Below are 125,344 nucleotides of genomic sequence, written 5' to 3'. Positions count from 1 at the left end.
ATGTACAGTGAAAAGTAACATGAAATTTGTTTTGGTAAGTATAAACTTCCTCAGTGAGGGAAGAAGCAGACATGCGTTCAGGGGGGAAAGAAGAAGAAAACATGATGTGATAAGGAAAGAACACTGGCAATTCACCAGCTCTGGAGCCCAAGCACAGCAAATGGGACTTCCATTCTAAGTAGGTGGGAGAAAGCTAGGTGTCACCCTGGAACACGAGTTGACAAGGAGCCAAATCTCTAATCCTGCTTTTTAAAATTCAAGGAGATCCTCAGATTGTAAATGGACCATAAAATGCATGATCTGGAACATTGCCTCATCTGTATTTTGCTTAGACAGCCCTTTTAATGTCTTGTGTTCAGTTTTACATTTAGGAAGGATAGTCAAAATATTAGAGTATGCCAAGAAATACCAAAAATTAGATCCATGAGTCAAAGCTAAAGAAAGTAAGTCAAAAAATATTTTAAATATGTTTTTTTCTTTGGCGAGGGGTGGGGGATGTGGGACCAAAAAGAATAAGGGGAACCTCTTATTCAAATGATGAATGTGAAGAAAAATACACAATGCATGTCTTAATTGATTCACTCAATAATTATTACTTGAGCACTTATGTTCCAGCCCTTGTTTCAGGTTCTACAATATAGCAGAGAGACAAAAACAATAGTGCTACTAGATACTCATATTTTTTAGAAAAATGTGTTGACAGTGATTATCTCCGTGTACTCTGATCATGAATACTTTTTTATCTCTATTTTTCTAAGTTTTATGCATTGAATTTGTATTTTGCAGTGAAGAATGAAACCTCCTTTAAAAAATGAATTTGAGGTCCGGGTTGTGGCTCAGTGGTAGCACACTTGCCTAGCATGCATGAGGCACTGGGTTCAATTCCCAGCACCACATAAAAATAAACAAATAAAATAAAGGTACTGTGTCCATCTACAACTAAAAAAATATATTAAAAAATAAATTTGAATTGGAGGAGTAGCCTAACTATCAGAAAGATCATTGGGGAAAAATAAAAGGAATGTTGAACATTTGTAAATTTCATTATATCAAATCTGTTCATAGGCATCCGACTGCTATAATCTCTCCCAGGCTGCTACAGCAGTAAGCACATTTACTTGAATCTTTGAGTTAAATTTTTATAGAATTTCTGATGACTCTCTTTCCATGTAAGAATGCAAATTAAGTCTTCCACTTGATAGCAGCATATGATTTGCTTCTTCAGGTACTTTAGGTTGTGTGTTTTTTTTTTTTAATAATTACTTTTGCTTCTGCCAGATTTCCTATGCCTAGTTTCTCCACCTTCTCCCTCATCCCTAGGCAAAGTAACTCCTGATATCAAATTCTCTCTACTGAATACATGTGAATAAATTAGTTAATTAATTAACTGACTTATTCTCTCAACTAATATTTGTGCAACTACTCTGTACAAATTGTCAGGCACAATTTCAGATGCTGGTGCTTAGCAGTAATGAAAATATGCATCCACAATAAGGCATATATTCTAATTGTCAGAGATTTATAGCAAATCCTTAAACAAAAGAAGGTTAACTCAACATAAAATGTGTGCATAGAAAAAAATTGAATGGTGTTATGGTTTGGATATGAGGTATCCACCCAAAGTTCCTGTGTTAATGCAGGAATATTCAAAGATGAATATTTGGACTGTGGAAGTTATAACCTGATGAGTTCATTCTAGATTGGACCCATTGGGTGGAAACTATAGGCCAGTGGGGCCTGGCTGGAGGAAGGTCACTAGGGAGTGTGCCCTGGAAGGGTGCATCTTCCCTGTGGCCCCTTTCCCAATCTCTCTCTCTCTCTCCCCACTCTCTGTCTCCCCCCCACACTCTCTCTCTCCGCTCCCCCTCCCTCCCTCCTTCCTTTTCCCGCTTCTCTCTCCCTCCCCCCTTTCTCTCTCTCTCTCTCCTTCCTGGACACCATGAGGTCAGCAGTGCTCCTCCACTATGATTTTCCGCCATGATGTTCTGCCTCAGTGTGGTCCCAGAATGATGGACTTGGTGATTATGAACTAAACACCTGAAACAATGAGGCAAAATAACTTTTCCAACTCTAAGTTGTTCTTATCAGGTTTTTTGGTCACAGAGATGCAAAGTTGATTAACACAAATAGTATCTGTAGCTTATCTTATTCTCCTTTGAGCTTCCACCTCCTAGTTAGTGAGGGATAGGGAAGAGAGGGAGTTAAAAGCCTCAACCAGTTTAAAGTTGATCCAATCAAATACTTTAATCATTTCCTCCAGGAAAGAGCTTCTCAAATTTTGGTGGGTATCAAAGTTTTTCAGAGAAGTTGATAAACACATAAAAGTCCAGGCCCCATCCCGCTTGGAAAAGCCTGGGTTTCTGTGGGCTTTATTGCCAATGCAGGTGGGTCTGATTAACCTCAAAGTGTGAGAACTATGAAATTTCTAGTCCTTCTTAGATAAAAATGCTTAGGCTCTCATTTAACATTTCTTCCAATTACATTCCTTCCCGAGATGCAGGAAGTATCCAGGCTCTAAGGCAAGATGTCTACTTGGTTGCTTTTTGGCTCATGTTTTTAGTCAATGTCTATGGTTAGAGAAGCCCATCGTATGCTCTCTGGTTGGGACAGGGCCTAAGGCTGTTCTCAATGGCTCAGATTCCCCTTGGATTTTGTTGGCACTAGAGTCATTTAAGATTTGACTATGGTCCTTTTCATCTCTAGCAAAGATTTGCTTTGCACAACCCAATCCTAAGCCTCCTGCTCCCTACTAAGGTAATCTCCTTTGATCATCTCCTACCAGAACCTCAGAGAGTACAAGTTCTGTTTCACAACATAGTAGACAAGGGGAGTTAGGATAACTACAACTCAAGACTTCCTACTGCCCAGTTGTGCAGTGACCCAAGGATACTATGCTGCTGTCTGCTCCAGGAAAGCTTCTGAGGAGCCACAAAATGGGAAAGAGGTTATTTCTTTCCCTCACTGTTTCTTCCCACAGCTCCTTGAAAGGGAAGTTTCTTCTCTTTCTGTTCTGTCAGGACTTCCCTTCCAAACCTAAAACTCTATGGTATTTTCCAGAAAGCCTGATCATCTAAAAGCTAAATGAGGAGATACAGGAATTTAGATAATACTTTCTCGGGATCAAAGCTTGGCCTTTGAATTTCAAAAGCTTAATGTCACCTAAAGCTTTCTCAGGGCAACCGCACTGCAATTAATCCTTGCTGGCAGGTAGATGATCTGGAAAAGAACCAAGATTTACTCTCAGAGAGAAAAAACAAGATCATATTAATGACTTAAGGAGAATTATTTCTCTTTTGCAAAAATAAATAAACCAGAGACTTTCATCACAGTGATAAATGCTGTAGTGCAATTAAACGGGATCTTAAGGCAGAACATGGCCAAGGAGCAGTGAACCACTTTGAATAAATGGTAAGGAAATGCCTTCCCAAGAAGGTGACATTTGAGCTGAGACCTGAATATTGAGAAGGAAACAGGCTTGAGACGGTCTAGGAAAAGTAGTCCAGGCAGAGAAATCAAATGCAAAAGCAGCAGGGCATTAATGAATTTGGCATGTTGCAGGAAGAAAAAGCAGTCTTTTAAGTTTCTAGAATAGTGAGAGCTCAGAAAAGTCGACAGGTCCTGACTGTGAGAGTCTTGAAGGCCACAGTAAAGAGTCTGGTTTTTATCCTAAATAAAATATGAAGACATTTGATTTTTTTTTCCTTTTGGAGCAGAGGAACTTGATCTGATTTATATTTTCAAATGATTACTCTGGTGGCTCCACTTTGGTGCACAGATCAGGGAATAAAGGAAATAGGCAGACCAGTTAGCAAGCAGTTGAGTTACTTAATCCAGGGGAAAACTGATGGGGGCAGGCTGAGCCTGGAGAGACGAGTGGGTCATTGACAAAGTATAAGGATTAGATGGGGGCTGTGTTTGGAGAGAGAGGAAATAGGATTGAAAATGAAAGAAAGAGAGGATAAAATCAAGGGTGATTCTTAGGGATCTCAAGAGTCTAGGTGAGTAATTTTATGTATATGTATATCCACGCACATATACACATGCACAAATATATGTATGGGTGTATATGTGTGTATAATATGTGTGTCTTTGTGTGTGTATAAAATACCCTTTTCTCTTCTAATAACAGTTTGCAGACTGTGGTTTCATCTATTTTCAGTTAGAGTTGCCAGATATCGGTAATTTCAACTGCATGAGGTTAAGAAAAAAAAAAAAGAAAGTAAATTCTGCTTTTAAGCACTTACTTGGCAGGCAGCCTTTGCCAAGTGCTTTACATGTCTTACCTCACTTCAGACTTGTGCAGTTATTGTTTCTACCTGTTAACATATGAGGAGACTTGACCCAGGAGGAAAAACAAACTAACACACTCCAAAATTATTGAACTAATGTTTTACAAGACATACTGTGTGTGCTATATTCACTGTTGATGCTGAGAATGGGTAATGTCATTACCTATGGCCATTTATGGGGGGGCAAGAATTTTAAATTCTCATTGTTGTATTACCTATTTTCTGGATCAACACTACATAAAAAAAAGTCCTTGCCTTTCATTAATTAATGAATCAGAAGTATCAGCCATGGTTAAAAAAATGCCAATAAGCATTGTACCAGATTGTCAGCCAAAGTATTTATATTATCTACAAGTAATGTTATAAATGTTTCAAATGATAGAGTGTGACCAGCATGGGAGTGTCTTAAACCTAGCTTTTTATCTGTCTTTAGGTCAAATTCAATTTCTGCTACTTTGTAAGTTTTCATTTGAACAAACCTAGAGTTGGGGACACCAACTTGTATGTTATTTAGCCTATTATTATTATTTTTAAAAATATTTATTTTTTAAATTTTAGTTGGACACAAGACCTTTGTTTTATTTATTTATTTAGTTAGTTGGTTAGTTAGTTAGTTAGTTAGTTATTTTTATGTGGTGCTGAGGATCAAACCCAGGGCTTCACATGCACTGGGCAAGTGCTTTACCACTGAGCCACAACTCCAGCCCCTAGTCTATTATGTTTTTCATTGAAGTCTGACATTCATTTAACAAACATTTTTGATTACTTACACATACAATGACCCATAGAGCGACTGAAATCAAATACCAATAATTTATTGGTTATAATTGTTTCCCAAGCTTCTGTGATTTTGAATTATGTGTTCATGACTTGGCATTGTTTCAGGACACTTTTTATATTATGGAGGAATATTGGATATCACGTAAAAAGAATCATTGTATAATTCTAAAGGAAGGGAAAATGTTAAAAACTTTAAAAACAAAAGAACATAGCAGTGAATGTTGACCTCTGTGTGGCAGAAATATAGGTTATTTTCAATGTCTACTCCCTTCATTATATTTTTCTAAATTAGCCAAAATTTCTGCAATAAACATTTTGGTAATGAGCAATTTTTCTTTTCTTTCTTTCTTTCCTTTTTTTTTTGTGTGTGGTAAGGTTATGTAGAGGGTAGAACAGGAGATCTACCCTCCTAAATTTTTAAGTGGGTAATGGTGTTGTTAGCTATGAGCACAATGTTGTGTAGCAGATATCTAGAACTTACTCACTTTGCATAACTGAAACTTTATAGCCATTAAACAGCAACCCCTTCCCCTGTCAGCCCAGGGTAAAGTAACCATCATTATGTTCTTTGTTTCTATAAGTCAAATTCATAGAATATGGATCCATGAGTAATATGAGTAGAATCGTGCAGTATATGTCCTTCTGTGACTGACTTATTTCACTTAGCATAATATCTTCCAGGTTGGCACCTGTTGTCACATATGGCAATATTTTCTTCACTTATAAGGCTGAGTAATATTCCACTGACTGTACACACCACATTTTCTTTATCCACTGACAGACATTGAGGTTGTTTCCATATGTTTATTACTGTGAATGATTCACAATAACATGAATGCAGATATCTCAGGTTTTAATTCCTCTCCATGTATACCTAGAAAAGAGATTTCTGGATCCTATGGTAATTCTATTTTTAATTTTTGAGGAATTTTTGTACTGTTTTCCAGAGAAATTGAACCATTTTGTATTCCCATCAACAGTATACCAAGGTTCATATTTCTCCATATCTTCACACTTGTGATTTTATTTTATTTGCAATAGACATCCTAGCAGGTTTGAGGTGTTTTCTCATTGAGGTTTTGATTTCCATTTCCTGGTGATTAGTGATATAGAAACTTTTTCATATACCTGTTGGCCATTTGTATATCTTCTTTGAAGAAATGACTATTCAAGTCCTTAATAATTTATTCAATGGGTTATTAGTGTTATTTTCTATTAAGTTGTAGGATTCGAATAGCAAAAATCAGAAATGAAAAATCAGATGATGCAACATGCCATAGAAATTAAGAAATCATTGTAAATAACTATGCATCAACAACTTGATAACCAAGAAAAATGGATAAATTACTAGAATTATACAACTTACCAAGATTGAATCATGAGGGAATAGAAAATTTGAGCAGATCAATAATGTAAAGGAGATTGAATCAGTAATCAAAACCTCCCAACAAGGAAAGCCCAGAACCAAATGGCTTCACTAGTGATGCTACCAAGCCTTTAAAGAAGAATTAATACTATTCTTTTTCAAGCTCTTCCTAAAAAATTGAAGAAGAGGGAGTACTTCCAAACTAGTTTTGTGAGTCCAACATTACCCTGATGTCAAAACCAAGCATACCACAAGAAAAAGACAACTAGAGGCCAATACTTTGCTGAACATAAATGCAAAAATCTTCAACAAAATACTAACAATCCAAATCAGCAGCACATTAAAAGACCATACACCATGGCCACATAGCACTTAATATCTGAAGAAATCCTGAAGTTTTTAACCTTTTTCCATCCCTTAGCACTATACAATGATGTATAATGCTAAGATGGATGCAAGGATGGATCAACCCACACAAAAGTTAATTATTATGAAACACCATGTCCATAGAACAAGGGATGAAAATCACATGATCATCTCAACAGATGAATAAAATAATTTGATACAATTCAACACCCCTGGAGAGTGATGAAAAAATAGAAGGAATTTATCTAAATATAATAAAGGAATCAAATGACAAGTCTGCAGCTTATATTATACTCAGTGGTAAAAAACCAAAACGTTTTTCTCTAAGATCAGGAACAACATAAAAAGCTCATTCATACCACTTCAATTCAATATAGTATTAGAAGTCCAGCCAGAGCATTTAGGTGAGAATAATAAATAAACAGCATCCAAATTGAAAAGAAAGAAGTGAAATTATATCTGTTTGCAGATGACATGAACTTATATTTAGAAAACCCTGGAGACCTCATAAAAACAGAAAAAGATCTATTAGAATGAACAAATTCAGCAAAGTTGCTGTATATAAAATCAGGATATATGTGTATTAAGAATTGTAATGCAAAAAAAGAGTACATGTATAATGGCATAAGTTGGCATGAACATACTTTATATATTAAAATTGTGCTGTATATGGGTAATAATGAGTGTAATGCATTCCACTGTTGTCATGTATTTAAAAATTAAATTTAAAAAAATCAGGATATAAAAAGCATTTTTATTTTTATACATTAAAGCAAACTATTCAAAAAAGAAATTAAGAAAACAATCATTTTCAATAACACCAAAAAGGGTAAAATATTTGGAATAAATTTAACTAAGGAAATGAAAGATTTAAACACAGAGGGCTGGGGATGTGGCTCAAGCGGTAGCGTGCTCGCCTGGCATGCGTGCGACCCAGGTTCAATCCTCAGCACCACATAACAACAAAGATGTTGTGTCCGCCGAGAACTAAAAAATAAATATTAAAAAAAATTTTCACTCTCTCTCTCCTCTCTCATTCTCTCTTTCAAAAAAAAAGTTAAAAAAAGTTTAAACACAGAAAAGTATAAAACATTGATGAAAAAAATGAAAAAGACAAATGAACGGCAAGATGTCCCATGTCCCTGAATGGCAAGATTTATTGTTAAAATGTCCATATTTTCTGAAGCACTTTACATACTTAGTGCAGTCCCTAACAAATTGACAGTGGTATTTTTTATAGAAATAGAAAACAATTATCCTGAATATTTATGTGAAACTACAAAAGAATTGAATAAAGTAATCTTAACAAAGAAGAAAGACTAGAAGAAACACACTGCCTACTTTCAAATATGTTATAAAACTGCAATAAGTACAACATTATTGCTGCCACATAAAAAAGACAGATTGACCAACAGAACAGAGTAGAAAGCCAAGAAATAAATTTAATTCGTATCTAAAAAAGCAACTGATACTCAGTAAGGATTCTAACAATGTACAATCGGGAAAGATAGACTCTTCAAAAAAATTGTGTTGGAAAAACTGGATATGTACGTGCAAAAAAATATGAAGTTTTTTTTTTACTTATTTTAAACACAAAAAACATTCAAATGGATTAAGGGTTTCAACATAAGGCCTGAAGCCATAAAACTCCTAGAGGAAAACAAGCCTTCATTTCTGGGATCTCTATTCTGTTCCATTGATTAAAATGTCTGGCTTTATTTCAGTACCATACTGTTTACTTATTGTAGCTTAGTAATACATCTATAATCAGGACATGTGTTACCTCCAGCTTTTCTTCTTTTTCAAGATTACTTTGACTGTTTAGGTCTTTGATAGTTTCATGTGAATTTTAGGATTATTGTTTCTGTTTCTGTAATGTTGACCTTGGCAATGATTTCTTGGATTTGACACCAAAACACAGGCAACAACAACAACAACAAAAAATCAACAAGGGAGGCAACAGCAAACTATAAAGCTTCTGCCCAACAAGTAAACAATCAACAGATTGGGAAAAAATATCTCAACGATATAACTAATAAGGGGTTACTATTTAAAATAGTTAAGTGATACCAGCTGTTTTCTGCAGCTACTCTAACAATCTTCTTCAGTTGCAGGTTACATCATGTCTTTCTTATACAGCAGTCTCTAATATCTCCCTCTTATGAAATAGATCGAGTACACAGAAGCCAGTGAGGCTTGCAGAGTCCTCATTGATTAACTACACCTTTTCAACTGAAATTTAATTCTGCTTATTCTCAGCAAGGTTGGACCATCAAAGTCATCTTCCAATTTTCACATAGGGTTGTATTGATATTTTTGCTCCTTCGGGATGCCTTCATGGTGAGCAAGTATGAAAATAAATGAACAAGATTTTTTTGCAGGAGGTGAGAGTGGGTACCAGGATTGAACTCAGGGGACCTTGACTACTGAGCCACACTCCCAGCCCTATTTTGTATTTTATTTAGAGACAGGGTCTGACTGAGTTGCTTAGTACCTCACCCTTGCTGAGGCTGGCTTTGAACTGGTGATCCTCCTGCCTCAGCCTCCCAAGCCTCTGGGATTAGAGATGTGCGCCACCACGCCTGGAAAGAAAAAATATGTTTTCTTATAAGCTAGAGAAATGACAAAATCTTGGAGTAAATATGCAGCCTCTCCAAGGATGTTACTTTAGGCAGGGAGGATGGCTTATGCTTATGAAATAAATACTGGTTCATTTTACTCTATTTACACTTTCCTCTATCCTTTGCAGGAGTTGACTCATCTTTTATTTTTTTAAATATTTTTTTTTAGTTGTTGATAAAACTTTATTTTTACTTATTTATATTTGATGCTGAGAACAAAACCCAATACCTCACACATGCTAGGCAAGCACTCTACCACTGAGACACAACCCAGCCCCTTGTCTTTCATTTTTAACAACCACATTAAAGTTTACCTCCACAGTTACTGTTTAATCAAATTCTGGGCATTCATATTTTCAACTTCTAATATATTAGATGTTTTTGCACATATTGCTAAACATGTCTAAAACATGTTTCCTCAGTTTTCATCCCCCAAATTCTGTTCCTCTTCCTACTTCTGTGGGAGAGCCAAAGAGCTACCAAACTCAGTCTCCGTGGTCTATAAGGCTAAGTAGCCCACATAAAGATATAAATACAGGGGGTGATTCATTGAAGAGGAGTAGGTTAGTGTTAGAAGTCATTCAAAAGAGCGCTTAAGACTATGCATAGTCGCTCACGTCTGTAATCCCAATGGCTCAGGAGGCTGAGACAGGAAGATTGCAAGTTCAAAGCCAGCAGGGAGGCACTAAGTAACTCAGTGCCTTGTCTCTATATAAAATACAAAATAGGGCTTGGGAAGTGACTCAGTAGTTGAATGCACCTGAGTTCAATCCCTGTTACCAAAAAAAAAAAAAAGAGTGCTTAAGATTTCCCTTTCCTCAAGGCTACTGAATTTCCCTCTTTCTGTGGTTCCATAAATATTTGTGTATGGGAGATGGAAGCTAAATGAAAAGATTCTGTATATTATATAACATTACTAGAACTTGAATATGGATTGGATACAGGATAACAGCATAGGAGGAAATCCAGGAATGGCTCAGGTTTCTGACTTGGACCCTTTTGAGCAACATGCACAGTTCCCTAATATAAGGAACATAAAGAGAAGCAGATTTAGGGGAAAGAGAAGATTTAGTCATACATGTGTCATGTTGAAGTTGTTGTGAAAAATAAATGGAGTGTTCATTGTAGGTTGAATTTAAATCTGGAGTTCAAAGACTTATTTTCTACTTATTTCTTTAACTTTATTATTTTTATCCATTAACCCCTTTGAATCACCAGTCCATCAATCTCTCTTGGTTTCACTTTTTCCCCCATAACTTGATTATTCACTTACACTCATTTTTTGTTTTACATTTATCACATTTATCATTTTAATTTTCTTCTGTACCAACACAGCAGAATCCTAGAGTTGTAACAGTGTAGTTGTGTACTCAAATCTTATATGTGGGCAGCCATGTGCACCAGAGAAAAACACACTATATGCAAATTATTGACAGCTCATATTTCAAACTTAGCTGGGTTTTCAACATCTTTAGTTCAATGTGTGTGTGTGTGTGTCTCTCTCTCTTCATTTTTCACAATTGTTCTATGAACTCCACTACACCTCTCAAGGCCTTTGGCACATCACCTCTCACAAATGACTTCACTTCCTATTTTATTTTTTGCATTGCCCGTATAACTATAGCTCCAAATTCCCAACCTCCAGACCAGAGTTCTCTGAATGTACTCAACTGAATTTTCTAGTTACTACAAGCTCAGTCCAAAATTTAATGTCTAAAATAAAACAAGCAAACAAGCAAAACACCTTAATATCTTCATTGTATCTCTTCCACTAACCAATATCTCTTGCATCAATTACTTACCTATTAAGGTTTTTCTCCTTGCCTCCAGCTCAGATTTCCATTTTTTTCTTGTATTTCTGTTAGAACATTTTTTCCCAAAACACAAATTTAACAGGACAAAGACATTTTGTCTAAATACATTTTTCTGAAAAGTACCTTATCCAAAGTAAACATTTTATGTTAAATTTTCTATAAAGCATTTTTTTATTCATCAGAGAAGTACTTAGAGTTCTCAAAAGTACTAGGGGGAAAAAGCACACAATGAAATAAAACTAGAACCAATAATAGAATAGTCCCCAAAAGCTCTTCAATAGGAAATTAGGTAATTTCTTTTCAATGATTGTATTTTAACAGGAAAAACAACAAAAAATATATTATATGCCCAATAATGCAAATTTTAGACTCCAAGTTTTAAACCTAAGTTTACAATGTAAAATTTCATGATAGAAATAGACAAGAACATGAGAAATACATTCTAAAAACCCATATTTAGTCAAATAGTATTTAGAGGAAAACAGTTATTCTTATGTGCATTTATTAAAACACTAGAATATTTTTTAAATAAGTGAACTTCATATTTACTTAACTCAAGATGCTAGAAAATACAAAGAATTGGGAGAAAATATTTTATTGAATAGGACATAACCTAAAGAAATAAAAGAACTCTTACTTCAAACAGAAACTGATTTAAAAAAATAAAAACAATCATGAGAGGAAAATTATGTAAGGCAAATCAAGTAGAAAGAAAACAAAACATAAATAAAAGGTACTAGAAAAAAATTGTAGTCATTACAGAGTTAGAATAATTTAAATGAGAAAACAAGTTACAAGTCCAGACTAAAAAGATAATTTCCAAGAGCATGTAAATCACTAAAATCTCAACTCATATAGAGGAAAAATATCTAAATTAACTGAAGTGGAATGCTAACTGCCCATCTCTACAAGGCAGTTAGTCCAGATAATCCCTATGAAACAAACTCCTCTTATATACTCCCCAAAATATTTCCCAATTCAGTCTCTACAGCTAGTGTAAACTAGATACCCTAGTATAACATAACAAAAACTATACCAATTTTATTTATGCAAATGACACATACATGATTAAATAAGATAACAACAAATTAAATCCAAAGCTAAATGTTTTTGCCATATGTGTGTTTGCCATGACCAGGTAACTTCAACCTTACACTATTTAAATATATACTAATGTCATTTATAAGATAATTAGATTAATGGGAAATCATATTGATAGGTCATTTTAAAATAATAAAACATAAGATCCATCCTGGAAAATTTTATTTACAATGGACGCTAGATAGTTTTTAAATAAATTTGACAAATTGTTTCTAACATTGATCTGGAATAGCATATGCTTAAGAACAGTCAAATATTTTAAAAACAAAACCTGAAATTACTGTAGTCTTGTGAAGAAATGTACAACTTTCAAATCATTCTTACTTGAACTATGAAATTTGATTTGAGACGTAGATGGGACCTGTATTGTTACCTCATGTTTAAGCCATCATTAAGTTCTTCCTGCCTTATCGAAATTGTCACCTGGTTGCTTTCTACTTCTTTTCCCTTTCCATCTATTCTCACTACTAAGAATAAGTCTCAGGACTAAGCAATCCTGTTAAATATAGACCAGAAAATGTCACTTCCTTCCACAAAATCCTAAGAAAAATCCAAAATCATTCATTAAGTATAAAGCAATAGGCTTCTTTCCATTTTTGTTCCCTCCCTGGTTTCACCACATCCCCCCCCCTCTCTCTCTCTCTCTCTCTCTCTCTCTCTCTCTCTCTTTCTCTCTCTCTCCATCCTAACTACATGGCCCTCCTTGATCTTAAACAGGTATGCTTTCACCTCAGGATCTCTGTCAGGAACTTAGTATTTACCTCCAGAAATTTACCTTCTTTGGGTTTTGACTTAAGCTCACCATCAGAGAGTGTTTTTTCTGGATGACCCTGGTACTCCACCACTCTTCTTCATGTTACTATATCCCATAATGTTTATCTCTAATATGATAGACATTTTATTTATTTTGTTTATTTTCTGTTTCCTGTTGGTAGAATATAATTTTAGTGAGGACAAATTGTGGTATCTCCAGTGTCTAGAATAATGTTTGGTATATCATAGGCGCTCAGCAAATATCTCTTGGATGAATAAATGAATGCATGGATTACAGATGTGGTAACCAAATTCAAAAGAGTTAACAGCTTCACTTGGTGTTCATAAAACTTCATTAAACCCTCGATCTTCTGATTCTGGAGTGCCATATGCTTTTCCAGCAGACAGCCTCATGCCTATGATACCCATATATTAAATTAAATTTTGGTTGTTATAACTTCATTTTCTTAAAATTTAAAAATGAACAGATTTTGTCTTCTCATGCAATAACCTTAGAATTTAGAGTATAGATCTGATTTGTAGATTTCACAAATAATCTCTCTTTAGGCTTTGATTGCTTTTTTTTTAAATCAAAGATCTAACCTAAAACAAACTTTAAAAATGTTTAAATTAGCATGTTAAAGTGCATATTCAATTCAGTTGTACAATATGCAAAATCCCATTTTATGAATGTAATGGAATAATAATAAATGGGGTATCCAGAAATACCCCAATTATAGAAAGTTGAGGGATTATTAGTTTAAATTTTTATAAGAGACCATTAACAGTTTTCCATAGGACTAATGTTTACTTGTAGCTACAAGGTCCACTCTGTCTTCATACATTGTTGCCTGAGAATTTTAGTGTTTACTAGGGAATTAGGAAGAGAGAAAACAAATGTATTAGATCATTTTTCTACCTGAACTATATATGCTAAAAGGAAACATAAAGAGGTAGGTTACAACATCATATATATTGTTAAATGTCCAAGATATCTCCAGGGGACTTTTCTTTTAACCTGAGACCTTATTCTGTTTTGCAGGTCATACTTACAAATTTGTTAAAAGATTGGTCATTTTTCTAAGCCTGTCTTAAATGTCTCAATCATTCTCCAGTGAAGCTAGGTGAGGGTTGATTCAAGTGAGCCTTATAACATCTGTTATGAACTTGAGCTCTTTGGTGGGGATAATATGTAGACATGTTATAAATGTGGAAAATGATATTTTCTCTATTTCAAATGAGGATTTGGTTAATGTGACTAATGGAGAGCCTCTTGGTGAAGCTTAGGAAATACATTTTTTTTACAAGTGAAGCAGAATAATCTTGAATTTGAAAAAGCATGACTGCTCAGGGCTATAATTGCTATTTCTAGGTCGATTTCATTTTTCAGTCACATTTCAGGTGTGTTTATGTCTGATGGCTTTTCATGGGTTTTTCTCTTTGCTGTGAACTAATTATCCCTTTATTAAGCTCTTTAGGAGAATTGTGAAGTTGCATTTATATGTTTATAGAATACACTAATCTCTTCCTCTGTTTCTTTACTGGTTTTAAAGAGAGAAAGCAAGTGTATATCTATACATCAGATACTTCTGTATTAGATGGGTTTGTTACAAATAGTGTGAATTTAAGAAACATTCAAAGCATAGAAAAAGACAGCAATTGGTAAATTTGCTGTGTCCTCTGTGAAAATAAATGGAACACTAAATAATGTGACAAAATGTATCTTGAATCTTCTTTATTGAAAAACATTTTAGCTGAACATAAGATGAAGTGAAATTCCATTCTAGATCCATTTAGCATTTAATCCTCTAGAAAAATGAAACTATGTTTTGATGTTTCCTATTTGAGTGCAGCAATATCTCTCCTGAGGCAAATGTGATAGCTCAGAATTTTTTTGAGGCTGAAATATCCGACTGAGGATAGGGTTGTACAGAATGCTCTTTCTTTGTAGAAAAATAGATAATGAAGAAAGACAGGTTCAATGAACATCTAAAAGCAAGTTTAAAAAATTCCACTGAAGTGTCTCACAAATGAATAATTATGTCATGACAAAGAGAAACACAATGTTCTTGGTTTCCTGATCTCCTTTCTGGAATTGTACCCACAGAGAGGATTAAGCAGTGTACCCACACAGTAATGGGGCCACACTCTGCTTCGTCCCAGGGCCTTGGGGTCCATGCCACAGTCAGGATGTAATAAACCGGCCAGCTTGCCTCTGTTCAGGCTAAGAGCTGGACTCCCTCTAGTGGTCATGGTAGCAAACAGGGGTCTGGCTGCTTGGCTGAAAACTAAACCAAAGCAAATAGACTGGGACCGTTCTTAATATGTGGGTGCTGTCAGAGAATCTGAGGGTGATTAAATAAAACAACCAATGCAGAGCTTCAGGGACCTTCCATATCAGGAGCTCTCTTATTCCTCCCTTTGGCCAGGACTGTTGGGGCTGAGCCCTTGGCAGGCTGGAGCGCTTTTGCTCAATTAAGTCAGGCTCAGAGATTGTTGTGTGTGGTGCGTTTTCTTGTTATTGAAATCAAGGGAGGATAGTGAAAAGAGTACTGGGGAGAGTGTCTGGAGGACTGTCTCTGCTATGTGACTTTGAGTAGGTCCTTGGGACTTCACCTTGATGGGACAGTTTCCTCCTCACTGAGTTGAGAGGATGGGACACAAAGCTTTCTTGCTGACAATCACTTAATACCTGCCAGGCGCTAGGCTGGGTGCTTTGTGGGGCTCCAAGATTTTAAAGTTCAAAGGAAGGGATAAAATTTTAGTGTAAACACCTAAAGTATATTAGAGAAAGTGCTAAATTTCATAATCAGAAGCCACAATAGATTTACATACAGAAAACTGAGGATTAGATAGTTACTTCTGGATGGTAGAAATGAAGCAATGTCACAAATATGTCTTATCCATTCATAGCAAATCTGTATCTCTTCCTTCCATGTGCGTATGTATACATATAAATGTGTAGATAAATATCCAATGAAATAGAACCCATAATCAATAAGATAGACAACCATTTGGGGAAAGTATATGCAACATGACTGACAAACATAAGTTTCATGTTATTAATGTTTAAAGAATTTTTTAAAATGAGCAACAAATATACCAACTCCTTAGTGGCAAAAAAATAAAAAAGAAACTAGAGATAACCAAAAATATGTAACAAATACATTTACTAGCAATCACACCAATTAAATCAACTCTTAATTAATTAAATCAATATTAATTACTATTAATTATTCAATTCATTAAATCTAACTGTAAATAGCCATATATTTCAAAATTATGACTAAAGCAGCAAAGTTTAAAAAGTTTGATTATAGTTACTAGTATTCAATGAGCCATGTAGAAAATGAGCTCTTAGACACCAATGAAGGGTATATATATATATATATATATATATATATATATATATATATATATATATATTGGTAATCCATCTGAAGCAAAGCTTGGAAATATGAATTAGACTCTGATTTCTCAGAAAGCTTAAAAGGAACTACCAGATGAGCAACTATGGAGTATTGTCTATTTATATAGATAGTCATTTAAATATTTATAATATGTTACAGATAAAATACCCTACAAAAGAACATGTCCTATATACCATAGTTTTATTAAAATAGTAAACTATGTGTACATGTGAGTTAATATTGAAGAATATACACAAGAATACAAATTGAAACATTACTGGTGTTTATGTGCTGAAATTAAAGGTAATTTTCACTTTAATTTTGTACCTTTTCCTGTGGTCTACATTTCCAATGCTTATGATAAATTATTTTACTGGCAGATAAAGCAATTAAGCAATTTTTGTTGAGGATGGGAAAGCCTGAGCAAGTAGAGCACATTCCCATGACAATCTCTTAACTACATTCCCCATGATGTTTCCTAATCTTAAAATTTAATTTCCTGCTTCAGTTTATAGTACTGTAGAGGTAAATAAAGGGACTAACAAAAGAGAGGCTTCTTTTCACAGACCATAAAAGTTCTGTCTCACTGGTGACAAATTGTCTTTTCATACCCCTTAAGCACTATATTTAAAAAAAAAAAAGAATAAAGGTTGTTGATTGCTGCTGTCCACATCAGGTCTTGGGAATTTCTGAGGAAATAGGATACCTTACCTGGCTTTCTTGTTGTGCTATAGAATCACTCTGCTTTGCTGGTCAGTCAAATATGTGATCTACTAGGCTATGAGCCCCTTGAGCACAAGAAGAAGACAGGCTTGTTTATGCAGTAAAGAAAAATAATAAATGGGAAGAGCATTTTAACTTTCTATGTAAATTTAGAAATTTCACCTTTTTTTGCTCTTATTTTCTATAGCTATGGAATGAGAATGATAATAGTACCTTATAACAGTATGGCATCACACATTTTAATCATCACCATAATGTATGAGCATTAAGTCTATAAATTATAGTGGCTATGCTATTAGCTTTGGGTTTGGAAGGCTTGGAGTTTGAATACAATTTTTATTAACTGTTAAATCTTGAAAAAGTTGGTTAGCATCTCCAAGTCTCAGATTCTGATGCTCTAATGATGAAACTAAATGTTGGTATTGTCTATTGCTCAATAAATGAAAGCTATTATTAACATCATTACTCATATCTGAGGTTATCTTAAGGTTTTAGAATTTTGTGATTGTTTTTTGTTTTTATTATGTACAAAACCTCTATCAAATAAGAATACCATTATCATTCTTATTTACAACCAGTAAACAAGGAAGATTTTTTCAATTTGGATTATTGGGAATTGAGAGTGAATTGATAGATACAATATGTAGAAACCAATGCAAATCAAAAATTGCATAGTATTTTATGATGCACAAAGTATTTTCACAACCAAAAGATTCACAAAGCTTGGAATAAACTATGGATTGTTATTATGTTTCCATTCATTACTGTGAATTGCATGTGTACCTTGCCATATTATTTGGGAGTTCCTGTGAACACTAAGAGCCATGTGTAACTCATTTACCTGGTTGATTTAAGAGGAGTTTGATAGTTTCCAAAAGTTTCCACTCTCTCTTTCTTCCCCAGAAAAACAGAATGCAGGTGCATCCAAGTGATTGAAGGGAATTGAGTGTAGATTTGTCGGGTATGGGAAATGTATTTGGTGAAAAGCTTTCTGTAGCTCTGTGTGTGTGTGTGTGTGTGTGTGTGTGTGTGTGTGTGTGTGTGTGTGACTCACAAAGGCACAGGCACCTCTGTGTGTCCCACACTACTTGGGAATGAGATAATGGGATGACTCAAGGGAGAAAGAAATGGAACAAAGATAATCACACCAACTCATTCTGCACTTTAGGAGAATCTTATAGTGAGTGCTTAGAACGCTTAATTTTCTTTAGAAGGCTCTCATGTACTCAAACAAAATTTATGAACATTTCTCAACTTCAACACTATGTATCTACAAGTAATTATGTTATCTTCTTCCTGATCACATATCATTGCTCACAATTTCAATTTCAAAACCCTTACTTTATTAAATTTTCACTCAAAACTGTGTTGGAAGCAACAATGAATGATTCAGTTCTCATTTTCATTTTTCCATTCATCTCTGTAGATGGAATACCAAGAAAAGAAATCTAAGAGCTTTCTACACACTTTGATTACCAAGATATATTTCATGATCTGTGAGTCCCATTCTAAGTGTCAGACACATTAACAATTACAGTCAGTTGACAAAAATGTTTGCACCTTGTAAAGCTAAAGAACTCTTTTTAAAGGGTTTAAAGAGTCATGAGTCCTTCAGGGAAAGGGGTGGGGAAAAACAGCAAAAATATTCTCCTGGCTATGGAGACTGAATACTTCCCCCTGAAAACTGTGGATTTCCTGGGCAGACACCCAGCTTCAAATGGAGAAGCAGCTGGAGAGTCAAAAACTGACTGCTTTTGACTAGTTTATACCCACAATTTTCTATTTTAGCCTAGGAAATAGCTACCTTCCTGACCTAGTTATTTTAAAATGTTTATTAATTATTTTGATAGCCACTTATCTATTTCTAATAAGGGGAGGCTGAAGAGAAATTTGGAGGAACATTTTATCTTTCTATATGATATAAATGTGTGCTATAATTTAAATCATGCTACCATATAATATTATGACTTTCTTTTACAACATTTTACATGATTTTTTTTAAAGAGAGAGAGTGAGAGAGGAGAGAGAGAGAGAGAGAGAGAGAGAGAGAGAGTTTTATATTTATTTTTTAGTTGGCGGACACAACATCTTTGTTGGTATGTGGTGCTGAGGATCGAACCCGGGCCGCACGCATGCCAGGCGAGCGCGCTACGCTTGAGCCACATCCCCAGCCCCATTTTACATGATTTTAACTAATGTCTTTGATGTGTTAAGTCATTTGCCTGTAGAAGAATTATTGAAGTGAGTTCTGTCTGTCTCCCTATTTGTCCATCTACACATATTCTAGATGTTCATAAAGAGCAAAAGATCAGTTTCTTGCAAAAGTGTACCCATGTGGGTGAATTAGTAATAACTACAGGCAGATTTAGTGTCATAATAATAAGTTGTTTAGAATCAAAGGAAAGATGTGTTGGGAGTTTTCTTCATCATGTAATGCTGGAATGAGCAGCACAGCTGTGTTTGAATGGTCATGAACATCTGTATTATAAACCACAGTTGAGTAAAAACTGGTCCCAGTGCCAGAAGAAATGACCTGAGGCAGCTTATACATCAGAGAGTGATTAACATAATCTCAAAAAGTATGGGTTATAAATCTGTAATAGTTTTTCAATTTTTAGTCTGCCAGAAAGATGCTGAGACTTTTATCATCTTTTAGGGGTCACATACTGGCCAAGGATCTCCCTTTCGTAGAGTGTAACTGATTCAGATAAAGAAAACATGTTTTGCAAAGAGTCAAAGGGAAACTTCTTCCTGCTTACACCTTAGGTCAGTGCTGTCCAAAACTCTCCGTAGCAATGGAAATCTTTTATATCTGTGCAATCCAGTAAAGGTATTTATGTGTCACATGTGCTATTGAGCACTTGAAATGTGTGGTTAGTTGCACTGAGGAACTGAATTTTTATTTTATTTCTTATAACTAATTTGTAGTTAAATAGTCACATGTGGCTAGTGGCTATCGTATTAGTACAGAGCTTAGATTCAAACCCTTCCAATGTTTTTGTCCACTGAGGGAATTTTTCTGAGTTATTAACATTATCAGATGCTAAATATTTAAATGCTAGGTCAAAAGTAAAGTTCAAACTCTCTGTCATTCAAACTACTAAAGAACTACTTATTTAGCATTCCTCTACTTTCAGCCACTGCTATTCATGTCCCCTCATGAATAAATTACTATTCAGGATCTCTTGTCTCGGGTGGTGGTCATGGTAACAATCTTCAAATTCTCAGTGGTTTAAACAGATATTTTTCTTTTCTTTTTTTTTCTTTAGTAAGAAATTTTCAGTCAAAATAAATATTGGACATTAGTTGTAAAAGTACAAGACTTTGGGTTGGGCCCAGTGGCACACATCTATGATCCCAGAGACTTGGGAGGCTGAGGCAAGAGGATTGCATGTTCAAAGTCAGCCTCAGCAATATAGGGAGGCCCTAAACAACTTAGTGAGGCCCTGTCTCAAAATAAAAAATCAAAAGGGTTGGGAATGTTGCTCAATGGTTAAGCAATAAGAGTTTAATCTCTGGTCCAAAAAAAAGTATAGGATTTGGGCCTGTCATTTTTTCATAAATGCAATAAACAAAAAAATCTTTTCAATAAATAAATCTTCAGTGGTGCTGTGATTTGGACAAGTGCCCCTCAAAGGCCTATGTGTTAAAGCCTTTGTCCCCAAAGTGGCACTATGGGGTGATATGACCTAGTGAAAGGTACTTAGTCATTAGGGGCAGGCCCCTGAAGGGACCCCCAGTCTCTTCCTCTTTCCATTGATTCTGTTTCTTGGCTCATGTGGTTAGGAGTTTGCTTCATCAGACACTTCCAATGTGATGAACTTTTTCAGAGACCTAAAGCAATGAGTCTACTCGGTCTTGGACTGGAACCCCCAGAACTGTGAGCCAAAATAACCCTTTTCTCTTTTAAGTTAATCATTTCAGCTATTTTATTATGGTAACAGGAAACTGACTGATACAAATGGGTGGTAGTTTCCTTTATCCATTTACCGTGTTTTTTCTCTATATTCTAACTCATTTGTAGACCATTGTCCTTATGTGTCTGATAACCACACTAGAGGTTCATGAGATTTCTCTCAAACTCAAATTTTATTTCAGAAAGCTGCATGAGAAAGATTAACAAAGTTTAAGACTCTTTAGGATTTTTAATTTAAATGAAATTTGCTTTTTTTTAAAATTAATATATGTACTCATATTTGGGTGACTTCTTTCTTCTTGAGGCATGAGATCATTTCTTATGTGCCCAACAGAGTGTTCAAAATTAGGATGCAGTGGAGGACTCTGCCATATACAAGTCAGAAATATTGCATCTGATGATGAATCAGTTCTATATCTCAGTTCTGTAGTTGGAGTGGGATAGAATTTAAAAACATCCACTATGACACCTGGAAACTGGAAACCACTGTGACATTTGAAGCAACTAACTTCAAAATGTTCTAATATTCCTCTAAATCTGAAATCTCTCTTTGCGATATATTGCTATCTCTTAGAAATGCTAGGTGAGCTTCCAACCAAAGGCAATAGAAAGCGCAGCCCCAAAGAGCCTAGCTACTTCTTGATGCACTCCACCACCTGCAGCCAGGCATGCCATCTACCTCTGCATTATAAAACCATCCAAAAATCACCCGCAGATCTGAGTGTTCTTATTCTTGCTATTGACAGCAGCATGTAGCCTCCAGCTTCCATCCAATGTTTGTCTATGTGATTGTTTCAGTTGCCAAAATGTTGATATTGTGTCATTAAATTCTTCCATTTCTAACAAATGATTTCATGAAACTACATACACTGGACCCATTTTTTTTTAAAATCCATATTTATTCATGTGTCTATATGTAAGTGTTTAAAGTGATGGGAAATCTCCAGAAAGCAGGACCAAAGTTTTATAAACACCAAACTATTTCTCCTAAGTAAGTCCATTTTGGGGAAAGCTCTGTCCCATGGTTCTTGGACATAAACGCCTCTCCTCTAGACCACTGCATTTCCATCTGGCCTGAGCCCCCATGAGGTAGGGGGTGATTTTGACTGTAACCTCATGGCAGTTTGCCAGTGTGCTAAGTCTGGCAATGTAGTTGGCTGATATTCTGATCAAGGGGCTAGATCATGATCACACTTGTATCACACTTCAGTGATGCTGTTGGCAGAGTGCTCTCTCTTGCTCTCTCTCTCTCTGTCTCTCTCTCTCTCTCTCTCTCTCTCTCTATCTCTCTGCTCCCTATCTATCTATTTCTATCTCTCTGCCCCCTCTTTCTCTCCCTCCCCATCCCCCGATTGTGTGTGGAGTGGAGGGATCTGGGAGGAAGAAAACCTGAGGGATAAAAATACCTGCTACTCACTGACTTAAATTTTCTGGAGACTGGAGTACTTATTATCTTCAGGGCATTTTTTTAGTGCCTCAGAAAAAATGTGGACTAAACCCAAGTTGTCCCAATTAAAATTGACAACATTGACCAGAGAGGGAAAAGTAAAGGTTCACATTCTGACCTAGTGCATTATCAACAGCCTCTGATCATCTCTTGAACTGAGGTTGTTTCTTTACAGACAGTAGCTCAAAACCCCAGACAATATAGGATTTGAACTTGAGGAAAACTAATGATGGATTTTCTTCCCACATTTTCTGATGGGCTTGGATAAAATAGGAAAAGTAGAAGGGGAAGAGAATTCTTAGGGAATAAAAACAAAATAAAACAGAAACAGCAACTACCCAAAATGATTACTCATAGTGTTTGCTCTTTGGGGGTTCATAATAAGTGTCCACTTTAAAATAAAAAGCAATATATGTTATCAAAATCAGTTTTACCCCATACATCCCTGTTCCATAAAGAGTGCTCAACTTCCACCCTATTCACTAAGAGATTAAGTAGAAGATGCTTCCTTTGTCTTCTTTCACAGCTCTTCCTTATGGAAGAAGAAGCAATGATCCTGTTAGTGATGAGTGGAAATGGCTCATTCCTCCACTGATGCACATTTCTCAAGGGGGCATGATGAGATTTAAAATTATGGTACCTGTATTCTTGGTCTGTGGGGGTCTGCAATCTTAATGAGCTATAGGGAAGATCAGTATTTCCCCTATGGCAGGATTACAGGGAGTGTTATGAATCCATTTTCCATTGCTAAAACAAAATAACCAAAGCTGGATAATGTATAAACATAAGAGCTTTATTCAGTTCACAGTTTTGGAGGTTTGAAGTCCAAATTACATGGTGCTGGCTCTGGCAAGATACCTCCTGGTTGCATCACATCATGGCAGATGGCATTTTGGTAAGAATGCATGCAAGAGAGATCATGTGGGGAGAAATAAGTCAGATAGCAAGGAGGGGCCAGTCTTGCTTTTAATAATAATCTCCTCATAAGAAATATTAGGTAAATATTAGGTAAAAATTTATGTTACTGAATAAATGATCATGGCAGATGGCATTTTGGTAAGAATGCATGCAAGAGAGATCAGGTGGGGAGAAATAAGTCAGAGAGAAAGGAGGGGGCCAGTCTTGCTTTTAATAATAATCTCCTCATAAGAAATATTAGGTAAATATTAGGTAAAAATTTATGTTACTGAATAAATGATCAACAGTTAATATATAGCTAGGTGAATATAAAAATTAACCTGGAATACTGTAGTCCTGAGATCTGAGGAATCCAATCTTCCAGTTTAAGTTCTACAACCCCAATTCTGTAAATTGTATGTTATTTACATAGGTTACAATAAAATATTCTTAAAATACTAATCAACATTGGCTGTCCCTTAATTGGAATTCCAGAGAACAGTTATTGAAAAAAAGAACTCCTTTATAAAATGACGGTGTGTGTATGTGTTTAGGGTGGCTTCCCACACTGCAGAATGGTTAGGGAAAGGTTGAGAGTGGAAGGGCTGAAGGGAAGAAGGAAAAGAGGGAAAGAGAGAGAGAGAGATGCATGAATTTTAGGACATGGCATTTTGTAAATTTCTGTTCTCATCCATGCCAATTTTTTCTTTCTTTCTTTCTTTCTTTCTTTTTTTTTTGTACAGGGGATTGAATTCAGGGTCACTCAACCACACTGAGCCACATCTCCAGCCCTATTTGTATTTTATTTAGAGGTAGGGTCTCACTGAATTGTTTAACACCTCGCTTTTGCTGAGGCTGGCTTTGAACTTGCAATCCTCATGCTGCGGCCTCCTGAGTTGCTGGGATTATAGGTGTGTTCCACAACACGCAACAATCTTTCTTTATTCTTTGGGAATAAAACTTTTTCCATAGTTAGCATAATATGTCCTTAATACAATAGAGGTTGAATGATGGCTATAAAGTCACCTGGGAAAAAGTTACCAGTGAAATCTCTTTCCATTGCTAAGGGACTTTCCGAGATCTTTCATTAGGTAGTAGTATCTTCATATCAATTGCTACTTAAAATAAATTGTAATTAGTTGGTACTTAGAAATTTTTATTACTTAAAGTATTTTTTGGCCATTTGGTGGTATTTAATCTTTATTAAATATGCATTGATTCACATTAAGAAAAGCAACAGACTTTAATTTGTATATGAGGCTGAGAAGTGATACTAAAAATTGCCAGCCTTTTTCATCAATGCATCTCTAAGAAAAACTGTTAAGAATTTAATCAAATATACCAAGGAACAAGAAATTTTCTTTGTCAAAAGACAGTATGACCAGGACATATGGCAGCGACACTCTGGTTCATTTCTGTCTTTAAAATTTGGCATTCAAATGTATAGGAATTTCTTTGGGGGGTGGTGAGAGGTACTGAGGATTGAACCCAGGGGCACTTAACCACTGAGCCACATTCTCAGCCCATTTCATATATATATTAGACAGCATCTTGCTAAGTTGCTGAGGTTGACTTTGAAGTTGAGATCCTCCTGCCTCAGCCTCCTGATCCACTGGGATTACAGTTGTGCACCATCACACCCAGTGATAAGAACAATTTTTAGAAAGTAATTTCATCCCACATCTTGGTTTGAATCTTTAACGTTATGGTACCAGAACAGCAACAACAACAAGAAGAAGGAAGTGAACTAGAGGAAACAGGGTTACTTAGACACCACAACTTCATTCATTTTTTAGATCTGTTATATCTCATTCAGAGTTAACACACACCCACACCAGCTTTTGTATATTTCTAAAGTGGCAAAGAGCTTCTCTTCATATCCATTTAATAGTTTTCCAATAAAATACCACTTAGACTACAGAGAATGCCACACTGGTTTACCAACACTGAAGGGTGGGGATGTTCCTGCATCTGGCTGATGCACAGAGATACTTGCAGTGTTTTCACATCCATCACTATAGTCCCCTCAAGGAAGACGTGTACGGAATAGCTTATAATAAAAACCCAAACGTTCAGTGCCAAAAGGACTTCCAGCTCAAGTGTTCAGTCTCTTCATTTTACCAGGGAGGACACAAGACACACAGTTAACTTGAACCTTCCACAAAATAGATAGATGCTCAATAAATATTTATTAGATGACTGAACCACCATAGATAACTACAGGCAGAGACACAGCAAAATTCCATGGCTTCTGATCCTGCACAGCTTCCAAAACGGATGAGTTATTTCTATTCACCAGGTAATACTCAACTAAGACAAGGACTAACCACAGATAAAACACTAACAACCATCTACAGCCTGAAATGGCTTCTTGTATCTTGAGCAAATATAGCAAGGGAAAGATTTATAAAACAATTTTCTAGGGCAAAAATGAGATAAGGTATGTATGATAAATGGAAATGAAACAAAAACCAAATAGTATGTACATTTAACTCCTTTTCCTGGTGGATAAACTTGGTGAGCTTTGCTAAAGTGTAGATTCCATGACTGAGGCAAAAGCCCAAATCTGTGTGAAAAAGGTGCCCTTGATCCAGATGTGGTTAATGAATGATATTCAACCAAGGTGAGAGTGTTGATGGTCAATGTCTATGGGAAATTCCACAGGAAGGCAAGGCAATATCAAGCAAGTAAAATTCCAATGGCCTCAGGAAGAATTGTTGCTGTTGTTGTGTTTTACAGGGAGTTTCTTTTTCTCTTTTTGAGACAGGGTCTCACTAAGTTGCCCAGACTGGCCTCAAGCCTGCCATCCTCCTGCCTCAGCCACCCTCCTGAGTGTCTGGGATTACTGGTGTACACCACAGCATCTAGCAGGAATGACTATAAAATTCATTTTAGAAAAGACATATAAGAAAGAAGGGCAAAAGATGAGTTGCATCTGGGATTTTTTAAAAACTGAGCTGCTGACTCCCTTTTCTGGAAGGCAGAAAACTGAAAATCGCAATATTTCCAATATAATGGAGGGTCCAATGGCAACTCTGTACAGGCTCTTGAATTGTTCTACCATTTTGGTAAATGTCTCATACTAAAATGGTGCTTGCCAGAACATGAAACTGAAAAAGAATGAATCCTGTGTAGACTGAGTTACAGAGTCATATTAAGTACACTACCTATAGAGGACACAGACCCAGGCACATGTACACACACACACACACACACACACACACACACACACACTCAGCATACCCTCACTTCAATGCACACAGTGACTTGTGTAAAGAAAACAAGGGTAAACAAGTGAAGAACTTCTAATATAAACATTAACATTGACTGGGATATTTAGCACATGTTGGGTTTTTTTCAGAAATCTAAGGCAACAAGCCTACTTAAAAATATGAAATTACTCTGTTTCCCCTAAGTTGTTAGAATGAGTAGAGATAAATGATAAGCTACTGCTGTTTCTCCATTCTATTTTTATTTTTTTATTATTTTTTTATTTTATTTTTTTTAAAGAGAGAGTGAGAGAGGAGAGAGAGAGAGAGAGAGAGAGAGAGAGAGAGAGAGAGAGAGAGAATTTTTAATATTTATTTTTTAGTTCTCGGCGTACACAACATCTTTGTTGGTATGTGGTGCTCAGGATCGAACCCGGGCCGCACGCACGCCAGGCGAGCGCGCTACCGCTTGAGCCACATCCCCAGCCCTCCATTCTATTTTTAAATCCCCTTACAAAAATAAATCAGCGTGTTCTTTAACAGTTCTAAAAACAGTTTGATACTCTTCCTCATGTGATTTTTTTTTTCAAAAGAAAGAAACATGTGTCCATATTTACTACAAATTTATTTTCAGTTACATTCAGGAACAAATGCAGTCCAGTTCTGCATGGTAGAAATCTTCAATCTATTTGCTCATTCTCTTTTGACTATAAAACAATCTTTTGGAACAAAATGCATTGGCAGTGCAAAAAAAAATTCCATAAAAATAAACTAATGATTGAATGAAGCATTCAAATGAGTTCTTTGCCAGGTTATCTGCAAGCACAAGACTCTACTGTCATGTTAGGATATACCTTAAGCACTACATTCTTATTTTCATTGAAGAATAAAATGCTGAGCGAGGACATCTTTTCTGGCACACAGCAAGGCTCAGGAATCCCAGGAACAACCCCCACAGCTCTCACTATGCTCTGCATGGTAGCGTGATTTGATGGTTTCAAAGACTAGAGAAAAGAAATGAGAGAACACACATTAGGTGGAATGGTTATTCTACTCCTCATCACACAAAATGCCTATATAATGAATTTGTTTCAACAATTTTGTAAAATCCTGACATAGTGTACATCAGCCCAACCTTGGCTCCCCATCGCCCCAAAGTGATAGTCATTTGCTGAGAACCTGCTATGTTCCAGGCATTTTATACAGACCACCTCTAATCCTTATAGCAAAAACACTGTTTCTTACATTTGGCAGACTCAAAAAGCTTAAATGACCTGTCTGAAGTCAAATAGCTTATAAGTGGTAAGAATTTGAGCCCATTCTTTCAGCAGGAATCACTTAACTGCAAAGAACTTAATCCCCAACCATGGAATTGATATATTAGTGATATTTTCAACAATAGGTTTGCAATAAAAAAGTTTTTATTATTGTTCTTGACCCTACATTAATCATGAAGAACCCTAAAAAAAATACCCTATTTAACAGAGGTGCCTTAATGCCACTACTATAGTGATGTTTATGCATTGTTGTCAAAATAAAACTAAGTGGGACAGAAGAGCATTGATTGCTTTACTAGTTGCCAGGAAAATGAATTGGATGGTGACTGTTTCATTAATGTAATTATTCAACTTTCAGAAGTGCAAATTGAGGTTAAAAAAGACCACTCCATTGGCCACTGGGGGTCACTGTTGCTCCATGGGCTTAGACTTGGTGGAGTGGTGTTTTTAGTAGTAGATCTTGTCCTGTGGGAATAAACTAGAGGGTCTAAGGTTATCCCACGGATGTCAGACATTTGACCAAGGAAGCCTGGGTTAAATCTCTTCCCCGGGAAAATTCAAATGGGATCATTACCTTCCATGTGAAACATGTGGTTTTATTTAGAAAGCCCCATACAGCTCTGCTCTAACTCAAAGCATTGAAGGGAGGAGTCAGTTTTGCTAACCCAGAGTGTTAGGTCCTGCAGAATGGCCAGAAGACCTCCATAAGAGATGCTTTTCAACAGCACTTTTCCCCCATGGTCTCCTTTGGGTGGGTGAAACTGGTTTTGTTTCAATCATATTTAAAAACAGAAATTTGGGGGCTAGAAATGAGGCTCAGTGGTAGAATGCTTGTGCTTGCATAGCATGTGTGAGGCCCTGGGTTTGATCCCCACCAACACACACACACACACACACACACACACACACAGAAGGGGGAGGGGAGAGAAATCTGGTAATTTGCCAGCCTTCAAGTAAGGAATAGGATTTAAGTCAAAACTCTCACTCTAATTTCAACATTTTGAGCAGTATTTCTTATGGCTTAGAGGCACCCCTGCCACAAAGAATTGGGATTTTAAATTCAAACTCCTAACTCCAACATGGGAAACTGGCACAAGTTACATAAAAGTCAAAGGACAAGAAAATAATACAGAAAATCAGCATATTGTGGGGGGTGGGAAAGGATTCCTTTTGGCAGAGAAAGGGAAAATTTTATTTGTCTCATTGCACTTTTCAATTTCACTGTAAAAAAAAAGAGTCTATACATTTGACTTCAACTTATTGTGAATAAATATAAAAAACTTTAAAATTAGTCTTAATTTTACTCTTACTTTCGAGGGACTTTATGTATAAGTTAAAAAGAGAAGTCGAGTTTCAATTCACTAGCTTGGACTGATTGCAAAACAGGGTTTCGCCCCTTAAGTGAAAAAAGAAAAAAAAAAAAGTCCATGCTGTTCTACTTTGCATTTTGGGTGCCCTACATCATCAATAAAATATGTGAACCTCACCCAAATTGCAACAAGCATTGAACCATGGATGTCAATAGGCTTTGTTTGTTATCTTAGCAGTATCAGTAATTTCTAAAAAGAACTTTTGCAGACATACAATTTTCTCTATTGATTTAAAGTTATTCTGAAGAACTCAATCATCCAAACAGCTTGTCGTGAACCCCCAAAAGATTTTTTTAAAGAGAAAGAGAGAGAGAGAGAGAGAGAGAGAGAGAGGAGAGAATTTTATTTTTAATATTTATTTTTTAGTTCTCGGCGGACACAACATCTTTGTTGGTATGTGGTGCTGAGGATCGAACCCGGGCCACACGCACTCCAGGCGAGCACGCTACCAGTTGAGCCACATCCCCAGCCCCCCCCCAAAAGATTTTTAAAGCCAGATTTTCTAACATAATTCTATTATTGTTAATGTCTAATGATTCAATATTTACATTTCATACAAAGTTGTTCTGTTTAATTAGATCAGCCCTTGGGCAATAAATATGCTGCACATTGCTGTCCTCTATGCCTAGAACACTGTATACTCTTGACACTGAAGAAATATTTGGTAAATAGATGAAATACTTACAGGAAACAGCATACCCTTCATTTTACCTATTTTTGTGGGGAAAAAAAATTCACCACCAAAAATGAAAGGTTCTGCCGGAGATATGGAAAATATTCATGGGTGTTTCCTAGGAAAATTTCTATCCTTTTTTCCCCCCTTAACCTCCAACTCATAAATTATGGAGTCAGAAACTATGAGGGTATGAGTAGTCTCTAGTGAGCTCTCTGGAATTCAGCACAAGCCCTTGAATGGTGAGTTGGTGTTTTCTTATCAGGAACCTCTCGGATTACTAGGGAGTTTCCCCCTTTTTCTCACTATGGAATCCTCTGATCAAGCTCCCCTTACCAGGAATAATTATGTCATGCACAAATGATCCATGCTGTAATTTTCTGGGGTGAAACATATTGCCTGTTCACAGTTTTGGGTTTGTTTCTGAGTTCAAACTGTGTTACTCATGACTCTTATTTACTGAGATTGAGAAATGTTTCAGCCATAAATGCCAGCCTATTCTCTTACCATCACCAGCCTCTCTTTTAAATGAGGTTGAAACATGTCTTCAACATCAGTTCAGATAATTTTTTTGCTTAGGAAACGCAGTATATCACAATTCAATATTTTTAGTGTTTATATTCATGACCAGACATTAGAATTGGAAAATTCAGGCAATTCATTGAGGATGTATGGTTTTGAACTAATTAATGTGAATTTTTTTCATATGGAATATTTGGTGAAACCTATTTGGATTATTTGCTGCCTAGTTCTGTCTTTGCTATTCTTAGCTTTTGCATAATTCCTTGCAAAAGTAACTTCATTCCTCTAATCTTTGTTCGTTTCTTGGAGCTCTGTCAGCAACAATGGCTCAACCATTTTCATTTGAAATTTCTGTTTTCCATCTCTGCTAAGGTGGTGAGGGAGGCAAAGAACTTGGCTTTGGCTATGTGGGTATTTTTCATCTCATGGCAGAATTCCAAGAGTCTCCTCTCTCTCTCTCTCTCTCTCTCTGGGAGAACAGATTGCCTATAAGGGCTAGAAATCGGAAAAATCCAAACTGCTCTGTCTGTGAATGAAATCTACAGTGGTCAGGCCTGCACCTGCCAAACTGTGTGTGATGTCCTCAAGTTGAATTTGATTACAAATACATTAGCAGGGGAGAGTATGTCATCAGCTAGGAGCCTTCATTCCTGACCCAGACCTTGAGGCTTTGCACCCCACTCTTCCAGTCCAGCCCACATGGGTGTGAGGGCCCAGAAACTATCTAATTGGAATCAGTGAAAGGGCAAAGCCTGGAATTTGGGAAAGGCAGAGCACAGCTGTTCTGAATTGTGGAGCAGGTTGTCGACTTTAGCAGAAGAAGAGACCTGCCATATAGAGTAGGCTTTTGCTCAGGAGGCCCAAAACAGGAGAGCAGCTGAGCAGTCTGGCCTGGGAGAACTTTTCTCTGGGACAAAATGAATATCTAATGTCTGAAGATTCTTTGGTGCCTCCATTACTGCACGTGTCATGCTGACCTAGTTGCAGACCCTCATTTTGTTCAGCTGGTCAGGCTGCATTTCTATTTAAGTAGTTGTCTCTGGTTGCCATATTCGACACTATGCTGACAAGGGACATACTTGCCCCTTGCCCTTCCTTCGGCTTTATGTTTCCCATCCCTTGGTTACTGTACCATTGGAAGACTTAAAGGAAACCACTAGAAAGCTTTAAAAGTTAAGCATATCCACACAAGGTGACGAGAGATAGAGAACTCTTTGTAATGGCCAAACCTTCACTCTCCACTTGGTAAAAAGAAATATCAAGCTCAGAGAGAAAGCTCCATGCTTATCCCTGTTATGTCTCCCTGGAGCTCTGATGCCATTCCAAGTTTTGACAAATATTATCATGAGTCCAGTTGCTGCAATGGATGCTCTCCTCATTCTATTACTCTCCAAAGGCACCTCACTGGAAGAGCTCACAGGCTGTTAAACCCGCAGGGAGAATCCTATTTTCAATCTTGTGATACTTGTAAAGGAACTAGAAATACAGAACTTTTTCTTGCTTTACAACTTTTATTTTCTTGCTCCCTTTCCCTACATAGTCTTTCTTCAGCACCCCCACACTTAATTTTCTGTTCTCCTCAGACTCTGCAGTGGCCATTAATGATAACAACAATAACAGCAAATACTTATTGAGCACCTACTGCATGCAAGTTGCTCTACTATCTCATTTCCCCCATCTCATTTTTGTTGTTATGAGGTCCTATTATTACAATTTTGCCCATTTTCAAGATGGTAAACTAACATGTAGAGAGTTTGAGTAATTTATCTAAAGAACCATAGTTGGTAAATGGTAGAATCAAGATTCAAGCCAAAAGCATTTGATTATCAATGTCACTACTCCAAGTACAATTTGTGAATCAGCAGCATTAGTATCATGCTGAAGCTTGTTAGATGTGCATAATCATGGACTCCAGCCCCAAACCCACTGGATCAGAGCCTACATATTTAAAAAAAACCCAGGCAGTTTGCAGACAAAGAAAGGTTTAAGAAGCCCTGTATGATTAAGCATGCATATTTAATTATTCTGCTATGTTAACATACTTCTTTCCTTAAATTTATCCTTTTTGTAACTAATCCCTTATTAGCTTTTAAATTATTATTCTTTAGATCACTGAGGACCATGGTGAAGCTCTTCTGGAGCAATACCAGGTTTAGGATGAGTAAAAGCAGGTGGCACCAACAGAAGAGAGAGACACAAGTGAGGAGCAGTGGTGGAAGGCTGGAGGCTAAGACCCTTCTCCAGAGTTAGGGAATGAAAAGCAAACCAAAAAGAATATCTCAACATTCGTATGGCTTTCTGGAACCTTCCTGGAGTCAGGAGGGAGGGAAAAAAACCTTCTTTTCCAGGTTACCCAAGTGACCTGTTTATGAGGGTGAGAGAGAGAGTTTAGAAAACCCTCAGCCTATCTAAAATCAGTCTTCCTGAACTTAACAGTAGAGGAATCCATTCTTGCCTCTGGATGCCACAAGGCAAGCCATATGGTAAAAGATTCTTCTCTGTTTGCGACATGTGTCATCTTTGTTGTGTTTCTAAGTGTCATCTCTGGTGAATGAGTTTTTGTTTCATCAGCAAAATGTACTCCATGAATCTTTAGACAAAATAAGGCTCTTTTTATCACTGTAAATGTAGAAAATCCTTACTTTGTATTGAGTTTACAAAACTTGATATCATTCAAAATCCTTGGGAAACATAAGGTCTTGGAAAATGTGAAAAGCTTATCTTTCTGAGATATCCTAACAAGAAAAACACGATGTCCATTAGCACCTTTGTTTTTATGTGCATAGTACCCAGTGATCACAGGACTAGAAACATAAAAATGATATCATAAAGATTTATAAACAGAAATCAGTCACTCTTTGAGGTGAAGGATCTTCTGTCCCCATTATCAAACAATAACAAAAATTAATTCAAGTATTTTTAAAAATTCACTTTTTTCTCTGAATTCTATTCCTTGGGTCACCTCTCATTGTTTAATATATTCAGATTGTCTGAAGCTAAGAATAAAAGCATGGCAACAAGCTGAACCGAAAGCTGGAGGGCCCCTCTCTATTTTACTATTTATACCATACATTGAAAGAGAACTGTCACTTGGACTTGCTGTGCAAAAAGAGGTGAGTGTTGGAGAGACTTCTGAAAATATATTTGTCATAATACTCAGTAGTGATATGATAAAACACAGTTCTAATTGAGTTTGGTAGAGTCAGGTAATTTTTGAGGTTAAAATGGGTCTTGGAAGACGTTTACAGAGTCGTCATATTCTATTTTGCCTTCTTTTTTGACATTTAGCAGAGAAGCAAATGATATAAACATCTGGAAGATCTAATGAGGCCAGTTTACCTAGCCAAACCCTGATCTTAACCTCTGTGGGGACAACTCTTCTCATGAGTAACTACTTATCAAAAAAAATGTTCTGCATCAGGGCATCAATCCCATTAGCTTGTCCTTTTGCTCCCACCTTCTCTATGCATTCCATTCCCTGAACATCCCTCAAAGACCAGTCTTCTACCACCTGGGGTTTGCTTATCATAGACAGGTATAGATAACTAGTTGAATATGCACCACGTTTAGAAGCAACACAAAAGGCATATTGTATGCATACATTTTTTCATATTCTTCATATTCATTTTGACCTCATATTACTTTAACACCATTAAAGAAAAAACAAGCATAACCATATTACCTATTGCACTTTAGAATGTAGTAAATCAGGGTCCAGATGGATTCTGTAAATGAAAACATGCACTGACACAACATGCACATTCAACTTAGTGTGGCTTTCTACTCTGTGGAAATAGAAAGAACAGGGTTAAAACAATGGCTACCTTTGGCATGGGGAACTGGCAGGCTCCGGAGCAATAATAAGCATCAAAAGACTTGGGGAGATAATCCATTCACTCCAGCCAATATCCACAAAGTCCACTTTAAGGTATCTCTTGGCACAATTCCGAGGTTCAACCCACTGCTTTCTTCTTGCCTTCTTCAAGGTCTGCTCATCAAACTGGAGCGTCTGACTCTTTTGGTGAGGTCCTTTTCTCTGTTTCTTCTTGTTCTTATTATTCTCAGGAGGCTGAGTCTGAAGGGTCTTGTAAGGCTTCCTTTCTTCCCATACCCCTTCCTCCTGGTACTGTTACTCTGCCCCAGGAAGCTCATTGTTCTGCAGAAGCAACAAGATACCCGTAGAGCGTTTCTTCCTTCGTTCCATAGAAAGGGCAGCTCTGATGTGGCTATCCAGTTTGGGAACAGCTCCATTGGGGAAATTCCAATGTCCCTGTAAGCTTGACACCACACTTTCTGGCTCAGAAATGGCAACATCGTTGGCATACACCAAGATATAAGGCTCCGGAAAAGGAACCATCCTTTTTGGCGGTTGCTGTGCTTTGGGGGTCATGTTAAATCCTATGAGGAAGTCCTCGTTTTCCTTGGCCTTCTTCAAGAGCTGAGTGATATCTTTAGAGAGCCAAGACATGGTATCTCGATGAGGTTTGGCTATATCTACTGACAGATGACCCAGGAGTTGGCTTTGGTTTAGATTAGCTTGGAGGCTCCACGCAGAGAGTTCTATCTGAATGTGTTTTCTCTGAGCATGATGTGAGCATCTTGGGGACACTGGACAATTCCAACTGATGTTTACTAGCTCTCCAATATAGAAATACAGTGTGGCAGACAAAATGTTTTCAGACATGGTTAGGGAAGTCAGATTAAAAATATGCAGTCCTTTGCTTTTAAGGTCTCCTAGGAAGCAAAAAAGACAAAGAGTAAATAGAAGTAAATAAGACCTCAACCATGTGAAAAATTTTGACTCAAAATAAATCAGTACCCTAAATATATGAGATAAAAGCCATAAAATTCTCCGATGAAAATAGAGGAGTAATTCTTCATGAACTTGGATTTGACAGTGAATTCTTAGATATGACATTCAAATGTGAACAATAAAAAAAAACACATAGATATATCAATAAAATAAATTTATAAATCAGATAAAGTGAAATTCATTGAAATTAGTAACTTTTGCATCAAGGGACATAGTCAAGAAAGTGAGAAGACAATCTTCAGAATGTTAACCATATATCTGATAAATCTAATATCCAGAACCTAGTACATAAGTGACAGCTATAACTCAACAACAGTTATAACTATGTATAAACTAATAAAACATGAGCAAAAGTCTTTTTGCTCTCCAAAGAAGATATACAAATGGCCAACAGGCACATAAAAAGATACTCAAAAACATTAGTCATTAGGGTACTAGAAATCAAAACCACAATGTACTAGTTGAGACATACTAGTATGGCTATAATAAACCAACCCCAAAACACCAGAGAGTCAGAGAGGATGTGGAAAAAGTGCAACTCTTTCACTTTGTCAGTAGGGAGGTAAAATGGTTCAGTTGTGGAAACCAATTCAATAGGTCCCCAAACATTAAACATAGAATTACCATATGATCCAGCAATTCTACTCCTAGACATATGCCTCCAAAACTGAAGATAGACACTCAAATGAGTATTTGTTTATAGCAGCACTATCACAATGACCAAAAGGTGGTAACAGCTCAATAGATGGTCAGTGGATAGATAAGCAAAGTGTGGCATTTCTAAAAGATAGAATGTTACTGTTATGAAAGAGAATGAATACCAATACATTCACAATGTAAATAGACCATGAAACATTATGCTAAATGAAATAAACTAGAGATGCAAAAGTTCACAAATTGTATTGTTTTATTTATGTCATATATTCAGAATAGTTAAGTTCATAGAGACCATAGTGGTTGGTGTTTGCCAGGGACCAGAGGAAGGACCAAATGAGGAGAAACTCCTTATGGAGTTTAGAATTATAGAAATGTTTTGGAACTAGATGGGGCTGGTTGTCGCACAACACTGCAAAGGTATCAATTGCCACTTAATTGTTCTCTTAAAAAGTTAATTTCCTATATTTGTGAATTTTACTTCAATTAAAAAATACAAACCAAAAAATTTATGTAAACTCTTGCTTTTGAGGGTTTCTAATAGGGGTGGGGAGTCACCAGGAGTAATTTTAAAAGCCAGAAAAAAGTTTAAAGCAAAAAATAGCCACTTTTATGATTTGTTATTTCCTTTACTGAAGCACCATAAATGTGTGAAAATTATAACACCATAGTAAACTTAGTGCAGGGGTGGGGTGGGGCAGAGCTGAGCATTCTAGAGATGATATAGATCTGCACATATAACTTTGACAAAATACTGTAATAGCCTCCTATCTGAGGCACCCAGACCCTACTAGATACAAGCACAGGTTTAGAATTAGACTCACCTTGACTTAAGTGCTGGCACTTAATTAACTGGGGGAGCTATTGTTCTCATTCATAAAATGGAGATAATTTCTACCTCCCATGTCATCAAAATTAAATGAGATAAGTTTAAAGCATTTCAAAAAGATCTAGTTAAGCGTTTCTTCTTCTTTTTTATTTATATAAGACAGCAGAATGCATTCCAATTCTTATTACACATATAGAGCACAATTTTTCATATCTCTGGTTGTATACATAGTATATTCACACCAATTCGTGTCTTTATACCTGTACTTTGGATAATAATGATTATCACATTCCACCATCATTAATTACCCCATGCCCCCTTCCTTCCCCTCCAACTCCTCTGCTCTATCTATTTGTCTATTCCTCCCATGCTCCCTCTCCCTATCCCACTATGAATCAGTCTCCTTATATCAAAGAAAACATTCATCATTTGTTTTTTTGGAATTGGCTAACTTCACTTAGCATTATCTTCTCTAACTTCATCCATTTATGTGCAAATGCCATGATTTTCTTTTCTTTTATTGTTGAGTAATATTTCATTGTGTATATATGCCACAGTTTCTTTATCCACTCATCTATTAAAGGGTATCTAGATTGGCTCCACAGTTTAGCTATTGTGAATTATGCTGCTATAAACATGGATGTGGTTGTGTCCCTGTAGTATGCTGTTTTTAAGTACTTTGGGTATAGACCAAGGAGAGGGACAGTTAGGCATTTCGTAAATGTAAATTGTCAGTGTAATTAATGCCACTATTCACAGTATTTCGGGGATTGTATCTCCCACCTGCCTCACAAAATGTAGGGTGCAGGATATGTGTTGGGTAGGCAGGGCAAAATAACTTAATATTCAGAAATATATTAGAAAATGAGCCACCCATTCAAAAATGTTTTTAATTTTATTTCTTGTGTAGTTTGTCTGAAATCTGATACTACATGAATCTTGAAGTTAAATTTCTATATAGCTCCACAACAACAACAACAAAAAGATTGAAATTGTTTACTTGTACTTCTAGTTCTTCATATCCAGAATAAGAGATAGTAGAGAGAAGGAGACAGATTTGTCAAGGCAGAACACGGCTCTTTCTCGTGAGATCATCTAACAAGTTGTTGGTAAAGCTGAGGTTAAAGAATGTCCAGTGCTGGGACTGGCCACCAAAACCCAGGCTTTCCTTCATGCACTTGTTCCATATACATACTTGTTTCAGAAACACACGCAATCATGAAATTATGTTCTTGATCAAAAACATGTTTCTGTAAAAACAAAACATTTTTATAAAGATGTGGAAACTTAAAATGTGTTCACTGAGTCCCCAAGCACAGAGGAAGTGCAATGGGAAACACATTTTACTCATTTTTAACATTGTGTGAAGCAAAAGAAGGAAACTGCCATTTGTGCACATTTGTATTATCCATGACACCAGGATAATATTTTGCAGACCTTTATAACAAAGCCATGGCATTGGAGTTGTTCAGAGACTCTGACCTTAATTCATCCCAGTCACCATAGCATATACTCTTACCCAAACTTTGTGTAGCAGAGGGAAGTTTAAAATGTAAGAAGAGAAGTCACTCTGTTCTAAGTATGTGGCAATAGAACAGCTGCCAAACTTACTGGCAGTGAATGAATGAACTCCGAGGGACAGGGGTGGCAGAGTCTCACTGGGTAAACTAATCCTGCTCCTTTCCCCCACATTTTGCTTCAAAACATTTCCTTATTTCAGACTAGTTTCCCATTACCTTGTTACCTACTCTTGGTCAGCCTCCACCCCTGTGTCTAATCTTCAATATCTTCTCATGAAAATTCTCAGAATCTGTCACACCCCCTGGTCCCACCACTCCCATTTCAGTTCAGGCCATGATTTTAAAGTTTAAGCCCTGTGACCCAGTACCTATTCCACTACACTACAAATACAAACAAATGTATTTTGTTCTCAGACAAAATACAAATGTGCACACATCCCAGTCTGCTCCTCTATAAAATGAGCCCAGTAGTGTCAACTGTAGAGTAGTTGTGAGGATTAATCGAATGGATGCAGGTAAAGTCCACATTTAAGGAAAACTTCCTTAAATGCTAGAACTTCACTGTCCAGTATGATAGTGACCACCTACTCCAGTTCAAAGTGAGGTGTGCTGTATACATGTAAAATGAACACTGAGTTTCAAAGATTTGCTAAAAAAATAAATGTACAGTATTTCAGAAATATATTTTATATTGAGTATGTGTTAAAATGATGATATTTGATTAAATGATAATATTGGGTTAAATGTACTTTATTATTAAAATTAATTGCTTTTGTTACTTTTTGCATTTTTAAATGTAGCTACTAAACTTTTAAAATTATATATGTGGCTTACATTTGTGGCTCCTATTAAATCTCTATTGGATGGTGGTGGTCTAGAATAACCACTGGTTTTATAGTCATGGCCCAAAAGGAAATTTTTTAAAGCTTGTATTTCCAAAGGCAGTAAAGAATGAGGATTTTGCTCAACACGAATAAGCAAATAAAACAGTAAATTGGGCAAAAGATTCCTTTCTTGAAATGCAACATTCTTTCTTTATGAAGGACATATTAGATAAAGATAATCTTGGTGATTACTTTAAAAATTTCCCTCCAGCTGCAGTTAATCATTTCAATCTGCAACCGAAAGTCTAAGACCAACAAACTGCTCTATTCTAGAGCTAAAAGGGCCTTATAACACAGAGATTATGTACATAGTTTCCACTGTATTATTTGTGTATTACACACATAAACATACTACAGCCAGCCATGAACAGACACCAAAGCAAAATAAATGTTTTACTTTAACAAACATGAGCTGAACACCTACCAGGTGCTAGAGCTGGGGCTAGATCATAGGATTTCACAAATAGATGTTCCTATTCATGCACACTGGTGAGAAAGAGGATCGTGAGCAATGTGCAGGTAGCTCTGCCACTTTAACACTAGCTGTCCAAGGTGTTAAGGATCTTGGAACAGAAGAGGAAGCACTTAACTTTGTCAAGATAGGTTATAAATGTTTTGACAGTTTTGGTAGCAACAAAGTAGAAGTTATACTCATGGAAATGACAAAGTCCAAATAACATAGATATCAGGGTTTGGAAAGATCACACAGATGTCTAGGGACATAATCAAGAATTGAAATTTTGGGTTAGAAGGGCACACAGTGAACAACAGGTAAGATTTCATAAACTAAGGAGGAGTCAGCCTGCATCTGTGATGTGCAACTTCAAGAAGGGATTGCCTCAGCAAAGTTGAAGCTGAGGGATTTTAAGGAGACAGGGAGAATGTTCTAGAAGAATCCACCTAAAACAAGGAAGCCACATACTCCACTTTGAAGTCAAGGTGAGGGAGGAGCATGGTAGGGGAAGGTGTGCACCCACGGGAAGACCTCTGGGAAGGGTTACTCTGCGAGATTCCAGATTCAGCTGGGAGAAGGTCGGGAGCACCCAGGATGCTGTTTGTGAGGAAGATACTGTCTGACTTCTCAGCTGTCACTCACACTTACACTATGGAATAAATTATGAACTAGTATTCGTATTTGGAGAAAATGAAATGCCTGAATAATTTCAAGGAAGAAAAAATTTGAATTTTCAAAGTATGCATTATCAATACACAATATGAATATTCAAGAGTACTTTGAAAACAGCAATTTTCTGTCACATACAATTATTTTATATAAATTCATATTATACGCTTTTCATTTAATATACCTATGTAATATGCCTACATATCACAGGCCCCAAACATTTTTATTCACATGTTTATTTGATGTGGGAAATTATCTAATACATTCAATCAGTAACTCATCCATTATAAAATTTTACATTGTTGAGGAAGTTCACAGTCCCCTATGCCTTCATATAACTTAAAGCAAGTCTACTCTGAGGTGCTTCGGACTTGATCATGCTGAGTTCAATAACTCCCTTTTCCACTATTCCTCATTATGTTTAGAATTCGTTGTGCAGGGATTCAAAGCTCAAGAGCCTGCGGCTATGTTTAAATGAGAGCAATATTTACCCAGAGAAAGAGCCTGTCTCCACCCACCCTGCCAGGTCCAAGCAGACTCCACTGTCACCAGACTGTTGTGTTTCTGATAATCAATACACTGATGTTTAATAGTGCTCCTTCGGCTGTACCTACAAGGTGAAGCAGAACCCCCACATGCTCTCATATGTGACAGTGTCCTTCAAATACTAATGAAGAACAACAGCAGGGTCCGAGGCAATTTCAGACTCCTGGGAATGACCAGTTCCGGGCCCCCCAGGGACGCAGTACACCCCTGACTCCCACCAGTTCCCCCGGACACGGAAGATGTTTGACAGGGGTCCAGATCAGGTGAGAAGGCTGCGCCTCCTGTAGCTCTGACCTCAAGCACCGAGCATCCTGACCGGGTGGAGGGCTTGGCCTCTGGTGGGCAGGGCAGGGCGAGGCCTCGGGTTTGGGTCCTGGCATTCTCGCTGTGCGCCCCTCTGTCCTCAGCCTGGTCCCCCATCTTGTCCCCGAGTCCTGGCGACCCCACGGTACAGCACTAGCCGTGAGCTGACCTGTCTTTCCCTTTGTTGGGTGAGCAGCGACGCCTCCTCTCGGGTGGCAGCTGCTCTGGTGTGGTGCTGGGGGCTGTCTGCTTCCCATGAACCTCCAGTTACTCCACACACAGCACCCTGCTCCTCTTTCCTCAGCGGAAAGGAGATCCGGTGGGTGAGTCCGTGCTTTCCCTCCAGGCTGAGAGCCATGGGAGTGTGGCTGACCCAGGCCTCCTGTCCTGTCCAGGCTGTTTGCCACTTTCTCATCAAGGACAGGAGGACCAAAGAAGGGTGTGGAGGACGTGCTGAGGGCATCTGGCTGCCCCAGGCGCCCACAGTGCTGAGCCCCAGGCGCCCACAGTGCTGAGCGCCTCTCTGCAGCTGGCCCTCTCATTGTTGTCCAGGGGGCACCAGAGTCCCTGCCTTGCAGGTTGGCCCTGGACCCTGACTTACCTTGTGGTGACCGGCAGTTCTCCGTGTCAGTGCTCAGCCTTCTGGCTGGGCCCTGATGCCAGCTGGGGGCAGAGAGGTGCAGCAGCGTGGTGGCCCCCACCTGACCCATCCTGGGGCTCACCAGAGCCAAAGCCACTGCTCTCCGGGAAGCGGGCACCTCTCATGGCCCCACCCAGGCTCCTCTGTGCCAGGAGGGGTGTGAGTGGCCTAAACCCACCCCAGCACCGGGGCGCCAGGGGACTGCTGCAGCCTTCCCCACAGGGCTGCCCTGCACCTGGTGGACACAGCCAGAGCACAGGGCTCATAGCAGCCCCTGGCATCAGGGCACAGAGGTCAGCAGCCCAGCCCACCCACACCCAGCTGGGCTCAGCCAGGGGAGCAGCCCTGGCCAGGCACTGAGGAACTGATAAACCATGCGAGGCCCACCTGCCCCTCAAAGCTAGCCATGGGAATTGGCCCAGGAGAGGGACCGTGGCTCTTCTGGCCAAACCGGGGGCAGCAGGGCAGATGCCGGTCCTGCTTCTCACCCACACCCCCAGTTCCTGTCCAGACGATCAGAGACACCTGGTCACCAGGATGCCCAAGTGAGAGGGAGGCAGAGGGGCCGTCCCCAGCAATCATGCCCAGCTGTCCATGACCTCTGTCCCTAGCCAGGACCTCCCACAGGCATGTGGGGAGGGAGGGACAGTGAGACTGCTCCTTCCTTTCCCGGCTAACCTCCCCTTTCCTGATGCCCTGAAGAATGCGGATGATGCCGATGATGCCACTGGATACAAGAGCTTCGTCTGCGCTGCCATGCAGACGGGCTTCTGAGACTGGAGCGCCCGCTACTTCGCACAGCCTGTCATGAAGGTGCATCCCCAGCGAGGGCGGTTCCAGAGCCTGACCTCCACTCTTTCCCAGTGATCCTGGCAGCCAAATCCCTGTCCTGCCCCTGGCCCCTGGCCCAGGGAGTCCCCTCTGCTGCCCCAGCCTCGCTGCTGGCCTCTGTGACTCCTTTGTGCCACATTGGTGGCCTTTGGAGGTGGTGCCCATTGCTGTCACGGTGGGTGCTTGAGCAGCAAGACAGAACAGCCCCAGGAGCAGGCTGTGCTCCCTCCTGTCCTCCCAGGGAGGAGCAGGCTGCCTTGCCACAGTCCCAGGCCACAGGTGTCACTCCATCCTCATTGGTAAGGCCACACAACTTCCAAGGGCCGTCCGTGCTTGGTGACACTCCACTCTGGGGATGCTGAGACCGCGCTAGCTGGACCAGTACCAGCACGTTCGGGCTTGTTCCTCAGGACCAGCTTTGGAGTCTGATTCAACTCCAGCCATAGCATGGATGTGTCCTGTGTTCACGGTGGCTCTGTGGCTGTTGCTTCAAGCCCCCTTCCCACGCAGGAGGAACAGGGTCTACCAACAGCATGACCTCCAGTGTGATGGTCCCCGTGAGCATAGAGCACATTCCTGGACTTCTCTCCTTCCTTCCTGTGGCCGCCTTGTTCTCTGGGCCCAGCTCCACACTGCTCCCCTCTCACCCCAGCGGACCTGACACAGGCCTAAAACACAGTCTCATGGGACTGGGTTGTGGCTTAGCAGTAGAGAGCTTGCCGAGCACACATGAGGCACTAGTTTCGATCCTCAGCACCACGTATAAAAGAAAACAAATAAATCAAAATAAAAAATATTTTTTAAAAATACAGCCTCACCATTAGCACCTGTGGTAGCAGCAAAGCCCCAGTCCCTGGAGCCCCTTGCTGAGGGAAGCAGGGTACACTATTCCATTTCTAAACGGAGAGTGTAAAATGGCCCGCCCAGTCGTTCCAAAAAGAAGCTCCACAGTCAGCATCGGAAGCCCCCGGCAGCCGTCCCCCTCAACCTGCGGCTGGTTTGCTTAGGTGCTACCTTACGAAAATAATCAGAGACGCAGAAGGTCCCTGTACCACTCAGGAATGGAACTGGGATCCACTTAATGTTCAGTAAGGTTGAATGGCTGAAAAGTACTTAATGTTTGGTGAGCTTTATAAGTAATGGCATAAGGAAATGCTCATGATAAAATTTGGGGGGAAAAAAAGCAGGCTAAAACCTAGCCCTTATTGTGCGTGCGGCACCCGAGTGCGAGCTCCCAGAGGGCCGGTCGGCATGGCCTGGAGGCACTGAGCTGGTTTCTGCCTCGCACATTCCTGCCTTCTGCAGTTTGTACTGAGCATGAAGCTGCCCTGTGTCCAGGGTGGTCCTAGAGAAACCCACCCTGACTGCAAGTGCAGCCTGTGCTGCAGTGACACACGGGCTGGGGCAGTCTGGCTCAGCGCCTTGGCCGTCAGCATGCGTATATGCAGCGGGGAAAGCAAGAGGCAGGACAGGAAGGAGAAAGCAGGCACTGGAACTTACAGAGTGAATATCCACGCAAGTCTTTTTTTTTTTTTTAATATTTATTTATTTATTTTAGTTTTCAGTGGACACAACATCTTTGTTGGTATGTGGTGTTGAGGATCGAACCCGGGCCGCATGCATGCCAGTCGAGCGCGCTACCACTTGAGCCACATCCCCAGCCCTCCACGCAAGTCTTAAGCAAGCAGGGTAGCCAGTTAGACCTGGCGTGGACAGAGAACCGTCCTTAGAGCCATGGTGGCACTGTTCAGAAGCCAGCACGCTCACCTGTAGCAGAGGTTGGCTTCCTGAAACAGGCCTGGGGGGGTGGCGACTTCTGGAAGGTAGCTGAGGACCTGGAGGCCTGCCCTTATTACTGCATGGTGGTGGTGGCTGTGGTGGCCGTGGTGGCCGTGGTGGTGATTTCTGGAAGGCAGTGAGCAGCTCTTCAGGCAGTGCTTGGATGCTGCCTCTTCTCCATCATCAACGTAAGATGAAGGAAGAATGGTCTAGGTGCCCAGAGCATGTTTCTCTTGAACTTGGGATAAACTGACGTTTTCTGAAGGGTTGGCTTTTCTCCTGGGCACCGAGGAGCGGGAGCCGCCCCAGCATGCAGCAGCAGGGCGGGCAGGTTCCCAGCAGTGAGGGCTGTAAAGCGACTGGTCCTGCCAGGAGTGCTTCCCGCAGCAGTGTTGAGCGCTGCTCCCGTGCACCTGAGGCCAGTGTCCACCCTGGGACTATCACTAGCTGCAGGAGTGTCTGAGTCCCCTCCCACGGGAGGTCGGAGGCTTGGACACTGCAGATGAGAGTAGCTGAGGGGCCCCTGCAGGATTCCTGCCCCACTCAGAGGCAGCAGGCAGTAGTTGTGGAATAAGTAAGCCGCTGTTTTCCGCTGACCCTGCCAGGTATGCGAGCACACGCTGTCAGTGGGTGCAGCTTGAAATGACCGCTGTCCAGTCCTGGTTGAGAGCACAGTCACCCTCATTGTCAGTGTGTCCATCACACCTTGGCAACCAAAGTCTTAGGGCTAGGGACCAATGTGGCTTTCCTTCACAGGGATTAGAAACCTTTCTGACTGCACAAGAGTGAGCGGGGCAGTTTTTATCTTGTGATTTTTTACAGGAACATTTTCTACTTTCTCTGAATAGCTGACTGTTAACTAGACAACTGGCTGCTCCTCCTCCTGCCTGTGATTTCCACAGCCCCATCCGAGTCCTCTTCCCAGCCCCTGTCTGTGTGGGGCCTCTCCTGGTTCTCTCAGTTCTGTCCCTGCCCTTCTCTCCTGCAGAGAACATCAAAATGAGCCCCTTCTCTCTGGACCTTGCTATTGAGACAAATTATAAGCAAGTAGAACCTCACTCCTCCCATAGCCAGTGTGTTTCTGGGTCGTCGGCTGCAGAATCTATGTTCACAGGGAGACCTGCCTTCCAGAGCTCTCTGTCCTAGCCCATCTTTAATGTGGAGTCACAGCTGCCTGTCCTCGGGCCACAGGGCCTACAGGGTGTTGGAGGGATGTGCCAGGGAACCTTCTGGACTCACATCTTAGTGTTTTGTAAGAATTCTTACATTAAAAGTTCAAGATAAAGGGAAGATGAGTGAGAAAACTCAAGATGGTTGAGAAAACTCAACCTTGACCTCTGTAAAAGTTTTATATGGAGACTCAGTGTCCGATCTCCCCAGAGAAAACTAAACTAGACTACAGGGCTGGGGCAGGTGTCAGGGAAAGAGCAACACAACTACCGTCTCTGAAACCCTAAAGAAAGACCAGAGGCCCTCCTCTGTGTGGGGCCGGGGGTGTCCTCGCTACATTGTCCCAGTGGTTGGTTACACCCTCCCACGTACGTGAGAAGCTGTGCCACAGGACAGCAGTGGTCTCTGTGAAGACACAGGCAGAACCAGACCATCCTCCACACCCTGTCAGTCAGGGAGGGCCCCGTTCTGTTCCCAGGGTGGAGCGTGAGGCTGCCAGGGCGAGACTGTCCCACCACCTTGGCCCCGAGAGCAGTGCGATGGTCCAGCCTCGGCCTGTGAACGTTGACCTGAGCCTTTGGTCAGTGGTTACTATTCATTAACTGGAGCAACCAAGGAGGTATACAGAGCAGCAGCCCCAAGGCTGGGGCAGGTGGCCATGCAGAGGCACAAGCCAGAGGCAGAGCTCCCCAAGTCGCAGAGGTCAGTTCTGGGCTGGCCACAAAGCTGGGCGCCTAGCCACTGGCTGGCAGGCACCAAATCTACAGCTGTGCTCCAGGGCAGCGCAGGGCGAGGCTTGGCTCTCCACTACCAGGCCTGGGATGCGGGTGGCTGGTCTGACTTCCACGCTCTCTGCTCTGTCCTGCCTTGTCTCCCTGTTTTAAGGAAAGAATTAGCTCTTTGGTCAGGCTGTGTATCAGGACACACATCCAAGGCCTGTGTCCAGGATTCGTCAAGCAGGGATCGGACCTCTGCCTTCTGGGGAGTGCAGTGTCTCCCAGTCCAGTACTCAGGGTGAGCAGGGCACAAGCACACTTTGAACTGGCGCATGGTGCCCCCATGGCTCCTGCTCAGCGAGCTACACACACCTGGGCACAGCAGCCTCCCCTCCAGAATCCCTTCCTCTGCTCCACCAAGACCTCCACGCTGCAGGCTTGGCTGCCCAGGACCTAGGGCTTGCTTCCCTCTGTAGGGCAGATGGACAGACATCAGCACTGTCCTAGAGGACTTCCACATCTCTACTCAGCTGGGTCTCTCAAGTTGCAAACTGGCTGTCCAGGTGTACCTAGACGTGGGGCTCTGGCCTTGCACAAGGTGCCATCAAGCCCACCTGCCCCCACCCCATGCTATGTGGTTGGTACCTTGTCACATGACTTCCACGTGGGGACAGGTATGCCCTCCCTCCAGGGACATCCAGGTCCCAGCAATGTTGTCGCTCTCCTACCTGTGTTCTCCTTTTCCACGGAGGCTATTTGAAGAAAAGAGGACAGTGGCCAGAGGGTGGGGCCCAGGCTGCACGAGGCTATGGTGCCTTGGTTGGAAGCAGGCGGTAGGAGCAGCTGGAAGGCCCAGGGCACAGGAGGATGAGGTGGTGGCACCACAGGACAGCCAGGACCCAGGCTGAGCTGCGTCCTGGGAGAAGTCTCTGGTCCAAAGAGGGTGACTCATGTGCTCTGGGTTCCTTGCTTCTCTCAGCATTCACCAGGTGCCAGTCCCCACAGACCCTCATCCTGGACCTTAGCCTGCCTGGTGCCCAGGCAGCCGACCACACCGGCCAGATTGCATGGACACTTCCTCTTCAGTTTCCCTCCCTTTTGTTATAAGGCGACCACAGCTGGAGAAAGTATGTGGTGCAGAGCACGTTGCCCCACAGCTCCCCTCCGGGGCTGCTTACTGCACGAGAGGACACACTTAGATGTGGCTTGAGATGTGGTTTCCACCAGGGAATAGCTAATATGACTGTCGGTGGAGTGCCTCACAGACGTCTGAATGGCAGCTGCCTCTCTGGACCGGGTTGGAAGACCCTCAGAGGGAAGAGCAAGTGCGGGAGGTCGGACTCCCGTGCAGCGCTGTGCTGCTCCGTTTGGAGGAGGCAGGTTTTGCAGCCCAGGGGCACGTGCACATGTGGCCGCAGTGCAACTCCTGGGGCAGGCGCGCAGCTGGGCAGTCGGGTGCCACACACACGAGGCCCTGGGCCCCCCCCAGCCCCACCCCCCAAAAAACAAACTGCTGGGGACTGTCAGATCTGGGTGGCGGGTTATAAGGGTTTATTTCCACCGTGTTCCTTCGTGTATGCTCAAAACCTTTATAATTACACAGTTAAAGCCGAGTGGGGCTGGGGACGTCGGTCAGCAGTGGGGCACTCACCTGGCATGTGGAAGGCCCTGGATTCCATGCCCGGCACCACACACACAAAATATTTTTGTATTAAGTAGAAACTATGATGCGAGTGTATAACTCCCTGTCCAGTTCCAGACAGAAAAGGACACCCTCATTTCTTTCCTTCCTATTTTTAACCCGGGCCTCTCTGCGTTGCCCAGGCCAGTCTTGAACTTGGTGCTCCCACCTCAGCCTCCCAAGTGGCTGGGCCCCAGTACTCTTCCCTCTCGCAGATGCCTCAGTGTGGAGGGTTCCAGGGCAGGCTGCCACCACCGCAGCAGCCTGAGCTCGTTGCCCTGGGAGCCCCAGCCTGGGTTCAGGAGGAGGTGGGGACCTGCCCAATGGTGGGAGGGGTGGCAGTGCTCCTTGGAGCCGCTGACTGAGTGGCTGCCTGGAGTAGCCCCAGGGACTGACCCCGTGTCCCGCTTGCCTCCCCAGGAGCTGGGATGGTGGTGGACTGGGAGCAAGAAACTGGCCTCCTCATGAGCTCAGGGGATGTGCGGATTGTCCGGATCTGGGACACCGACCGTGAAACGAAGGTGCAGGTAACCATGGTGGGCCCCACAAGCACCTCTGGTCCCTGTGCAGCCCCTTCCCCCAGGCTCTCCGCTCCCCCTGCACAGAACAGACCCCTTGCTCAAATAACCCAGACCCAGATCTCCAGAGCAAGCTCGGTCTGTGCCCGTCTCAGCCTTCCAGGGAAGCAGATGGGCAAGATGGCGCCTGCTGCTGGCGAGAACAGACTCCCAGCCTCGGAGCTGATCACCACCTTGGCTGCACAGTAATCATGCACCTGACCCTGCGCTGCAGCATAATTAAGTCTAAGCTAATCCTGATCATTTTTAAGTATTGTCTTATCTGGCAGATTAGGGAGTATCAGAAATCAGTGGGGTGAAATATTTTAAATTAGAAGATTAACTATTCCTGTGCTTTTCAAAGCTTTTTTTTTTTTTTTGAGAGTGAACCCGGGGCTTCGCAAGTGCTGAGCATGCGCTCTGCCACCAAGCCACAGCCCCACCGCTTAAAGCATCTTTTCTTTTTAGTTTTAATAAAGAAAGGGATCTGCACTGGTTTTGCCTAAGACACCTGTGAGAGGGCCATACAGGCCGCCTGCTAAAATCCAGCTGTGCCCACCGCTTTAGGAGCAGAGGCAAGACCACAGCTACCTCAGGGATGCACCTGAGGGCTCTAGCCCAGGACACCATTCTCTAGAGTCCCTGGAGAGGCACAGGGCAGAGACCTCCCCACCCTCTCCTGTCCTCCCTACCGATGGAGAGACATTGGCCCCTTGGTGGCAAGAAGGCTGCTTGCTCCACATTGCTACAGAACTGAGCCAGGAAGGAGGAGTGACAGGAGCTGGACATGAGGCTGGACCTCACCACTGTTAGGCACTGTGGTGACGCCCGGGAGAGCTGCAGCCTGAGGTCACCTCCTCTCACAATTACTGTGCTCGGAGATCCCATGATGGCACCAAACAACTTTCGTTGTGCTCCTGCTGGGGAGCTTGACAGATGCCCACTCCTCAAGGGCAAAGCATGGAGACCCTAATGCTCAGATCCGTCTCCCTGTGGAGTGTAAGGGCCTCCAGAGCCAGAGTGTCCCTGGCCACCCACCTCCTCCCCCACTCTCAGCTGCCTTCGCCCAGAGCTGTGGTCCTGGTGCCTTCCTGGGTATTTTGTTGCCTCAAGGTGCAGGGAGAAGTGGGGGGGGGCTCTTGCAAAGGCCTGCCCCTCACACAGAGTCCACATGTGCAGATTTCCCGCAGCGTCCCCACTGGGGTTGGAAAGCACGCGTCCCTCCCTGCCCCCACAGGCCCATCTGCTGCCTGCAGCTCCCCCTGCTGGCATTCACCAGTCCTCCTGCTGTGTGCAGCCACCAGGGGAAGCAGGGTCCACGCTTCCGCTGTTCCCTCGACTGATCAGGAGTCCTCAGGGGTAGCTAATAGGAGTTCTCCTTGCCAAAGTGTACTTTGTCTCTCTTCAGGAAAGAGGGAGATGGTGTTGGGAAGTTTAATTGGCCAATAGCCAGGTGGCCCTGGGTGCCTCCAGGATGCTGCCGGAGCTCGGCCTGCCCTGGCCAGTGCGCAGGTGCAGGGCAGGTGTTCAGGCAGATCTGGCTGCACCGAGTCCCATGTGCCCCTGCCCTTCCCTCCCATCTGAGCTCCTCAGCCTGCGATGGCCTCTGGCAGGTGGAGGCAAAGGCCGCAGTCCCCAGGGAGGGAGGTGAGGCCCATGTGGGCTTGGGGTAGCGGTGCCCCATCTCAGCCCTCTCTGTCTGGGCCAGGACATCCCCACGGGCGCCGACAGCTGCGTGACAAGTCTGTCCTGCGACTCCCACCGCTCGCTCATTGTGGCTGGCCTTGGTGACTGTTCCATCCGTGTCTACGACAGGAGGATGGCGCTCAGCGAATGGTAACTCACCCCCACCCCCGTTTTTGCGGCCCCTGCCCCTCCACACAGCAGCAGTCACCTCACTGCCCACCGAGGAGTCCCAGCTGCTCAGTGGGACATGATGCTTTCCCCAGGAGCCCACAGCAGGTTTCCAGCCAGGCATGTTCCACGCAGGCCAGTCCCCGTGGCCGTGGAAGTGGGTGGACGGCCTTGGGCATGCTGGAGGTTGTTCCTGGAGAGAACGGCAGTGGGGGGGTCCTGGAAAGGCCCCACCATCTCAGCCTCCATCTCACATGGGTTGTGGGCCGGGCGTCCCCGTGGTCCTGTTCCTGGTGTCTCTTGTACACCCACTGCTTTCTGGGAAGTAGGCTTGGTGCCAACAGGACAGTCCAGGAGTCACAGCAGTGGCCACCAGAGATGAAATATCCTCATGGCCAGGACAGTGGGACAGGATTGAGATGGGTGTTGACTCAGGCACCCAGGAGACACCAGCTCCTGGGGACAGGAGGAAGCCAGGGCACCACAGGCTCTCATGTTCCCTGGTGGGAGGTCCCTGCCAGAACGGGCAACCTGTCCCCAGAGGCACCACTGTAGGCAGCTGGTAGACTGCTCCCAGGGGTGCAGGTCAACAGCAGGAGTCCACTGGAGCCAGCTGAATCTTGCACTTCAGAGTGGATCTCATGGGACATCCATTGTCTCCAGACCTTTAGTTAAGCCATCTTTGTCCCCTCAAAAACACCCATCTGGGCAGGCAGGCATTGAACTTGGGAGTTGGCTCCACAGAGGGCCAGAGGATCCCAGGAAGCCCCCAGCCCCAGGCAGGGTCCCCCTCAGTACTCACCCAGCAAAAGGCAGCCTTGCTCCCATCAGGCCTGGTGATTGGGAGAGAAGTCAGCGCCTATCTTCACCTCCCCCAATTCCCCGGGCATTGGCTGTGTCAGGCAGCTTCTGTGCCGACCTCGCCCTCAGAATACACCTAAGCTGGGTTCGTGGTGGTCCCTCCTCGCCCCAAGCCCAGCACCCTGTGCCCCTCAGCTGGGAGTGGGGACATAGGCTCTGGCCCTCCAGGTGTTGGCCCTACCAGTTCTGCCCTACCCAGTCCCCCAGCACCCTCCCTCCTCTCTCCCTTCCCTGCACCCGCCTCACAGCAGTGTCCCTTCCTGGCCTTACCCTGCAGCCCCTCCCGCCAGGCCCCTCGGCCCTCCCCAGGTATTTGAGAATGTTGCTATTTACATCTTGCATGGGGTCAGTCTCCCCCCAAGATGGGCAGTGGCTCCCAGGTGTAAGGATGGCTCAGAGAGCTCTCTAGACTGTGGCAGGAGGCAGCAGGAGAGCAGAGGCGTGCTACCACTTCCCAAGCTGCAGGGCAGCAGTGGGCAGCCCACAGGCCCTAGCCGCTGGTCCCCAAGCTCCAGCAGGCAGGGACACAGGGGTCTTGGAAAGCTGGGCTGAGTGGAGAACCCCAAGCAGGCCTGACCCTGCTGCTTCTGAGGCCTAGGGGTGGATTCTGAGAGTGAGTTGACATGCTTCCCCAATGGCACAAAGTCTCATGACGATCCAATGAATCAACAGACACTTGGGAAATATTAATAAACATTTTTTATGAACTATTACAACAAAGAACTTCAGCAAGAAGGAAAATGAAGTTTATGATCTTTGAGTAAACATTTTTAGCGTAACAGTCTCTGCGACCAGATATTGAAAGAGAAAAAAAATCAAGCTTATAAAACACCATTTCTCTGTTATCAACTGGAATACACTAAAAATAGGATAATGGAAATACATGTTCTTAAAGCATTTCCACAGGAAATGTCCATAATTATGACATTCTAAATCATTTAGCAATTGTATATGCTACATTTACTAAAACAAAGGTATTCCTTATTGCACATTTTAAAATTGGAAGGATACTCTAGCTTAAGTGGGGGATATTTAGGGGGAAAATATTTTGGCTCAAAATGTATACTGCACCAAGGCAGCTTCATTCTAAAAACATAAACCATTTAAAATAAACTTTTATATTTTGAAGCCAATAATCCTTTAACTTGATGAATAGTTTATAGTCCATTTTCTGACTAAGTGTCAGAGGTTAACTTTATGGGCCCTGTTTTAAGGCCTGTGAACAGCCCTCACTAATCTGAGAATTAGGTGTATATGGAGGTTCATCTTTAAAGCCTGAAGGCATTAAGTCTTTTGCAGCAGGTGGTGGCCCATAGTCTTGGGGACCATGAGTTGGAAGTGGTAATGGGGCACCAGGAATGAAGTACTCTCTTGGGCCAAATGAGCCTAAAGGTCTAAATGGTGCTGGTGCGGGTCCTGGAAAAAAATCACGAGGGTCAAAAGGCAAATCCCATTTTCCAGGTGGAACACATGGTGCATATTCTCTGAAGCCTATTGGTGGACGCATACCAGGACCTGGAAAATAAAAAGGAAGTCTGGTGAACATCCTGACTTGCCAGATGAGGCAAACTGAGATGGAACAAGTTTAGTTATAGCCTTTGACCAACCAGCCATGAAGCAACATATTAAGGATTTAAACATGGCTCTACCTAGCTCCAGGCTTGTCTTTTTTCTTTCCCTACTATATAATTGCAGAATTATTTCTATCTCACAAGAGCTCCATTTATATTTGGAAGTACTATATTACCATGACAAGATGATAGATTATGAAATAAGAACTTTACTACATCAAAGAAATTTTGATAAAAGGAAATTCCACTATTTATTACTGTATCCATTAAAAATTCATGAAGTATTTCAGCATGGACTTTACACATGCCATCAGAATCAAGGTGCATGCCCTCCTGGAAAAGGCCTTCCACAGCCACCTAATTAAATCAGCAATATTTATTAGGTCACTGTTAAATCCTCCTCTTTAACACTTCCCTCTGACTTTTCTCAAGATAAGGAGGGTTTGACTTTTCTATATTCTATAACCTACTGCTTATGCTTCCATTATGGGCGATTACAAACTTTATGTTATAGGATTTTCATATCTGTGACAAAATTTTAAGTTATGGCATGTGTCTCATCCACCTTTCCATCTATTGCAGTGCATATCAACAGAGTTTCAACAAACATCTGCAGAAGTAATATTTCTGGATTTTCTGTATATAGCCCCTTATCCTTGTCTATGAGAGATAGCTATTGCCTATCTCAGTATAAGATTATATAGTGTCCCATATGTTCCAGAAAACTGGAGGAAAAGTTAAAATGTACTCAGCTTTATTCTTTCATTGTAAAGACCTGAGATAGCAACCAACTGTTTTAGCAAGCAATAGAAATGAAAGATGAATGTGATTTATAAGTCAATCACTACTGTTCAGATCATCATACCAAATGGTGGAGGAATTGGCCGAGGCCCAAAAGGCCCACCGAGCTGAAGTGGTGGTCCATACCGAATGGGAGGTGGTGGAGGCCGTCCCATCAGGGGTGCCATGAAGGGTACCCCTGAGAAAGGAGGGGGCCCTTTCATAGCCATATGAACCTGCAATTTAAGATTTGAAAGCAGTTAAAAGTTTTAAAATTCCTATGTATTAAGACAAAGTATCAACACCGATAAAAGCTAAAACCCAAAACAGGCGCCTGTCCAGAGAACACCATCAGTGCAACAAAACTACCCACCCCTCCTGTGTATTCCCACCGACAGCTTACAGAAGTTGGAAGGATGCCACAAGAGGGAGCAGTTTGTTACTGATTATATCTGCACAGGAAAGGGAAAGGCAAGAGGACTGGCAGAGGTTATTAACAGAGGTGATTTCTGACAAGTATGTCATGCTGTATTCACTACAATCTATTTCAAAGGGAGTCCCCCCTCCCCATCACTTCCCTTTCATCACAATAGCTCATTACTTCCATATTAAGAATGAACAGAATAAAATGAAAAATCCATTCTCTACCCATGTAATAATAGCTACTATTCAGAGTATCTTCAGTCAGTCTTTCATATATTATTCAACCTCTGAGATCTTTAAGTAGACTGTCTTATTTTAAATAAGAGGGAACAAAAGCAAATGGAATATCATAATTTGTTGAAGGCCACACTGCATATTAAAGGAACTCAATCCCAGGTTTGCCTCCAAGCCATGCTTTTCCCACCTCTACTCCTCTCTAACAATGGGTCTTTGCTCTCTTTTAAATCTTCTACTACAAAGGGGTTTGGGGTCTTATCTAAGGTGCCCTTAGATTTCTCTAGAGATGTATATTCCTGGAATATATATACACTGGAACTTGAGAAGTATTTTCCATCACAGTGCTATATACTGTACACCATTTGAGATATTGATTTATCATTTCCTATGAGTAGTGGGTTTGAAACTAAACAATTAAAAATTTATTTTATTATAGAGCTGCAGAAGACCTACCGGATATAATAGCAACACAGTTACAAGAGAATACACTTATGTGAACAAATGAGACCATTTCTTGGGACTGGCTCAAGAGGTCATTTCAGATGATCATTGTTTCACTGAAACAGTATTTCACTTTCAGAAAATCTGATACCAATCTAATTCAAATCACTCAAAATAGGGTTTGCACAAATGAAGGAATTCTTAAATAACATTCTTCCAAACAAAAATAAAAATGATGAATTATATAATTTATAATGAATTTACTTTGCCTTTACTTTTACTTTATATGGTGTTTTGTGTTGAACATTCAACACAAAACACCATATAAAGTTAGAGTGATAACTTTTCACATTCTATAGTTCATTATAGTTGTACACACTTAAGCAACATTCCCAAGTTAATGAGAAAAGTAAGCTCAATATTGCATGCAGTTTAAAGCAAACAAGATCAGTGTCATGCTCTGAATATCCTTCCCAGAAATGCACAGAATAAAACCCAATTCAGTTCTCAACCTCTAAGTACTTACTCCAACTGGATGCTCAGTCAAAGAAGTAATTGTGGAGACTGAGGGGGTCTCAGGTTCTTGGGGAACAGTTTGCTTTTTAAGAAACAAATGGGATAGTACAAATAGAACACAAAGAAGGATAAAGCAAAGAGCAAGTACTGTAGGAAAGCTACATGTTCCTGCATGACCACATGATTCACAGTAACTACAGAACTTACCTCACCCTCATTCGTCACCTTAGCTGGAGAAGAACTTCTGGAACTGCTATTCATGTGAGCTGGACCACATCCTGTGTCTGTTAGAGATCAAAGAATGGATTCAGACTTAATTCTAACATGAAAAGAATAAAAATCATCCATCCACAATTACAGATTCTTTGAAGTTACTTGGTCCCTTTACCAGAGGCAACGGGTTTCCCAGATGCCTCAGAAGACCAGTACGAGGTAAAGGTCCATCCATTGACCCTTGGGAAAGAAAGACCAGAGCCCTTGTATGTATTTTTCAGAAGAAATAAATCACTGGTGGACAGGTCAGGTCAGGATTCAACAATAACTAGAAAGCAACATGAAAAATGGGTTTCCCAGGGGTTGGGGTCATAGCTCAGTTGTAGAGTGTTTGCCTAGCATGTGTGAGGCACTGGGTTTGATTCTCAGCACACATTTAAAAAATAAATAAAGATATCATGTCCATCTACAATTAAAAATATTTTTTTTTAAAAAAATGGGTTGCCCAATATGTAAATCACAATTTATGAAGAGACTTAAGTAAAATAAAGAACTGCCTTGGGTTGATAGAACAGCAGATTAATAAGTACTGGTCCTAAACTTTAAGCTATAGACTTGAAGTATGTGTAGGCTGGCTTTTCTTTAGTCTGTATAACCTGACTTCCAATCTTACCAAGACTACAGTCCTATTTAGAATTGGAAATAAGACTCAGTATTTCATGTTGGAAATATGTATGCTACATAAAGTTTAAGGCTACTTTTATAATATTTGGGAAAGGAACACCATAGAGATTTAATTTAAAGATAAAGGTTTACACTTCACAGTGTAAAATTTAAAAGAAAAAAACAATACAGGGACCTCCAGGAAAAAAAAAAATGTTTTCTATTCTAGAACAGATTTTACAGAAAACATTCACTAAGATAAAGTAAGAAATTATCTTCTATATATCGTACAGGCCCAAATTCTATGTTTTCATTAGAATATTCAAAAGGGAAAAAAAAAACCAAAACCTTGAAGTAGTTTACTATAAAGCAACATGTGAATGCTCACCAAATCCGTTTCTAGGCATAGCTTTTTGATTAAGAGTAGCAGAAGTAGGTCTCTCAGCTGACTCTGCTGTCAGTGGAGGGGAACATTCTCCACCACTCACGGGGGATGGACCAAAAGAGCCATTATGGCTCAGTGGACCTAAAGACAACAATGCCATGTTACTACTTTAAGGCAGCCTTCTCGCTGACACCAACCCTCACCTCCCGCTTTAGCAAATCATTCAGATTATTTCATAACCATTACACACAGAAGTAAAAAGTAATTTACATACATTCTGCACCAAGAAATAAAATAGCTCCTTTTACAAAGTGCCCCCTACCTCTCCGAGGAGGATTTTGTAAATTTGGTCTTCCCGGCATAGGTTTTACAATCACGGGTTCATCTTGCCACACTGCCATCTTTTGGGTCATTTCCAATAGACTTGAATATTGAGAAAGAATGGGCTGAATTATGAAACTGCAATCTATTCCTTCATAGATAATATCTAGCATAACCTTAAAACACTATAAAACATATAGTAAGATATCAAAATCACATACTTCTGTCTCAAATTAGCAGCTTCCCTTTTCTCTTCAGCTACAGCTCTTTCTGCAGAACGAGCTTTGAGCTATTAAAGAGAAAATATTCAAATTCAGTTGCGGTAGGCTATGCACAAAATAAAGAAAAGGGGGAAAAAATCTTACCCAATTATCATGAGCTTTCTTCTCATGCATAGCAATCTGAAAAAGACAACATATTAAAAAATATGTTTTTAGGGACTCATTATAATAGCCTATAATTGTCTGTATTAGATATCAAAGAATTCTGAAACTACAGGACTGTATTAATTACTACCTGGTTTTTAAATGAGCGCTCCGCTTTCTGTAATTCTTCTTCCATCTCTTCAATTCTCCGCCTAAGAATTACAACAATTGAATAACATTTGAAACATTCTGACCATTTTCCCTTTATTCCATCAGCTATACTTTTAAAGACTTTATCATACATAAGAAAAACATTTCTATAGTTATATGAATCCAGTGTGATCAAAACTAATACTACAGGCAAGGTGCAATGCCACATGCCAGTAATCCCAATGATTGGGAAGCTGAGGCAGGAGGATCATAAGTTCGAGGTCAGTCTCAGCAATTAAGTGGGAACCTATGCAACTGAGACCCTGTCTCAAGTTAAAAAAAAGGTCTAAGGATGTAGCTTAGTAGTAAAGCATCAAAAATAAATAAATAAATAGATAGATAGATAGATAGATAAAATAAGAACCTAATACTAATAACTTCTTTATCATTTAATTGCTAGAGATTCTGAATGATAACTTACAATTTCCTTAACTGTTCATCAGTGTGTTCTCAAGTAATTCTGTTAGAAATATCTTCCTCCTTAAAACTTTTTTTTTTTTTTTCAAATTATATCCATAGAAGATTTCCAAGGTCTATCAAATGCCACACTTTTGTGGGTCTTGATAAATCACACAGCAAACTGATTTCTTAAAGAATTACTACAACATACAAACCCCCCAGAACTGTTTGCATTGACCAAGTTCCCTATGGTCTTGCCCATTAGGTATAAGTAAATTTTTGTTAACATTTTTCATTTGTTAAGTTGAAATTTATTTTTTTCTCCTGTGTGAATTGAATTTATTCATATCCTCTCGTTATTTATACTTACATGGAATTTTCTTCTATCTACATAATGTAAAAAAAGATTAAAAAGAAAGCTAACACTAGTTCATTAGACATTGACACCCTCCTTTAGAAACTGAACTCACTTGTAATTTTTAACTTCCTGTACAGAGGAAACCACCTTTTCATCTGCAGCTGACAGCCGCTGCTCTTTTTCTAGTCTCTCATATTCTTCTTGGCTTAGTTTCCTAAAATAAAGCCAGTTATCAAATCAAAAGTTTCTCTTTGTGAATATCACTTCCCACAATTCTATAAAATGCTTAGGCACATAAAATAGAAATTCAAACCTGCAATTTCGTAAATCAAACTCTGGCAAATCACTTACATTTTCTAACTTCTCCTCTTAATTCTCTACTTACCAGTAAATAAAATAAATGTGAAAACAACATGTGCCCCAAGGGCAAGTCTCCTGTGTGTAAGATAATAAAAACTCACTTTACTTCAATTTGGAAGATCTTCTAGAATATGTCTTTTAGCTATGCAATTAACCACAGAACATTTTTAACACTTTAGATATCTATTTCAAAAGAATTGTAATTAAGCAAAAAGACCAATCTGAGTTTTGATAATGTCTGTCAACCAGAAAAAGAAGCCAAACTGACCCACAATCAGAGTATTATCTACTGACAAGTTTTAACTCTGATCATGAAACTCAAGATGTTCATCTACTGAGACAAAGGTAGACACATTTAATGATTTAAAAAATACTATTTTCTGCTATCCTTGTACTACCCTCTTTAGCCATAGTTCCAATTCAAAAGATAATTAACTTGAAACTTAATTTTCCATAAATCAGAAGAACTATAGTAAAAAAGGATTATTGATACCAAATAGAAAAAGGGGATTATATATTCTTATATAGCTTCTCATTTAATTCTTCAGCAAGTATTTTATGAGTGGCTATAATATACTAGTTACCTTGTAAGATGCTAAAGAATAAAAGAGTTCACTGTTTCAGGTATAAATGATGCCTAAAGGAATATAATAATTTTCCCCACTGGCTTAAGAAGGAATATGGAGAAAACTAAATCTTGAAGGACAGAGAGAATTTTGTTTCCAATTATCAAAGAGTTAGTCTGAGGAGCACTAAGAACAATCAAAACATCTTTATAAGAATATAAAATTGTGTTTGAAGGGATCCAAGCTAAAAAGGCAGTGGAGATATATGGATGTGGCCAAGATCCATTAGAAAAAGGAATCTCAGAATTACAAGTAAGGCTGGCACTTTAAGGTACTTTTCTCCTAGGTTTACCCACATATTGAAGATAACACAAAGATATAATGAGTCTGAACTAAGCCTTCATCCAATTCTTGGGCTTAGAGGAAAAAACAAGTGTTTGGGGCTACAAATAAAGGGACCCTTAATAAAAGCCCTAGCCTTTGAGTTTAGATTAGAAAATACTGCACACTTAAGTGATGAACAGGCAAAAAATCCAAAAGGAATAATACTGAAACATTGAAAAGACAAGTCATTTTTGAATTATCTTAATTGCTGACTAAGTTTAAAGTGACAATCTTACTCAAGTAACCTCAACACTTTTCTATAAGAAGATAACTTCATCTTAGTCCTCAAATTTCATCTATAATTATCACAACAATGTTAGCCAATCAAAACTGACCAGGCACTCCATAAGACAAAATTCTGTGAGAAAAAATACCACAGAAAAGGAAACCACCTAATGGGGTTATCTGCACATGTTTTAAAATCACTGTGCTTTATACAGTCAAAAAAGTAAAGTCAAGATTATGAATTTCAGGGCTGGGAATATAGCTTAGTAGGTAGAGTGCTGCCTTGCATGCACAAGGCTCTGAGTTCAAACCCCACCACCACAAAAGAGGAAAAAAAAAAGATTATGAATTTTGTCAAAGGATTAGAAACTATAAAACCAAGAAAAGGTTGGGTGTGGTGACCTACCTACAGTAGAAGATACTCAAGAGGCAGAGGCAGAATGATGAGATTAAAGATAGCTTGGAAAGCAGTAAGACACTAGTCCCTTATGAGAAAGAGCAAGGAATCTGTGGAGGTAGCTCAATAGTAGAGCACATGGCTCAATGTCCTGGGTTTGAGCTGTAGTACTGAAATAGGACTGGGGTTGTGGCTCAGTGGTGAAGCATGTGCCCCACATGTGTGGGGCACTGGGATCAGTCCTCAACACCACATAAAATACATAAAATATTGTGTTGGGCTGGGGATGTGGCTCAAGCGGTAGCGTGCTCGCCTGGCATGCGTGCGGACCTGGGTTCAATCCTCAGTACCACATACAAACAAAGATGTTGTGTCCGCCAAAAACTAAAAAATAAATATTAAAATTCTCTCTTTCTCTCTTAAAAAAATCGTATAAAAATAAAATAAAATATTATGTCCCTCTACAACTAAAATAATATTTTAAACCCTGAACTTTTTAAAATCCTAAACTCAATGAATGATTTTAGCAGCAGATTTGGGAAGTAAAATAAATCCTAGCGCTTTTAAGATAGGTCAGAAGAAAATATCCAGAAGAAGTAAATCCAGAATGTAGGAGGCAGGGGAAATCAAATTCTAATATGCATTATTATAATCAGAAGAGAGAATGAGGTAAAATCAACATTTAGAAAAAGACTCGAAAATTCAAGAAATGTTTAATGGTCCCAAGCAACATAACTGCAAGAGGAAAAGTGGGTGGGGTGGGGAAAACTACACCTAGGCACTTCCCAATACAACTGTTAAAAAAACAGAGAAATGACTACAGGAACTAGGGGAGGGATAAGACCAAACAACAATGATAATGGATTCCTTAAAGAAAAAATTTAAAACAGATGGTAATTAATTGGATATTTTTAAATTGCTAAAACTAAGTAACAGTCAAAATTCAGTAGCCAAAAGAAAGATCCTTTAAAAATGGAAACTGGTTTTAACTCTAATCATGAAGTTCATGTCAACCTAATACAGATTATAAAGGTAGCAATATTTAGTGGATAAATACTATTCTCTATTTATCCTTGTACTACTTTGATACAATAATCAAATCTATCATTAAAGGACAATGTTCAAATAGAATGAAAATAATTTCAAATAAGAAACCAACAATGTAGAATGCAGAACTACAGAAACTTTAAATATGTGTATAAATTGAATGAATGTCTTGTGGAGTTCACAGTATATGAAGTACTAACATACAATGCCACAACAGTTATCAGATTCAGGAGCTACTTAAAGCCCATAAAAGAAAATAATAAACCTATTAATCTATGTCAGGTTTTTATTAAATCCAGAATATATACCATGGCCTTTAAATTATGAGAAGATGAATAAAATTATAATTATAATTATATAATTATAATTCCATTATAATTTAGGATTACATCAAGCTTATACAGGGGATGAGGAAAATAATTAAAAATATTTAAACTATTAAAAAGATACAAGGAAGAAAAAAAAGAACAGGTCATCAAATAGAAAGCAAATTCTTCATAAACCACAGGCACATATTGACATGGACAGACTTATATTTTAGAAAGTCCACTCAAGTGGCTATAGAGAAAATTAATAAGAATATATTATATAAAAGAATATATATATATATAATACATTATATATATTATATATTATATATATTATATAAAAGAATATATATATAAATGCTAAAGAGTAAAATCAGGTGCAAATAAATAAAATCTGACACAAAAAACCTACTTTTAGAGAATTCAAGTATTTTTGTGGATTAAAAACTTCAAATGAACTTTCAAAAAATAACTAGCTCCACACTGAGAAGATTAATATATAAATATATACTACAAACAAGTACTTCTGTAATCATAACTCCTAAGGTCCTTGCCACAGTTCAATTTTTAGTGTGATCATCTGAGATATTCAAGTCCAAAACTTGTACCATCAATAAGTAAATATTATTCCTTTTTGAAGTTTTTATTCTACTAAAACATGTCATTCCAAATCACTCAATATTTTTAAAGGTCCAGAGTTAGAGATACAAGTTCAAAACATTAGAATTACATAACTGATCACAATGAAAGGTAATTAAAATAAATAGTGTGATCATAGAAAGGGTCTAGATCTTTGAGAGGTATTTCCACATCAGTGACTGTTAATACCAGTTTACCACTTCCTGCCTTCATATGAATTTGACAATTGATTACGATGTCCTCACAGCCTTAGTTTATGGTTCCAACTACCTCAGGACTCTTAAGACTGACGATGGAAAGAAAAATGCAACTTATAGGAAACAAAACACAAAGGAAAAAAGACAAATCTCTACTTATTACAACTAGAAGAAATTGTAAATAATCTTAAGAAAAGATAAAATTATCTGTTAGTTCACACAGTGATAACAATAACAAACAATGAAAATCTTACTTTTGTAATGCCACCTCATTTTGCTGGTAGAGTTCATTTAAAATCTCCACTTTCTGCCTAAGAGTTTTGCATTCCTCTTCCAGTCCAACTTTAGAAGACCGTAGTGAATTGCAGTCACTTTCTAATTTCTTTATTTGGTCTGTAAAGGATAAAACAGCTTATCTCTATATGTGTACAAGGACTTAAGAACTTGTTTGAGGGAGTAGTGCCAAGAAAAGTAAGAAGCATGAAAGCAAGAAGCCATTCTTTATCTTTCTAATAAAATTTTAAGTCTTTCCAACATGGTAATTTCTTCTCAAGAAGAACCCACCTTCTAGATTACATTTTGTGGACTTCGAGGCTCTTAGCTCAAGTTGTAAAAGTTTTAGATCCTCTTCAACTACTGATATTGTAGTTTGTGTCTAAAAATTGCAGAAAAGAGAGGTATTCTTAAAAGTGAGGCACAGGAAGAATTCACAGGCACTATGGGACTCTTACAAAGAACTATACCCGAGAGACATCCATCATCTGCTTAATTTGATCTTTGATCTTCTCGTTCCGATCACCTAAAAAACAAAAGACTTTAGCTTTTTCTTTCCTTACTTTTAACTCTATATTCTCCTAACTTCCCCAAACTAAAGAATGATCGTGTTCAAACACCGGAAGAAAAAAAAATCAATTAAATAATTAAACTGATTAGACTAATGACTTTTAAGAGAATTGCAAGCTTAGATTAAAAAAAAAAAGAGAGGTGAATTTCAGGTTGGGGTTGTGGCTCAGTGGTAGAGTGCTCACCTAGCATGTGTGAGGCACTGAGTTTGATCTTCAGCATAAAAATAAATAGAAGTACTATGTCTGTCTTAAAAACAAAAAAAGGTGAATTTCTAGTTTGCACAACTAAAATGTTATCTCTGCTATTCTTGTAAGATAAAAGCTTTTCTTCTCTCTCAGATCTATCTTCACCTGGGCAAGTAAGTAAGTGTCTTGTTTAGAAAGATTCAATCCTACATTTTCTCCCTGAATCTACTACCAGGTGTGGTTTGAAATACTTGCTATGTAAGCAATATCCAACTTGGGAGAAAACATTTGGAAATATTTTCCTCATCAGTAAACACTGTTACACTCCCTCTCTAGCTTTCTGATAGTCTCTAGCCTCTGTTCTCACAGCCTTAGTTTATGGTTCCAACTGCCTCCGGACTCTTAAGACTGCCTGTGGACCTTAAAACCACAGAGCCATAGAGATGATGAGTATCAAAATCAAGTATCATCTGCATAAGTTAAGAAATAAATTTCTCTTACTGTACAATGTTCAATACTTAGAGGTATAGGATGTGACTATTGTAGCTGCAGTGTACTTACTAGTTTTCAATGGGATAGAAAAAGTCAGTGTTCTTCACATGCCTATTGGTACATTATACCCCAGCAACCCACCTCTGCCAATGCAACAGACATATCTATAGATCCAGTGATGTGTCTACAACCCTGAAGCTTAAGAAGAAATTCAGCCAGCTGAAAAGTGGCATCTGTATACTTAATTAAAGACAGGAAAGCAAAAAAGGATTCAACTTCCCTGAGACTGATCTCACCTGCTACCTCTCCATTGGTTAATTCATCTGACTCATCTGTACTTTGATCCTCAGATTCAGATTCACATTGTAACCGATTCAACTGTGTGATGTAATTAGTCAAAGCCTAGAAAAGAAGCAAAAGGTTGGAAGACTCTCGATTTTAATTCAGAAGATTTCAGGAGAATTCATGAGATGAAACATGTATTTGGAGTATAAACTTACTTTATTAGTATCATCTTTGTAACTAAGAGCTACTTGTAAATCTTTCTGGGACTTCTCAAATGATTTGATTTGTTCACTGAGCTCAGCATGTGATGTACTCCAGTCTTTGACTTCCTGCTGCAACTGAAAAGTCAAAACACATGAATTCATATGGGTTAGGTAGGGGTTTCTGCACTGGATACATTAGGACTACAAGACTTAGACAAAGAAATAGAGAGCCATACTCCTCGGTGGACTCCGTCAATCGAGGGATTTGAGACCTTGGTTAAGGAAGAGGGCAGAGTGGCCCCAACTCTCACAGCTGCAGTAAGAACATCAGAGCTATCAGGAAGTTGACCCTGTTTTATTGCATTCCCCAGAAAATTGCTGTCAATTCAAATAATTTACCTCCAGCAGGAATGGCTGGGCACATACGACTGTCTCCTAAATTTAGATTCCTTATCATGTAATCTTCCCTTTGCCGGTGAATCAGTAACTACTCAAAACAGGATCATAAAATACTTAATTTTCTGGTTTAAAAAGTTTCTTTGAGGCTATGCAAGTTAATAACTGATTGATATTTGATAAGAAAAGCAATAATCCAAAAATCCAAAACAGATGGAGAACATATATATGCACTCAATTTGGGGAGCATTGTTTAAACTTTGCATATCTAGAAAAGGTCCTACATGAATATTCCTTACCTCAGAAACAGATCCAAGAAAGATACAAGATAATGATATTCACTTCTCTAGTTTACATTATGTATGACATCAAATTTTCTTTACCTGCTCTTTCTCCTTCTTAAGCATGGTATTTTCTTTCTGAAGCTTCCTGCATTCCAACTTCACCTTCGCTTCATGAAGCTTAGTTTCAGTAAGGATAATTTGAAGCTAATGCAAAACACTACAGTTAGTGAATTAATTCCAAAGAAAAAACAAAGTTATACTTTCCCAAACCAGACATCATATAGTTCTCATTTTTTGCACATTTTAGCACACCTCAAATTTTTGGTCCGCAACAAATTAAGATGTAGTATTAATATCCGATAGCAAGAGTTGGCAGCTTTACCTCTGAAAGTTCAGAATTATTCACTGAAATGACATCTTTAAGCTTCTCTATAGATTTCTTATTTTCCATTATCTGCCAGGGGAAAACAGAACACAAAATATGCATTAGGATTTCAGTAGAAATACTGATATATATATGTGTGTGTGTGTGTGTGTGCGCACATATATATACTAAAAAAGATAAACACAACAAAATTTTTGTCAAGCCATCCCATTACATTTCAGGTAAATGCAGGGGGATCCAGATTTGGACTAAGCAAAAAATCAAGAACTGAAAGAGATGAGGGAAAATGAAGTCATAAATATTTCATGGCATCCACAACCTTACTGTTTGTGAGATAACCAGAAAAAAAGGTCAAAGTATAGAAAATCATAATGCAATAAGTAAATAAAATGTTTTAAAGCATAGAAAATTAACTATAATTAATTACTGTTTCAAGTAAACCAGTTCAAATTAGTAATTTTTTTTCTAGTGATAGAGAAAAAAATTTCCCAAGATCATTTTTAAAATTTTCTTATCTGAAGTAAAAAGTGATAAAATTTAAGGAAGAATAGACTAATCTCACATACAGAAGAATTCCAAAAAATTTATAAAGATACTTGCTCCTTAAGGAAGTGGACATAACTCTGCAATCTTTGTTTGCAATGCCTGGGATTGAATCCTGGGCCTCATGCATGCTAGGCAAGTGCTCTACCATGAGCTGCATCCTGGGCTTGTAACTCTTCATACTTTAACTGTGGGCTGTGCATGGTAACTTCCAGAGAATACAACATGACAAGGATTGGAAAGAATTTTTACAGTGGAGAAATCTGATAAATACTACCTCAGCTGGGTGATCAAGCTTACATGGGGGTAGGATATTTCAGAACACACTCTCTACTATCTTTTGCAACTTTTATGTAATTACAGAAACTTATAGAAATTGAAAATGAAGTATGTAAGTAAACTTTTTTTAAGTACAGAAAATTGATTAATTCATTACTCTTTCAAGTAAAAAGTAAACAAATACTGTTCAACTGGACAATAGTTTTTTACTTGTTCTGCATGTTTCCAAGGGCAGAGCAAAGCAATATGAAAATTATCCAAGGTTGAGAATAAAAATATTTCCTAGGCCCATAAAAATAATTTGTTGTATCAGTACTTAAAAGTTCCACAAAATGGGCAGAAGTGGGTTCGACTTCCTTGACTCCGAATCTTACTTTAGTTAACAGCTGGACTAAGTTCAACTTAACCAATTTAACAAAATATTTCAAAAGCCAAATTGCAGTAACACTTAGCAGCGAAACTCGTACCAAGTCCTGATTCTTAGCATTCTGTTCTCTCTCAGATGCTAACGTAACAAGAAGACTTTTAGCTTTCTCATCCAGAAGTTCTTTATCTTTTTCAAGAAGCTTCACTTTATCCTGAAAAAAAAGGTGTCAATATTACTCACTCATTACATTTACTTTTGAGTTTAGAATGTAATTCCCCCCAAAGAAGGGATTTTTACCTTATATTTAGTTGCTTCATCAGAAAGAATCATATTTTTTTTCATGGTCTCTTGGACCTGTTTCTTTGATTCCTTCATCTATGTAAATAAAGCATTCAGAATTAAGATACACAAATTATAGTGCTACTATACAAGTTACTTCCAGACAAGTGACCCTTTCCAGAAGAAAGCAGTACTTAATACATATGACTGTTTAGAATTTGGATGATTTGTAGGAAATAATGAAACAAAAATTTTAAAATACGATTTTAAAATTAAAACAGGTAGAAATGATTCATGCTAGAACCAAGGGAGAAAGAAACAAAAAAAATATTATACCTTCTGTTCATAATTTGACAATTTCTGCATTAGTTCTTCATTTTCTTTCATGAAATTGTTCATCTTTTTGGAAATTTGCTGTTCAATGACTAAAAGGGGGAAATACACAAGATTATTACAATCACTAAATGAAATTCAATTACTCAATCTACTAAAAGCAAAGACATGTTATATGGTACTATGAGGAAATACTTCTTAGCATAACTATTATGCTTTTAAAAAGAAATCTATGCTTATTAGCAATAAGAGTATAAAAATTATTAAAATTTAAGAAAAATATAAGAACAATGATATTTTGCTGGGTGCAGTGGTACACACCTGTAATCCCAGTGGCTCAGGAGGCTGAGCTAGAAGGATCCCAAGTTCAAAGCCAGCCTCAGCAAGAGCGAGACACTAAGCAACTAAGTGAGACTTGGTCTCTAAATATAGGGGGTTGGGGATGTGGCTCAGTAGAGTGCCCCAGAGTTCAATCACAGGTACCCCTCCCATCCAAAATGATATTTCAATTTAAGCTTATTTCACAGATGGGAAATACAGTAAAGTGTTGTAGCTTGATATTCCTCCCTTCTCAAAACACTTTCTTTTCAGAAAATGGAATCATTCCATTCTTTGCAAAGAAAAACAGAAATGAAAACATACTGATTCACATTACCATTCTTTAAATTATCTACTCAATTACTTAATGCATGATTAAATAATTAGCATAGAAATACTCTTCAAATGTAATACATCTGCATTACATCAATATTCAAAGTTAATCTGCCCCAAATTAAAACTTATCATCATCTCCCTATCCACAATTTGTTCCTCCTCTTTATCTCCTATCTCAGAGTTGGAACCATCATCATCTACTCTATTATCCATGCTAGCAACCTAGGAATAGTAAAATTTTCAGGAGGTAAAAAAGATAATAGACATTAAAAGTCACTGTATCTATTTCTAACATACATAAAACACACAACAAACACCAATACAAAGGGTTATTACAAGTTTAAGAAACCTAAAAATTTACCTTGATATTCTCTATCTTTTACCTAGAAGAGAGAAAAAAGATTAAATTTGATGTCAAACATATGCTCAATAGAAACAGCGTTCCTAAAACAACAGTCAGAATCATAACCAAGTGAGAATTTAATAACATTCTGGTTCAGGATAATAATTTATAGGATTAAAAATAAGGAAAGTTAACAAGTTAACAAGCCTTTTAAATTTAATTGGTAGTGAGATTTCATAAATAGCCTCTGACATAAAAACACTAAGATATGTACCTTATTTCACAGTAAAGATGTGTGTGTGTATATGTGTGTGTGTGTGTGTGTGTGTCTTCAAAATCATTTACTTGACAATTCTAAATAACCAGGATAAAGTCTAGAAACAATGACTATTCAAAAGGAATCTGAGGAAACAATATTAAAGGCATAATCTTTGTACTAAGATATGCCACTTTCACTCACCAGAAAACATCTTAGAACTCCAATTTAAATTTGGCTATTGGCTGAATTTAGAAACTAAGAGGCTACATCATCTTATTTCTGCAAACCACTAAATATATAGCAAGAAATCTGAAAGGGAAGACTGCTAGAAGAAAATGCACAAGCAACAAGAGAAATGACAATTAACATATTCTGGAAAGGACAAAAACAATCATTTCCAAAAGACAGCAATAAACTGCCTGATAATAAAACCTAAGCAAAATTTTTTTTAAAACATCACTAAATTTCTTTGTAACTTAGCATATTACTTGTCCTTTCAAACTTATGTTATTAATGGTGATGGGATACTCAGATGTGTCCATGGATCATCCATGGGATCTTCGTAATAGGAAATTGCATTCAGAAAACTCCAACACAGAAATAAATGAACATTTCTTTAATGTCATAGCCTTGCTAACCTTTTACTCAAAATGACAACAGAGGAAAATGGGAAGTAGCATAAAAGCAGTCATCTAAGGTAGGGACTAAAGTTCCAAAGTCAAATGCTGAAACTGAGGAGCAACAAGTTAGGAACCAGATCCCACATAACCTAGTGAAAAGAGAAACAGGTACCGCAGTTCTTGAAATGAAAGAAACAAGAGAGAGAAATATAAAATGGTTTCATGTTTTTCCCTTCTCTTTATCCTTCTATTTCCTTTTTCCTTTTAGCTGAGACAAAGTTCAATGAGATTAGAAAATTCCTCACAGGAATCCAGGCAAACGATTCTTCTATTTAAGAAGGGAATACTTTTTAAGAGATTTTACTCTCAATTGTACAAGGAGAGGAAACTTATCTTAACAACGATATGTCTGAAATAATTAAGAAATCAGAAAAAGAACACTCAGATTTGAAAAGATTTGTATCCAATGCTTTTGGCCTCTTTAAATGTTAGGATTTTCATATGCAAAGTCCATTTACCTAAAATAATTTTCTTCCAATTATGTTAAATAACTATGAAACAGAATAACCTACAGTACAAACATAAGTATGTATAAGCCTATACACACACACACACACACTTATACATATATGTACACACATACACAGACATAGACTAATTCTGCTCAGGAAAAAAAAAAACTTAATGAACAAAACATTTAATGGATTTTTGGACAACACATAATCTATACTTCCAAATAAAAAGGTATTTTCTGAACATATGATCAAATCATAAAATCTGGGAAAATTTATATAAAAGACTGGAAAAATTATCTCATCTCCTTTTTCTCATTTTACTATATTTCTTTGCAGCATTTCCCCCTGTTTATATGTGTTTATATTAACATACAGTTCATCAACATTTAAATCTTAGTTTCTGCTTTTTTCCCCACTTCACATTTAATTGTGAGCATTTTCTGTACCTCAAAGCTTTGAAATAAATAAATCTGCCTACTATTCCATTAATCAAACATACAATAACCCCTAAATAAATTATGTTGTGCTAAGTCTTCAATCTAATACACTGTTCCATTGAAAAACATTACCAAAATCTTCAAAGCATAGTTATTTCTTTAAGATAGACTACTAGATATATATGCTACATAAAAGGATATTTATCTAACCTATCCCATCTTTTATCCCACTTTTAAGACTTCTGATACATATGAAACTACTGGTTAGGATGGCTGTAAGAATTACCAGTTCTACCAACTGCACCCACACTAAATTATTTTATAAGGTTAGTTTGACTTAAACCACTAATTTGTGTTTTAGCAACTGAAAAAGAAAAAAAAAAGGGGGGGGGCAGTGACTATATAAAATAATCCTTGTGCTTATGTGCTAAGGTATAAGTAAGTCAATTTACTCACAACAACAACAGTTCTCCAAAAGAAAATGAGAAAGGATACAATCCCAAAGAAAACAGTGAAAACTACAGGCTTCCATGGTAGTCCATAAAAATCAGGCCCAGGTTGAGTATCATCAGGCAATGTAGTAAACAGCTGAAACACACAAATTAGAAAAAATGGGAAACCTTAAATTTATAACAAAACAGTCACAAAGAATCATGGCAATTCTAAACCAACCTCCTCATCAGAAAACCACCTCCTCAATATTTTCCAATAGCTTCTTCAAGAGAGAGGATACTGGCAGTCTCATATTTTTTGTTCTCTTGCAGTGTTTTCAAGTATAATGAATCTAAATACTTTTAAAAAAATATTTATTTATGTATCTTTAGTTTTAGGGTGGACACATTGTTTTGTTTTTATATGGTGCTGAGGATCGAACCCAGTGCCTCATGTATGCTAGGCAAGCGCTCTACCACTGAACCACAACCCCAGCCCGAATCTAAATACTTTAAATTGAGCATACATTTCCAGTTTGTAACAGGCCCTATATCATCACATTGTCTAACACCTGGCTAGAATCCCTCTGGATCATTCTTTTCTCTGATAACCTGGTTTTTAGAATTTAAAAAATTCATTTAAGACAAAAACTTAAATATATGAAAGAACTAATTAATTTTATGGCAACAAATAAAAACAATGATGATATATGTATAAGATTTTAAATCTTACTTCCATTCCACTCTTATATAAACAGATAAGTGACATGTAATTTCAGACAACTCTTGAAAACTGGCTTAGATAAACTTCTCTGAATTTAACATCCTTCTATAAAATTCAAAGCCTAATTTTAAATGGTTGCTCAAAGGCAGTGTAGTAAACACCTGCCTACTCTTCCGTTTTCACCGCCCTCTACAGGTAATACCAGATAACTGTCATTTGGGCCCAATTCCCCAGCAGTCTCCCTAGGGAAAAAACCTGTAGTAACGTTAGCTGTTTGGATTGTTGGCTGCATTTCGGAACATACCATGAGGTTGTCACCTCTATTCCGTCAAAAAAAAAAAAAAAGTGCAAGTGGGGAAAGCTCAAGTCCACTCTTACTGGCCTCGCTTAACAATACAGTCACGTCCTGCCTGCCTTGGGCCTGACACACTCCATTTCTCCGTCGCAGCGACAGTCAGTGCACCCACTCCGCCAGAACTCAGCCACCCGCCGCCTGCCAGAGCTGGGGTCCCTCCCTGGGAATGGGACCATCACCTCCAGTAGCTTGGCTATGAGGGCTGCGTAGAGCATCAACAGGGGTCCCAGGAGCTCCGGGTCCCCCGGGGAAGCACAGTGGCAGGTACTGTGAGTCCATGGTGTAGGGACAGCTGAGCGGAAGTGATGCTTCCCTGCAGAACAGCACAGGACCCTGTCTTTCACTGTTTTCCTCCAGCACAGGGGGCGCGTACTGGGAGTGAACTTTGCCTTCCTCCACCGCAGGCGCTTTTTGCCCAAAGCATGTAAAACGCGTCATCAGAGGAAGCCACTGGGCGGAGTGCAGTGAGCAGATGGAGGATGCTGAGGGGTGGGGCTGGGAGCGGAAAGAACCAACTGCGGAGCCCAGCGGGGGACAGCACAAGGAGAGCCAAGCGGAAGAGTCCAAATGAAAGGACTCCAGAAGGAAAGACGCTCACCTGTCCCCGGATTACTGCTGTACATAGGTGTAATCTTAATATAATCTTCTATTTGTTCCTTCTGTTCTTTGTTCTTTTTCTTTTCTTTCTTTCTGTCTTCTTTTGCAGAAATACCACTATCGGTATGTTTTAGTGATTTCTCTATTGGCTTATTATTCCTCTATTGGCTATAACTCTGTTTTCTAATCTTAGTGCTTCAGAGTTTAGAATATACATCTTTAATTTGTCACAATCTACCTTCAGATGATACTATATTACTTCACATATTCAATAAGAACGTTAAAATAATTACTACCCTTCTGAGATTTATACTGTTGTCATGTATTTTACTTTACATGTTTTCTAAGTCCCATACTACACTGATATTTGTCTTTAAACAGTCAATGACTTTTTAAAATGTTCAAATAAGAAAAATTATTTTAAACATTTATGCACACAGTAACCATTTTCTTTACTCCTTTATTCCATTATTTCCATCTGCTGTCTTTCAGCTTGTATGTCAGTACAAGTCTTCATTTTAGAAAGATATTTCACTGGGCACGATATTATCGGCCAACATTATTGCTCTTCAAATATATTAAAGGTATCACTCCACTATATTCTGTGTTTCATTCGGGGTACTTCTCTTGCTTTGTCTTCAAGTTCACTAACAATTTCATTGCAATGCTTATTCTGGCATTAATCTCATCCACTGTATTTATCATATATTTTCAACTCTAGAAGTCTGATTTTCTTAAAATATATCTTCTATATCTCTTTTTACCTTTTTAACACACGAAATATAATAGTCATAACTTTAAAAAAATGCCATTACCTCATTCTAACATCTCCGCCAGTTCTCAGTTGGCTTTGATTGGATGATTCTTCTCCTCATCATTGTGGATTGTATTTTTCTTGCTTCTTTGCATGCCTGGTAAGCTTTGATTCGATGCCATACATTACGAATTACTTTTCTTAATATTTTGTATACAGTTAAATTACTGGAAACAATTTGAGTCTCTTGGGTCTGAATATTTGTTAGGTATGACATAAATTATAACAGTCAGTCCGAGGTAACACCCTTCTGATTATTCTACCCAACTTCCTTAGATAGTTTTTTTCAGGTGCTATTCTGGTCCCTGTGTTAGGACCTGTTCCTTCTAATCACTTAAGATTGTTTCTCTGACTTGCTAAGCAGTTTCATCACACTTATGTGCTGATCAATACCCTGCTGAACACTCAGGGAGCCTTTCACAAATTTCCAGAATTGTCTCTCAATGTAGCAACCTTCTTTTGTTACTCCACCCTGTGAATTCTAGTCACTTTCGTTTTCCTGGAATCTCAGCACCATCTCTCAATTCATGGTATCCTCTGGTTCTGCCTGACTTCCCCTTCTTTGTCATGGCTTGGGAATCTCTTAGCATAGTAAAAGCTGGGGCAACTAAACAGCTCACAGCATTTGTTCCTTATGTTTCCAGAATCATTCTTGTTGCTTGATCTTCAATGTTACTGGATCTTCAAATTTTATCTGTTTGTGGGTTTTTTTTTTCATATTTATTTAGTTGTTTCAGTTGGGAAGGTGAAGCCAGTACCTATATAAAGCTATCATAGCTAGATGTAAAAATCATTTGCTTTTTTTTTTATGGTGCTGGGGATTGAACACATGGCCTCATGTATGGTAGGCAAGTGCTCTACCACTGAGCTACATATCCCTTTTTCTCATTTGCTTATTTTTTAATAGCAGAATACATAATGAAATAAATTTTAAAAGTTAACTATAAAAGAGAGTAACATCAGGGTAGACAGAACTGGGACAAAAGCTAGAGTTCTTTCAAAATCAGGCAGGAGAATCACAAGTTCAAAGCTAGCCTCAGCAACTTAGCAAGTCCCTACGCAACTTAGTGAGAACTATCTCTAAATAAAAAATAAAGAGGCAAGGTATGTGGCTCAGTGGATAGGAGCCCTGGGTTCAATCACCAGTACCAGAAAACAGAAACAACTTATTTTTACAAATTAACTTTAGCTCTTCTAAATATTTAAATAAGTGTAAAATAAACAAAAAAAAAATCTTTAAAAAGTAACACCTAAATATTGAAAGCAAAAATGAAACAACCTGTGATATCATGTTGGTGACAAACCACAGAAATGAATTATTTCAAATATACCTTAGTGGGATATACCTTAAAGACAAGAGAATTTCATTTCATTTCAGTAATACATTCCTGAAAGTATTTTAAATAACATAAATATAGTCGTGTGTTGCTTAATGATGGGAATAAATTCTGAGAAACACATCTTAGGCAATTTCAGTGTGTAAACATCATTAGGTATACTTATACAAACCTAGAAAATATAGCCATTTCCACACGTAGAAAATATAGCCATTTCCACACGTAGGTATTCATATATGGTATATCATCGCTTTGGGGATAAAAACCTATAAGATATTATACTGAATTATGTAGACAATTGTAACATTGGAAATGTTTATATATCTAAACATATCAAAACACAAAAAAGATATTAAAAATACGAGGTGACAAGAATTTTTTAGCTCCATTATTATGCACTAATGACCAAAATGTCATTAAGTGGCACAAGACTGTAAACAATTATATTGATGTCATTGAAAACTGGAACTCCAACATCAGAGAAAGAAAACACAAATCTAAGATAGATGAAGTGAAGTAAAATCTCTCTAGCATCCTGAAGTTTCATGGGAATTATCTAAATGACATGATGAAAAATCCCGACATATTTCTGAGCTTTGTTCACTAAAAAGGCCTACAAATGACAGTCAATTTGAGCAATAAGCAATCCTAGTACTTGGAATGTAGCCTCTAAATATCATTTCCTATTGAAAGGAACCAAAGTTCTTTTAGAGAAATAGTTCCTTCAAGGTCTGGACAGGGAATGTTTAAGATGAACTTGGAACATCTCATAGTTCAAAAGCAAGGGAAATAGGTAACAATGTCCACTAGGTGGTGGCAAAGGGTCCCAGGAGCCAAGATAAGGAGGCTTCTACAAGGCAAAAGGGGAAGAAATTGAGCATCAGGTAAGAACAATTACTATTCCTAACTGGATTAAACACACCAAATATTTTTAAATGTATGACATCATATTGACTCAAATAAAAATTAAAAAGATTTCAAAAGCCCCTTTGGGTATCATTTGATAATGCTAGAATAATACCTTACTATTCTGAAAAGTGTTTAAATGAAGAAAAGGAGTCAAATGTTTATCTCCTGCCTTAACTATACAAACCGAATATCTGTGTAAAGAATAATCAATCGTAGACAGGCGCCGTGGCACACACTTGTAATCCCAGTAGATGGGGAGGCTGAGGAGGGAAGATAGCAAGTTCAAAGTCAGCCTCAGCAAAAGCAAATTGCTAAGCAACTCAGTGAGACCCTGTATATAAATAAAATACAAAATAGGGCTGGGGATATGGCTCACTAGCCAAGTGCCCTTGAGTTTAATCCCCAGTACCAAAAAAAAAAAAGAAAGAATAATCAATCATAAATTTTTATTTGTATAGGCATCCCAGCCTTTAAATGAAGAAAGAAAAATCCCAGCAACTCAGACCATTGCTATTTTGCAACCTGTAATATATTAGCAAATCTCACCAAGGTCACTGTTGACTAGTAGTCAACATCAAAGGAGAGGACATGCAGATGTCAATGCAATATTTCCTATTAAGTTTTCATAAGAAACAGAATTTCCAAGAAATATAAAGCAACAGAGAGAGGCTGAGGTTGTTAGCTCAGCACTTGCCTAGAATGCATGGAGCCCGAGGTTCAATCCCCAGCACCACAAAAAAAAAAAAAAAAAAGCAATAGAGAAAACAGGTTAAATTGTTGTACCAGGGGGATGTCATTTATTCACCCAAACTACAATATATCCTAGAAGTCCCACAAACATATTTTTTTCAATTACTGCAAAAAGTTACAACAAAAGGAGAAATCAATAGACAGTAACTTATATGAAACTTGTTCTCCCACTGAAAGCAACCAGAAAGTCGGAATACATACATATATATATATATATTTTTTTTGGGTACCAGGGATTGAACTCAGGAGCACTTGATCACTGAGCCACATCCCCAGTCTCAGCCCCATTTTGTATTTTATTTAGAGACAGGGTCTCACTGAATTACTTAGCACCTCACTTTTGGCTTTGAACTCGTGATCCTCCTGTCTCAGCCTCCCGAGCCACTAGGATTAAGGCATATGCCATCATGCCCAGTCAAAATATATTTTTAAAGAGCTATTTTCAGATAGAAAGCCACAAGGGACATGCAACTGTCACCCCTAAGAGCAGGAGAACAAAGGTGAGCATTCTACCTGGAGGCACCCTCTAGACCTCAGTTTGGGAAGGGGAACCCAAATGGGGCACAACAGTCTCACTGAGGAGAGAGAGACCATAGTTCCAGGAGATTAAGCAGCCAAAAATATGTAGAGAAAACTACCAGAAAGATGGGAGCCACAAAGAAAAAGAGTTCCAGAAATCTGCATGGAGGTGGTCTTCAGTTTGGGGCTACATTCTAAGCAGTACCTGTGAGGGCCAAGAACAACTATAAGCTAACCAATCCCACAGTTGGCACTGAGCTGGGAGAAGTCTTGATTCCAGCTAGCCAGAGAGAGTTGACATACAAAAACAGTATGGTCAACAAGCTCATGAAGAAGTATTTGATCCAGGCAGCATGGCATATGTCTGTAATCCCAGCAACTCAGAAGGTTGAGGCAGGAGGATCCCAAGTTTGAGGCTGGCAACTTATCAAAGGCCTAAGCAAGTTAGTGAGACCCTATCTTAAAAGAAAAAAAAAGTTCACTCAATATCATTAATTATCAGGAAATAAACTCACAAAGACATACCCACTAGAATGGCCCAAGTGCTAGTGAAGATGAAGTCAAGTGGAAGTCTCCTAAATTGCTGGTGGAAGTATAAAATGATTGTGGTCATTTTTCAGCATGGCTTGACAGTATCACATAAGATAAAAACATACATTAAACATACATTAAACGTAGGAGGCAATTGCACTCCTAGGTATGAGTCCACTTATAGTGGCATATATATGAAACAGTACTGTAGGAAAAATGAATCTATAGTTTAAAAAAAAAGTTATCAGTGGTTGCCTGGAACAGGTGGTGAAGGAACTCACTGGGAAGGATCCCAAGGAAACCCCTTTTCTAGTGAAAAAACTGTTCTATATCTTGATTATGGTAGTTTTTACATGGGTATCTACATTTGTTAAAACTCAGAGTGTGCTTACTTTGGCAGCACATATACTAAAATTGGAACAATACAAAAAAAATTAGCATGGTCCCTGAGCAAGGATGACACCCACATTTGTGAAGCATTCCATAGTTTTGTGGAACCAACCCTTCAACAGATGAATGGATAAAGAAACTGTGGTACATATATGAAATGGAATATTACTTATAGCATTAAAAGAGAAAAAAAAATATGGCATCTGCGGGTGAATGGGAATATCAGGTTAAGGGAAGTAAGCCAATCCCCAAAACCAAAAGCTGTATGTTCTCTCTGAAAGTGGATGCTGACCCATAATGGGGGTGAGGTGGGTGGCAAGGGGCATGGAAAGAATGGAGGAACTTTGACTGGGCAGAGGGGAGGCAGGACAGGTGAGGGGGGCATAGGGATAGGAAAGATGGTGGAATGAGATGAACCTCATTACCCGAGGTACATGTAGGACTACACATGTGTTGTGTACAACTAGGAAAAGATTTGTTCCATTTATATACAATGAATCGAAATGCATTCTGCTATCATGTATAACCAATTAGAACAAATTAAAAAAACTCACTGATGTTGGCTATCAAGGAATTACTGTTAAGTTGGGTGATGGCCCGTGGGTTCATTATACTATTCTCTATGCTTTTCTTTAAAGCTTTTCTAATTAAATTTATTTTTTTAACTAGTACATAGAAACAAATATTATAATTATTGAAGTAGGTAACATGACATTTTGATGCATGTATACACTATGTAACGTGTAAATCAGTTAAATATATCTACCTCCTCAAACATCATTTCTCTATGGTAAAACTTTTACCATCTTTTCTTCTAGTATTCTAAAATATACAGTATGTTATGGTTACCTATAGTCCCCTACTATTCTCTCTGCTCTTATTTGAAAGTTTCCATGATAAAAATACTAAAAATAATTTTTAAATTAAGATATAACTTCAAATATTTAAAGGATTTCTATGTAGAAAAGAATTCAATTTTATAGAGGAAATCATGTGGAGGAAAATTTGGAGTCAATACAAGGATGAACTAGACAACAGAAGAACATATAGCCTTGTAAGAGAGTGACTCATGCTAGGAAATACTGGTGTACAGCCTCATAACTACTCGTCAGGGCCACAGTAAAGAAAATTACAGCAATGAGTGAGAAACTAGACTAGCAGCCTTCCAAGGTTTCTTATAATACTAAGATTCCGTTGATCAATGAATCTGATTGGTGCACATCTCCCAAACACATCAGAGCTTATTACTCTCCAGTCCTATCAGATATCATACTACTTGTTTAAGATTTTACATTGACTTGTTCATAATTTTTGCATATATTTGTTAAGTCCTTTTCTTAAGGCTTTCAAAAATCACAATCATGCCTTACACCTGTTAAGACTCTTTTAGTCCTCGCACAATGTCCTGTACATACTGGGCCATCAAAATGCCTTTTTGAAATCTCCTTTCAAATCAGTCTCCTAACATTGTGCCTCTTCTTTGCCACTCACGTCTATGTCTTACCTATCACCGTACAATCACTGACCATACCTGTACCACATTCGTGTCCCCTGACCTAGACCTAGAGGAGGGCTCTGTGCATACCTAAAAATATGAATAAAGAAATCCTTCCCATATCGTGAGGCTGTTAACTTTCCAAATGATGCTGATTCATTCTGATAATCAAATTATGACTGTGGAAGACTGCTTTAATCACTGGAAATATCATTATTCTAACTGCCTGGCTTGTACATACCCCTTACCCAGGTGGCTGCCACCATCATGAACAAACATGGAGCCAACTGAAAAATGATTTGTTTCTCCTCACCACATCTTTTCCACCCTGGTGGTCTTTCCTCCCCAGGTATTCATTGTCTTTATACCACCTTCTGACTGCCTACATGAGAATTAGGGGGTGTGTGGGGGTAAAACCCTTCAAAGTGCCAGACACCTCACCAGACATTTTACCTTGTCAAATCATTTAATTCTTATGATTGGAGTAAGCATTATCTACATTTTTCAGATGAGGAGAACTTTTTTCAAAAGTTTAGTTATTTGCCCAAACTTCTAAATGATAACCTTGGGATTTGAAATCAGATCTACCTGGCTTCAAAATCTATACATTTTACAAGGAAAACAACAACATCATATTTATTACACAAGCCTTGAAATAACACAACCTACAGGAAACAACTTCAGTTGAGGAGGATTACTGTCACAATGGCCCTCCAACCTCTAAAAGCTTTCTCATTCCTATAATTCCTATAATTAAATTCTCCAACCTCTAAAAGCTTTCTCATTCCTATAATTCCTATAATTAAATTCTCCAACCTCTAAAAGCTTTCTCATTCCTATAATTAAATTCTAAAAGTCCAATATCAACAAATACCAATGGGGGGGAGGTAAGTCCTAAAATGCTTAGATAAGCTTCTAGACAGATTAAATGTCTTGTTTGGATCATGATTTTCTTTAGAAAGATCAGCCTTAAGTGACTCTTTCTAAGAAACAGATCTAACCTAATTCCTTTCATTCTTAAAACTTTCTAAGGATCCCCACTATTAATGGTCTAATGCTACTTTGGCTCATGACTTCCTTTAAGATTTGCTGGCCTCTCCAACAGGCCCATCCCCCTCCAACTTCACACTTTACAACACCAACTATTCACATTCTCCTGCCCTCCGAGAATATCCTTTTCTTCATGTTTCCATTTCTCTGAACACATTTCTTCTGACTGCCAGCTTCCCCCACCGTCCTCCACCCCAGCCTGTCTAATCAACAACAAACCACATGTCAGACTCCTGTTTGCCCTTTGCCTGTGCTTCAAACACATCTCAACTACTTTCTGACCTTATTGATCACCCTTCCAACCATAATAAATGCATTTATGGACAATAATGTTCTACCATCAAATAAATACCTCTCTTTCTGCCATTATCTTAGTGTGTTTCAAGTGAATGCTGTTATCTCCCTGCCAGAATGAAAGGTTCTGAGGGGAAGAACCAAGTTTTTACAGGTGTGCAAATGTCCAGCCTTGGTAGACAGCAAATCTTCCTCATGTGCTAAACCAAGTAGCCATTAAAGCCACACCCCTATGGCTTTTGTTCCAGGAGCTATCTACTCAAAGGGTCAGGAGTCATTTTCATAAAGACATTTTAAGTTCTTCACTTCATGACCAGAAGCCACTTAAAAACTAATAAATAATCAACATTCTAATTGAAGAAACTATGTCAAACTTACCATCTTAGACAAATAAAGCAAGAATGAATGTAACAAGAAAAGTATGCTGTCCAAAAGGGTGGCATCTTCTGGCTCTTCCACATTTATCTCTAGTTGGTTTTCTGTATCAGCAGCATCAACAGGAGTACCTTCTGTTATAAGTAGCTCTAAAATTGAAAGGGGAAATGGCTATTTTATTTTATGCTATAGAATAAGAATTGTCTCTCTTCAGTTTCAATATTCATTGAGTATTTCACTAAATATATGAGTCACAGTGCCTGGAATATGTGGCTCTCCTAAAGACAATTAACACAGAGAAGAAAACTTCAAAATCCTAATTAGAGCTGTCAGACCCTTCAATTATAAAATGAACAATCTCCAGTCTACTCTCCACTACTTCCATGGCCATACAACTGCTACCAGAACAATGTTTACTCAAGGAAAATTTTTAAACCAGAGATATATAGACAGGGTCACATTCAAAAAACATGGATTTAGTGCTGGTGAAACTTGTGTTTAAAATTTTAGGAAAGCTGAAAGAGAGGGAATCTTGGTTTGCAGATTTGCAGGTGGAATGAGCCAAGGCTTAACACAGTATCTGGCACCTGGCAGAGATACTCAACAATTATTTATTGAATGGACAGATGACAGCTATTTAAAAAGAACACAGTAATACCAAGAGAGACTAAAGGGAATTGGGTACAGACCTGCATTGAGGCTCTGTGAATGAGGTAGAATTCCAGTTAGACCTGAGAGCTTGTAGGGGTGGAATTTCAGTATGAGTTACATGAGCCTGGGGTATGTTTGGTAAAACAGCAGGAGTCCAACATGCAGTTATTAAGAAGTTGGACCAGTTGCCTCTAAGGTCTTTCTCAACCCTGAGATTCTATTCACTACTATATTTTTAAGCTTTTGCCTAATTCTTATTTAGTTTTTGATGGACCTTTATTTTATTTATTTGTATGCAGTGCTGAGAATCAAACCCAGTGCCTCATATGTTAGACAAGCGCTCTACCACTGAGCTACAACCCCAGACCCTCCATTCACTATTGGTCTATGAACTTGACTGCTGGTGAAGTCTGCCCCATTGGCTCAGCATCTCAGCACCTGAGACACATTAAATGACATTTGGGAAGATTTTACCTATTAAAGGTCATTGACATCATTTTGTGGTGGAACCTAAAAGGCCAGGGAAATAATTCATTCTTAATTTTGTAAGCCAAGTTATCCCTAATCTTGAAAGTTTTGGAGCATGAAAATAACAAATCTTAATGGTGCATGATTCATTTTCAGAACCTTATGGAGTTAAAGACAGTTCAGAAGTCAGTAGTGTTCATATATGGATGCAATGTCTTCTGGAAAATGGGAGAACTGATATGTTATTCCTTCTCACATTAACTGAATCCCCCCCCTACTATGAGTTCTCCTACACTCTGTGTGTGCAAATGGTGGGGGGGTTCAGATCAGTGCTGCCAAGCCCTGCACTGGTGCAGGATAATGCTTATAGCTATGCTTACAGACCAGAACCTTTAAAAACACAAAATACAGTAATTACGGCTTCATAGCACCATACTGGATGGATAAAATAAAACAATTAGTCATCATCTAATTTACTGATAAAATGAGAGTGAGCAACACAAAAGTAGAATTCTGTTGATGCCATTATTGGGGATTTTTTTTGAAAAATTGTTTCTCATCTCCCACTGGATACTGTGCACTATGATGAAGTATTCATAAGTGTAAATCTAAAATGGATTGCAGTTCTGTACTGTTTCCTGTAAGTATATAGTATAAAGATCTGGACCATTGACTGCATTTGAAAAAGTTTAATTACCATGTCCAGGAAGCAAGTCAAAACAGGACTTGAGCTATATAATATTCCATTTAGAAGAAAAGAGAAAAAACACAGAATTTATGAGACTATGAACAGTGATTATTCAAGCTAACTTGTACCAGGCCAGACTTTCCTGGAAGGCCTGCTAAACACAGATTGTGGGTCGCACCCCCAGAGTTTCTGGTGCTGTTGGTCTGGTTGAAAACTACAGTTTTAGAGCATAAGGCCTTTGAAGAATAATATTTTAGTTGTAAATGGTTTACACAAGCTAGTCAGTGAGTTACAGTCTCTGGCCTATTTTTGATTTCTGTTCATCTTTATTCTTGCTTTTCTCTCACTTAAGAGATTTTTTTTTTTTGAACTCACATGTACCTATATCACGCTCTGCTCTATTTCGTACCTTTGGCAACAAATGTCCTTGAAAGCCTTCATTATGATAATGCCTCTGCTTTGTAGAGAAAAATTGGCAAGCTTTACCTGGGTCTACTTTCTCAGTATTTGGGATCTTAGACACTTCTGAAACACCCATGTCCTCAGTCACAGGTTGACTCAAGTGGCTGGGCTCTTCAGGATGGTTCATATTAAAATGATGACTCAGGAGGGGAGGCTCTTCATGAAGATTTCTATTAAGACGATTTGTGTTCTCTTTAGGAAAATCATCTTCATGGGGTGTCTGCATCTCTACAAGGGAGAAGAATGCATTGAGCCAGATGGATGACACTATCTACCCCCACTTAAGCCCAATGATCAGCACTCCCCCTCAGCACACAGCTCCAGATACCTCAACACTGCCCTCCATGTCCTGGCATGCGCCCATGAGAACAACTGGGCAAGGATACGGGAGGGTTAATTGTTTTCATCCCATTTAAAGGATGACTGAACTATACAGTCAAATTTATAAAGAAGCCTTTAATCCAAAGTATTTCATAAACAAATACATTTATGATAGAGGCTTCAATAACTTACCTTCCCTTGGCAAACCAACATACACCCACATGAATAAATGTGGAGAAGAGAATTCTGGTCCAGAACAAAAGTGTGAAATGTCTATTCTGCTCAGAAATAACAGGAACTCTTTCATCTACAAGTGTGCTGGTCTCAACGAACCAGTATAGAGAAGGGAATTCCATAAGTCTAGCTTGCTTAATGTGCCTTTCAAATATGTTCAAAGTGACCTAGGAGCCAAATGGTGAACCTATCTCCTTCCTGAGCTCAGGACATAGACCAATAGGATCCAGAGCAAAGATTATCTCTTTACAGCTTCATATTCTACCCTGAACATTCACTTGCACTTTGCATTCTTATCCAAAATATATCTGCTTTGATTAAATGTACAACTGTTTTCTTCCCCCAATTATCAGGTAAAATTAGCACTCTTGGGAAGTAAATTTCCCAATGGCTTTATGTCCTTCTGGAATTCTTATCATATACTCTCAGTTGAAATATTTCATTTTGAAAAACAATGGATAGAGATGATCAAATATGAAACCAGGAAACAAAGCTTTTATCAGGATATTGGCTCATTGTCAGTTTGACAAATATTTAATTGAAAGGCTTCTATGTGTCAAGCACTACATTACAAGGCTTGTCATCCTGGTTCCATCCTTGATTAATATGAATGTAAGGACCTTAGAACCCAGTGGAGTAAAACCAGAATAAGTGACCTCTCCCCCAAGAGACTGGAAATAGCATGGTATCCACAAAAGATAAATGCTGGGGAGGGGAATTCAGGCAAGCTATCCATTAAAAGTTATTCTAGGGCTAGGGTTGAGTGGTAGAGCACTTGCCTAGTACAGGTAAGGCACTGGGTTCGATCCTCAGCACCACATAAAAAGAGATTAAATACTAAAAAAAAAAGGTTATGCTAGTCACTCCACACGCACATGATCTAGTACAGGTATTTTATGATTAAGAAATTATGTTTAATAAAGCCCTTTTATAATTTTAACATAAAATGTGTACTGTTAACAGGTCTACTTTTGTGCATTAGTTTCTCATTTAATCTTTCTCTTTAGCTTTTTATAAAATTTCTTATTGAACATGCTAACCAATCCCAACTGTCCTAAAGGAAAAAAAAGAATAAGCAATATCCTTTGATGCTGTAGCCCAAAAGAATGAATAAAGGAACATATGGGGCTCCTGAGTCAGCCTTCTTTCTCCTTTAGGCACATGGAAACTGAACAGAACTTTACAATAATACACGAAAACATCTGGAAGAACAACTCCTTTTCTCCAGCCCAAGCCGCAGGCAGGTATTTACCTTCAGCTTTAGCCCAGATTTCCTCTAGAGGCGGCGCTGTTATCAAAGGAGCAGTCTCCTCCACTGTGGAGTGCTTGTACCTCACAAAATAGATCAAGTCTTGGATATCATTAAGCACTGCAGCCTCTTCAAATATGTTACTTTGTTTTATTTCTGTGTCTGTATTATCATTCACACGATTATCAAGCATTTGCTCTGCTACGCTCAAAATGTGTGACTCAGAGGCACGGAAGACCTTATCTAGAACTTTTTCCACATTATAGGGCAGGCTCTCCTGCTGTGCTGACTTCAGCTTTAAAGACATTTCTTGCAACATGGCTTCCAGTTCTTGGACATCAAAGTACTTCAGGAAGCGTTGCAAGGACTTTTGTTCTATAAAGAAGCCGCGGATTATGGGCAAGTCTTCCTCCTGATCGCTAAGCTCTGGCTTTAGGGCTATATGTGGACTCTGTGGGAATATATCATCTTCAAGGTCTGCAGAAGCAGGACCCTGGCTTTTTGCGTCTGTGATATGCCCTATGTCCTCAAGGTCCTCTTTTGAGATTTCTTTTCCAGTAGCGTTTTGTGTAGACCCTAAAGTGTTCAGATGTTCCTTATGGTTGTCTTTTTCAAGATCGTCAGAATCTTTATCCTGAAATACTTCACTTATCCCTGAAGTCTGAGTGTTTTCCTCGTCACTTCTGTCAAAGAGTCCCTGGGCTTCCTCATCTGCCAGAGGACTTTCCTCCTTTCCCATTTCCATATCACCTCGTTCCTTGTCCATCATGTCTACCCTTTTGGCTGTGGTTTCTGTTTTCTTAAAAATCTCCCAAATTATACTCATTTTTTGTTTGTTTTCTTTGGTTTCTAGATCAGGATTGATAGTCTCTAAAATTGCTTTCTCAAGAACTTGATGGTTAACATTCTGAATCCCAGAATGTTTTTCTTTTGACTGTTTTGCACTTACAGCATTTTCATCCTCTAGTAGTTCTTCAGGGGGATAATAATCCTCCTCTACTGCTGCTGGCCTTTTGGTATGGTGACCCAGTACTTCTACCTCGTCAGTTTGCTCTGTTTTTTTTATTTCCTGAGTCCCCTGTGTTGCCTTATGCTGAATCAATTCTTCAGCCGAGGACTGCTCTTTACCCTCATCCTTGGAAAGCCCTATCTTCTCATTTACTTGACTAACTGTAACAATCACATCTCTTTCTTGTTGCCAAGATAGATTTTTTCCAGGACTGGGGACCTCTTCTTCCAGTTCTCTTAACAAACCGATTCCATCTGGAGAGGAGAATCTAGATTGATTTTCAGTTTTCAGAACTAGTCCCTCTTTAATTTCCAGAGGTTGATGCTCCACTGAGTCTATGTGCAGGGTTGATGTATTTACTGAACGTGGATTGTCCATTCCATCTTTGGATGCATCATTTTGATTATCTCCCAGGAATGTTGTAATACCCAAGGATTCTGGTGGTTTACTCTGTTCTTGGGTCGTCAGAATCTCAAAGCTATCTTCCAAAATCTTCTCTCCAGGTGAAGAGAGTTCTTCATTCACTTCTTTTGAGTCTTTTGAGGTATGGATAACTGCTTCTTTGTTTTCAAAGATTGATTTTAATGTGTACTTGCTCTTTTCAACAGCTGGTAATGAGCTGAGCTTATTGCTTTGAGGAGAAGTATATGCAATCATCCCTTCTACCTTCTCATCCTCTAATTCTGAAACATCTTGCATCAGGTGCTTCTTAGGCTCCTGAACATCTGTTTCTTTTCCTCTAATATGAAGTTCGATGTCCACTTTTGGCTCTTCATCATTATCTGTCTTAGAAGTTTCCACAAAAATACCATATTCTGCACTTTCGGGATAAATATAATCTGTTGCTGCTTGTGGTTTCTTCTGTTTTTTATCTGGGACTAAAGCTTCCTCATCTTCTTTTTCTTCTTCTGAATAAGAATTCTCCAAATCCATCATATCTGTTTTCTTATCACCACCTGTGCCAATAAATAAAGTATCCTCCAAGGTTGTCAGTATATTTTTATCATCATCTTTGATGCCCGGGGGCAGAGTTACCTCAACCTTATTTTCTTCATTTGAATTCTGCTCTTTACCTATTGAATCTTTCTCCACTCCAAACTCCACTGTGAATTTCATGTCTTCTTCATTTATAAAGGTTAGTAATGGGAGCTCCCCAAAGCTTTCCTCAGTCTCCTCTTCTTCCTTATCAAATGCAGAATAATCAGCATCCAATTCCTTGTCATCAAAATCATCTTCTAATGAAGTCACCAGTCTGGGCATCTCATCATCAGACACAAGTGCATCAGCAGTAGAGCCAAATTTGGTTTTCAAGTCTAATGTCATTTCTTTTTTCAAAAGTTTATAAGCATCAGTCTTCTGTTCGTTTGAGACCTGAGAAATGTTGCTGGTTTTGTTTTTTTCACTTTCTGGCACTTTCAATTTATCTGGTAGTATTTCTTCAAAAAGCTCAAATGAGGTTTGTTCACGCTGAGCATTATCTGTTTGACTATCTGCATGAGGATGGTTCTTCGGAGCCAAAAATTGTTCCTCCAGATCCAAAGTGTTTTCTGAGAATGCACTTTCAATTTGTTGTGAGTTCGCTTCTACTGGTTTAGGTTCAGGTTCAACATCCTGGGAGACTTCAGGAAATTGTTCCACTTTTTCTATAGCTTTCTCAGAATCTTCATTTGCAGAATCATACAATTCCAAAAATCCTAGAAGTTCTTTTACGTTATAATTATCAAAATCATCTATTCCAACATCAAAACACACAAAATCTGTCTCCTGTAAGGAAAAGAAAACCATTAGTGTGTCAATAACAAAGTGTCACAAAAGCAAACTCATCCACGCTCCCAAATTCAGGATTGGTTCTAAAGAATCTTTGGGGTCAACCAGATTACCTTTCACCAACCCCCATTGGCTAACTCCATCTATGGCTGAGTAAATCTGTCTTTTTCTAGACTACAGTGTTAGAAAGTCTAGTCTTTCTTTCTTTCTTTCTTTTTTTAACATGGGTCATATTCTTTAAAAAGCATAATGAGTAAAAATGGTGACAACTTGGTCTCCAACTGCCTGACTCTTGGGTCTCTCTCAATTTGCTCTGAACGTAAGTAGGGAAAGGCAAGGTATCACTTATAGGATCCTCCAGCTCTTAATATCTACACCTATGTTTCAGAAATTTAACTCTTAATCATTTGCTCAGGAGAAGCTGGAAGATCCTGCAGCATTGAGAAAGATGAATCAGTTTTAAAGTATCTTACTGAGATACAAGTACATTTGATGGAATGAAGAATGATATTAAGGAGGCTCCTCACATTATTATTACCACAAGAACAAACTGAAAATAAGATTCAACAAGGTATACACCTTTCTCTTCATCAGGGTTTCACAGTCACTAAGATCTCTCTCAGGACTATCTATATATTTATCTAGTCTTCCTTCTTGCCACTAGTAAGCAAATTGATATAAAAGGAGCCATAGTATGAATGGATTTTTTTTTTTAAATTTCCATCTCCTAATTAAATCTTCATAATATTCTGCAGGGGTTCCGGGGGTGGGGGAGGCAGTTCAATGTAGTAGGGATGAGTGATTTCCTCTCCTCATCACATGCATTTCTAAGCCATGAGGGATGCATGTAATGGGAAATATAATGAGAAGGCAGAGTTCAAAACAAATGAGTTCTCTGTAATCAGTGAACTGCTGTCACAGCTTAAATCCCAAGAACTCTCTTTACCAACAATGAAGTCCAACAAGCAACAGAAGTGATTTTATGACCCCTGAGATTATGAAGAAATTTTAGGAACAGCAACAACAAACAGGATGACTTTATCCATTCAGCCCATCTAATCTAAGAACTGTCCTAGCCTAGCAGCTTGCATATTCTACAAAGAGCTGTCCAAAGATGTTTCAGTGTTGGTGGGCATCAATTACTATACAATTTAAAACTCTAGAAAATAATCAGCTGAAGTGAGAATTCTAGAACAGGAAATCCTTTCAGTCACAAAATCAATTTAAGTCAGAGCACCATACAGGAATGTTGTATAAAGGAAGCAGTTGGGGCCTTAAAAGATCTGAGACTGAACATCACCTGAAACGCTCAGGTCCCCTTTTCCACATCTATAACATGACTATGAACCCATATATGACTAAGAATAAGAAAACCTTTGTAAGTACATATTTCTAGCCTAGTATAAAAGTTAGAGTTTATTAATTTAACCTAAATATACTTAAAATGTCTAATAACTGTCCAATGAGTTTTGCCTGTAAAATGAAATTATTTACCCCTTAAATTTAATAGCCAAGGGCAAATATATTAAATCATTTATTTTTCACATATAAAACAGAAGAGAAAAGCCCTATAGTTGAGTAAACAGCCTTCTACAAGAATATCTGTTTCAATATATTAGACAACTCTCAGATTATAATATAATCACCCTTGAATGCCTTTCAAACTTTTTTTTACAGGTAGTCTGATTTCAAATGAAAATCTGATACACAAATGTTAGATTGCCCCCCAAACACATTATAAAACTTTCAGAAGCAGTTAACTGAATATAACTGATGGATTTATAAGCCAGTTTACAATTGAGAACAAAAAAGAAATCCATAACTTACATCTGTTGGAATTTGTAGCTCTTCTTTAGTATATTCACGAACTACCTTGATGAAATCTTTTGGAAAGAATCCAAAAATACGGCCAACCTATAGTGCAAAAGAGACAAATATCAAATAAATTCTGTACAAGGAATATAAATAAGAGATTTATCAGAAGTCGCAGGAAATATACACATAAGAGATAGGTATATGGTATAACCAAGAAAGAAAGTTGCTATAAAAATTACACTGAGATTATTATTCCAAATAAAAATGAAGTACGGAACAGTTAAAACATTTCCAACCACTGAAGTTTTCTTTTTTACATTTAGCTTAATTCTCAACACAGAACATATAAAGTTAAGACTTCTGAAGTAAATAAAAGATCTGCATAGGAGATTATTGTATATTATATGGTTAAAACTATGTAAATCAAAGCTGGTTATAAATGCAATTCCAAATACCCTCTAGCAAGAATTTACCTGTACATTTTGTAGCATTGCTCATAAACCAATATTTATGTCTTTCTTAACCAATACACAACAGTCATAAAAATTAATAAGTAAAAACAATACAAAATCTCTAAAATGTATTACCACTATAGCAAATGTATTGATTTATAGTATATGCTTTCCTAGCTTTTTCCAAATCTACTTTTACAAGTACTTGGGGAGAAAATAAAATTACAATATAATGCATATGAAACCACATATCAAGATTCAGTTTCACCCAAAATAAATCCTCTGCAGAAAAGAACCCCATTTATTTTCAGCACCAACAGCTAAATTATATGAAGTTTCATAAAGTGTACAAAAGGTATATAAAGTTCCGCTTGAGAAAGACACTCTTATTACTAACTACTGACTAAAAGGAACAGAAAATTCTTGCCAATAATTAAAGGAAACTGATAGGCAAATCAAATGCCCAAAAAAGAAAATTTAAAAAGACATCTTATCACTACCTCTAAAATATCCCCATTCATGAATGTTCTTGTTACATCTAGAAACCATCTGAGAGCCAGAATTAGTGGTAGAATACTGCCATGAAGATTAGATAAGACGGAGCAATTAAAAGCTTCATCACTGCAGATAAAGTCTGAGACTCTAGAAAACCAACAACATTGCAGAATGAAAACTAAAAAGTCGAAAGGAGAATCATTTTGAAAACTAAAGAGTTTTTAATTTCTTAAGTATAACACTCATGACATGAGAGGAGAGTCTGAGGGGAAATACACCTTTCCCTTGTGATGAAAATTCTATTAAGGTTAAATTTGGAAAAGGGAAAGAAACCAGAGATGTATGGAGAAAGGAAACACATTTATCTCTTCTTAATCTGTGTCAGTTGAGACCATAGATTATATAAAGCTCCATAATTACACACTGGGTGGTATCCCATTTCTTGTGATATGAAAAAAAAAATGATGCAGAATCATGGAGGCTCATGACTGGAAATAATTTTTGTATCTAATTTTGCTTCCATACATCATCCCTGCCAAGGTGCTGTTGATATGATTTGTGGGTGGGGAGCAAAGAACTGCCACAAGAGAACAAATTCTGCATAAGCTACTATCAGAACAAATGCACTTAAGTGCCACTGCCCTGAAAGGAAATATTCAAAAGGAAGATGGATTAGACAGGAGTCCTTTCCTAACTGAGTTTTTCACTTTATAGGGAGCCAAGATAAAACACAACCTGACTGAAGGCAAAGAAGACAAATGAATGCCACAGGAGCAATGCAAACAAAGTGCCACCCAAACACTCATCAGTCCGCAAAGATCCTTTCTGGTCAGGTGCTGAAAGCAGGGCTCCTCAGGAAGACAGGATGAGTGCTGCCACCCAGAATGACAAGAGTCCTAGGGATGAATATAGTTAACAGGCTACAATGTGACAGGAGAAAATGTAAATCAAGCCCATTTATCCAAAAGCTCAAAGAAGGGGAGAAAGGCGACTACTATATGAAAAATGCCACTTAGGTACATGGAAAAACAGTTCCAAGTTTAAAGGTTACCAATCCTATTTGGTATACTTGAAAGAAACAACAGATGGTTCTTTATATGGAGTACTGCAACTGGGACTCTGTCTAAATATAAAGTTTGTACCTAGAGGCACCATGTTTCAAGATCATTCCCTAAGAATCAGAAATGGCAGCAAAATGAAACTAGTTTTCCCATAGGGATACTCTTATTATCTGCTGTGTGGTGTTTTATTTAGGGTGAGAACTTTCAAGGATGCAACCCGGAATGTCTCTAAACTGGAACATTCCTACAGTCATCAAAGACCCTTGCTACTATTTTAAGTAAACAATCCATATATCACATTTTTTAAACGAAAAGGACAATACTCATAAGCCTCTCAATGAGGTCACTCCTAGTGAATCTCCCCATTTAAAATATCAAAGCATGATATAAACAATGTCATGTCTTTCATCAGAAGATCCATACAACTGGCTGGAAGTAGAACCCCTGGGGGAACCTTCAGGCATAGAATATAGGAAAAGCAGGAAATGGATGACCCAGAAGTTGCAAAAAAGAAAAAAAAGGGGAAAAAAAGCACATAATGAACATAATATTCTGCTTTTTTAGAGTAAAAACAGCACAAATGATTAGGTAAAATACACAAAAAATCAACTTTAAATATGCATGCCTGAGTTACTATCTCAGACTTAATTTACAGGATTAACTCTAATGTCCATGAATCCTTCCCTTTCGAAGCAGCAAAGCTAAGAATTGTCAGGTTTTCACCATGACAACCTTTATGATGTGTAGAGCCTTCTGGAACTTGATGTGAGGGGTAGCAACCACAACCAGTTCAGTTCTGTTTCAGAAAGTCTCCTGACTTTCTATACTGTGCCAGGCCTAAGGCGTGTTAGGAGCACAGGGCCTGGCAAAGAGGTCAGGTTAACTCTACAAAGACCCCAAGAAATCAGTCATTTAAATCTACACTGCTAAAAAACCCATCAAAAGTAAGAATATAACACCTGTCAAACTTTTACTTACACTTCCGGCCCAAAGTTCTGGTGATACCTCTGCAAGTTTATAGTAGACATATACAGGGTCACCTTTTTTAAAATTCACAAAACGACAATCTGGTCCTATAAAATCTTCAAGAGCTTCACCTCGATACATTAACACTGTATATAAACATTGAAAAAAGAAAAACATTAGGATTTGATTTTTCATAGTCCATATTGACTAATCAGGAAATATGAATCCCAATATGAACAAAAATCAAGTTTTTCCAGTACTCTCTGGAATCATTTTTAATTCACCTGCTCAAAGTATCTAAAATCCTTAGAGATTTTATTGCTATAAAATACAATATTCCCTGCAATTAGACAAGGGAAAAGGAAGCTTCTCTATTTTTCTCTGTGCTGAGAAATAAAAAGCAAAGTGGCTACCACCAACCATGGCTGGTTTCAGTGAAACTCCTGGTTCTTGCAGGCCTCAATTTTTTTCTGTTTCATAATCATAAAAAGCTTCATTTTGCAAATATGTAAATCCAAATGTAGACACGGACAGGCTTAAGTATGGCTTCATGCAGAGGTAATAGGGAAGAGGTTAGAATATCCAGGAACCCCCAAGGGGTTAATTAACTTGAACTAACTGCAGCTACCATGCAGCCGTAAACACTGTCAATTTCATTTGCAGCAGAGTTGCTGTCTCTGTGTTCAGGATCTGGGTAAATTACCAGGAAATGTATTTTCTCTGAGCAAATATTGTTGACTATATCCAACATTAAGATTGTTTCAAAACATCCTCATTCGTATTTTGTTTAATAAACAAAATCAAAAGTGGGTATCCTATCTGACAAGGAACAAGTTTAACCACGAGAAAAGGTCAGGCAATACCTTCATGCTTAAAATGCAGGACTAGAATCACAATTGATCTAGAAACTGGTAGAAGCAACATTTTTCTTTTGGTTGACCAAATACACAGTTTCTGATTTAAGACGAAATGGACAATAGATGTATGTAAAAAGCACAAAGAAATGGAAATAACACTTTTTCTAAAAGCCAATTAGCAATAAAATACACAAGAATGTGTGTTTTATAAAAATGTATGTCTGAGGAACAAACACAGATTTGGAGAGGGTAACTTGTTTTTTTGAAGCTAAAATAGGACTATTTTCAGAACTATCAGCATCCTAATTCATATATAATTAAGAGGCCTAGTTGAAGGTGAGAGACACTTTAAGGTGGGGAATTCTCATCACAAGTGGAAATGGCAATGTTTCTCTTGTTCCCCCTTAGGTCATAGAGGATTTACAAATCAGCAATATATTAGGTGACATCATAATGCATACTATGGAGCACCTATTTAGTTCTTTTTTTTGGGAGCACTTATTTGGAAGGCACACAAGGACACCTGACATACACACCTCACTACTTCCTACAACACAACACAGACCCACCTGTTGTGTTTGGTCACATCTGTTTGGACACAGGCCATTTCTCAAGTTATGTTACCCCACTGAACCTTACCAACACCATGTCTTAGTACTGAGTAAGCATCAGTGATGAGATTGTCCAGGTAGCCCACGTAGGATAGCGCTCGATAGCAAAGAATAGCAAAACTGAAAGGAAATATCATGGCAGCTGCTTTGCTTCTCTGAGTGTTTATTTACTCCAGCCTTAGGGTTACCTCTAGGAACTGCTTAACATATATTGGAGACATCTTTTTTCTTTATTGGAGTGGAAGAAACAATTTAAATTATAAAATTTGTTTTTGGTAACACCAATTTAGGCATAAAGAGCTCAATGGTAAACTTCTTGGCCTTTTTAGCATGAATATTTTAAAATATGTACTGCTTACAATTTATGGACAACACGGTCATCAAGTTGCAAGGTTACTAGAAACCAAGCGGGAGGCCATAAGAAGTATTCTGGGCCAGTAAATATATAGAGGAAAGAGGTTCCAACAACACTAGCGACTGAGTCTAAAACTGAATTGGCTTATAAAATCTTGGAGTATTTATTATTGTTATTGCAACAAACCTCTTCATCTGAATCTGAATGGCTACATCTTCCCCACTGCCCACCTCCAATCCAGGACTGGGAAGCAATTCTGTCTGCTTCCTGCGCACAGAAGAGGCTACAGTTCCCAGGTGGCTGGCGCAGATCCTTGGCTTCTTTCAAAAGCAAAAGATTATTGGCCCACCTGCTACCCTACCTCAAATATGAAGGGAGGCTTCTATGCACAGAAATGACAGGATTGAAGCAGAGTCGGGGCCAAGACCTTGGAACACATTGCATGCCTGGACTCAGTGTTCTTCCCAAGCCTAAACTCTAGTCCCTGTTAAAAGGCAAAACCAGCCCAATCCCCAGTGCAGCAAAAGGACGAAGGGGCCAGTGAGCCTTTCCCAAGGAGCCCCACCATCAACCTGCCGCTGGGATTAGGGCCACCGAGCCCTGGAGAGCATCTGCCCTTATACCACACCAGCCCAGGTCCCTGTGGAGGGGGCAGAAAAGCGCTCTGCTACAGTGTGGGGAGCCCCGGGCACGCAGCACACAACCAGATCACCCACTGAGATCCTAGGCGAATCCTGGAAGGGAAGAAACTGAGAGCTGTCCCTGGGGAATCGTGTTTTCCAACCCCCGCCTCAGTCAGTAGAGAAAAATAAAACGCTGGCAACTAGTAGGAGTCGAAGCCCCCCCCAACCTGAGTGGGCTGGCTGGGGCTCCGGCAGAGCTGGAGGGGACACACAGGAGGGTCCCGAGGCTCTATCACTCCTGCGCCCCACCCATCATCCTGGGACCCCCTAGCCCAGCCCACGGGGCTGGGGACCGGGGGATCGGAGCCCCGCGGAGACCCGGGCGGGCCCGCCCGCCTGCGCACTCACTGCTGCATTCCTCATCTGCACAGAGTTTGTGCTTCGACAAGCGCTGGCCGGTGATCAGGTCCCGTTGGCCCGGCACTCGCCAGGCCGGCCACAGCACGAACAGACAGAAGAGCAGCAGTGGCGCCACAACCATGTTGTGGTCACCTCGGGGAGCCGGTGACCCGGTGGAGTAGGCTGCAGCGGGCGGCGCCGGAGGCCGGCGTCAGGGGGCGGGTGGGTAGCAAAGCACTGAGGGGTGGTGCCCGGGAAGGCTTAAGCCTTTCCCGGGTGACCCGTCAGCAGGGATATCTGGGGGTTGATCCACAGACTCTACTGGAGAACTGCACGGAGCTGGAGCTCCGTCCTTCTCTAGTGGAGACCTTCTCCTCAACTGAAGACCTTCTCCTCTAGTCGCTGCCTTGGCAACTAGGACTCTCCTTCTCGTCCAATCACCTGCCTTTGCTTCTGTGCCCTCACAAGCGACCCTCCGCATGATTCTAGTCATCACCCACCCATCCCCCCCCCCCTCCGCCAACTGGCCCTTTCTGGCTTTCCTCAATGTCTCATTTCTGGTCCATCCTGAACTAGCCCACTCCACCATCACTCCCATCCCTCATTCCTGGTCTGGTACCTCCTTTTCTGAACTACCAAATCCCACCCCTGACTTGTCACAGCTAATCTATGGTTCCAGGCTCCCTCCCCTTCAAACTCCTAGAGGTTCCTTGAAGCCCCACCCCAAGATCCCTCTGATTAGGAAAGGGGAAGGTGAATGGAACTGTGAGTGAGGGTGTAAACTAGAGACAGTGGCCTGCTTTATTTTTTAAGGCAGGGACAGATGGGGGCAGAGAGATGGACATTAGTCTTTGGGCTAAGATCTTAAGATTCTTATCTTTATCCATAAGGGAAGAAATCATTTAATTCAACAGCATATTTTTAACTTTCATTTTGTGCTACCATTCATGCCAGACGCTGGACAAAGTCCTAGCATGGTGTGGGAGTGGATGAAAATCAAAAGACAAGATATCTGGTCCTGGTCGGAAAAAGTCCACAACTTAGTGGGAACCAACTGACAAAACCGATTGTCAGAGAAGAAAGCTACTAGCTAACGTTTCTTGAACGCTTTATGTCCAGTTGTTATTCTGAAGGTTTTATATATATCAATTCATTTAATCTTCATAACAATAGTACCTTACAGTAGTAGTAGGTCCTATTCAAATCCTTATTTTAGAGTAAATTGAGGCAGTCACACATCCAGTGAGTAATGAAGCTAAGTTTCAAGCCAAAGGAGTAGACTCCTTTTCATCACAACCTATCAACTAACAAGCAATTGTTGTACTTTCTGACAAGAGGAGCAAAATCTGATTTAAATCATAATATAGCTGAATTACTGATATGTACAGTTAACAGGGGGAAGGCACAAGCTAGCCAGCCCAAGGAAGAGTGTCTGCAATGCTCCCGTCCTTGGTGGAGCCATTCTCGTTTGTCTGTGACCAAGGGCTTGTTACTATAGTCTCTGCTAAGGTTATTCATCAACCTCCAACAATGAACCCATCAGTTGTTTCCCCAAATTAACTGAATCTTTAAAACTTAGAGAAAAGAATGTAGTCCACCATGCTCATAATGTTAAATAAAGAAAACGATGGAAAAAAGGTGTGCACAAACATTTGTCTACTGGGGCCATGAGAGGTCCCGGTTGGTACAGTGTACTTCTGCGCTTTCTGGAGAACCAGTGGATCATAGAGAGAAACTGTCTATCTGAGTCATTCTTCATTTCTTTTCTACCATGTATTTATTATAAAATGTATCTAGTAGGCATCTCTAACAACATGTTGAAAAAACTGAACTCATTTTTCTCTCAAAATCTGCTCCTTTCAGTCTTCCCTATCTCAGAAATAAGAATGACAATTTAATTCCCATTTTCCAGGTGCTCAAAGCCCAAAACTTACAAACCATCTTTGATCTTTTCTCTCACATTCCAACTCCAGTCCATTAGACAATATTATGTCTTTATTTTTATAATTTTATTGAGATATGGTTGACCTACAATAAATTGCACGTTTAAGGTGTACGATTTGATAAGTTTTGACTATCACCAAAATCAAAAGAGTCTTTCATCGTTCTTTGTAATCCCTCCCCTCTCCTTTTCTGGGCTGTCTCCAAACATCTCCTGTCATTATAGATTGTTTTGCATTTTCTAGAATTTGATATAAATTATACAGCATTTTATTTATTTATTTTTCTGACTTCCTTCTTTCCAAATAAGCATTTGAAACATGCCCCCAATCTGACCACTCCTCTGCATCTGCTAAGCCAATATACAGGCCAAACCCACATCATAAGTCACCTGAATGATTCCCTTAGCCTTCTTCTGTCCTTGCTTCTGCCCTCATTTCCCCCAATATCTATTGTACTGATGGCAACTAGAGTGATATTCTTAAATATAAATTTGATTGTGTCTCTCTGCTCAAAATCTTCCTATAGCTTCCCATTTCCAAATAAAAGGCAATGACTTTAGCCAGGCCTGGTTGTATTCATCTGTAATCCCAGCAGCTCAGGAGGCTGTCAGGAGGATCCTGAGTTCAAAGCCAGCCTCAGAAATGCAGTGAGTCCCTAAGCAACTCAGTGAGAGTTATCTCTAAATAAAGTATTTTAAAAAGGACTGTGGGTGTTGCTCAGTGTTTAAGTGCCCCTGGGGGTTCAATCTCTGGTATCAGGAAAAAAAGCCATGACTTTATTATGGACTGCCCTGGCTTATTATGGACTGCTCTTATTCAATGTGACTCCCCTCATCCTTTTCTCCCCATTTCCTAACATTCTTCTCTTGTCTGTTAGTTCCATTTAAATACACCAAGCCCACCCCTGCTTCAGAGCATTTACACTTGTAACTTTGCCTCAACCTTAACTCCCCAAATCATCTGACTAGCTAACTACCCCTTCACTTTATCATGTCTCTGTAACAGTGGCATTTCATGTGATAAAGGCCTTCCCTGGCCATCCTACACAAAATAGAGCCTCTTGCCATGACTATCAAGCCCATTACCCTGCCTTTCTTTCTCTTCAGACTTGCCTTTCCACTTTAGACTTCTCTTACCACTTTCCTTACATTTGTTTATCTACTTCACTGCTCTGAGCCAACCTCAAACACAATTTCCAACAGGAGCAGGAAATTAGTTGTTTTGTTCACTACTGTTACATCAGTGACTAGGGAAATGCCTAGAATGTATGAGAGAGTTAACAAATGATTTGTTGGGTAAACTCATGGTTCCAATGATATTATAAATATACTACACTATTAACCTAAACACCTATATTAACTATTAAGCCCCCATATATAAATAGTACTGAGAGGAAATAAGCTATGAGAACAAGGCATTTAAGGTCTACCTCTCAGCAGCATGCATCCTCAACTCCAGGAATGTACCCCTGAATGTGTTTGTTGTTGAATGAAAACATACTTGTGTGGAGAGTAGTTGTTTGGTTACATGATACTGGAATATTTAAGTAGATCTTTTAAAACTAGCTTTAATTTTTTCTTATTTTTCTTATTATAGAATATGGTATGTTGTAGAATTTTTCTTATTGTAGAATAGAAATTAATGATAATTCATTGGTGGAAAAATCAGAATAGCAAAATGATCTAATTGCATATTATCTTCTTGATATTTACTTTGACTCATAATCAGATATACTTTTATATGCATAGTCAGTGCTTCCAGTTACTGAAGAACTAGCTTCTTATTTTGTAGAGTTTTCAATACTTTGATTTATCAGTATTATTTTTTAAACTTATTGCCTTAAAGACATATTAACTAGTCTGGTGGATAATGAGAAGAAAATTTCTCAACTGGCCACAATAAGGTAGTGGTAGTTCTTTCTATCAGGATACATACAATTAGTGGATGAATCAGCATTCACTTTTACTCATAGCATTTAAATTTGTGGCATTGATGTTTAACATGATGTTTAATATAAGGTTATATTAAAAACCTTCAGAAAAGGAACAGGATAGAATGTGGTGGTGATTGTTGGCATGGAGATAAATAATCTCAAGTGCATTATTCTTTAATACCTCAAAGGGAAATCTTACGGGGTAAGGGTTGAGTAATGGTTAAAGGTAAATGTGACCAGTTTGGGTGGAGGGGACATAAAATTCTAAGATATGAAGGGTTCCTAATGTCAGAGTACAATCTAAATGAGACAAGAAAAAAACATATCTGAAACAAATAATTGGCAGCATAATAACATATACCATTGGAAACTTGTGAAGGCACTTGCCTAGGAGCATTCAGTAGGCCTAACGCTGCTGTTACCAGGAAGAACCTCATCTATTGTAAATGATGAGTCAGAAAATAGTGTTAAACATTTATGGAAGACTAAATCTCTCCAAGAGGGGCAACAGATTTACCCTCACATATAAAACATTGGAAAAAAGTGGACAAAATACAAACAACAGTTCTCAGATATTAGATAATAAGCAGCGTAAGAGTGACCTCTAAGATAAAGTTAAGCATGAGAGATGAGTGCTAGGATTATCCCAATTTACTCCCTGGAAAGAATTTTTTCAGGCCACATCCAGAGAAGGGAAACTCAAATAGAAAATCTCCTGAGTTGAAGAGATGGATTTTAAAGTCTGAAGAGACAGATGCAGCTAGAAGTCCCAGAGCAGAATAAAGGGGAGAGTAGGGAATTGCAGAGGGAGGGAGAGTGTGTACATGCACTAGCTCTCTAGACATCTATGGACGGTTCCCCTGAAGTCTGTGGCTATGTAACAATGGGCACACATGTAAGGCCAGAGAAAGAACCTTCAGAAAAGAACAGAATGGAAGGTGGTGGTGATTGTTGGCATGGAGATCAATTTTTGTAATCACCAGCTAGAATGGAAAATCTATAATAAAAGGGCATCAAGTAACATAGTCAGTAAAAGGGAAAAATTAGCTCAAGATTGAAGGTAACTCCAGTCTAGCAGAATCTTAAAAAGATAAAAATGCTTCCAAGATAGTTTAGAAAAAAAAGCTATACACAGCTCAAGAATATTTAAACGAATACAAAATATCCAGTACTCAACAAGGTAAATTCACAATGTTTGGAATCCAATAAAAATGTATGAGGCATGCAAAGAGGTAGGAAAATATAACCCATGTTGAAAAGAAAATTAATAGAAATGATCATTAATTACACTGTGATAGAGTTATTATACAAGGACATTAATACAGTTGTATACCATATGTTCAAGATATACCATATGTTCAAGATGCTATGGAAAAGAATAAGCATGTAAAGGAGAAAAAGAAGATATAAAAATGTCTGAATTAGATAAAACATAAAATTAGATAAAATCAGATAAAACAATGGCTAAGGTGAAAATTACACTGAATGAGATTAACAGCAAATTCGACATTGAAGAAGTCAATATCAGCAAACTGAATATGCAGTGATAAAGACTCCAAAATCAAACATGGAGAAAGAGACTGAACTGAACAGAGCATCAGTATGCACAGCTTCAACCAGTCCAATATATATATATGTATGTTATGGTAGTTCCTAAAAGAGGTGAGAAAAACACATTTGAATAAATAATAAATAAAAATGTTCTATATCTGATGAACACTCAGATTCAAAAAGCTCAATGAATAAGAAAAATGATAAAGATGACACAAATATACACTAAATGCTTAAAACCAGTGCTAAGAAAAAAATTGAAAAGCATCTACAGAAAACAGACACCATTATGTACAAAGGAGTGAAAGTAAAATGTCAAAATTCATTCAAGAACCATGCAGAAAACAGTACATCAACATTTTCAAGTTCTGAAAGAAAAAAACACTGACATCCTAGAATTGCATTCCAAATGAAAATATATTTCAAAATGATGTAGTCTTTAATGCAAAAGAATTAAGTTAAACCCTACCCCACATAAAAATTACCTGAAAATGGACCACAGACATAAATGTAAGAACTCAAAATGGACCACACACACACACACACACACACACACACACATATATATATATATATATATATATATATATATGAACCAAAACTAAATGTAAGAAAGCATAGGTAAATCTTGGAGTAGACAATGACTTTGTAGTTAAGACACCAAAGGCCCAAGCACCAAAAGAAAAAAATAATAAAGTAATGAACTTCATCAAATTTAAAACTTTTAAAGGCTACCATCGAAGAAAGTGAAAACACAATCATAGAAGAAAATATTTACAATTCATGTAGTTAGAATATAACTACCTAGAATATACAAGCAATTCTTATTGTTCAATATGAAAAAAAAATGGCAAGAAATTAGAATAGACATTTTTCCAAAGAAAATATGCAAAAGCAAATAAGCAAATGAAAGGATACCCAGCACCATTAGGGAAATGTACAACCTCAGTGAGATACTACTTCACATCTATTAAGATGGTTATAATCAAGAAGATAATAATAAGTTGGCAAGGATGTGGATCAATAGGAGCCCTCACACACTACTGGTAGGAATAGACTACAGACCTAAATGTAACAGCTAAACCTATACAACTTCTGGAAGAAAATATAAAAAGCTACTTGGCAGAGACTTTTAAAATTAACTAGCTCTCTCTGCCTCATGCTCTCTTTTTTCTCTCTCCTCTCAGAAATAAATCAGACTTAAAAACTTTGTCTCATGCTGGGCGTGGTGGTACATACCTGTAATACCAGTTGCTCAAGAGGCTGAGACAGGGGGATTGCAAGTTCAAAGCCAGCCTCAGCAAAAGTGAGGCACTAAGCAACTCAGTGAGACCCTGTCTCTAAATAAAATACTAAATAGGACTGGGGATGTGGCTCAGTGGTGGTATGCCCCTGAGTTCAATCCCCAGTACCAAAAACAACAACAACAAACTTTGTTTATTCTATATTCATTGTTATGGAAATGGAAAGGTAAGCTGACAGACTAGGACACAGTATTGGCAAAACATATCTCTCTCAAGGGAATGATATCTAGGATATACAAATGATTCTTACAACTTATTAATAAGAAAAATCACCCAATTTGAAAAGATGGGCAGAAGATTTTTTTCTTCACCAAAGTAGATACAAATATGGTGAATGTGCACATGAAAGGATATCCAACGTAAGTTGAAATGTAAATCAAAACTGCAATGTTATTACACATACAGTAGGATGGACAAAATTTAAGACTGATCATAACAAATGTTGACAAAGATGAAGACTATGGTATCTCTCTTAGAACTGCAGACTATAACATGTAGTACAAACAATGGCACAAACTGTTAGAAAACTGTTTGGCAGTTGCTTTAAAAGTTAAATCACATCTGTCGAGATATTTACTCCAGAGAAATAAAAGCATACATCCACACTGAGACTTGTGCACAACTATTCATGGTGGTTTTATTTGTAATAGTCAAAAAATCCCCAATGTTGGACTGTGGGAACATGTCTGTCTTACATGCCTCAGAACCCTTATACTCATATTAACCATATAGTAGGCATTTGATTACTAACTTTTACATGAATGTAGAGACTGATTTTTTTTACTGTTAATAGAGCTTCTCTTTTATTAAATATAACAGACAAAAGAAAATCACGTATAGCACAATGAATTATCACAAAGTAAACATATCCACTGAACCCTAACCCAGGTCAAGAAACTGGACATCAAATGCACCTTCTTGAGCCCTTTCTTATTGCTCCCCTAATTATTCCCTCCGCTCCCCCAGAGTTAGGCACTATTTTAACTTCTAATAACAAGGATTAGTTTTGCCTGTTTTGTTACTTTATACAGTGTAATCATACACATGTGATCTTTGGTATGTGGCTTTTTTTAGCTCCATATGTATTTTTATAAGATTTATCCAAGTTGTTGAATGTGAATGTACTTCTTATTTTCATTGCTTAATAATTTTCCACTGTATAAATATAACCTGATTTACTTAAAAAAAATCCCCAATGTATATCAATAGGAAAATAGATAATAAATTTTGGAAACATACTTAGCAAGAATAAAGAACTATTGATAATAGCAAAAACAGGGAGATTCTGAATGAAATAAACTAGACAAAAAGTAATATGCATTGAAAATTCTTTTTTTTTTTTGTACTCCCTAGTACAAATATCCAGGGGTGCTCTACTGCTGAGCTACTCCCCAGCCCATTTTATTTATTCATTTATTATTAATTTTTTTTTTGCTATCAGAGATGGAACTCTTGGGAACTCAACCACTGAGCCACATCCCCAGCCCTCTTTTGTATTTTATTTAGAGATAGGTCCCACTGAGTTACTCAGGGCCTCGTTAAGTTGCTAAGGTTGGCTTTGAAATCCCAATTCTCCTGTTTCACCATTCTGAGCTGATGGGATTACAGGTGTGTGCCACCAGTTTAGTTTTTATTTTGAAACAGAGTCTGGCTCAGTTCCCCACATTTACCTCAAACTTGTGATCCTCCAGCCTCAGCCTCCTGAATATCTGGGATTACAGACTCTGCCACCACCTTCCAGCAGATTCAGTTATATTTAAAGGTAGAAAGTTATAAACCAGGTGAATCCTAGTAAAGGTCTTAGTAAAAAAAAATAATAAAAATAAAAGCACTATGCTTGGTCACAATATGGTAAGTCAGAAAATGACAACAAATACCCATTTTCTGTCAGGTTGACCAGAACAGTATCATTTCTCAATGGATTTCAAAGGGTCTCCCTCCCTCCCTCCCTTCCTTCCTTCGAGTTTTGGCGCGTGTGTGTATGTGTGTGTGTGTGTGTGTACATCATCTTCTGTGCCAGTGTAAGAGGTTTAGGCAATGGATCAACCTTTACACCTGTGCCGAAGGACCCCAATCTGGGATCTATCTCCAAGGGTGGAGGTGACTCTAGATCCTCATTATAATCCCGAGAGTGGGAACTCCTAAAAAATAAACAGGTCTTTCTTGGTAACACCAGTTTCCTCCTTGGTAAAAGGTAGTGTAGTGGGGCGGTGGAAAGGGCACTACCCTGCCACAAAATAAATGCTAAAATGTATTTTGGTACAAATTGTAAACACTAAAGAGTTAAAAGTAAGAGATGAGTCTTGGGATTTGAGCTAGACCTGGATAAGTACATAGGATTCAGATTCTAAAAAGAGAATAAAAGGCAAGTGAATTAAACAGCATAAGAAAGACTCAGCAGAAAGAAGTATGTTTAAAGGACAGTAAGGACACCTCATTTTGCTAAGAGGAAAGGATTCTATAAAGGATGACATATTTGTGTGCTTAGGTCAGATTATGAAATTCCTTGAAAATCAAGCATAAGGATTTAGACTTAATAGAATAAAAATGCAGAAAATATTAGACTTTAAGTAAAGGGATCATATAACTTAAGTGGAATTTAAACAAGTATCTTGCCCTTAAATCCAGGGAAGATGGAGGTTTAGGCTGGGCATGACCAGTAGGGCTGAGGCACTCCCCACAATTAAAAAGTCATGTTGAAGTGTACTGTACTAATGGAAGTGAGTCATATACAAGGCAAGGTCTTCTGCCAGTATCTACTGTTTGTCTAGCCCTGAAATATTATTCCACTTTCAACTGTACAAAGAAAGAAACTCAAACATCTGAAATTGCCACTAATATATGGCATATATATGAGTTCCTGTTTCTGGTTCTGCCTAATTTACCTTGGCATTCTTTTCACGGAGGTCAAATATTTGGTGTGTTGAAATAAATGCAGAACAGATGTTGGGGACTTGTGGCCTGCACATCTCAATTTCCACAGTGCACTGTTGGGCTTTATACATTTAGTTTTCAGAAATATAAATTACTTCCTTACTAGAACAGCAGCAGAAGTAAGGAATATAGCCAAAAAGATTGTAGTAAGAGTCAGAAGTCTAATTGTGTGACTATAGGGAAATCATTAACTTTTCTGAGTCTCAGATATTTCATCTATACAAATATGGGGTCAAAGTTAAAATTTTATAATTCACTTTTTAAGAAGAAAATGAGATAATATATGAAAGATTGCCCATTTATGTGGTTTAAATAATTAAACAGCAAAATCCTGGCGGTTACAGCCAATATAGACAATTGACAAAGCAACAAAAGTCTTGGCAATAAATGCTTTCATCACTAAGAAGACATTTTTAGATAGTGCATACTCTGGAAACTGTTCTCTTCTCACTGAAACAAAGTAAGGCTGATAACATCCTCCAAAAGTGTGCTTGGAAGATCACAAGCACCTCTTGGAGGAGACAGGGAGAGTGGAGGAGAAAATATGTTCTTCGGGATAACATATAGTCTACCAGAGCATACACTGAAGCAAAGCAAACCCTCCTGAATCTTCAGCATTTTAACTGATGCATGCAGTATAAAATTAGAAACAGGACCATAAACACTATTATGAAGACTATACTCAGTGGGGGACACTGAACAAATATATATGGGAAAGTAAGTTCTCTGTGATTAGCATGAAAGCTCAGTCTTACCCAAATCCAAATGAAATTTGAAATGGTTTGGAATACATAAGGAGGATCAGTGAATGACATCAAACGCAAATGATGAAATAGAGAATCTGAACATGATCTTTCTCTTATTTCTCACTGATCCCTTAGAACCACCAATAGAAATATAATATTAACTCTACATGTAAATTAAATTTTCTAGAAGTCATATTTTAAAAAGTAAGACAGATGAGCTTCATTTAATAATACATTTTACATAATTCAATATATTCAAAATGACATCCTTTTAACTTGTAATCATAATAAAAATATAACTGTTATTTTACATTTTTCATAATAAGTCTTTGATATCTGACTTATGGCACATCTCAGTTCAAACTGGGCACATTTAAAGACAGTCAAAGCATAAGAAAGTACGGATTGTAAATTAACACTAGGCCATATCATATACTTGCACTTATTTTAAAGAAAAGCCAAGTTTAATAGTATGTTTTAGGTTTTAAAATATTTTTGGCCAACCTCTCTTGGTACTTACTCAGAAGTGAGAAAAGATGATTGAAGGTATCTCAACATCCCTCTTTTTTTTCACTCAGAGGTTAGGATTTCTGTTGCAGTAGCTAGGGATTGCATTGTCATTTCAGATGAATGTCAAGTCTGTAATCAAAAAGTGTAAGTCATCATTAGGTTCCTACACTTGTCATTCTTTTATTATTTTTCATTGTTATCTTAAATATATTTACTTCTTGACAAACATAAAGAAATAAAGAATTATATTTAAATGGATAATAAAAAAATTTGACTGCATAAAATCCCTTTTCGTTTTAGGTAGACCTACTGGTACAAACAAATCACTTGGGTGGTCTATTTTTCTTTGGTAACAGGGATTGAACTCAAGGGCTCTAGACCACTGAATCACATCTCCAGCCCTATTTTGTATTTTATTTAGAGATAAGGTCTCACTGAATTGTTTAGGGCCTTACTTTTGCTGAGGCTGGCTTTGAACTCACGATCCTCCTGCCTCAGCCTCCAGAGCCACTGGGATTACAGGCATGAAGCACTGCACCCGGCACCTGCTCTGTTCTCTTACTTAACTGCAACTGTGTTTTCCTTGGTAGATTACTTCTTTGCACCAGGGTTTCTTGATAGAACTCTATTGGTACTTTGGTTTGGACTATTCCTACTAGCTGAAGGTTATATACTATCTATGGGCCTGGCCAAAAAATGTTAGTAGTTTCCTCAGTCATGGTGAAACAACAACAAAATGCCCCCAGGCATTTCTAAACTTCTCTTGAAAAGACTAGTATCACTCTCCCAGTTTGAGAGTCACTGCTTGAAATGTTAGTTAAACTCTGATCATTTAACAAAGCACCTTTAGTTGTAAGTATCCTATATTTTGTAGTTTGCAAGTATTCTGTATTTTGTAATTTCTCTTATCAGCTAAAAAGAAAGGATTATAAAATCAACATTTAAGGCTGGGCTTCATGATGCACACTGTAATCCCAGTGGCTCTGGAGGCTGAGGCAGGAGGATCTTGAGTTCAAAGTCACCATCAGCAATTTAGCAAGGCCTTAAGTAATTTATGGATTTCCTATCTCAAAATAAAAAAAAATGTAAAAAAGGGCTGGTGATGTGGATCAGTGGTTAAGCACCTAGATTCAATCCCCTGTGCCCATCCTCCACAAATCAACATTTTAAAAACTAGAATCACTAAAACATCAAAGAAACTCAAAGGCCCTTGTAAACACAACTGAATTTGCTTCAAAGGTTTTTTTGCTTTTTGTTTTCCACTTCAAGTTAACACTACCTTTAAAAAAATCACATTTTTGAATTTATTTTTTCTGACCTCTAAGAGGGATCTTACATTTTTCTACTTTCCTTTCCAAGACTATTCCCTCTTTTGCACTGTGTAATCTTGAATTTAAATCTGAACTAGTTGCATTGTGTTAATAGTCAAATTATGATACAATTTGAATTATTGAAATGCATATGGAGGGGTTTCTTTTCTTATTTTTAGTGAAAACTCACGTTTTTAAAATTAGCACCTAGGGGACTATAGGTGGAGACTTTACATATTAGAGTCATCAGCATGATAATTGTAATTAAATAAACACAAATCAGTTCATGATAGCTGATTTCATTTACTATTATAATCAGCTTTCTCCTCTATAAAACAGCACAATTAGTCCTAAATTGACATTCACTAATTGTATATTAGAGTTTCAAGGAAAACAATGAAGAGTTAGTGACTATCATAATGATTGAGATGTGTTTTGACATCAGTAATTATTATTATTTTTAAGATGGGGGTCTTGCTATGTCGCCTAACCTGATCTCCAACTCCTGGACTCAAGCAATCCTCCTGGCTTGGTCTTCTGAGTAGTTAGGACTACAAGTCACCAAACCAGCCCAGTAATTACTGTTTAGTAGATCTCTTTTTGGACACTAAAATCACTACTAATATGATTGTATATGTTTGAAATTGGTTTTATGAGCAACATACAGATTTGATGCAATTCCCATCAAAATACCCACAAATTGGTGTGAATATACTTTGTATACAACGAGAGATATGAAAAATTGTGCTCTATATATGTAATATGAATTGTAATGCATTCTGTTGTCATATAAATTTAAAATAATAATAATAATAATAATAATAATAATAATAATAATAAATATCATTTTTCCAGAAGTAGAAAAAACAGTCCTGAAATCCATTTGGAAGAATGAAATATTCAGAATAGCCAAAACAATTCTAAGTCAATAAAGCAAGCTGGAGGCATCATCACAATACCTGACTTCAAATTACACTACAAAGCTATTGAAATAACCACTGCATGGCTCTGTCATAAAACCAGATACATAGACCAATGGGAAAGAAGAGAAGACACGGAAAAAGATCCAACACAGTTAACAGTCATCTGATTCTTGACAAAGATGCCAAAAACACATTGGGAGAAAAGACAGGCTTTAAACAAATGGTGCCAGAAAAATTGATTACCCATATGTAGACAAATAAGACTAGACCCTGTACAAACTTGAAAGAGATCAAAAGCCCAGGAATTAGACCAGAAACTATGCAAATCCTTGGAAGAAAATATAGGTTTGAGACTCCAGCATATAGGTACAGGCAATGACTTTCTTATTAGAACTCCTAAAGCTCAGAAAATAATGACAAAATTTAATAAACAGAATGGCATCAAATTAAAAAGCTTCTGCACACAAAGGAAACAATTGGTAACATGAAGAAAGAACCTATGGAATGGGAGAAAATATATTTGCTAACTACTTTTTTTTTCTTTTTTTAAAGAAAGCGAGAGAGAATTTTTTAATATTTATTTTTTAGTTTTCGGTGGACACAACATCTTTGTTTGTAATGTGGTACTGAGGATCGAACCTGGACTGCATGCATGCAAGGCGAGCGTGCTACCGCTTGAGCCACATCCCCAGCCCTGCTAACTACTCTTTTGACACAGGATTAATATCCAGACTATATAAGAAACTTTAAAAAACTTAACACCAAAACCTCAAATATCCTAGCTTAATTGGGCAAATGAATTAAACAGATACTTCTCAAAAGAAGAAATAAAAATGGACAACAAATCTATGAAAATGTTCAACATCAATAGCAATTAGGGAAATGCAAATCAAAACTACAGTGAGCTTTCATCTCACTCTAGTCAGAATAGCAGCCATCAAAAATATGAATGATATGGGGCTGGGGTTGTGGCTCAACAGCAGATTGCTTGTCTAGCACGTGCAAGGCCCTGGGTTCGATCCTCAGCACCACATTAAAAATAAATAAATAAAAATAAAGGTATTGTGTCCAACTACTTAAATAAAGAATATGAACAATAATAAATGCTAGAGAGAATGTGGAGAAGGGACACTTTTTTCTCTGTTGATAGGATTGTAAATGAATATAACCACTATTGAAATCAGTATGGAGGTTCCTCAAATGACTAGGCAGGAAACCACCATATAACCCAGGTATACAACTACTCAATGTTTATCCTAAAGAATTAAAGTCATAATACTAGAGTAGTATATGCATACCCATGTTTATAGCAGCACAATTCACAGTTGCCAAACTTTGGAACCAAACTAGGTGCTTATCAAGGATGAATAAATAAAGAAAATGTGGCATATACACACAATGGAGCTTTATTCAGCCATAAATGTGAATTATGTCATTTGCTGGAAAACGGATGAAACATTCTGTTACACAAAATAAGCTAAACTCATAAAATCAAGGGAGCATATGTTTTCTCTCGGATGTGGAAGCAAGAGAGGAAAAAGGAAAAGAAAAGTGAAAATCAAAAGGAGATCAGTAGAGTGTAGGAAAGGGACCAGGAGAGGGAGGAGTGAATGGAAAATACTGGGGAATGATATTGGCCAAACTATAATGTTATATTGTGCATGTGGAAATATGTTACGACAAATACTGCCATGATTTACGACTATAATGTATCAACAAAAAAATGGAAAAAATAAAAGAAAGCAAACAAAAGAACAAAATTGCTTTCATGTATATATGTATGTATGTATGTATACAGCCTAGCCAAACATCTATTGTGAGCATAAACATTAATACTCTGGAACAGTGATGAGCAAATCATACCTGTCAGCCTGACACTGTTTTTTTTTTTAAATTGTTCTCTTTATTCCTTTTTTCTCTTTCTTTCTTTCTTTCATTCTTTCCCCCCACCTTCTCTCTCCCTCCCTTCCTCCCTCCCTTCTTTCTTTCTTTCTTTCACGGTGTCCAACAATAACACTTGCGTTTGTAAACAAAGTTTTATTAGAATACAGAAGCTTATATTATTTACCCACAGTCTAGGCTGTTTTTGTGCTACATTGGCACTTGAGTGGCAATGAAGACTTGCCTACAAAGTCTAATATATTTATTATCAGTCTCTTTTCAGGAAAAGTTTGTTGATCCCTGATTAGATTATAGATTAAAGTCAGCAGAATAAATACATAAACATTTCTTTTCTTACGACTAAAATTGGCTGTATGAAATGAGATAAATGATCTATTAATTGCCAAGATAAATGTCCCTTCCCTATAGAAAGTGTGTATTCAGGACTAGAAATCTTGGCACTGTGTCATGTCAAATGTAGGAAAAAAACCTGGCAGTTCATTTTGATGAGACTTAAGAAATTTCTTTTCCAGGGCATTTTGAGGTGTATCTAAACTTTGTAGATAATACAGGGAAGAATATTGTAATCTGCAAATAGATTATGTTCATTATTAGTTTGTAATCATTTCACAACTATCATATAATATTAAAGCATCATAAGAGACTGCCTATCATAATAGAAACTTTTATGACTCTAGCCATTAACTTGTATTTTTCTAGTTATTGTAGACCCATACTTTTAAGCTAGTGCTATTGGTAAAATATATGATTATTTAAGTCTGATTGCCTTACTAATTTTGACCAGTTTATTTTTCAGATATCCATTTTGGGGTTTACTCTTTCAATTAATTTTGGGTTCCATGGGCAATGAAATTGTTGTTGAGTATGTTGCAGTTTCTATGTAAGTTCACCTAAGTGCCTCTACCACTATTGGTGGGCAAGGATATAAGTAATTTAGTACTTTTACTTGAAACTGTTATAGATCTACTGTACTGGATTTGTTTTCCTGACACAAAAGTGTATAAAACTAGGAAAACTAAACATTTTCAGGTATTAATTTCAGACATGACTGTAGGCCTGGTGCACAAAACACAATTAGGGAGATGAAGCTCAAGTAAGATGGAGGTCATACTGAGTTAAGGAGAAAATTATCAAAGTGCAAGATTATCATAGTGGTTGGAATTTTGTGGACAAGAATGTCTGAGCTATTTATGGTGGGTGCAATGTGATTATGTGTGTGTGTTAGAGAGAGAATACTAAAAGCCTGGAGGAAATTCATTTTTCATATGAATGTACCAGATGAGACTCTTTAAGGCTTAGCAGAGTTTGACTGCTATAAAGGAGACTGAAGATGATGCTAAATGGCAATGTTGGAAGAAATTAGGTTTCCAGCAGAGTCAGGTTGCAGCAGCTTCACTAATATATCAGGTACTTAATTAAGAGTTCAGAAATAAGCCTTAGCAAAAAGAACCACACACAAAAGAGTAAAGGGAAAAAGGTAGACCTAAATTTGAAACCAAAATTGATTCATGCTGAAAATGTATGTGGCAGCCAGAAAGGAAAAAGAAAAAGAAAGGTGTGTGTGTGTGAAAGGAATCTGACGACAATCAAAGGGAGATCAGTAGAGGAAAGGGATCAGGGGAGAGAGGAAAGCAGGTAAAAGAGAAATACTCGAGAACGATATTGGCTAAGTTTTATCACTGTATTGTACATATGCATGCAAACATAACAACAAATCCCACCATTATGTACAAGTATAATGCACCATGAAATATGGAAATAAAGAAAAATACCAAACCTAGTGAGGTGCGGTGGAATATGCCTATAATCCCAGTGACTCAGGTGCATGAAGCAAGAGGATCACGAGCTCAAAGCCAGCCTTAGTAAATCGAGGTGCTAAAGCAGCTCAGCAAGACCCTGTCTCTCAATAAAATACAAAATAGGTCTGGGGATGTGGCTCAGTAATTGAGTACCCTGAGTTCAATCTCTGGAACCAAATAATAATAATAATAGTAATACCAAATCTAATATGATCAAAACAATTCACCAGTAATTAGCCTGCATGACAAATAAAACAGAATATCCTTTATAGGAAGACAACATAATCCAGACTTCCTATGATGTATCATCTATAAATGACCAGAATATAATTAAAAAAAAATTTTTTGGTACCAGGGATTGAACCCAGGGGTGCTTAACCATTGAGCCACAACCTCAGCACTTTTTTGCATTTTATTTAGATACAGGGTCTCACTGAGTTGCTAAGTGCATCCCTTAGTTGCAGAGGCTAGCTTTGATCCTCCCGCCTTAGCCTCCTGAGTCGCTGGGATTATAGGCATGTAGAATATCATTAAATTTTGCCAGAATGCAAAGAAGATAGAAAAATGAGAACCACAAGAGAAAATATCACATATAAAAAAAGTTCCATGAGCTGACCCAGATGTTAGGATTAGCCGAAAAAAAATTTAAATAGTTTTAATAACTAATTTCAAGGAGTTAAAGAAAAGCTTAATCATAATGAATAAGTAGATATGGGTGTCAACATATAAATGAAAAATTCATGAAACAAATCTATCATCAGATTGTATAGTGCAAAAACAGCAAAAACTTAACTTGGAGATAGACCAATAAAAATTATCTGGTCTAAAAATCAGAAAGAAAAAAATAGAGACTTGGTTACTATCAGTACAAAGTGACCTAACATACATATAATTATACTTCTAGAAGAATAGACGCATAAATTGTACAGAAAAAAATATTTAAGACAATGATGGCTAAAATTATCCCAAATTAACAAAAAAGATGTTAACAGATTTAGGAAACTCAGTGAATACTAAGGTTAGTTACAAAGCAAATCACACCTAGATGCATCAGAGTCAACTGTAAATAATCAATTAGGAGGAAAAAGGTCTTGAAGGCAATTAGAAAAAAGTGGTGTGTTTTACATTGGTAAAAATGACTAAAATGATAGCTGACTTCTTATCAGAAATGAGAGGTTAAAGTTAATGGAAAGGTTTAAGGTGCTAGAAGAAAAAAACTGCTAATCCAGGATAAATACTCTTCAAAACTGAAAGCAGAATAGACTTTTTCAAATAAATAAAAAGAAAATTCAATACCAATAGATCTCTACTATTAATGCTAAAAGAACCTCTTCAGGATAAAAGGAGATGATCCATCAGGTAGAAACAGATGCACTGTGTGCTTTAGTTCACTGTGTAATAAACTTAATGGTTTAATATAAAAATTCTTTGTTATTTCTCCTTATTCTATGATTTGGCTTTACATAACCTGATGGGTCCTTTGCTCTAGGTATTTATTACTGCTTACGTGGTTTCCTTTAGCAGGAATTGTTTAACCAAAGGTAGAACTGACAAAATAGCTTCGTTTACATGTCTGCTAGCTCAACTGGTTGGGTCAGGCTTATCTCTTCAAATGCTTTTAGTCATTCAGTCATTCTAAAATTTTTTATTTGTTGATTAGATTTCTAGAGGATAATAGTAGAATGTATACACCTTCCCAGGGTGTTATGTCTAGGATTGGCATGGAATCACTTTCACCAAAAATATATTTTGTTCATTAAAACAAGACAAAAGACCAGCCCAGACTCAGTGGGTGGGAAAATAGATATTACTTCATAATGAGAGAAGCAACATGATACAGGAATGTGGAGAATTTGGGGTAGATATTTTTAAAGACAATGCACCATAAACAGAAATGAAAAGTACTAGAAATAGTAAAATGTAGGTAAATATAAAAGGCAATATGTATACATATTTATTCTTTTAATTTCTTGGAAACATGACTAAGGTAAAAAACATAGGGTATACAGCTGTAATATGTATGACGACAAAGCACAAAAGACTTGGGGAAATGTGAGAAAGTATCACAATTTAAACTATGAAAACTGTGATAAATTAAAGAATGCATTTCATAATTCCTGGAAACATTGCTAAAACAATAATGTAAAGCAATACAGCTAAAAGCTAGTGGATAAATTAAATAAAATTTAATTTTTATTTAATGTAATTTTATTTAATTACATTAAATAAAAATACATCATTAATAGTAAGCCAAGAAGAATGCAGAGGCTATACTAACATCAGATGAATTTAAATTCAAGATAAAGAGTTTTATAAGAGATAAGAAAGACATTTCATAATACCATAATGTGTTTTTTAAGAACACAGAAACATGACACCATACAACCAAACATTTATATGCCCCAAATATATGAAAGCTGACAAAACTGAAGAGATAAATCCATACTTTGAATTTTTAACAGCCTTTTAACAACTGATAGTAACAGTATAAAAAATCACTAATGATACACAAGAGTCTGAACAAAACTATCAACCACCTTAACCTTATTGACATTGACTGACAATGCCCAACAACTCCAGAATATATATTCTTTTCTAGTCCTCATGAAAATTTGCAAGATAGGTTATATTCTTGGCAAACTAATCAGTTTCAAAAAATTTTAAATATTGAATATCAGTTTGTTTGCTGATCACAGTAGAAATAAATGGGGTATTCTTTAATAAAACTGGTCATTAAATAAAAGCCCTGCAAATCATCAATAAACAGTGTTTTAGTTATCTATTGCTATATTTTTTAAAATTCCAAAATTTAGTGGCTTTAAAAAATAACCATTTGCCAGGAGTGGTGGTGCACACCTGTAATTCCAGTGGCTCAGGAGGCTGAGGTAGGAGGATCGAGAGTTCAAAGCCAGCCTCAGTAATGGCGAGGCACTAAGCAACTCAGTGACACCCTGTCTCTAAATAAAACACAAAATAGGGCTCGGGATGTGGCTCAGTGGCCGAGAGCCTCTGAATTCAATCCCCACTACCAAACAAACAACCATTTTATTTCTCATAATTTTGTAAGTCAAGACTTTAACCAAGGTTCTGCTCCAGTGTCACCTAGGCTCACCCATACAGCAAACGCCTGATTTAGACTACAAGGTCTGAGATGGCTTTGTATGTCCGGAACTAAGGTGCTGACTGTTGGCTTTATGTAGTCTCCCTTTCCATGTGGTCTTTCAAATGTCAGGGGCTTTCTTCAAATGGACTCTCCCTCTAGCAAGATAGCCTGGGCTTCTTTACAGTGTGGCACAGGGTACCAAAGAGAAGAAAAAACGAGTTTGTGCCTTTAAAGGATACAGTCAGTCCTTCCTCAAGTCTCAATCTTGGGTAGGATCTTGGTCCATGCATTTTGAGGGAATTTATAGTTGGATGACATTTTAATCTACATTACTATGTGAAATGTCTTTGTTTTTATGATTTCATTTTTGCTACATTGTTTCTTTTCCATACAATTAACTACAATATAGGATAATCTATTAACGATAATGTCTCTTCAATTGGTTGTGTGAAGCTTGCTCTATAATAATTTATATAGAAAGGACTCATGGGAATAATATTCTCTAAATGACAATTTCCTGATTTAAAAACATATAATTTGTAGCCAGTACAATAGTACATGCCTATAATCCTAGCTACTCAGGAGGTTGAGAAGTAGGAGAATGGTAAGTTTGAGGAGAGCCTGGGCAACTTGGTGAGACTCTGTCTCAAGGAAAACAAAAACAAAACAAACATTAAATGACTGCAGATGTAGCTCAGTGGTAGAGCACTCCTCAGTTCAATCCTCAGTGCTGGGGGGAAAAAAGGTCATTCATCACCATACTAAGATACTCCTTAGAGAAAAGTAATTGCAAGAACATTGTTCTCCTCCCTTGGGATATGTTTGTTTTTTTTTCTAGATTGGAATCTAGAAAGCCTTTTGTGTGCTTTGTGCTCTCATTATGGTTATGTGGCTTTTTAAATCTTGTTCATGCCATTGGATATAATATCAGATTTTTTTTTCTGGTGGTGCTGGGGATTGAACCCAGAGCCTTGTGCGTGTGAGGCAAGTACTCTTCCAACTAAGCTATATCCCCAGCCCCAGTGGATTTGTTTTTTTGGAGGGGAATCTCTTCTCAACACATTTTGTGCCAGATTGTACTTGAGAAAGGGAAGTGATATGTACAGCATGGAACGATATTACTTTCTGATTTTCCCACTTTTTTTATCTTTTTAAAAAATGTATTTATTTTTAATCCTAACTTGTTATATATGACAGGATAATGCATTATAATTCATATTACACATATGGTACACAATTTTTCATATCTCTGGTTGTACACATAGTCACATCAGTTGTGTCTTTTTTTTAAGAGAGAGAGAGAGAGAGAGAGAGAGAGAGAGAGAGAGAGAGGAGGAGAGAGATTTTTAAATATTTATTTTTTAGTACTGGGAATTGAACTCAGAGGCATGAACCACTGAGCCACCTCAGCCCTATTTTGTATTTAATAGAGACAGGTTCTCACTGAGTGCCTCGCTTTTGCTGAGGCTGCCTTTGAACTCATGATCCTCAGCTTCTGGAGTCACCAGGATTACAGGTGTGCACCACTGTGCCAGGCTAGAAAGAACTCTTGAATTAAGAAGCTCAGTAAGGGTGAAAGATCTATATAATGAAAATTACAGAACCTTAAAGAAAGAAATCAAAAAAAGACCTTAGAAGATAGAAAGATTTACCTTGCTCTTGGATAGGCAGAATTAATATTATCAAAATGACCACACTTCTAAAAGCGCTATACAGATTTAATGCAATTCCAATCAAAATCCCAATGACATTCCTCATAGAAATAGAAAAACAATCATGAAATTCATCTGGAAAAATAAGAGACCCAGAATAGCTAAAGCAATCCTTATCAGGAATAGTGAGGCAAGTGGCATCACTATACCAGACCTTAAACTATACTACAGAGCAACAGTAACAAAAACAGCATGGTATTGGCACCAAAACAGACTGGTAGACCAATGGTACAGAACAGAGAGAGGATACAGAGACTAACCCACAAAACTACAATTATCTTATGTTAGACAAAGGTACCAAAAACATGCACTAGAGAAAAGATAGCATCTTCAACAAATGGTGCTGGGAGAACTGGAAATCCATATGCAACAAAATGAAATTAAATCCCTATCTCTCACCATGCACAAAACTCAACTCAAAATGGATCAAGGACCTGGGAATAAAACCAGAGACTCTGCGTTTAATAGAAGAAAAAGTAGACCCTAATCTCCATCATGTGGGATTAGGCTCCAACTTCCTTAATAAGACTCTTTTGGTGCCAGAATTAAAATCAAGAATCAATAAATGGGATGGACTCAAACTAAAAAGTTTCTTTCTTCTCTGCAAAAGAAGCAAATCTGTGAGGTGAATAGCAAGCCTACATCTTGGGAGCAAATCTTTACCCCTCACACATCAGATATAGCACTAATCTCTAGGTATATAAAGAACCTCAAAAGCTAAACACCAAAAAAAAAAAAAAAACAAATAACCCAATCAATAAATAGGCCAAGGACCTGAACAGACACTTCTCAGAAAATAATATACAATCAGTCAACAAATACATGAAAAAATGTTCATCATTACTAGCAATTAGAGAAATGCAAATCAAAACCACTCTAAGATTTCATCTCACTCATCAGAATGGCAGCTATTATGGATACAAACCACAATAAGTGTTGGCGAGGATGTGGGAGAAAAAGGCACACTCATACACTGCTGATAGGACTGCAAATTGGTGCAGCCAATATGGAAAGCAGTATGGAGATTACTTGGAAAATTGGGAGTGGAACCACCATCTGACCCAGCTGTCCCTCTCCTCAATCTATACCCAAAGGACTTAAAAACAGCATACTACAGGACACAGCTGCATCAATGTTTACAGCAGCACAATTCACAATAGCTAAACTGTGGGACCAACCTAGATGCCCTTCAATAGATGAATGGATTAAAAACTGTGGTGTGTGTGTGTGTACACACACACATACAATGGAATATTATTCAGCAATAAAAGAAAATAAAATCATAGCATTTGTAGGTAAATGGATGGAATTAGAAAAGATAATGCTAAGTTAGCCAATCCCAAAAAACCAAATGCTGAATGTTTTCTTTGATATAAGGAGGCTGATTCATAGTGGGATAGAGAGTGGGAGATGGGAGGAACAACAAGCTCTAGATAGGGCAGAGGGGTTGGAGGGGAAGGGAGGAGGCATGAGGTTATTAATGATGGTGGAATGTGATAATTATTATCCAAAGTACAGGTATGAATACAGGAACTGGGTGTGAATATACTGTGTATACAATCAGAGATATGAAAAATTGTGCTCTATATGTATAATAAGAATTACAATGCATTCTGCTGTCATATATGAATAAAAAATTCTAAAAAAGGTCAGTAAAACCCTCTCACACCAGCCCAGATTGACTCCCTATTGCTGATACAGGAAAACAGTCATTTTAAAAATAATCATGAGGAAAAAAACAAAACAAAACAAAACCCCTTTCAAGTCTGAAATTCAAATATTTCAGAACAGAAAACGGACAAAAAGATAAATAGTGGGGCTAGGGCTGTATTTCAGTGGCAGAGTGCTTGCTCAGCATGTGTGAGGCACTGGGCTCGATCCTTAGCCACCACATTAAAAAAATAAAATAAGGGCATGCTGTCTATCTACAACTAAAAAATATATATATATATATATATATATATATATATATATATATATATATATATATATATATATAGAGAGAGAGAGAGAGAGAGAGAGAGAGAGAGAGAGAGAGAGAAAGAGAGAGACAGACACCAAATTTGGGAAAAAAGAAAAAGGAAGACAAAATGATCTCCTACACCTCATGGGTCTTTTTTTTTAATATGTATTTTTTTAGTTGAAGTTGGACACAATGCCTTTATTTTTACTTCTGTTTTTATGTGGTGCTGAGGATTGAACCCAGGCCCTTGCACGTGTGAGGTGAGTGCTCTACCGCTGACCCACCAACCCAGCCCCCCTCCTCATGGGTCTTAAAAGACCTAAAGCACATGACATAGTCAGCACTGTTGATGAACACAATAAATGTCCATAAATATCATTTGCAATTTAAAAAACATTCTACTATTGAGAAGAGGAATCACTGTGCAAAGCACCATCATAAAGATAGCAGGTTTACCAAATAAACTCCAGAGAAGAAGTCTGCGTCAAGAGAGAAAAGGTTCAAATTTAATCCTTGAGACTGACAGGACCATAAACATTAATATCATCACTTGGATTCAAAGTCCAGCTTCAAGGGAACAAGGATTACTCTGGCAGTTCTTGGACCAGGAAGCCTTAAGAATGTCAACAGATGACTATAGGGCTGGGTAGGAAAGAGAGGTGCCGGAGCAGGACACAGGACTACCCGAGGGGACGCATCTCACTCACACCCTAGCTTGAGGTGATGGAGTCACTGGCTCACCTAACCCCAACTCACTTCCTTCCTCCCGCTCTCTGATCCCTCCTCCAGCTGCAGGCAGGGCATCAGAGGCCCACTGGCTGTTCTCTGTCTCTCCCAGGATGGACTCCAGGTCTACGTCCTCCAGGATGCTCCCCTCAGAAGACAGCAGTTTATCCAAGCCAAATTTCAGTATGTCACTCAACTTGAATGAAGAAAATGAGAGATCCAGTTAGTTCTCATGAAAACACAGATGAGGATGTGTGACTTGCTAAGTGTCTAAATGACACCAGGTAATTCTTTCCCTGATGGACTTTCTTCTCTTCCATCACAAATGACACCTGCCAGGCTGTTTTGGAGTTGGATGAGGAATAAGCAGAGAGGTGATAAATAATGTTCAGAGATGTTGACTTTGACAATTATTTACAATACCAAAAAAATTTTTTGGCCTCCAATTTTTTTGAGGAGTGGGGGCAGATAAAATGATTCCCAGCATCTCCTATAGCACTTCTCACCAGCAATTTTTACAGGCACTTCCAGCAGTCCCCAGAGAAGTCAGACCCTGTTGGCTACCTTCTTACCTCTCCCACTGCCAAACTCTTATAAAGAAAAGGTGCCACTGAATACCTCATCTCACCATGAGCTGCCACCTGTCCTTGCCAAGCCGCTTTGCTACTACAGTGCTTTATGGGACCCACTTTGGCAAAACCATAACCACCCTGATCACCAGACCCAAAAGCCCTTTCTCAATTTCAATCTCCCTGGATAGTCCTGCGGCACTCCCCATCCTGCCCTCTTGCTCCCCCTAGGGGATATACTCAGCCTACTTCCTATGGCTACAGGAACCAGAATCTTAGATAGTGTTACCTGGCTTTCATTTGCTACTTGCAACTCTCCACCTCCCTAAGTACTATCTCTTAGGAATTCTGAACCAATTGGGATCCACATCATGGGACTTCATTTTCATTTTGCCCTTTTAGATTTGGTTAGTTATCTCTATATTGCCTATTCTGTAACTTGGAAACTTTAGCTTGAAAATATCCAAGATGAAAACTATGACAAAAACTAAGCAAAACCATACCTGTTATATTTATATTTAACCTTGGTGTACATATATATATATGTATGTGTATATATATATAACCAAGCCAAATGGCTTTGGCATTTAGTACCCAAAACAGAAGAAAGCCAAGTATTTATGATGAGGCTCAGTCCATACTGGGACCCTTCACTCGTCCACTCCTTGGACTATGTCTCCTGGCTTCCCTCGCTACTGCTCACTCACAACGTGTCTTTAAGGAACTACCCATTTTTTAAATGAAAACCACTTTATTATAGTAACTAAGAGCATGTAGTTGGAAGTTAAAGAGTGCTCGGATTAGAGTCATGAATCTGATGTTTGGAAAATTTCTTAAGATGGAGGTAAAGACAACGTCTATCTCATTTTTTTGTTATTCTTCTTCTGAAACAACTGGAAAAAGTGCACGTCACACAATGCTTAGCACACAGTAAGCATTCAATAAGTGTTCACCGCATCTTTATCTGTTCTCTGTTTCTGTTGTGTTCTCCTTCTAAGACAAGGAACCTGCTCTCCTTTTTCAGGACTTCACTGCTCTATACTGCTTAGATTTATCAAACCAGAACCACGTCTTTTACTATTAGATTCTTTTAATAACTTAAAAAAATGTCCTGCTGTATTTTGAGACAAGGCAGTGAGTTATCACCCTTGTTCCTGGCAACCATAAATAACTCACAGTCTGGTGGGGAGGAAAGAATCAAGACAGAACCAGAGTGTGATTTCTTGCCATGGCTTGTGCAGGAAGTCCCACCGAGGTCCTCTCCACCAGCCCATAGTTTGTACTGGCCCCAGGATCTGGTCCCATGGCAGAGTTTGTGCCTGTGCATTTCACAATGATGTGCTAGCAGCCAATGTCATAGAGAAACCCCTGACTGAATGCCTGGAGCTCCCTCCACTGGGGAAGCATCGAGCATCTGAGAATTTGTCTCCTCTAACTCCTGACACCTGTGCCTTCACAACAGCCCATGATGAGCTCCTCTCCCAAGGTCCTGTGAAGAAGTGTATTTAGACACCTACAGTGTACATGCACCTCTCTCTCAAGCTTTCACCTTCCATTTGAAATTGCCTCTTCAATAGTGTGAAAATAAAATGCACAGCCTGCCCAGCCACCATGACAGATGAGCATGCAGAAGACTCAAAACACAAAAGGCCAAAGACTCCAGTTACTCTCTAAGATATACAAACGTCAAGCAAACAAACAAAACCTAGAGTTCTTCTTTCAGGTTCTAGTACCCCCAAATCTGTGAACCTTTCCTGCAGGTCAGTGACTCCCTAACAAAAACAGCACCTTCCCTGTCTGCAATGCTGATGTGTAAAGATACAGATGTGAGAAAACTGCCATTTTTAAACTCATGCTTGGGCTAGTTGTAAATTTGATGATTCTGCTTGTAATACTGTGTAATTTTTTCCCTTTTCACTTACCTCTTGAATTTTTTGTTTGATAAGCTGATCCTTTTAAAGCCTGGTTTTTCTTGCAAACTTTTCTAATTCCTTTCTTTTCTGAGTCTCCTTCTAACAATAATGTATATTGATTTTTACTACAAACTCTGTTGACTAAAGCCTACATTATCTTCATCCTTCTAATTTCTATCCCTATCTTCCTACTTTCTACTCTCATCTTTCAGGCTTAAAGCCATCTTTGAACTTGCTCTCTCTCACTGCCTGCCTCAAAACAAGAACCAACTCCTGTCATTTCTCTGCAGTTTCCTACAGCAGATCTTCCCACAGCTACTACCTTTTCTCAGACATTTATTACTCTCTTCATGCCTGAATCATACTAGATACTAGGGGTTGATCTCTCTGCATCTAATCCCTCAAAACGACCTGGGGTATATTATAATATAGGTTCAATTTTATCTCAAAGGCTGCTGCTAAGGAATAACTCCAAACCTCCTACAAAAAGAGAGCTCTCTAGGATATTCTAAGCCAGCATTTGACTCCCATCTAATTTTTCCTTCTTCAACAAATTAACTCTAGTGCTTTCATCCCTATATCCTATGGCATAATTTTGAATTCCTAATCTTGTTCACTCATCTCTGAGTATGGAATGAGTACTGTAAGTCACTACTCAAAGGGTCTGGGATTAAGGAGGAGGTATGAAACTAATCATCACTGATTTAAAGAAAAAAAAAAGAACTTAAACAAATTCTCTCTGAGGTAACTCGTGGCACACTCATCTTTAGAAGCCATGAAGAGATTAGATCCATGATGTTCAGTTACATGCTCAAAGTCATACATCCAATAAGGGATAAGATGTGAATTTCAATCCAAGTTAGATGGTTCAAAGCTCATTTTCTTTATTCTATTTTCTCTGCCTTTAAATGCCACCCTCATTTTTAGCTTGTATGGCACCTTGCATGTAGTTAGGCACTGAGAGGGTAAGAATTAGGCCAATGAAAAAATGGGTAATTTGCAACAATGGGTGGTTAATGCTGGTCCTTTTTATTTGCATTCTCATCCACAGAGAGTACTAGTTATAAATCATGAGACTCTAAAAAGAATACATTTTACCTGGAGGTCAGGATCAGCCAAAGGTTTCTGGGCTCCCAGAGTAAAATGGTCTCTTTCTATGATTGTGTTGGTGAGCTGCAGTTTGGAGGCTGCTTTCCTATAAACTATTTCTTCCACAGTGTCTCGGCCAATCAGCCGGATCACTTTCCCAGCCCTGTACTGGAGTCAAATGAGAGCAGTGTTAGGAGTCTGCAAAGCTGGGGAAAAAAGCATGCCAGGAAAATACACCCAAAAGGAAGCAGAACCAAATGCCACATTGAGGGAAAAAGGAAAAAGACACTGCTCATTGGGACCTGAGCATTTGTTAGAGAAATCTGGCCTCAACTTCTTCCTGAACTTTTCCCCAAAAGAGGAAGAGGAAGGAAGACGAAGTGACCACTATTGGGCCTTCATCTGTAGCCAGGATAACCCCTGGCAGGCATGTTACCTCAAGTCAAAGGGTAGCTGAACACAACTTTGTTTCCTCTTTGTGGTACTGGGAACCCAACCCAGGGGAGCTTTACCATGAAGTTATAATCCTAGCCTTAAAAAAAAAAAAAAAGTTTGAGACAGGGTTTAGGTAAGTTGCAAGGTTGGCTTTAAACTTGATCTTCCTGCTTGTCTCCCATGCTGATAATGATTACAGGCATGTTCACCCACTGGCTTTAACTTCATTTTTAAACTGAATTAGGATCTAACGTGAGAAACATGAACTAAATAAATTCTAAGTTTCTTCTAATCATTTTGGAATTTAACTGTTCTTTTCAACAAAGTGAGTCTGAACTGATCATGTGACCACTGATCCCCCAACATGACTCTACAAGCCAGTAGCACAACGGGGTTCAAACCCAGTGGTCTCTAACTCCAACGTGGCACTGTTGTCAGGACTACACGGTCCACCTTCCTCCCCAATCCACAGCTGCAAGCCAACAGAGCAGAAAGGTGCCAATGTCTAACTCACTCACTTGTTCTGGCCAATTTGGTGAGCTCTGGCAGCTGCCCGCAAGTCATTTTGAGGATTAAAATCACTGTCAAAAAAAATAACAGTATCTGCTGCTTTTAAGTTCATGCCAACTCCACCTGAAAACCATAAAAAAAAGGAACATGATGAGCAACACACAAATAGGGAACTAGAAAATACACAAGGCAGGACTAGGTCCTAGTGAAAATCAGAAATCAGTCCAACTGACTGGTTTCATCCTTCAAACTGACATTTCTGCCCCAGACTTCAGGTTTGACCACCCTACCGTGGTCAAAAGTGCTACCTCACCTTCCATTGCATGAACTGGGAAAATTTAATTATCAAATATAACAGAATGAGAGGTAAGCAGAAGAAAATGATGCTCAAGTTAATTGCGTGAAGACATTTAATATTTGTTTGAAAACCTTGATTGGATTTTGCTTCAAACAGTCTGTGAATAAGGACACAAGTTCTTTCAGAAAACAGCTCCAAAAATAAGAGGTCTGGGGGCTGCAGTTGTAGCTCAGTGATAGAACACAAGTGATAGAACACGTGAGGCACTGGGTTCCTTCCTCATCACCACATAAAAATAAATAAAATAAAAGGTATCATCTGTTATGGTTTAGATGTGGTGTCCTCCAAAAGCTCACATGTGAGACAATGCAAGAAGGTTTGGAGGAGAAATGACTGGGATATGGCTTTAACCTAATCAGTGAATGAATCCCTAATGGGATTAACTGAGTGGTAACTGGGGCAGGTGGGTGTGGCTGGAGGAACGGGTTCATCAGGCACATGGCTAAAGGGTATATATTTTGTATCTGGACAATGGAGTCTCTCTCTCTCTCTCTCTCTGCTTTCTGATCATGATGTGAGCTGCTACCCTCAGTCACACACTCCTGCCATGATGCTGCCTCCCCTGGAGCTCCAAGGAATGGAGTCGGCCTTCTATGGACTAAGACCTCTGAAACCATGAGCCCTCCAATAAACATTCCTCCTCCACAGTTGGTTCTGGTCACAGAGGTGAAAAAGCTGACTAAAACAGTGCCCATCTACAACTAAAAATGTATCTTAAAACAATGAGAGGTCTGCAGTGGGCAGTAAGAAACACACATGACCACACTTGCAGCTTCAACAAGGTAGGAAGACCTGACGCTAGCTATGATTAGAGCAGATGATACCTGCCTCTGAGTGGAGAAAACCTGAGAGTGTCTTCCTGTACTGGTTTCCACACTGATCAAAGAAGATGTCATAAAATCAGTTCAAGACAAGAACACTCAATGCAACAACTCTCTGCTCTTTCTCCAATGGTGCAGGAAAAGGCCAAAAGAGCACTTTGGGTTCAGGAATTTAGAGTACTAAGAAGCAAACTACAGGCTTCTCTTTGATAAATGTGGAAACTGTACAGA

General features: G+C 38.5%; 3 protein-coding genes and 1 non-coding gene across 6 annotated transcripts; 2 read left to right on the top strand and 2 right to left on the bottom strand.

Moving 5' to 3' along the window:
- Positions 1–27,504: 27,504 nt before the first annotated feature.
- Positions 27,505–41,916, bottom strand: LOC144251638 (bone morphogenetic protein 3-like). Its single transcript, XM_077794455.1, is given in 5 exon segments — positions 27,505–27,696; positions 34,359–34,417; positions 34,420–35,268; positions 40,876–40,967; positions 41,198–41,916. Coding segments are annotated over 5 exon segments (1,911 nt in total).
- A 6,531-nt stretch (positions 41,917–48,447) lies between these two features.
- On the top strand, positions 48,448–83,193 carry LOC144251637 (regulatory-associated protein of mTOR-like). 2 transcript variants are annotated; one of them, XR_013342702.1, is made up of 3 exons: positions 48,448–48,550; positions 50,289–50,416; positions 54,743–55,254. XR_013342702.1 is itself a non-coding variant. In XM_077794454.1 (3 exons), the coding sequence occupies exons 1-3, from the start codon at positions 48,452–48,454 to the stop codon at positions 83,108–83,110; spliced, it is 294 nt and encodes a 97-aa protein (XP_077650580.1). In that variant the 5' UTR covers positions 48,448–48,451; the 3' UTR covers positions 83,111–83,193. The 2 variants fall into 2 exon arrangements, 1 of the variants encoding a protein (XP_077650580.1); XM_077794454.1 differs by lacking the exon at positions 54,743–55,254 and adding an exon at positions 83,044–83,193.
- On the bottom strand, positions 51,482–124,054 carry LOC144251636 (transport and Golgi organization protein 1 homolog). 2 transcript variants are annotated; one of them, XM_077794452.1, is made up of 31 exons: positions 123,943–124,054; positions 122,999–123,157; positions 119,449–119,614; positions 105,991–106,109; positions 92,227–92,360; positions 89,253–89,339; positions 84,653–87,422; positions 82,870–83,073; positions 80,580–80,725; positions 70,462–70,593; positions 68,193–68,214; positions 67,181–67,269; positions 66,863–66,940; positions 66,666–66,776; positions 65,374–65,445; positions 65,091–65,195; positions 64,324–64,446; positions 64,120–64,225; positions 63,044–63,099; positions 62,865–62,955; positions 62,555–62,693; positions 58,290–58,391; positions 57,362–57,422; positions 57,211–57,246; positions 57,067–57,134; positions 56,847–56,947; positions 56,528–56,665; positions 55,471–55,547; positions 55,274–55,345; positions 53,732–53,882; positions 51,482–52,810 (listed from the first exon to the last, which is right to left on the bottom strand). In XM_077794452.1, coding segments are annotated over exons 4-31 (5,592 nt in total). In that variant the 5' UTR covers positions 105,992–106,109; positions 119,449–119,614; positions 122,999–123,157; positions 123,943–124,054; the 3' UTR covers positions 51,482–52,490. The 2 variants fall into 2 exon arrangements, with proteins under 2 accessions (XP_077650578.1, XP_077650579.1); XM_077794453.1 differs by lacking the exons at positions 119,449–119,614; positions 122,999–123,157.
- Positions 77,357–77,463, top strand: LOC144251640 (U6 spliceosomal RNA). The gene has a single exon (XR_013342703.1). It is a non-coding gene; the product is annotated as a U6 spliceosomal RNA (small nuclear RNA).
- Positions 124,055–125,344: the final 1,290 nt, after the last annotated feature.

The sequence above is a fragment of the Urocitellus parryii genome, unplaced genomic scaffold (genome assembly GCF_045843805.1).
Source record: "Urocitellus parryii isolate mUroPar1 unplaced genomic scaffold, mUroPar1.hap1 Scaffold_140, whole genome shotgun sequence".
NCBI lineage: Eukaryota > Metazoa > Chordata > Mammalia > Rodentia > Sciuridae > Urocitellus > Urocitellus parryii.
Note: the sequence above shows the minus strand (reverse complement) of the source record. Positions and strands in the feature narration are given on the sequence as shown.

Excerpts from the sequence above, each read along its gene's own strand:
- LOC144251637 (XM_077794454.1), top strand. The coding sequence starts at position 48,452 with ATGGTGGTGGACTGGGAGCAAGAAACTGGCCTCCTCATGAGCTCAGGG. Across the intron at positions 48,551-50,288 it reads ACCGTGAAACGAAGGTGCAG|GACATCCCCACGGGCGCCGA; the intron begins GTAACCATGGTG and ends TGTCTGGGCCAG. Across the intron at positions 50,417-83,043 it reads AGGATGGCGCTCAGCGAATG|GAAAATCATCTTCATGGGGT; the intron begins GTAACTCACCCC and ends TGTTCTCTTTAG.
- LOC144251636 (XM_077794452.1), bottom strand. Across the intron at positions 64,447-65,090 it reads TTAAGAAGGAGAAAGAGCAG|TTGCAGCAGGAAGTCAAAGA; the intron begins GTAAAGAAAATT and ends TTGACTTTTCAG. Across the intron at positions 57,423-58,289 it reads CAGGAAGTTAAAAATTACAA|GCGGAGAATTGAAGAGATGG; the intron begins GTGAGTTCAGTT and ends TGTAATTCTTAG.